This window comes from Pleurodeles waltl, chromosome 3_1 (assembly GCF_031143425.1).
Source record: "Pleurodeles waltl isolate 20211129_DDA chromosome 3_1, aPleWal1.hap1.20221129, whole genome shotgun sequence".
Lineage (NCBI taxonomy): Eukaryota > Metazoa > Chordata > Amphibia > Caudata > Salamandridae > Pleurodeles > Pleurodeles waltl.
The window spans coordinates 899,217,325-899,361,503 of NC_090440.1; positions in this window are offsets into that span (position 1 = coordinate 899,217,325).

Sequence of the window (144,179 nt, forward strand, 5' to 3'; positions counted from 1 at the left end):
ACTGCCTGTGCACGTGCTGGAAATTACCACGTTTTGCATGATGTTCGCCTAGACTTGGGCCTTCTTTTGCTGAACCATTTAAGTGGGCCATAGGACTCTGCACATTTTACTCCTGCTAACCAGTGATTAAAGTGCTTGTGCTCTCCTCTCTAAATATGTTGAAATCGCCCCCTGATTGGCATTTTTAATTTACTTGTACATCCCTAGTATTTGATACAACGTGGTCGCAAGGCCTGTAAATTAAATGGAACTAGTCGGCTGCTGCACTCGTTGTGCCACCCACTAAAATAGCCCTGTAAGATATGTTTTCAGGCCTGTCATTGCAGCCTTGGTTTGCATTTTTAAACAGCCATTTCCAACTAGCAAAACAAACCTTTTGCCAGGCCTTAACCTTAATTTTTAATATTTATAAGTCATCCCAAAGTATTCCTTATGTGCCTATGGAGCAGGGTACATGGTATTTAAAAGTAATACAAGAATGTGTAATATTTTACATGTCTTTGCAGGGAAAAAGCTGCAAAGTCGTTTTTCACTGTTTCAAGACAAGCTCTCCGAAAGGCTAACAGTGGTTTACACTATTGCATTTCATGCTAAATTCAGTTTAGGAGTAGCTAGAAAGTTGGTTCAAGGTTTCATTCTTATAGCAATTTAAAATCCAAACTAATGATGAAGTTGGGTTTTATATCACTATTTTTGAAATTACACTTTTAGAAAGTTGTCACCCCCCCCAGACCAAAAGGATTTCGAGCCAGTGTCCAGCAGTCACCTGACCCCTTATGACTCCCCTGTGGTAAGATGTCTAATACTCCCCGACAGTGGACAAAGGGCCCTGGATGTGAGGAGTGGGGACTTCTTCCTTGGCAGGGAGGCTTAGGGCTGTGCCCAGTCTCTTAATGACCTTCAAAGGATACCTCCATTGCCAATGGTAGTTGAAGCTCAAACCTAGGCTGGCTTCCCCTTTGTCTCTCTAATCAGGCTGGCACCAAACCCAGAGGAGGGGATGACTAGAACTGGTTTAGGGGTTGGACAAATGTTTGCACTCCACCACAGGCTGGCACTTGGTATAAAAGTGGCAACCCAAGAACCTCTCCTCAGAATACTCCTGGACCTCTGAAGAATCAGAAGAAGGACTGCTCTACTGTCTGAAGAACCCAAAGGAAGACTGGACCTGCTTGCATTTACCCCAAGACCCCAGAAGGATCAGTTGGCTGACCTCCTGTTTAAGCAGTGGGGACACAACAAGATTCCAGAGGAGGCCCTTTCTCTCTAACTGCACAGCTGACCATTACCATTTGGACCCTGTTGGTGGTCTCTGTAAGTGTGAGTGCTAACCCCACAAGTGGTTCCCCTGAGTCCTGTGTCCTTGGCTAGCATTAGAGTGTACTCCTTCTGTCCACAAACTGTAAGATTCTGGACTTAGAAACAGTCTTGGCTCGCAGGGCAGGAAAGGGGTGGGGCAACGCGCGGGGGGAATAAACATCAAATTATTTGAAAAAGTAATTCAAACCACTTACCTGAATGCTGTGCGCCACTCCACTCCTCCGTCTCCTCTGCTTCATCGCTGGAGAGCTCCCAGGCAGAATGGAAGCCTGTGCATGCTCTCTCCAGCCCGGCAACTGTGAGAACCTACTGCACATTTGTGTTTGGCTGGTACAAGATGGCCGGCCAAATATACATGCGTAGTGAGGGGGAGTGCTGAGCAGATGCCCCTTTACCACAAAATGATAATAAACTCAGTTTATTGTCATTTTCTTTTAAAGGTTTTGCAGCTGCCGCTGCTGGCGGGGCGTGACGCTCCTCCGCCCTAATGGAGGAGCCGCCCCTGCTTAGAAATATTTGCCAACTTTTTGCCTTGAGACATGACGAAGACTGGGATTACTGTTGAAGCTGCAGCCATCAGATTGCCAGTCGGCCTCACCTTGTTGATTCGTTCTGCTGAAGGAGATATGACTTCCAGACAGGTTTCCATGTAACGAAGAAGGCTTCAGCAGGACCAATATTGGATGGCATCTGATCAACGTTGAGGCTTTCCTGGGTGCAAACTTAGCTCTCTTGGAGCTTTTTTGTGTTTGTTGATGAACACATCCAGGCCCCGCTCTTCAGCAACCTGCCATTCCGGAGCCCTGATTTGGATTCAGCTTGCCCCATTGACGACTCGTCAACAGCCACTTTCCTCCATGAAAGTTTCTAAGTCAGAAGGTAGGGTTTCCAATGGGACAAACCTGGTCCCTGTATCCTACCCATATTCCATCTCAGTTAGCCTTACCTTTTGACTGTGCATATTTCCATTCAGAGCTCCTTGCTTTTTGGTGCTATTTTTCAACCAAATTAAAAAAAATCATATCTCATCTACTTCTTATTGGATGTTGTGTCTTGCTGCTACTTTGTTTATTAAAATTGTGTCTATTTTTCTAAATACGTTAGAGACTTTTCCTTCCTGTGTTGTTTTCACTTTATTACTGTTTGAGTGCTGCATAAATAACTTACATATTGTTTCTAAGAAAAATAAGCCTTATTGCTTTATGCCAAGCTACCAGAGAGTTGAGCATAGCTCACTTTGAGATGGACTGTGATTATTATTTGAAGTGGGTTCTCACTCCTGTTAACCAATACTCCAGTTTCTTGAAACACCCATACCAAACTGTTGGTCAAGAAGAGCAGGTGAAGGGAGTCTTATGCTTAAACTTAAAATGTGAAAGTCACTTTCACAGAGTAGATTTGTGACTACATTGTTTAAATTGCCCTGAATTTGTCAGCAAAGAAAACAAACAAAAAATGAAAATGTAGCTGCTATCTAATAGTCCAATCGCTATACAGCACCTGATAACTCCTGATGAAGTGCTGAAGCACTTTTGGTAGGCGTGCAACACTTTACTTTGTACGTATTGGACCATAAGTGAGCTCTCACTGGGATTAATATGGACTTCAGTTTCTAAGATGAGCAGTGGCACAACTGTGATACATTTTATTTGGTCTTCAGATTCTTGTGTGGTTTAACGAGCAAGTTCATATTTCAGTTCAGTTTGGTGAATGTGTCTATGAACTGACAGGCCAGATATTTTACAAACTCGCTACATTTGCAATGGGCACACAGCTGAAGCTGTTGATAAATTCACTTTTTTCCAGTTGAGGATAGATTGTAGCAGGTTCAGGGAATATGGACCCACTTAAAAAAATAAGAACTTGTTAGTGAGGGAGAAAGTTAACATGCAAAATGTAAACTGAGATTAAAAAAAAGAAAACCAAATGTAAAACTAAATTTATGGCAAATGTTTCAATTGGAGAGACATTTTTTACTTTTTTTACTGCATGGTACCACTGACAGAGGAACTGTTTACTCAGTAATTGTAACATTCCTGGATGACGATTTATCACAAGTGCCTTTTCACCAAAATCGTAGGTGTATGAAAAGTAAATGCAAATGCTAACATATGTGAGATCACATGATTTTAACTCTTTGTATGGCCTTTTGCGGCACTGAATTAAATCGCATGATCTTTGACTTCATTGACCTTACAAGAGAGATCCCGTGAAATGGGTGGAATATATGTTATAATAACAATAAAAGTAACGCATAACTTCGAAATCTCATACAGACACGGGAATCCCAAATGGTAATGGAGAGGCAATATCGACTCCCCCTCAATCGGTTATAATACCATAGACTGGCCATTAAGTCCTTGCTTGATCCTGTGGCAGTGGAGTGATGGATGCACTCAATGTCTACTCTCTTAAATATTGAGATTCCTGAGACAGTCGTTTTGAAAGCTGTTTGTTGCACAAAACGTGCCTGGGGAATGGCACGGTATGGAAATAGAAAGAACCCTTGTACTGTTGCACCACCCTCAAAATGACAGCCATGCTTTTTATTCAGACCCCAGAAATGTCGCGGGACATTAACAATGCAACATTGGCGGGTAATATGTGTGTTATTCGCTTCATTACTATTGAAGGCTGGTAGAGATGGCTACAGAATTTAGCATTATGTCTTCAGAAATGTGCACTAAAGTAAGATCAACAAGAAATGGTTAGATTCAGCGCCAGAGCCGTAATAGGATTATGGGATTGAAGCTGCTGAACAGACATGCAATTACGATGTACTCGTTAGTTTTCCATTTTTCATGATTCTTTTGCCATGCTATTTTATTAGCTTCTTTAACATCAACCAGCTGTTTTACTGGGAACATCTAATTGTCCTTTTAGAAGTGTGTTTGAAGACGAATTATTTTCAAGCTAAAACGACCGTGCATTATATGAGCAAAAATGATTTACCAATGAGATCAACAGAATGTAGTAAGACGAACAGCAACTTGACCCAAAATGCAGTGCCCTCACCGCTTGAGGTAGATCAGCAGAGGCAAACTTTACAATTGCTAGAAGGGAGAATGGAAGATATATATATATATATATATATATATATATATATATATATATATATATATATATATATATATATATATATATATATACATATATATATATATATATATATATATATATAAACATATTCACTGAAAAACACAAACGTTACAGGGATGTTATAGTTAGGAAAAATATATATTTTTTTTAAATAGAAATTCAATAAAAATAGAAAGGTTACAGTTAGGTTCACATTTTACACACACCCAAAGAAATTCAGCACTTATAGTTTTCATTATCTCAAGGAACTATAACTTGTGCACTATGGTAACTGTAACACGCGCCCCCAATTATGCCCATTTTTCTCATCAAAATTTTTAAAGCAAATGCTGCAGTGATCAGTGGCAGCTGTTAATTTTACGAGGGATGGGAGCAGTGGAGGGGGCACACACCCACACATACACCTAACTCACAGCCATTCATTCACATGCACACACAGTCACAAAACTCACTAACAAACACATATACGTTTATATATGTACTCATGCAAAGGTAAGCCAATGAGAGAAGGCAGCAGTCCTAATCTCATCACCGAGTGGGGTGGGGTCAGTGAGACTGCTGACCTCACCTCACCCCACTGCACCCCACTCTGTGATGAGGTGTCACTGATTGACACATGGCCCTGGGCACTTCAGGTCTTCAAACAGAAGCCCCCAAGTCTAAGGCAATCGGTGATAACCCACTCCCCCCCCCCATCACAAGAAACCTTTGCCAGGCTGAAGAGGTCAGGCCCACAGAAGCTATGACTTCTTCAGCTCAGCCATGTTCAGATCAGGCAGATAGGAGCCTGCACATTTAGCTCATGTTTAGCTCTTGGCTGCCTGACCTGAACCAGAAGAGTGTCTGTCAGGCTTACCTTTGTTCAGCCTGACAGATACTCCTCTTGCCTGGAAAAAAGTGGAGGGCAAGGACCTTCATCCCGTATTGACCACCCGTTTCTGGCAGTGATATTATCAATGATGTCATAGAAGATGCTATGAGTGATGTAATATGTGGGGAACTACCAGTGCATGGCGAGGGCAGGGATACAGCTACCTTAGGGGATGAATGAATGCTGATGAATCTTCACAAAAAAATAAAAACTAACTAGTGTGCCAGTCACTTCAGGTGCTGCCTGGAAAGCTTTGGGGTGATCCGTAACGCAGGGCAGAGAAAAAGGACATGTCCCAAAACACATTTTTCCCATACCATTTCCATCCTACAGGGATTTTTGACATGACTATAGCCCGATCGCTGAACAGAATAATATCAAAGTTGGCACAAAGCTATATCTTGGTCCAGAAAGATCGCTTTTTGGAAATCAGTTCAATAGTTTTAGAGTAATTAAAGCAAAAAGATGTATATATATCTAAAGATGCAGACAAACCAACAGCTATTTGGCTGCCATTTTGTGATTCTGGACATGGGGCCAGATGTAGGAAACTCCGGCATTGTGACTCGCAAATTGCGAGTCTGAGAGACTCGCAATGCCGGATGCAGAATGGTGCCCCTGACACCATCTGCGAGTTGTGGGGGGGTCGCAAAGGCCCATCTCATTAATATTAATGAGGTGGGTCGCAATTTGCGACCCCCTTGCGAGTCTCAGCACTCACAGGGATGGTGGCCTGCTGGAGACAGCAGACCACCATGTCTGTGACTGCTTTTAAATAAAGCAGTTTTTTATTGTAATGCAGCCCGTTTTCCTCAAAGGAAAATTAGATGCATTACAAATGAAAAAATGAAACATGTCAGTTTAATTTTTTCAGAGCAGGCAGTGGTCCATAGGACCACTGCCTGCTCAGAATTTTTTTTTTCAAGGCCATTCACAAAGGGGAAGGGGTCCCATGGGGACTCCTTCCCTTTTGCGAATGGTTTACCACCAGTGTGACACTGGTGGTAACTGCGATTGCTTTGTGACTGCGTTCGCGGTCACAAAGCAATCTTACATCGCGCTGCAACTCGCAAATAGGGAAGGGAACACCCCTTCCTATTTGCGACTCGCAGTCCCATTTTGCGAGTCGGTAACCAGGTTACGGACTCCCAAATTGGGAATGGCCATCGCGATGTGTGTTTTGCGCCTTTGTTTGCGAGGCGTAGAAGCCTTGCTACATCTGGCCCATGGTTCCTGATTGTTGGGGAGTACAAAAATAAAATGGGATATAAGGGGTCAGGATAGAGGTGTCCTGACCCCATAGGACTGATGAAGTGGTATGTGAGGGATTCCTCATGGGCAAGAAATTGCTTAATTTTTTTTATTTTTGGCGTGTGCAAGGATCTGCAGATCCAGACCTCATAAAAAAATACACTCACAGACCCACAAAACCACTACCACATCCCCTCATAGACCCATACAGCCACTACCACACACCTATTTACACACCCATACAGTCACTAAAACATCCACTCAGAGACCCAGGGAACCACTCACACACCCACTCACTGGCACTCACACAGCCACTCGTTTAGCCATACACACACCCATACAGCTATTAACACAACCCCTTGCAGACCCATAAAATCACTACCACCCTCACTCACACATCCTCCCACACACACACTCACATGTACACAGAAACACTCACACACCCACTCACACACAAATGCAGTTACTCACACATCCATTCATAGACCTACTCATACATGCACTCATTCACACACACATTTACCCACTCACTTACAACCACTCAAACACCCACAAAGCCACTACCACACCCACCCACAGACCCACACAGCCACTCATACTCCCATTCACACACTCACACATCCACTCATGCACACATTAACACACTCACACACCCACTCAGACATCCATACAGCCACTCACAAACCCAGTCACAGACCCACACAGCCACTCAACACACCCACTCACACACCCATTCACACACTCAGGCACTCACTCACACACCCACTCACAGACCCACAAAACCATTACCACACCCAGTAATAGACCAACACAGCCACTCATACACCCACTCACACACCCATTCACACAAACACACACCCATTGACACACTCTCTCACAAACCCATTCACATTCTCACACACCTACTCCCATGCCCACCAAACCACTACTACATCCACTCACAGACCCACACAACCACTCACACAGCTACTCACATACCCATTCACATATTCACACACACTCACAAACCCACTCAAACACTTATTCACACACTAACACACCCACTTACAGACCCACATAACCACTCCAACACCCACTCGCACACCTAGTCACAGACCCACTCAGCCATTCACAAACCCACTCACACACACCCATTCCCACACTCACAGACACACTCACACTTTCATTCACATACTCACACCCACTCACAGACCCACAGAACCACTACCACGCTCACTCACAGACCCATGCGGCCACTCACACACTCATTCACACACTTGCACACCCACTCAAACACCCATTCACACACTCATACACCCATTCACACACTCAAACATCCACCCAGACACTCATTCACACATTCGCACACAGTTACACACCCACACAACCACTCACACACCTATACAGCCACACACACACACAGTCACAGACCCACACAGCCACTAACAAACCCACTCACACACCCATTCACACACTCTCACCCATTCACACACTCACAGACTCACTCATACACCCATACATCTACTCACACACCCACTCAAAGACCCACACAGCCACTCACACACCAAAATGACCATCACTCACACACCCACTCACACATACATACATCCACTCACACACCCACTCACACAGCCACTCACACACTCATCCACACATTCACACACCCACTCAAACACTCACACCCCCACTTACACACCCTTTCACACACTCACACCCCCATTCACACACACACATCCACTCACACACTTGCATACCTACTTACACACCCACAGAGCCACTAGTACACCTATACAGCCACACACTCACACCCAGTCACAGCCACTCAAAAACCCACTCACACGCCGTTTCACACGCATACCCAATCATGCATTCACAGACCCACTTATACATCCCTTCACACACTCATACACCCCCTAACAGATCCACACACCCACTCACAGACCTATACATCCACTGACACACCCTCTCACAGACCCACACAGCCACTCACTCACCCATTCACATACCTGACACACTCACACACCCACTCACAGACCAACACATCCAATCACACACCCATTCATACATTCACAAACCCATTCACACACTCACACACCCACACACCCACTTTCACAGACCCATACAGCCACTCACAGGCCCACTCACACACCCATACAGTCACTGATACCTCCACTCAGAGACACAGAGAACCACTCACATACCCACTCACAGACCCACACAGGCACTCATACACCACCCACACAGTCAGACAGGCACATACACACCCATACAGCCAGTGACACACCCACTCACAGACCCACACAGGCACTTACACACCATCTCACTCACCGATAGAGCAACATCGGATCCATTGAGGATCTTCCCACAACATAGTTGGCAGACCCCATATTTGGTTTGGGGTCCACAGCAGATCCACAGGTCCAAATAAGAATATAAGAAAGGATTTGAAAACAAAAAGCACCAGTGCTCAGGGAAAATGTTGGCTCAGAAAAAAGCCTTTTTGTTTATGACGTGTAGATGATAATTACGCGTAGAACAGGATAAAGTCTTTTAAGTTGTCGAGGAATACCCTGTTTCTGTCCATATCGAAGCATAAGTTCTTATGCTATATAGGACTCATGTTTTGGTCTCAAAGGAATGCAGAAACAGTTTTACTAACAAGTTTCCTGGATTTCTCTATCTGCAATCAAAATTTGACTGCTGCCACTTCTGTCTTTGGCAAAGGTTGGAGAACACTAACCAGTATGCAGAAAAAGTGTCATTAATTTATCAGAGGTTTCCTTCATTAGGATGCCACTCTTTCTAGCACTCTTTCTGGCCCAAAACACAAAACTATGGCCCACAATTCAGACTGTGAGCATTTTGAAGATGAGCAGGAGTAGCACACAGAAAAAAGGCTGCTGCAGAATGAGGAAGTTTTGAAGATGAAAGGCAGTTAAAATGGAGGACAGCAAGTAAAATATATACAAGCATATTTGATTGGATGGAGATGTTGAGGGGACTAAAATTAGGTAGGGACTTTATGGAAAAAGTAACTAACTCTGTGATGGGCTTTGGAAAAATAAAAAAAGGTATGTTGTTTGGGATATGCTTTGAATTGCAAACAGTCAACTACACCTGCTACAGTTAATGTGAAGGTAGTATGCTGTTGAAAGCCTAGTGAATATTTGACCTAATGGTAGACAGGGACTATTTAAACATGGTTAGTATGAAATGGAACTAAAATAGTGTGGGGGAAGAGAACAAAAGAGACTGCTGTGTGAAACTGAAAAGCAGACTGCTGTACAACAATTGCTCAGGACGGGGTGTATGTCTTGTAATTGACAATTGTTTACAAACTAAAATATAAACAAAAAAACATCAACAGCAGATTGTTCAATGCTTTTAAGGTTTTCTGTGTGGATCCGGGGATCCACCGTGGACCACACAAGGGGAAGGGGGGTGCGCTGAGCTCCATGGGGGATCCAGGTATCTGCCAAAAGCTATTGAATTGGACTTCTTTATAGGAAACATGGAAAGGGTTAGCAAATAGTGGCCATTTGGAAGTTGTATAACTAAAATAGAAGATTAAAGGGAGTCTGTGATTCGCTAAGTACAGCAGTATGAGTGAAAGCACAGTGGGAAGGGTAGCCATTATTGGTACCTTTCAACTGAGAGTGGAGAAGGGTTCCTCTCACATCACAATTTAACATAGTAACCAATTGAACAGGAACCTCTGTATTCTTTGGTACCAGATCTGAAATGCCAGTCCACCTATACCACTTTTCTAATATAATTTCCAAGAATCGGATGAGGTGGGCTCACTCACGTAATGTGACATGCTTCATCATCAGCCACCCCATTCCACCATGATCAGATAGTACTACCAGGGTGGACTCAACCTAATGTGGGACTTTCTTGAGGGCAGTTCTTAGAAATGATTAATCTGGATAAATATCTTTGATCCAGTTGTTCTAGTTAAAAATACCTCAGGATAAACAACAAGACTATTCTTTATTTGTTTGCATCCTCAGTATGTATAAAAAAGTACTAAAAGGCATTATTCAGAGGACATCGCTGGGTATTATGGACCTTATGTACCTCTGTAGTGCCAACATGATTCTGCTCTTTATAAGCTTAATCAGGTCTTGGACATTCTTCAGAGTTTTTTTTAGGATCCTTATTCAATCTGATTCACTTATGTCATGAAGGTAAAGGAAAGGACATACCTCTCCTTTTCTTAAACAAAGTAAATTACCTAATCCAGATCAACCCCTTGCCTCAAGGTCTGTATTGATGCAGGCCTGTCAGTGTCATGAGCGCCGATGGAGAAAGTGTTACAAGGAGCAAGAAATAACCATTTACGAACCTCATTAAATAATACGAGCTAGTCATCAGAGAAAAAAAAAATCTCTCTTCTGCACGCTCCTTTAAAGGAATTTTGAAGGTAATTTAACAGATTGCACCTCCCACGGCTTCCTCAGAGGTTAAGGAATCAACTGAGTTTTGTAATTTGCTTGCAGGATTTTTATCAGTCTAAAATTGTTAACATCCATAAATAATTCCTACCAGACAGACAAGAGGAGAATCAAGACTTCCACAGTTTTGTCTCGCAGCGAATGAGTAACTTAGCTGTTGGAGAGATGGAGGGTTTCCCCCCATTACTGTGGATCAAATGGAGACTTATCTCCTGAAATTGAAATCAGGTTTCCCTCTCAAGCCTTGCCCCCTTAATACATTTCAATTGGCTGCAAGTACAATAGTTCCACCTTTAACCGCTATTATGAAGAAAGCAATCAATTCTGGGTGTTATCCACGGCTGTGGGTGGAAAGAGGTGGCAGGTAGACAACTGCTCAAGAAACCCAATCAACATGGTACAGAAACTGCCCTGATTGCCACAAATGACAGATTTAAGCAGCTTGTGGGTGTTGGTCAGTCTACAACTTTGATCCTATTGGACCTGTCTGTGGCCTTTGATACCATCTCTTCCACCCTACTTATTGGTCGCTGTGACAGAGAGGGATGGCGGTACTATGTATGACTGTAGGTTTATTCAAAAGTAACAGGATGGAAACCATAAATGTCTTAGGTTTTGTTCTTTTCATTCAGGTGTAGATGCACAATGTTTCTGATGGATACAACTACCTCTGGATTCCTCACCTTATGAAGTCTCCCAATACACCAGCATTTTCCAGAAACTTTCTTCCCACCTCTTCACGTCGACGAGGACGTCACAGTTGCACGGCTCTGCGCGCGACTCCATCTGACGTCATTGTGGCAATAAGAAGTCCTTGCCGGTGTGCTGACATCAGTTCCCTTTTTTCCGTGCCTTCGTGGGAGGTTAGTCCTACTGTAACTCCCCAGCCTCAAAGTCCTCAGGCTTCTTCAGCGCCATCGCTCATCAAGGTGGTTGAGTCCCTGGTGAGTCCTCAGACTCACTTTTCGCCTAGGGTTTAGGAGTCGGTGGCACTGGTTTCGGATCTGACCCGAGCGCCGCATGAAGATCAAAGGTTTCCTGCCTTCCCAACTCCAGGAGCGGATCTGGCATCTTTTCTGAATGCCATGTTCAGTATCTTTAATAAGGCTATGGCCCCTGCTGGTGCACAGGCTGGTCCAACGGATCCTTTGCCATTCTCCTTGGGCTCTTCGGCTCCATACAAGTTGGCTCCATTCGTGCATTTTTATCAGGCTGAGAGTGCTGGTTCGGCACCAATGACATCGCCTTATAGGTTGACAGGTGCCGATGACAACACTCATATGCTGATGGCGCTGATGGAGTCAACTCTGGCACCGGATGGATCCTGGTCGGGGCGGAGTGCATCTCCTTTTTCTCCCTTACCGCGCCCATCTGTTTTGAAGCCGGCGTCATCGATGTCGGCTAACTCTCTGTCGACGCTGAGGTTGGGGGCCAGGTTGAGGAGGAGAGCACTGAGGCACTTGGAAGAGCAAGAGTACCAGAGATAGCTATTGGAGGAAGGAGAGACAACTGAGCCTTGGGAGAATTTCAGGGCCTGGACTCAGCTAGTGGGCTGGACACTTCCCCTGAGTGGGATCTTTCAACCCCTGGGGAATTTACGGAAGAGGCGGCTTCCTTCCATTCTGTTATTAAGAAGGCTGCAGATTTTTTGGAGCTTCCATTGCCAAATGCTGAAGTTAAAACAAACCTTTTGACTGAAGTTTTACATCCTTCCTCTACTTCAGCGGAGCCCTTGCTCCCTTTCAGTGATGCTCTTACAGAGCCTATTTTAGAGGTCTGGAGAAAGCCTGTTACATAGCCAGCAGTGTCCAAGGCTGGAGCAAGGAGGTACAGGGTTGCTTCTTGGGATCCAGGATTTTTGTCACAACATCTGACTCCTGAGAGGTTGGTGGCCCAGACTTCTTGTTCAGCTCGTTCTGCACCAGGTTCCTTTCCCGTTACTCCATTGGACAGGGGGTCCAAGAGGATGGAGCAAGCTAAAAAGACTTTCTCATCTTGCAGTATGGCCCTAAAATCAGTCAGTGCTACCTGTGTGTTGGGTAGATATGTGCACGCCCTGGTGGACATGGCTAGAGCTGTAGTGTCTAACTTGCCACAGGATATGCAGGGGTAGTCCGACGAGCTCCTGTTGGACACTAAAGCTGCGGCCAAACAGATCATCCAGTCTGGTCTGGATACTACACACTCAGTGGCCAGGGCAATGAGTACTTCAGTCGCCATGCGTGGCTAAGGTCTTCTGGGTCTTCAACAGATGTCCAGACAACTTTATTGGACCTCCCTTTTGATGGTGAAAAGTTGTTTGGGGCCAAAGTGGACTCTGCCTTAGAGCACTTCAAAGATAGTAGGGCCACAGCGAAGTCTTTGGGAATGCAAGCTTCCACATCTACTCCCTTCAGATCCTTTCGGAGGTGCAGGGGATTTGGCCGCAGAGCCGCTTATCGTGGAAGACCTCAATCCACGACTCAACAGCCTGAAAACCTTCCATATAGGTCCTTTAGAGGGTGGGGGAGGGTTAGGACATGAGGAGCCACCCAGCAGCACCCTGCCTCTGGGGGAGCACAGCAAGGAAAGCAGCCCTAGTTTTCCATCCATTTTAAGTCATGCTTCTCCCATAGGGGGAAGGTTATTTAATTTTCTCCACGAGTGGGAATTAGTCACATCAGACCCCTGGGTACTAAATATTGTGGGGAAAGTGTATTTCCTTCCTTTTCTGGAGTTTCCCTCTCCCATCCCTCCCTGTCCTTTGTTTTGTTCAGAAGATCATCTCCTGTTGTTGCAGCAGGAGGTTCAAGTCCTTTTATCAAAAGGTGCAGAGGAGTTGGTTCCAGAGCAGGAAAAGGGTCAGGATTGCTATTCGAGATATTTCCTGATTCCCAAGAAGGATGGTCGATTGAGGCCTATCCTGGATCTGAGGATTTTGAATGTGTTCCTCAAACATGTGAAATTCAAGATGCTGACTTTAGCCCATATGCTTCTGCTGTTGAACAAAGAGAATTGGATAGTGTCTGTCGACTTGCAGGATGCTTACTTTCATATCCCCATTCTCAAGTCACCCAGGAAGTATCTCCAGTTTAGAAGTGAGGTCGCAACACTACCAAGTTGTGGTCCTTCCTTTTGGTCTTACTTCTGCACCTCGAGTCTTCACGAAGGTGATGGCTATGGTTGCAGCAAATCTCAGAAGATAGGAAATATCAGTTTTCCCTTACTTGGACGATTGGCTGATCAAAGCCAATTCTCCATAGCTTGTGCTGCATCACCTCCAAATGACCCTGCAATTGTTGTTCAGTCTGGGTTTTACGGTAAACGTGTCCAAGTCTTACGTGGAGCCCTCTCAGGCCCTCCTGTTCATAGGGGCAGTACTGGATACAACACTGAATCTGGCCTATCCTCCACCTCAGCGGATTCAGGACATTCAGACGTTGATTCCAATGTTTCAAAATGGATCGGTTGTTCCAGTCCTCAAGGTCCTACGTCTGCTCGGTCTGTTCACTTCTTGCATTCTGTTGGCCACTCATGCACGCTGGCACATGAGGGCTCTTCCGTGGTGCCTCCGCAAGCAGTAGTTTCAACGCAAAGGGGATTTCGAGGAGTCAATAACGATCTCCAAGACACTGCAACAGGTCTACAATGGTGGACTGTGGATGGCAACCTTTCTCAAGGAAGGCTGTTTTCTCTACCACCACCGGTGGCCACGGTCATTATGGATGCTTCCACTCTAGGGTGGGGTGCTCATTTGGGGAACCTGGAGATCAAAGGTATTTGGTCTCCAGTGGAACAGATGTTTCATATCAATCTGTTAGAATTGCGGGCGATACGTCTGGCTGTAAAGGCCTTCCTCCCATCCCTTTGCGGTTAGTCAGTTCAAGTCTTGACGAACAACACTACTGCAATGTGATACGTCAACAGGCAGGGAGGTGTAGGGTCGTACCTTCTCTGCAGAGAGGCTCTGCAGCTCTGTTCCTGGGAGCAGGACCATTGGATTTGCATAGTAGCAAACCATCTGGCCGGAATTCTCAACGCACGTGCGGACAGCCTCAGTCAGCATTTCTCAGCCGATCACGAGTGGCGTCTCCATCCAGACCTGGCCCTTCACATCTTCCGGATGTGGGGTTTTCCACAGATAGACCTGTTTGCCACTAGGGAGAACACTGCCCATCATTCTGCAGCCTCCAGTATCCGGTGCAAGGAGCTTTGGGGGAAGCGTTTCAGATGTCTTGGTGCGACCTGTTACTTTACCTTTTTCCCCCCATACCCTTGATTCCTCGGGTTCTGAAGAAGATTCGCCAAGATCGGGCTCAAGTAATTTTAATAGCTCCAGATTGGCCGAGAAGGGGGTGGTACACAGACCTTCTCCAACTCTCACTGTGCCCTCCGCTCCGTCTTCCTCACAGGGCAGACCTCCTCTCGCAGTCGCAGGGACAGGTTCTACACCACACCTCCAGAGCCTGCACCTACATGCCTGGAGATTGAACAGGGCAATCTGAGTTCCTTTTCTCTCCCCCCAGAAGTGGTGGATGTTATCCTTTTGGCCAGGTGACACTCCACCAAGACTTTTTATGCTGGCAGATGGGCGATGCTTGATGTGGAGAGAGACAAATGGATCCCTTGAAAGCCCATTTGTCTGATGTTCTGATGTTTACTTTAGCACAGAAGGGTTGTGCAGTTGCGACTGTCAAGGGCTATTTATTGGTGCTGTCAGCCTTTCTGTGCCTTCCTGATCAAAGTTCCTTGTTCAAATCGCCTATAGGTGTTAGGTTCTTGAAAGGCCTAACTAATAAGTTTCCTCCCACTCCGTTTCTCATGCCTCAGTGGGATTTAAATTTAGTTTTAACTTATTTAATGGGTTCACCGTTTGAACCAATGCATTCTTGTTGATTAAGGTTGTTGGTCCTAAAGACAGTTTTCCTTGTTGCTATCACGTCTGCTAGGTGTGTGAGTGAGCTTCAGGTCCTTAGTGTCTAACCTCCCTTTACGTCATTCTATGCTGACAACGTAGTGCTGAGAACCAGGGCGGCTTTCCTTCCTACGGTGGTCACTCCCTTCCATATGGGGCAGTCTATTACTCTTTCATCCTTCTATCCTCCTCCTCACCCTTCAAAAGAGGAAGAAAGACTCCATCGCTTAGACCTGAGAAGAGCTCTCAGTTTCTATGTTGAAAGAAGAAAAGACTTTCGTTTGAATGTCTAACTCTTCATTGAATATGTGGGCAGAGCTGTCCATAAAAGAACCATATCCAGGTGGTTCTTTCTTTGCATAACGATCTGTTATTCATTGGCAAAGAAGATTCCTCCTGAGGGTATTAGAGCTCATTCCACCAGGGCTAATGTTCCACTTCTGCATTGGCTAGAGGTGTTCCAGAAGAGAATTTTTGCAAGGCAGCAACTTGGACTTCCCTCCACACTTTTGCGAAGCAATATTGCTTGGATTTGGAAGCTAGGAGGAACGGCCATTTTGCACGTTCTGTGCTGCAGGATTTCTTGGTGTGGCCGGTCAGGCACCCACCTCCGAGTGCAGTACTTCTTTGGGACTCTATTCATAAGGCGAGGAATCCACAGGTAGTTGTATCCATCAGAAGAATAAGTTATTTACCTTCGGTAATTTTTTTTCAGGTGGATACAGTAGCTACCTGTGGATTCCTCACAGTACCACCCGCCTCCCCGTTGCCTGTCTGGTCAAAACAAGACTTCTTTATTATAAATGTATAAACGTTTTTGATTATTTTTTATATGAATAAATGCTGTATTTATATTATATTTGGATTGCAATATGTATATATATATATATATATATATATATATATATATATATATATATGCTTTCATGAAGTCAGTTTTCACCTGTTCGCCTCAAAGGCACCTAAAAAAAGGGTGAAACTGATGTCAGCATGCTGGTGAGGACTTCTTATTGCCACAATGATGTCAGATGGAGTGGCGTGCGGAGCTGTGCAATTGTGACGTCCTCGTTGATGTGAAGAGCTGGGAAGAAAGTTTCTGTCGAATGCTGGTGCATTGGGAAAATTCATAAGATGAGGAATCCACAGGTAGCTACTGTATCCACCAGAAAAAATGTTACCGAAGGTAAGTAACTTGTTCGTTAGCAACAGTGACGTTTCTTCTCCTCAGGGAGGAACGACCACTGTGGATGCAGTGTGCCCCATGGACTGAAGAGGAAAAAGCCACAGGTAAGTGTTTTGTTGCTTAGGTTTAAGGAGAATGGGCTAGTGAGGGAGAACACCACTTCTACTCCTATCCCACTACCGTGTTTTACTTAACTCTAAGATCTTAGCTGTTTAACCTAGTTAGGTTTCTCTAGGTTCTAATAATCAAGCAACCTTAACAGAAATAACATCATAGAACAAAAACAACGACCTCGAAATACAAGAAATCTCACTGGCAGCATTCAGTTCTGATTAATGCCTTTCATAAGAAGAGCATATGTGTCATACTGGTGACCCCTCTGCAATTATATTACTCACCTCCTGGCCAAGCTTGTAATATGAAGTCAGGGGAAAGCAGTACAGGAGCAGTGGTCAGAACTGTTTTCAACTATTGAAATGCTTCAAGGACTGCCGTAGAGGGACGTTTAAAGTCAGAAGGAAATATCAGTTTCTTGAGCATATCTGTGAGTGGAGCAGACAATTCAGAGAAGTGAAGAATGAACCTTCTATAGTACCCCAAGAGGCCCAGAAATGCCTTTAGATCTCTTTTAGTTTTTGGGAAGGGAGTTTCGCTGATAGCTCTTATCCTTTCTGCTCAGGATTTAATGTTTCCCTCCCGAAGGAAATAACCCAAATACTTGACTTTTTGATGTGTAAATTTTTATTTCCTAGCATTAATATGGAGGTGGGTTTGTTGTAGCTCAAACAAGATCAAATGAAGGTGCTTCAGGTGTTTTGGACAGGTCTTTCTATACATAACAATATCATCCAGATACGCGGGGGAATATCCCTGGTGTTTTATGAGTAGTGTATTAATGAGCCTCTGGAAGGTAGTGGAGTCACAGTGTCACCTGAACGGCAAGACCAGGAATTAGTATAAGGCATTAGGTGTAATAAAGGCATTTTTTTTTTGGTTCACCTGATTTAGAGGGATCTGCCAATGGCCTTTGGTCAAATCGATGGTACTTATATAATATGCCTCACCCAGTTTCTCGATTAACTCATCTACTCTTGTGAGGGGATACCCGTCAAATTTAGAGATCCTATTTATAGCCCAGAAGTTCATATGAAAGCGTAGACTGCTGCCTGGTTTTGCAACAGATAGGATAGGGGAACACCACTCTCTCTTGGAACAGACAATGATTCCCATCTTAAGTATTTGTGTGATTTCAGCTTGCAGGGTGAGTCTACATGCCTCTGGGATAATATAGGGGAGTTGTTTAATAATAACTCCCTCTTGCGTTGGTATGGAATGCATGGCTAGATCGGTTTTCCCAGACAAATCAGAAAAGGATGTTAAAATCATGAGGAGTTATTTTCTTTCCTTGTCAGACAGTGCACTGTTTATATCGGTATGCCCTATAGTGGTCCCCGTCTTTTTTCCAGGGATCACTGTTTGGACATTCTTGGGGGGAGGTCCTAGCCATTTTTTTTAGACGTTTGATATGGTAGAGTTAGTTTTTCTTTGAGGAAGGATGTTGCTGATATGTACTTTGTTCAATTTTCTTAGTAATCTCATAAGGTCCTTGCCACTCTCTTCTCCTTATTGTAGCAGAGGTGGGCAGAAGAACTAAAGCCCAATCTCCAGCTAAAAGTTCCCTCCATTGCTTGCCTTTATCATAGAAAAACTTCTGTTTATGTTCACTTTTCTCTAAATTCTCATGTAACAACGATCTTAGTTTCCCTATCTAGGACTTAAGTTGATTAGTATAGTCTAGGAGGGACTTAGCCTCGTCTTCTGAATTCCTTTCTCAAGCTTCCTTTGTAATCTCTAAAAGGGTATGTGGTCATCGTCTAAAAAGGAGTTTGAAAGAAGAAACACCTAAGTAACTTTGAACTTGGCCCTGTAATACAAAAAGAGCCAGGGGTTACAACAGGTCTCAGGTTTTCCCATCTCCAGACAACATTTTCTTAAGAGTCAGCTTGAGACTTCTGTTTTATCTCCCAATGCGGCCATCTGTACGGGGATGGTACACAGAAGTGGTTAGGTGTTTAATGTCCAATTGCTTGCATACCTGCTTCATTATTTTTTACACAAACAGGGTACCCCATATGAGAAAATACCTCAATAAGGTGTTGAGCAATGAGTGTAGACGAGGTAGTCCTTAAGGGAATGGCTTCTGGATATCATGTAGCATAAGCAATTACAACCAACATGTACTGGAAACCCTTTGTGGAGCGGTGAAAATGCCCAGTTAGATCCATTCCTATTCTGTCAAAAGGTTTCCCTATCATCGGTAAGGGTCGTAAAGACACTTTAGGTGGTTGGTACCGGTTTTTTCTTTGACATATGGGACACTCCTGGCAGTACTGCCTGGTTTGTGCTTATAATCCTGGCCAGAAGAAGTTCTGCAGAGTGGCTTGACTAGCCTTTTCTACCCCAAATGACCAGCTAAAAGATGTGAGTGTACAAAAAACTAAATTTGTTTCTGAAATTCAAGGGAAAACAACAATTGGGGAGTGTCACCCGCTTTACCAAGGCGATAGTGAAGACCTTTTTGTATAATAAAGTAGGGTATACTGGATAAGGGAATCCTGATCATCTTTGATGCTTTGCACGTGATCTGGAGGGTACTGTCATTCACCTAAGTGACTTTAAACTGTTTACCCAACGTCCATGGTTCAGGCGTAACAAGAGTATCATGAACAGGGGGATCTTCCTTAGTTCACTGGCCCTGGGAGTGGTTCATAACTGTAAGATTTCCTAGCACTAAATCAAAGAAATAAGGGTAATCTGTGCCAAGAATCAGTTAAATAAGGGAGAACCCTAACTTCAACCATACTTTCTAGCCCTGAAGCATTAGTAAGAGTTAATTGGGCTACCAGATAGATTCTAGTGTCTCCATGTACAAATTGGAACCCCACACTTTTGTTTGGGAATCATTTGAGAGGGATGAACCAAGTTGCTTTTGAACCACCAACTATCCGCAACCTGACTCTAACAAAGTGGTTATCGGTGCTCCATTAAGCTTCAGATTCACAAAGTATATAGGTCCTGTTTCCTAGTCATGAAGGACAGATCGGGGGACGTAACTGGCATCCATTGGGTTCTTCTACCCCTTTCTCCTTTCTCTGTTTACAGAATTGGGCTATGTGTCTCCACTCCCCACATTCATAACACTAGGGACCTTGGTTCACAACAAACTCCGGTTTTCCCTTTTTAGTACTGGGAGCCTCAGGTGTGGTTTTGTTCAGTTTTTTTTTAAATGTATGGTTAATAGATTTTTACAGGTTTGACTGTCTTCTCAGCATCCCTGGGGTATCCTCTGGGTTGTACGCATGCAAATGTCATAGCCATTTCTACTGCATGTTCTAGGGTTAGCCTTGCATGCTGTCTTAATCACTTTTAAGTTTGGTAAGGCTTCCAAGTACTGCTCCCCGTAAATCTGTCCCATTAGCTCTTCTTTGGTAGACTATAGGGGTATCAGGCACCTGTCGGCAGCATCCTTTAATTTATAAAACAAAGAGGGTCATTCTGACCTCGGCGGTAAAAGGCGCTTACCGCCGGTCAGAAGACCGCCATAACGCCGCCGCGGCCACGGTCATTCTGACCCGCAACTTGAAAACCGCCAAAAACCCGACATCCACAAAAGTCCGCCACACCAAAGGTCAGCGAAAAAATGGCGATGACCAAACCTCCACCGTCACGCCAACAGAAATACGCCCATGCCATTCCGACTGACGAATCCACGCGGCGGTCTTTCAACCGCGGTATTCCATTGGCGGTACACACCGCCGCGGTCAAAATGCACACACCCTTACAAAACACAACCACATTGGACAATTTGAAATACACACACCTGATACACATACAAACAACACTCCCACACACCCAATACAATATAAAACACACACCCACATCACCCACAAACCCTTACGACCACAATTGCGAATGAAGGACAGAGAGAGACAGCACTGCTTAGAGTAGACCATCACACAGAGGCAAATCACAACATCACCCACACAATTACCACGCACAAAACACCATACACCACCACACACATCACACTCTACAACACATACAACATCCCTCACCTCATCCACACCACCCCATGGCACCCCAAAGACACCCCAGGTTCTCTGACGCAGAACTCAGGGTCATGGTGGAGGAAATAGTTCGTGTAGAGCCCCAGCTCTTCGGGGCACAGGTGCAGCACACCACAATTGCTAGGAAGATGGAGCTATGGCAAAGGATAGTGGACAGGGTCAACACGGTGGGACAGCATCCACGCAATCGGGATGACATAAGGAAGTGCTGGAACGACCTACGGGGGAAGGTGCGTTCCATGGTATCAAGGTACAACATTGCGGTGCAGAAGACTGGCGGCGGACCCCCACCTACTCCCCCAGAATTTACAACATGGGAGGAGGAAGTCTTGTACATCCTTCATCCTGAGGGCCTCGCAGGAGTAGGCGGAGGAATGGACTCTGGTAAGTCAAATCTTAACTACTTCTTCCCACCCCCACCCCACCTGCATGCCAGCACATACCCCCACCCTCACCCCCACCCCCATCACACCAACTCCTTGCAAATGGCTCACCATCACAACCCACCCATCCCAACACCGAGCCCTGCATGCGACCACAAAGCATGGACACCCATCACCAAAGCATGCCCACTGCACACACACATCACCCCCACAAGCCACCCTCACAAAAGCCCCCACAAGGGAATGCCTGCACTTGGGTACACGGCCACCCACCCATCACACGAAATGCCACACACAGAAGCAATAACCATACCCTAATACCCCTGCAGGACCCGAACGCCACCACACCGCCACGGAGGGTACAGAGATGTCCATCCCACCCCCAGAAGAGGCCCCAAGCGATGACAGCAGCTCTGTCTCCCTGGACCCAGGTGACCAGCCCGGCCCATCGGGGACCTCTGGACAGTCGGTTCCCCACAGACAGCCACAGGCTACAGCAGACCTAACCCCCTCTGGGAACACCAGCACAGCTCCCACCCAGCGGGCCCATGCCTCTGTCTCCAGGACACGTCAATCAGCCGTGTGTCCGCCACTACAGGGCACCCAGGTTGACCCACCACCCCAACAACAACAGGGACCTGGGGGCAGTGGTAGTGGGCACACCGTCCAGGGGACAGAGGCACAGGAACACAGGGGAACTGGGAGGGTTGCTGTGCGACAGGGGGGGGACAGGCCCAGGGAACCCACTCTCCAAGAGGCCCTCTCCTCCATCATGGGAACATACCACCACTCCCAGGAGACGATGGCGACGGTACTGGCCAGGTTCCAGGAGATCCAGGCACAGCAGGAGGAACGGTACATGGGGTTCAGAGAGGAACTGAGGAACATTGGTTCCGCAATGGGGACCATCGTCGTGGCCCTTAACCAGATAGTCACCACATTGCGGGACCATGTGGCACCCCAAAGGGCCCCTGTCACTAACCCAGACCAGGAACAGCCTACCACCTCCGCCGGCGCTAGTGGACAGGAGGCCCCCACAAAACAACAGGCCACCAGAACCCCACCTCCTGCAGAAGAAGAACCACCCCGCAAGCGGAACCTGAGATCTCACAAGAAGACAGAGTAGGATGCCAAGACCCCCGCCAGCATAAGATACCCCCTGATGTCATCCCACTGTCCCACATTGTCACCCTGTCCAACCTTTAACTGCCCCTGCTCCATCCTTCCACAGGCATATGGACAATGCACCTGTGAGACTGAGAACTGGACTCTGCCATGGACATTTCTCCACCCCCACCCATCACCGTTTTACAATCATGTACCTATATGTAGCACTTGAAATAAAACACTTATTGCACTTAAAAAATCAGGAGTCTGCTTGTATTCTTAACAAATGTATTACACATAACAGTGCAATAATGTTCAGTTACATTGTGATGACAACATACCAATGTCAATAAGCTTTAGTCCATGGGCAAACAAAGCAGAAGTCACGCAGTGGGTCATACAGCTCTGAAAAGGGAAGGGAAAGTAACAAATCAGTTAAAAGGAACTGGGGGGAAACACAGACAGTAGAGACGCAGGAGGCCTTAAGTAAATGTAAAATGGCGTGGGTGATTCTTACCTGTGTGCTACTGAAAATATTGTTGTATGACTGTATCCCTGTTGTCCGTGTCGTCCCCGTCGTCTTCCTCCTCTTCACTCTCCACAGGCTCCACAGCTGCTACAACACCACCATCTGGACCATCCTCCTGCAGAAAAGGCACCTGGCGTCGCAAAGCAAGATTGTGAAGCATACAGCAGGCCACGATGATATGGCACACCTTCTTTGGTGAGTACATTAGGGATCCACCTGTCATATGCAGGCACCTAAACCTTGCCTTCAGGAGCCCGAAAGTCCTTTCTATGATCCTCCTAGTTCACCCATGGGCCTCATTGTACCGTTCCTCTGCCCTGGTCCGGGGATTCCTCACTGGGGTCAGTAGCCACGACAGGTTGGGGTAACCAGAGTCACCTATTAGCCACACACGGTGTCTCTGTAGCTGTTCCATCACATAAGGGATGCTGCTATTTCGCATGATGTACGCGTCATGCACAGACCCAGGGAACTTGGCATTTACATGGGAGATGTACTGGTCAGCCAAACAGACCACCTGGACATTCATCGAATGATAACTTTTTCTGTTTCTGTACACCTGCTCACTTTCTTTGGGGGGAACCAAAGCCACATGGGTCCCATCAATGGCACCAATGATGTTGGGAATATGTCCAAGGGCATAGAAATCACCCTTCACTGTAGCCAAATCGCCCACGTCAGGGAACACAATGTAGCTCCGCATGTATTTCATCAGGGCAGACAACACTCTGGACAAAACCTTAGAAAACATAGGCTGAGACATCCCTGATGACATGGCCACTGTTGTCTGAAAAGACCCACTTGCCAAAAAATGGAGTACTGACAGAACCTGCACCAGAGGGGGAATCCCTGTGGGTTGGCGGATGGGGGACATCAGGTCTGGCTCCAGCTGGGCACACAGTTCATGTATAGTGGCTCTGTCAAGCCTGTATCTAAGTATGATATGTCGTTCTTCCATTGTTGACAGGTCCACCAGCGGTCGGTACACGGGAGGATTCATCCTTCTCCTCGCAAATCCCAGCGGACGGTGCCTAGGAAGGACAACATGGAGCACAGAGTCAAGCAACCCACAGGTACGTAACCACAGCTTGCACAGTACACGATTCGCTATGCATTGAAAGGCTTGTATGAGTGGCAATGCAAGGCCTAGGCCTGTGTGACGCAGTAGAAATTATGCCATGTGGGCCCTTGAAATGGCGGCTGCCTGACCTGTGAAGTGTGACAATGGGATGTGAGGTCAATGCGCTGGCGTGGCACACCGTGGCGGTAGGCGGTCGAAGACCGCGGTGCAAAGCCACATTGGTTAACATTGCACCCTATGGGTTTCAGGAGCCAATGACGATGTGCGCCGGCGGTCGCGGTACGCACCGCCGCGGGTGTGACCGCCATTTTCTATCTGATTAATCACTCGAGACCTGATCATCCACAGGAGAGGACCTATACTGCAAGTGCTGCTGTGACCTCGGTCTGGAAGATACAATGGCTGCTGCGACTGGGGAAAGGGCCCCTGCCTTCACTTCAGAAGAATTGGAGAAACTTGTTGATGGGGTCCTCCCCCAGTATGCGCTACTCTACGGTCCTCCAGACCAACAGGTTAGTACACAGGGTGCACGTTGTATGGGCTATGCCTGTGTTGAGTGGGGTGGATGTAAGATGGTGGGGAGGTGAGCGAATGAGGAGTGCAACGCACGACAGATGAGAGCATGTGCCACATGGCAAGGTTGGGGAGGGGGGGCCACTCACATTGACCATGCAGAAAAGTGATGATATTTCCTTTCCCACCCTGTACATGTCACATAGGTCAGCGCCCATCAGAAGATCGAAATTTGGCGTGCCATCGCCAAGGACGTCCGGGCCCTGGGCGTCCACAACAGACGGGGCACCCACTGCCGAAAGAGGTGGGAGGACATCCGCCGCGGGACCAGAAAGACCGCCGAGGATCTGCTGGGGATGGCCTCCCAACGTAGGAGGGGTGCCAGCCGCCAATTGACCCCCCTGATGTTCCGGATCCTGGTGGTGGCCTACCCCGATTTGGATGGGCGCGTGAGGACATCACAGCAGACACAAGGGGGTGAGTATCAGCACATTCTGCTATCTTTGCGCGCAGTGGAGGTGTCTGGGTGGGGGAGGAGGGCTGTGGCTATCTCTAGGCCAGGGCGCTTTCTGTAGGCTAGGCCCCTCCGTTAGGCATGGCCCTGTGCCCCCGCCCCCCACCTCTGTAGGGTGCCAAGTACAGCTATCCATGGTCCGGCCTCACCTATGTGTGCATTTGTCGTCCATAGACCTGTAGGCCTAGTCACAATAACTGAGTAGTGTACCCCGATTGCGCGGCCTAGTGCTGGGGGCTTCTGTGTCTGTCCTCTCTGACAACGGTGTTGCCAATGCATGCACTCAACCTGTCTTCATTTCTCCCCCCCCCATTTTCTTTGTCTTCCTGTTCATGTGTGCATTAGCATCATCAGGCGGAGGAGAAGTGGCATCGGCGCATGAGGGAGCTGCATCTCACATGGCCCCGGAGGGTCATGCAACCGACTCTGAGTACACCAGTGAGACGGAGGGCGAGGGGGGCTCCACAACGGGGACCCGTGGAGACGTCAGCGACACAGACACGTCCTCGGAAGGGAGCTCCCTTGCGGTGGCGGCAACATCCGTGCCCACCGCCACAACAGGTACAGCCGCCACCCAGCGCACCAGCTCCGCCCTCACAGCAGCCCCTCAGCATTCGCCCCGTGCCCGCTCGGCCAGGAAGCCGGCCATCTCCTTCGCCCCAGGCACCTCAGGCCCTGCCCCAGTTACCCCTGCTGCCCTCAGTGAGGAGGTCATTGACCTCCTCCAGACGCTCATTGTTGGGCAGTCTACCCTTTTGAATGCCATCCAGGGTGTAGAAAGGGAGGTGCATCGGAGCAATGCATACCTGGAGGGCATTCATTCGGGTCAGGCTGCCCATCAGCGATCGTTCAATGCTCTGGCCTCAGACTGCAGCCATTGTCCCTGTCTCCAGCCTCCCTCTTCAAACTCCCTCCACCCAGTCCCAGTCTCCTGTTCCTCTGCCTATCCCATCCACACCATCAGACCAGCCTGCACACACCTCAACACCCAAGGGCAGCTCATCCAGACATAAGCACCACAGATCACACAAGCATTCACCCAAGCAACATCCTGATGCAGATATGCCAACAGTCACTACCACCTCTGTGTCCCCCACCTCCTCGTCTCCCTCCTCCCTCCCTGTGACGTCTCCACTCACACCTGCATGCACACCACCATCAGCCAGTACTTCCATCACCAGCACACCCTCCAGTACAGTCCGCACACGTGCAGTCACCACCCCCACTGCCATTTACACGTCCCCTGTGTCCTCTCCCAGTGTGTCTATCACCCCCTCTTCCAAACCACACAAACGCAGGCAGCCACCCACCCAACAGCCATCCACCTCACGACAGCCTCCGTCACAAGCACCTGCACCCAAAGACAGCACACTTGACTCTCCTACAACCACATCCTCTTCCTCCACTCCCATACCCACTGCACCTACCCTTCCCATTGCTCCTAAAAAACTTTTCCTCTCCAAAATTAACCTCTTTGCATCACCTGACCCACCCCCTCCATCTGGTAAGAGTCCAAAGAGCACCTCAGCCACCACGTGCCCTGCATCTACTAGGACCATAGTTCAGGGCTATTGGAGTCCACCAGCTCCTAGGGCAGGAACATCGGCCAGCAGCAAGGGGACAGCCAGCCCACCCCCTGGGAAGAGGACCAAAAAAACAAAGGGCCGGCGCGACAAGCCTGAGACGGCTGCCACCAAGGACAGTAGCCTTGCCCCGTCACCTGCCACATCAACAAAGGGAGGCAAGGGCCACAGAGCTTCAGCGAAGGAGGGCAAGGGCAGCAGGGCGGACAAGTCAGGCAGCAGGCGAGCTGACCAGGAGGGCCCCACCAGCCCCATTCCGGGTGTGACGGACGACACCCACAGGCCCAGGACTCCATCACAGGAGGGCCCCGCAACCGAAAGGTTGGATGGCGACTGAGCGGGAAGTATTGGCCAGGTCTGGTTCCCTAGAAACACAGGGCAAGCACCGCTGAACAGGGACCGCCGTGACAAGCACCGCTGAACAGGGCCCCGCTGTGACAAGCACCGCTGAACAGGGGCCGCTGTGAGAAGCACCACTGAACAGGGCCCCGCCAAGACAAGCACCGCTGAACAGGGCCCCGCCAAGACAAGCACCGCTGAACAGGGCCCCGCCGTGACATGCATCGCTGAACAGGGGCCGCTGTGAGAAGCACCGCTGAACAGGGAACGCCGTGACAAGCACCGCTGAACAGGGCCCCGCCGTGACAAGCACCGCTGAACAGGGGCCGCTGTGAGAAGCACCGCTGAACAGGGCCCCGCCAAGACAAGCACCGCTGAACAGGGCCCCGCCAAGACAAGCACCGCTGAACAGGGCCCCGCCGTGACATGCACCGCTGAACAGGGGCCGCTGTGAGAAGCACTGCTGAACAGGGCCCGCCGTGACAAGCACCGCTGAACAGGGGCCGCTGTGAGAAGCACCGCTGAACAGGGCCCCGCCAAGACAAGCACTGCTGAACAGGGCCCCGCCAAGACAAACACCGCTGAACAGGGCCCCGCCGTGACATGCACCGCTGAACAGGGGCCGCTGTGAGAAGCACCGCTGAACAGGGACCTCCGTGACGAGCACCGCTGAACAGGGCCCCGCCAAGACAAGCACCGCTGAACAGGGACCACTGTCTCAAGCACCGCTCCGCTGGGCCCTTCATCTCAAGCACCGCTCCGCTGGGCCCTTCCTGTCAAGCACCGCTCCGCTGGGCCCTTCCTGTCGAGCACCGCTCCGCTGGGCCCTGCATCTCAAGCACTGCTCCGCTGGGCCCTTCCTGTCAAGCACCGCTCCGCTGGGCACTGCCGTCTCAAGCACCGCTCCGCTGGGCCCTTCCTGTCAAGCACCGCTCTGCTGGGCCCTTCATCTCAAGCACCGCTCTGCTGGGCCCTTCCTGCCAAGCACCGCTCCGCTGGGCACCGCCGTCTCAAGCACCGCTCCGCTGGGCCCTTCCTGTCAAGCACCGCTCCGCTGGGCCCTTCATCTCAAGCACCGCTCCGCTGGGCCCTTCCTGTCAAGAACCGCTCCGCTGGGCACCGCCATCTCAAGCACCGCTGGCACATTGGCAGTGCCGGTTCTGTGTCGAGCAGGGCTTCACGAAGCACTGTGGCCACCATGCCTCCTCCATTACCAGTGGAGTCGGTAATCCATCTGATGGACTGTGGCTTTGCACTCCCCAGAATGGAACAGTGGGCAACCCACCCACTGTAGAGACTTGAGAGACTGTGGCTTTGCACTCCCCAGGATGTAACAGTGGGCAACCCACCCACTGTAGAGACTTGAGAGACTGTGGCTTTGCACTCCCCAGGATGTAACAGTGGGCAACCCACCCACTGTAGAGACTTGAGAGACTGTGGCTTTGCACTCCCCAGGATGGAACAGTGGGCAACCCACCCACTGTAGAGACTTGAGAGACTGTGGCTTTGCACTCCCCAGAATGGAACAGTGGGCAACCCACCCACTGTAGAGACTTGAGAGACTGTGGCTTTGCACTCCCCAGGATGGTACAGTGGGCATGGAGGCCCCTCGTGGATCTGGCATCGTGGACTCATGTGGCTGAGGTGCCCCCCCTTCCCTTCCCCCTGAGGTGCCTGTAGTTTTATCATCTGATGCCCCAGCAGTGTTCTCTCCAATGGTATCTGGTCTCGTGTGAGGGCTTTGCCCATGTGTTTGTGCACATTGGCCCACGGACTATGGAACTTTGCCAAAATGTGCAGGACTTATTGACTATGTATATATTTTTCACTATGTTTATTCTTTAATATGTATATTTCATATTGCATATTTCCCATAACTTCAATTGAGCTATAATATACTTACATTTTAAAGATCATTTTAATTTTGTCTTTGCATTATTCCGTGGGGTTTGGGGGGTGTCACTCTGACTTGTTGCTCTGCATTGGTGTGTAGGTATTTGGGGTTCGGGGTGGGTGTATCGCGTATGTGTGTGCCCGTAACCTTTCCTCCTCCCCCCTCCCCTGTGTCGTAGGTGCAGTACTCACCGTTGTCGTCTGCGCCGGCGTTCGTACTCCTGGTAGATGAGCAGGTAGACAATAGCTGGTAGGATGTTTAATTCGGGTTCCATGCTGTCCTCCTTCCTCGTGGAGTGTATAGAGGTGAGCGTTTTCCCGTTCGTAGTCTGTTTCCGCCGTGTTTTTATCGGCGGGGCTCCCGCCCCGGAAACGGTGGCAGATTGGTGAGTTGCGATAGTGTGGGCGGTACATTGTCTGCCGCCTGCCTGTTGGCGGTGACCGCCGCGCTGTTTGTTTGTCCCGCCATGGCGGTCGGAGTGTTAAAGTGGCGGGCTGTGTTGGCGGTTCCCGCCAGGGTCAGAATTCCATTTTTTGGACCGCCTGCCTGTTGGCGGGTTGGCCGCCGCTTTATCACCGACCGCCAGGGTTAGAATGACCCCCAAAGTCTTTAGGATCTCTCCGGGTGCCCGGCTTTCTTTTCAGAATTTCAGTCTGTGGGTTTCCTCATCTACCCCTAAGAGATCCATGATGCATTTTTTTTACTTCTGCATAGGCTGACGTGCCATCCCTGTTGGCTATTTATTTATGCGGGGACCATGGTACACAACAAACTCCGGTTTTCCCTTTTTAGTACTGGGAGACTCAGGTGTGGTTTTGTTCTGTTTTTTAAAAAATGTATGGTTAATAGATTTTTACAGGTTTTACTGTCTTCTCAGCGTCCATGGGGTATCCTCTGGTTTGAACGCATGCAAATGTTGCAGCCATTTCTACTGCATGTTCTAGGGTTAGCCTTGCATGCTGTCGTAATCACTTTTATGTTTGGTAAGGCTTCCAAGTACTGCTCCACATAAATCTGTTCCATTATCTCTTCTTTGGTAGACTATGAGGGTATCAGCCACCTGTCGGCAGCATCCTTTAATTTATAAAACAAAGTCTTTGGGATATCTCAGGGTGCCCGTCTTTCGTTTCAGAATTTCAGTCTGTGGGTTTCCTCATCTACCCCTAAGAGATCCATGATGCAATTTTTTACTTCTGCATAGGCTGACGTGCCATCCCTGTTGGCTATTTTTTTATGCAGCCTGTTGTTCTCCAGTTAATAATGGGGTCAGATAAAAGGGCAACTGTGACCAAATACTGACTTGAGTGGCCTATTCGAAATTAAGAAAGAAGACCACTGGGTCTTCCCCCGAAATGTATTTCTGAAGGGGAACCATAGCCCGTGGTACAGGAGTCCTTCACCAATGCCCCATGCCAGCGACCATCTGGGTTTGTCCTTCTGCCATTTTAGTCAGGTTCTCTTCCTGAAAACGGATGGCATTGGTAAATACGGTTCGGTCTGTTTCAGCCTGCTCAATGTGTTTCTCGAGGACCCATTCCAGCTGACCCTCCCGTAATTGGTGCACAATATTTTCCATCTTCCATCAGACGGTCTTATGCCTGCATTCTCCAGGGCTAGCCATGCTCCTCCAGGAACATGGTGGGGTGGGGGGGCTCGTGAAAGTGGTGGCCTCCTGGCATTCTCCCATCTTCTTCGCTCAATCCTCTGACCTCCTTCATGGCAGAGATTCGCTGTGGTAGAGTGTCTTGCGTCCCTCTATATGCTTCCCCTCTTGTCTCCATTGCAAGGGCCATTTCCTTCAAGGGTGTGGCTGTTCTGAGATCAGGGTGTGCTTCCTCTTCTGGAATGGTTGCTCTCCTAATGCTTGGCAGCCCGGAAGAAAAAGGCTCTGTTCTCCGAGGGCCGAGGTCATGTCCCTCCCATTTCTGGAGCATCGCTTGAGTCTTAAAGGGACAGGCATCCCAGGTAGCCTGCGAAAAGGCAGAGATACCTCTTGTGATGCGTGCATGCAGGGGAAGGGCCATGGTATTGACCCACCCACGCCCTCGTCTCCGTCACGGTCGCTTACAGGCCCTGGGGGTAGGAGATGTGGCCTTAAAACCGTTGGCATCTGTTCTGGCTGATAGATCTCACCTTGTGGGATGCCTCAGGGGTCTTCCCTGAGTCCAACTCTGTTCAAATTATGCATCTCTCCACTGTCCAGAGGTATTCATTCCTTCGGACTACAAGTTCTGTCATATGCTGATGACACACAGATGATCGTATCTATCTCAAAGGATATGGATGCCACAGAAGCCAATTTTAAGAGCCAAAACATAGTCAGTCTTTAATGGATTGCATGAACTCCATTGGCTCTCAATTAAGAAATGTGTTACTTTTAGGGATATATGTATTGTGCACAAAGCACTGCATGATGTCAGCCCAGAGGGGATTAAAACCATGTTTCAGTGGTAGTCACAGTGTAAACCTTTCATATTGGCAACTCTGAACCTTGTTATTATCCCCAAAGTGTATAAGAAGAGATAGGGAGGAAGGGTGTTTTCAGTGGCAGCTGTGAAAATCTGAAACTCCCTCCTCCGTTATCTTGCCAACATTAAGTTGCATTTGCCTTTTAGGAAAGCACTAAAAACGTATTTCTTCTCTCTGTAGTAGTCCACCTTTGGTTGGGGCTCCTGTTTGGACTTAACTGTATGCTTTATAAAGCCTACTTTGCTGTCTCCTCTGTCTGTTAGGGTTTTTGGGCTATGGAACAGGTTATCTCATTGTCTACACATTACACCTTGACGCCTTCTGGCATTGTTGCGCTCTATACATTCCTATCATATCATATCATATCATGTCATATCATCATATCATATCATATCATATCATATCAGAGTCACAGCTCTCTGAACTCCTACCCTGCCCCCAGAAACAGCTGTCTGGTAGCCTATGGTAGGTCCTTGCCTTTACCTTCACGGTATAAGTGAATTAGATAGAATAGGGATCCTATCAAAAGCCTTGAAGAATCATCGAAACCTGATTAGGATTATAAAGGTCAGAACCATGTTGGCATTAAAGAGTACATAAGGGCCAAATATCCAGCTATGTCCCCTGATTAATGCTTTTTAGTACTTTTTTTTATACATAGCAAGGGTACCACCTAATAAAGAATAGTCTTTTACTTTATCCTGAGGTGTGTTTAAGAAGAACAACTGGATCTCAGATATTTATCCAGATAATTGGGATCTCAGGAGAATGCAGCAAGGGCTGCTGGGAGTGGAAGATGGGTCTAGCTGCCCACTGCAAGTAATCACACAAGTATGCAGAAATGTTTTCCTCTGCAGTGGTCTCTTCCCAGACCTGAAGCAGCATGAACAACCAATCTGTAAGCTTCAAACTACCACTGGGAAACAAAGAAAAAGTGCCTGTCAGGCTACAACTTCCTCTTACCTGTACGACGCCTGCAGGATGCAGATTCCGGGCCCAGACAGCAACACGGGTAGGAGGCCCACCCCACTGCACCACATCACTTGCGTCTGAAGGCGCTTTAAAGAGCCACAACTCCCAGTAAGCGGGACGTGCTTGGGCGAAGACCAGGCCAAGAGCAGGCCCATCTTCGCCCATCAGCTGGGCCCCACCTCTTTACACCCTTTTACATTACAGGTCCCTAAAAACAACTAGAGACTGTGCACCAGAAGTTAAAAGGAAGCAACAGATGAAGCTAACAGTGATAAATGACACCATGGGAAGTAGGGAGGAGGACCTGGGTGTAAATCAGGCTCAGGAATTGCCCTCCAGGGACTGGGACTGTATCTTGGACAAATATAAGCACACAGTTGTACAGTGTATGGCCCCCTTGACAGAAAGGCTGCACAAATTGGATTTGACTGTCCTTACCTTGAACAGATCAGCACCTGTAGTTACTGCTGCTAGGAATTCCACTCTGGGTGGTAGGATGAGTGTGGAGCCTCATTCGCTGGGGGAGCCTGTGAGTGATCCTGAGGCCATGGTAAGGGGTTTCCCAATCACTGGAGATCTGTCTAGCACCCCGTCTAATGCCCCTTTCTCCGAGTCTTGCACTCCTGGGTCATCAGCAGTTAACACCAGGTGTTCCCCATCTTGGGATGATGGGGGGAAAAGGTACGCTATAAGCAAACTGCTGATGAAGTTTTTAGGGGTAGTGGTGGGGAAGCCCCTCATTGGCCAGCTCAGAGAGTGCCCTGTCTGAATTTGCCGCCCGAATGCTGCCCATATGTGGCAGCATTAGCAGGAGTCCCCCTCTTGAGATATCCCGGGTTGAGGGAACTGAAAGTTTGCAGAATTAAGTCTGTCATTGGCTGGGTCAAAACACAAATTTGAAACTTATGGAATCAAGTGGTACATTATTTGTGAGAACAGTTGATTGAATCGGTCCAATGAATAAGTCTATTGAAGGATTGTTTGGTGATTTACTCTAGAACACCTTATTTGGCTAGGAGGCTGATCTTCACAGCCAGGCAACCACCTAACTGGGGGTTGTGCATTAGGATTTTGCCTTTGGGTTTCTTTTATAAGCATGTGTCCTTGCAAGTTCCTAGGGGCCCTAACCACCTTGAGCAGAGACTAGGGTTTTTTTTTTTTGTCCCTGCAAGGAACAGATTCTCTTTTTTGTCTGAGCTGGGTGAAAATGATTGACAATGCGACGATGACCGTCCATAAGTGGGAAACATTATGGGGGTCACTATGACCCCGGTGGTAGGTGATAATATGGCGGTAGTACCGCTAACAGGCTGGCGGTACATACCGCCATATTATGACATTGGCGGGTTGGCTGCAGCCAACCCGCCAATTTACTATTCCTACCGCCATGGCGGTAGCAGGTGCCGGGCCGGAGATAACAGTCTCCAGCCCGGCGGCCACTATTGTAGCACCGGCGGCATTTTGAGCCTGCCTACCGCCATGGTTTTTGTGGCGTTCGCAATGCCACAAAAAACATGGAGGTACGCCCTACCAGTGACAGGGAATGAATTCCCTGTCACTGGTAGGAGGCTCACTCACCCACCAAACACTCCCCAGACTCCCTCCAACCCCCTCCGCCCATGGTCCATCCCCCACCCCTCGTATACACACACACACACTCGCAGACATGCACCATACATACACCCACTCACTCACACTAGAATACACACATTCATTCACGCATGCATCCATTCATTCTCACGCACATCCGTACACACATTCACACTGACATGCAGACATGCATTCACATTTCCATTTCTACACGCATTCTCACTCATGCATACACCCACGTAAACAACACTACACACACAGTCGCATTCACGCACACACTCACACATACATACACGCACCCCCACACACGCTCACACAACACCCTCCCCCCCTCTCCTGTCGATAGCCCAACTTACCTGCATCCAGGGGGTCTTCCAGCAGAGAACGGGACGGGGTGCTACTACTGCCAGCAGAACAACGCCGGGGCTGTATCATGTGTCATGATACGGCTGGCGGTGGTCTACTGGTGTGGCGCTGCTGGTGGTAGCAGCGCCACCGTATCACCATCCGCCAGTATGGCCACAGTCAGATTTCCACCCTTCTTGTGGCAGCAATCCGGATGTGGTCATAATTTGGCATATGGATGGTAGCCGCGGTGACGGTCTTTTGGAGGTCGTCACTGCGGGGGTGGGTGGCATTTACCGCCATTGTCATAACAAGGACCTATATGCGCTGGCAGGAAACCTAGGGGGTCATTACAGCCCTGGCGGTCAAAGACAGGCTGGCGGTGCAATCCAGGGAATTATGACTGCAGCGGAAGCGCTGCGGTCGCACCGCCGGGGTTGGCGGTTTCCCGCCACATTTGCCCCGGCGGTTTCTAATCCGCCTGCCCAGGGAATTACGAGTCCCCGACCGCCAGCCTTATCCTGGCGGTTTGAACTGCCAGGAAAAGGCTGGCGGTGCGGGGAGTTGCGGGGCCCCTGGGGGCCCCTGCACTGCCCATGCCACTGACATGGGCAGTGCAGGGGCCCCCTGACAGGGCCCCATGCAGCTTTTCACTGTCTACATAGCAGACAGTGAAAAGCGCGATGGGTGCCACTGCACCCGTAGCACGGCCGCATCACCTCCGCCTCCATTTGGATCTCATAATGACCGCAGTGGGAGTGCGGCTGCATTGGCGGCCGCCTTTCAAGATCATAATGAGGGCCTTAATTTCCTTTCATGGAATTGTGCAGGTTTCGGGGACAAAATCTCAGATCCTCAATGGGTTACATTTATCTCCCAGTATGGTATTATACTGCTCCAAGAAATATGGGCCCAGGATCTGTTCTCTGTGAGGGGGGGTTTGAGGCTCATGTTGTCCCAGCAACCCATTCTCCTGGTTTGAGAGCTAGGGGAGGCCTGGACATCATGCTCAGAGTTTCTGCACAGTTATGAGTTGTATCGATCCCTCTTGAGCACTGTGGGATACAAATTCTATGGGTTTTTCTTTCTGCAGATTTCTACTTTTTTGTTGTTAATTTTTATAACTCTGTGTGCAACACAGGATTTCAGATCAAGACCCTATTCCAAGTATTATCACTTGTGGAGGAAAGGGCTGCTCCTAGGCTGGGTTGTTTTAAAGTTTTTTTAGCGGGGCTTTCAATGAAAAACTAGGTACGACTCCCACTGTTATAGATCCTTTTTCTTTGGGAGATTGGGCATTGAATGTGGTGCCTCCTGACCCTAGAGGTAGGCAGCTGATCAATGAACCAGGGCCGGCTGGCTTATATTATATGCTGGAGAGAGTGGCTAGCTCTGATCTATAGAAACCTCCATTTGTAGGGTAAAGTGAAAGAGGACTATAATCAATTATATTTTTACCTCCAGTAATTTTGGAGATTTTTTACCAAGGGACCCACAATTCACTGCAGAATGCCCATAATGCCATTGAAGCCAGAATGGTACTCCCCGTTCCAGGACCTCAGACTGTGGCATTAGGTGTGACTGGGATGATCCCAAAGGACAAGGGTAGGAGACTTAGCTGGTGAAGAATCCAGATTCCAACTTTGTTGGTAAGGGTGGTCAGGAGTTGCTGGAATGTGCTTTTTAGCTCTCTGCTATTTTATGAAGCTCCACAGGCCTCCATTTTGGCAGATTTTCAGATGCTGAATAGTAACCTTAGATCCATTATGTTTGATCTTTCTGGACCCGCAGGGGACCCCAAAGAAGAGTGGTTTGAGAAGAATTGCAGAGATGCAAGCAAGCATTTGCATGAATCCCTTAAGGTTCAACCTAGAGATCAGCAGTCTATCAGTTTAGCTAGGGTAGCCTATAAAGAGGCAATTGGAAATAGAAAGCAATGCCTCAAGGAAGAGAAGTGGGAGCAGCTCGTGGGCGCTTGCAAGCTGAGGGATGTGAGGAGCTTCTGGAAGATAGTGAATGGTAAGCCTGCATATTTAATTTCCTCTGAGAGTCTAGGGCCTAATATACCCGCCAAAAAATGGGTTGCCCATTTTGAGAAGGTCTCGTCCTTGGATAGTGTGGAACAACTGGCTGAGGAGGAAGACGTAGGCCCTCATTCTGACCCTGGCGGTTCCCTACCGCCAGGGCCAACGGAGGCGGGAGCACCGCCGACAGGCCGGCGGTGCTCCCTTGGTCATTCTGACCGCAGCGCTTTGGCCGCGGTCAGAACGGGAAAACCGACGGTCTCCCGCCGGTTTTCCACTGACCCTTAGAATCCTCCAAGGCGGCGCAGCTCGCTGCGCCGCCGAGGGGATTCTGACCCCCCCTACCGCCATCCTGTTCATGGCGGGAAAGCCGCCATGAACAGAATGGCGGTAGGGGGGGTCGCGGGGCCCCTGGGGGCCCCTGCTGTGCCCATGCCCATGGCATGGGCATGGCAGGGGCCCCCTAACAGGGCCCAACTAGGCTTTTCAGTGTCTGCGATGCAGACACTGAAAAGCGCGACGGGTGCTGCTGCACCCGTCGCACGCCTTCCACTCCGCCGGCTCGATTCCGAGCCGGCTTCCTTGTGGAAGGCGCTTTCCCGCTGGGCCGGCGGGCGATCTGAATCAGATCGCCCGCCGGCCCAGCGGGAAAGTCAGAATACCCCTCGCGGTCAATTGACCGCGGGGCGGTATTCAGGCGGATTCCGACGGGCGGGCGGCAACCGCCGCCCGCCTAGGTCGGAATGACCACCGTAGTGTCTTTCCCCTTGGGTCAAAATTGTAATTTGGGGGAGGTACAACAGGCTATCATGGGTAATCCCTCTAACAAAGTTAAGGCCCAGATGGCATTCCTATGGATTTATACAAGGACAATGTTAGCCTGTGGGCTCCGCTGCTGATCAATGTACTTAATTCTGCCGCACAAATTGGTATCCCTAAGTCTTGGAAGTCGGTGGTCATAGTCACATTATTCAAAAGGGAATATCGCCTTATTTCTTTATTTGACTCCACGGTTAAGACTGTGAGGCTCATTGTTTTTCTTCTCATTGGAGAGTGGATTCAAGCGCATAAAGTTCTCTGTCTGGGGACAATGGAACAGTGCCTGAACCTCAATTTCCTGGTGGGAAAATATGTGGTGGGCCAAGAAGGGAGCTGTGTATCTGGCCTTCATGGACTTAAGCTGTGCATTTGATAGAGGTAATCGTTCAAAGCTGTTGTCAATCCTGGAGAGTCTTGGGTTACCCTATCCCTTTGTAAACTTTTTTCGGGCTCTACATCTAGGTGTAAATGCTTCAGTATGATTTGGTATTGCTGGGGAGTGTTCTGATGCCTTTAAATTATCAAGGGGCATTAGGCAGGGGTGTGTCCTGATGCCAATTTTATTGTATATTAATGACCTCAATTCACACCTGACTGCCCATAGTAATGTTTTTTTTATAGTTAAGAACACCTCAGTGTCTTTCTTAGTCTACGCAGAGGATGCTGTTATACTTTCCTGTACAATGAATGGCCTTAAAGGTTTGGTGGATCTGTTTGTTGATTTTATGGGTGATTTAGAACTTGATGCAAATACCTCAAAATCACACTTTGTGGTTAATAGGAAGCGAAATCCAAAACTTTGATCCATTACAATCAAGGGGCAGTTAGTGTCAACGGTGACCTTTTTTTCTTACATAGGGGTTATGTTTGATCAGCATTGCAGTTAGAACCCATGTCTTGCAAATCGCTGTTTGCATTTTGATTAATCTTGTGTTGCTCTTTTTAGATTTGCCCTTATGGTTGGGAGTAAACCTGTCTTACTATTGCTGCAGATATATAAACTGAAGTGTTTACCTGTTCTACTGCATAGTGCAGAAATGTAGGGTTATTCTAACTACAAGGCTATTCAACAAGAAGAGAGTTGCTTCTGCAGGCAATTATTGGGTGTGGGCCCTGTTAGTCCGAGTTTGTTTATGCATGAGGAGCTGGGCTTGGATTTTGCAGAAGATTATGCTACAATTGTTCCTATGATGTGTGGATTGCAGTATGGAGTGGGGAGTGCACTGCATTTAATAGGGAGGTCATTGAGGACTGCCTTGGTTGCAAGCCAGGCTATAAAATTCTGTGGCCTAATTACATCAGATCTATAGCCTTGTCGCGGGGGCGTCCTGAATTATTTTATAAATTGGAACTGCTAAAACGAGGAGACAGAAAGCTTGTGAAGAAGTTATTTCTTCAGCAAACTAGAGAGAGCAGAGAGAACCTTGTTTTGGGTGGTCACTTAGACAGGGCTTTGATGCTCCTAAATACTAGTCCTGGCCTGAACCTGATCTTTCTTTCGTTAGAAACCCATGGGAGAGACTCCTCCTTACCAGGTTTAGATTAGGCTCTCTCTGGTATAGCCTATGTTCCCCCCCGGGGCAATATGAGACATCTTCGTTAAAGGTCTGTACTTGTGACAATGTTTCACTCCAGACCCTAGAACATCTCGTTTTGTTCTGTAGTCACTACGATCCACCTAGAAGAAGGTTTCTGCTGCCTTTTCTTAAAGCCAAATGTTTTTATCAATATTGGGCCACTTTTATATACTTACAAATGATGAATGAACCTATTGTTACCATGGCAGTTTGTGGGTTTCAGAAGAATGTACTCCACTGGAATAAGATCATGAATTTTGGACTTTTATTGTAATTTTTTTAACATTTTGTGCCTATGTGCCTTTTGTACTGATGAAATTTGTGGATCTTAAGCTCGTGGTTTTTAATTTTTTATATGAATAGTAAATGTCTGTTATGATTTTGTGACAATGTTTCACTCCAGACCCTAGAACATCTCATATTGTTCAGTAGTCACTACGATCCACATGGAAGGTTTCTGCTGCCTGTTCTTAAAGCCAAAGGTTTTTATCAATATTGGGCCACTTTTATATACTTACAAATGATGAATGAACCTATTGTTGCCATGGCAGTTTGTGGATTTCAGAAGAATGCACTCCATTGGAATAAGATCATGAATTTTGGACTTTTATTGTAATTTTTTTTAATTTTGTGCCTATGTGCCTTTTGTACTAATGAAATTTGTGGATCTTAAGCTTGTGGTTTTAAATTTTTTATATGAATTGTAAATGTCTGTTATGATTTTGTGCTTTAATGATTATTGTTTATAATCAAAATAAAGGTTTTCATTCATTCATCCAGATAAATAATTTCTAAGAACTCCCTCAAAAAAGTCCCACTTAAGGTTGGATCCACCATAGTAGAATTGTCTTACAAGGGTGCGATCAGGTGGCAGATGATGAAGCATGTCACATTACATAAATAGGCCCACCTCATCTAATTCTTGGAATTGCCTGGAATTGTATTAGAAGAGTATTATAGGCAGACTGGCATTTCAGATCTGGTACCAAAGAATACAGAGGCACTTGTTCAATTGGTTACCACATTAAACTGTGATGTGAAAGGTTACTTGAGGCAGGCGCGGTGTCCGCAACAGCCTAACTCTTTCTCTTTTAGTGGTTCTATTGGAGCAGGATTTCCATATTTCTGAGTAGAGATTTGCAGTAGAAAGCACATATTAACATAAAACTGCACAACAGCAAAGAGATTTTACAGGTATGTGAATTAGATTGTACTATAAAAAGAAGTATATTAAAAAACTTTGAGTGCATATAAGCTGAAAGAAAATGTGTAGCTGCTAGACACTACAATAAAAGGCAAAATAGAAGGGAGGTTGGATGAGAAAATTAGGTGAAAATGACAAAGGAGTAAGAGGAATTGCTATATACTGAAAAATAGTTGTTTTATTAGGCCAGTATGAATAAATGTGTTTGAAGTTCGATGTGGGCGCTTACTCATAGTACGTAATTTAATTTACACCCACTCACACATTCAGGCAGGCACTTACACACCCAGTTACACTCCTACAAAAGCACTTCTGTACCCACTAGTCATATAAACAGTCACTGACATACTCAGTCACATACCCATAAACCATTTACATACCCATTTACTCACTTATACATCCACTTATATATGCATTCACTTACCCACTCAGTCCCTGTCACACTCACTGACACACTAATGCAGTTATTCATGTACCCAGCACTCAGTCAGTTACACATGCGCTTACACACCCACACACCCAGTTATGCACCCAGTCACCCATCCACAGATCTACTTACATACCTATTTAAAAAAGCAGAGAGCCACTGACACACCCAGTCTGATAGCGACAAAGGCACTTACACATCTCCTCACAGACCCACACAGCACTTATGTATCCACCGCTAACAGAGCCACTTTCACACTCAGTTACACATCCAAACACCCACTGACACAGCCAGTTACCAATTTATACAGCCACTTACAAAATCATTTAGACATGCATACAGTCACTAACACACCCAGTCACACACTCACACAGCTAGTTACACATCCAGTGATACCAACAGAGGAACTGATATACTCACTCACATAGCCACACAACCACTGACACTCCCAGTCACCCACCCGTACAACCACTCATATACCCATTTATATACCCATACTCAGACACTTACACAGCATGTTACACACTGACATAACCACTTATGTAGCTACTCACTTGCTTATAGTATGTAATGTAATACTATGTAATGTAGAGGTAAATGTATTCTATATTTGATTTTCTGATATCTACTTGTGTTTAAGGAGGAATGGAAGATGGAACAGAGAGGTGCAAAAAATATTAAGAATTATTCTTGTTGACAGCCTCCATAGACTGACCAACAGATTACACTTTTAGTGCAACTGGCATATGGCATTTGCTAAAATGAGTGCCCTTGTCTTCCAGTTTTGGTGAAACAACGGGGATGGTAACCATCTGGTCAAAAGGTAAGGGTCCCACAGATGGTCCAACTGCTGATAATGATGCATGACCTTCAGTCTTTCTTTTATGTTGTCGTATGTCTTTCAATGTATGGTTTTCAGGTGATTCCACACAGAGGTTGTACCATGTGAATACATCTTCACCATACCTCTTGACAGTTTTTTGATGCATATATTGAGTTGGACAAACTTTAGGACTAACTTTCTTTTCTCTTGAAGGGATGGATAAGTATTTTCTTTTTTACTGTCAAATAGAACATTCTATTTCATGTTGTTTTCAGTTCTTTGTTTGTGTATCAATTATTGTATTGGCATAAATTAAGTACCAAAAAAGAAACATCAGCGCATTAAAGACTGCCGGGGGCCGCAGGAGGAGCTAGCACCAGAGTCCAGGGCAGGAGCCCTTTAAATTTACTGATTGCGCTCCCGTTTGCGGGACGTGCGCGGGCGGCGCCCGGGCGAAGCCCAGGCCAAGGGCGGGCCCGTCCTGTGCCCGTCGGAGACCTGAGGAGGCTGGGCTGGGCCCCCCCTCTTTCATCTGCGGTAAAGAGTCAAGTTGTTAATTAAAGGATATTGCTCAGCTTAATCTGAGCGGCTCTGTTTTTCAGAAAACGGTCCACCCCTGCCCGTCATTGCCTGATCGAGACTGGGACAGGACTGACTTCTCAACGGGAGCACTCAAGTAAGACTATTATTTTCCCTTTTTGGCTTTTCGGTAGTTTAAACTGTGGGGAAAAGGAAAGCTGTTGACCCGCCAGCACTACTGGATGATATAAAAAAACAGAAAAAGCATCCCAGGAAACTAACTAACAAGTCTGTATATGGTGGCCCGAAATCACTGGATGAGATTGACCTATTATTTGAGGAGGTGGAGGCTATACTTAATAGTGAATTAGGTACCTGGGCAACTTAGCCTCAGAGGAAGCCATCACTCCATCCCAAAAAGATCCAGGAGTTCTTTAAAAAGAAGAAGAAGAGTCAAATAGTTATCTCTGGGGAAACAACCGATGGCGCAGGGGAAATGCCCATTATTAATACCACTATACCCTCTATGCAGCAGGGTTTGGTGGCCTATAGTAGTATCCCCAATCCTACACACATCCAGGGGGCATCTCAAGTAGAGGAAATTGAACATATTCCCCTACCCTTGAGTCCCGAGATAAGGATTGTCCCTAACATACCATGCAGAAATCGCTTTGAGTTCTTGACCGAGGAGGGCGATTTGACTGAGATCCATGACCTCCCCTCCGTCAAGACAGATATCGAGGCTGCCATCTCCTCCCCTATTACTGTTTTGTGCTCTGAACCATCTCCTAGTAAAGTTAACCTGCCTCTAATTCTACATAGAGTGGAAGAGGTCAGGAATCTAGTACTACAGTTAACTAAACTCCAACAGGGGAAAATGGTCCAGCAACCGAGATGTAAGTGCCAAAAGCTAGAGATAGTTGAGGAAGATGGAATTGTGGCACCCAAATTAGTTTAATCCAATATTAATTTGAGCAAGGGCCCTGCCGACTATTCTCAAAGCTCTGGGTTCTTTCTGGGTGCCACAGAGGCTAATTTAAATCCCTATATAGTCAATCACAATAGCAAATATACAGGGTGCAAGGGTTCCATTTCTGGTGGTACTATGGCGGTGAGCGATGTTGACACTGTCGGCAGCTCCCTTGCTCCACTGAATCATCATCTTACCACGAGGCATTATGCCACCACCAGTATTTTAGAGACTATGGACTGCCCTCTTCCTAATATTGATAGACATCCTACCAACTCTCTGACTAAGGGCTCAACCTGTATCACTCCCTCCCAAAGAGCTCATAGTGCCTTAGACATTCCTTTAGCAAGCATAGGCTCTAGGTATGGAGGCAATACACTTTTTTTAACTAATGTTCCAAAGCTGTCATACAGGTTTGCTGAGGACCAAGAGTCTAGGCTTAATAAGGTGATCCACTGGTTGCGACATCAACAGGAATGCCTTTCAGTTATACGCTCGGACATCCTAAAAACTGAAAGATGGAGTCCCTCTGGGTCAAGCTTCGATGTAATTGCAATTGTGTTCTTGGACAAAATCATGGCAGACCAACTTATTGATTTTGTTGCACGTATGCGTCAGTTCAAGGGGCCAAAAGTAGAAGGCATTATGGGGGTGATTCTGACCGCGGCGGACGGCGGTCGCCGCCCGCCAAGCGGTTCCCGCCGAAAGACCGCTCTGCGGTCAAAAGACCGCGGCGGTCATTCTGGCTTTCCCACTGGGCTGGCGGGCGACCGTCGAAAGTCCGCCCGCCAGCCCAGTGGGAAACACCCTTCCCACGAGGAAGCCGGCTCAGAATGGAGCCGGCGGAGTGGGAAGGTGCGACGGGTGCAGTTGCACCCGTTGCGAATTTCAGTGTCTGCAGACACTGAAATTCTTTGTGGGGCCCTCTTACGGGGGCCCCTGCAGTGCCCATGCCATTGGCATGGGCACTGCAGGGGTCCCCAGGGGCCCCACGACACCCCATACCACCATCCTGTTCCTGGCAGGTGAACCGCCAGGAACAGGATGGCGGTATGGGCTGTCAGAATCCCCATGGCGGCGCAGCAAGCTGCGCCGCCATGGCGGATTCCCATGGGCAGCGGAAAGTCGGTGGTACACCGCCGGCTTTCCGCTTCTGGCCGCGGCTGTACCGCCGCGGTCAGAATGCCCGGCGGAGCACCGCCAGCCTGTTGGCGGTGCTACCGCCAACCTCCACCATGGCGGTAATTACCGCCAGGGTCAGAATGACCCCCTATGTTAGTTCCCAAATTGGTGGATTTAAAAGAGGCTCATGTGACTGGTCACAACACCCATACTAATAGGAGAGACCCCCGGGAGGAAAGCGATCTTATGCTTCATGGTTCTGTATGACTGTCATCCGCCCAGGAAGCCCCTAATAGGGACACTTTAGAGGAAGCTCAAATAATCAGATTGGATAAGACCATTGTTGAGCTGAGCTACGAGGATGTTTTTCCTTCAATCGTTGACACTAAAACAGACACTACTGGTTTATCCATAATGACTTGGAATCTTGCTGGCCTTCCCAGGAAACTGGACGATATTGATTGGGTTACTTACATAAAGTCCCAAGATGTGTGTCTTTTTCAAGAAACATGGGTTGAGGGTCGAACTAGTATAGATGGGTTCCTTTCTTTTAATGTCCCTGCTCAACCATCTGAGAAAGCAACAGGTCAAGCAAAAGGGGGACTTTTAATTCTTCTAAATTCAAAACTGCAATGTGATTACAAGGTTTTAAAATTCGATTGTCCTGACTTGATGGGCTTACAAATTTCCTTTCAGCAGGATTTTACCATAGTTTTTATTAATGTATACGCACAATCAGTCTCACGTGGATCAGAATCACATATTTTAACTTTACTTACAGATTTTTTAGATACTACACAAACTATCTCCTATTTAATTATTGCTGGGGATGTAAATTGTACGTTTGAACCCTCTGAGTTTTTTAGTGATTTAACCATGGAGGAGGATGAATTATGTGGGATTGAACAACTGAATGGTGATAGTCCCTGTCCACGTTCTCGTGTTGCAACTCAGCTAGCCTCTCTATGTTTAAAATTTGGCCGTAGGGCTTGTAATGGGCGAACTCCTTCTGATTTAAACTTTGCCCCTACATTCCAACGAGGTTCTCTGACTAGTGTTATCGATTATTTTCTAGTGGATGTGCGACTTTGGCCGCTATTGCAGGATATGAGGGTGGATTCCAGGTGTGAGAGTGATCACAATCCCCTGATACTCACCCTCACTGGGAATATCTTTGGTAGAACCTCGAACATGCAATTTACAAAGGTCCCTCCCCCTATTTTTAACAATGCTTATTCAAAGGTAGGGTGGCCAAAAGTGATGTCTAACCCTTACTTGTTCCGCGAGATCTACCTAATGTTTTCTGACAACTTGTCAGCTTATGAAGATTCTGACCCTGAGGCTATCCCACTCCTTGGCATTCATGCAGACATGACGGTTAAACTTCAAAGTATTTTTTACAAAAAGGTTAAGGCAAGCTCGAGAGGCAGGGCTCTGAACAAAAGTAGATGGTTTAACGACACATGTATGAGGGCTAAGTCTAGTTTAAAAAAGGACATTAGGGTTAAGACTCCGGGGGTGATTAAACAAGCAAGATGTATGTACAAAAAGACAATTTTACATTCAAAGAAATCTTGGGAAGACTCAATTTGGAAGGAGTTGTTGGTTGCTTCAAAAACAAATAACAACAAACTTTTTTGGGAACTGTTAACCAAACATGAGAGAGGGGGTAGATCTAATGTAAGGAATCATATTCAACCTGAATGTTGGGTGGAACATTTCTCTCTTCTCTATGAAGAAACTACCTCCTCTGTGGCCTCTGATTGTGACAACGTGGGCTTAGACTCCCACATTTCTCCAAATGACCCTGAGAGTTATATTTGTTTTTCTTTGGAGGAAACTGCTGATGCTATTAATTCCTTGAAATCTGGTAAAGCCCCAGGACCAGATAAAATCCCAGGCGATCTATATAAATCTGAGCCACTTATATGGACCTGGTACATCAACTTATTGTCAAGTAAAATTATAAAAGGGGGGCAGATTCCCGAGACATGGAAGGGTGCCGAAATCATCCCCATTTACAAAAAGGGTAACCCAAATCTTCCATCCAACTATAGACCGGTTAGTTTAATTGACAATCTGCAAAACATTTTTGCCAAACAGCTCCTAGGTAGACTATTGAGCTGGGTTACGGAGCAACAGATTCTTTCTCCACTACAGACGGGGTTCCGGCCTAAAGTGAGTACGATAGATCAGGCCTTTAGGCTGGCTGTGTTACATTCGAAATATGTAGCCCTGGCAAAACAACCCTTATATGTTGCCTTCGTTGACTTGCGTTCCGCCTTTGATTTGGTCCCAAGGGAAAAGCTTTGGGAAGTGTTATATAAAATAGGGATACCAGTTCAGATAATTTTCCTATTGAAACGCATGCATGAAGACACATATGCTCAAGTGAGGTGGGGCAAACAAGGGGAGTTGACTAATAAATTCCCTATTAATAGAGGTGTCCGACAGGGATGTGTGTTGGCACCACTCTTGTTCTCCCTATTTATTAATGAGGTAGTGCAAGAACTAAGGGCATGTCAGAATGATGCTCCCACTTTAGTTAATCAGAAAATTCCTATTCTTCTTTTTGCGGATGATTCTTTACTTATTTCAAAAACTCCCATGGGTTTACAAACTCTTGTGAACAAATTTAATTCATTTTGCTGGAATTCTGGCCTCGAGCTGAACTTGAAGAAGACCAAATTGATGGTGCTCCGTTCCGGACCTCAGAAGAAATGCACCATAAGGCTAGATGGTGTTATTTTGGACCAGGTTAGCTCCATTGATTACCTGGGTGTGAGGCTCACAGATTTACTTCATTGGGAGGAACAGGTTAGCAAGAGTGCCGGGCTTTTACAACATCGGGCAGCATCCATATTGCGCCTCTATAGGAGCACGATTGCCAAAGCTGTATCCCCAGCATTAAAGATTTATGTGGCTAAGGCGCAGGGTGCTGCTATCTATGGTGCAGAGATTTGGGGCATGTCAGATAGCAGTAGATTGACTAAAATTGAGAATAGCTTTGCTCGGGCTCTATGTGCATGCCCCATTAGCACTCCATTAATCCCTTTATTTTTAGACCTAGGGTTAAAACGAATGGCTGATCTAATTATTTTACGACCCTTGTTGTATTGGGTGAGGCTTTGGATAGTCCCTGAATTGATTGTATATAAGTCCTCACTTTTAGAATTGCTAAAATGTACTAATTCTACCTCCATCCCATGGATCAAACATGTATCCGGTTGGCTCTGTACATTTGGACTGAGAGATTTATGGGAGAACCCTTATCAACTTGAGAAACCCCATGTTAAAGTATTGAAGGGAGCCTACTGGTCCTATGCACGGAACAATTATATTGCCCGCAAATCTAGTGGTCGTCTAACTAACCTTTTTATTGATTTTAAATGGTATCCGGAATTTGAATTATATCTAGATATAATACCCAACCTATTAGGTAAAGGACTGTATGCCAGATTCCTTTTCGGAACATTACCATTAATGGTCCTGATGAGTAGATGGGGATCCGATTTAATGTCTGATATATGTCCTGTGTGTGGTAACTGTAGAGCATTGTATGTTTTTCTGTCCCGCCTATTCTACTCCAAGGTCTAAATGGATCCGTGACATCTGTCGGGAAATGAAGTTAAGAAAATGTGCTTTAGCTTTTAGGATTCTAAAAAGTCATAATTCAAGTGAGTTAATTTATGCTGTAAACACATTTTTAGTAGAGGCATGGCGTATACGTAAACTTTATCTATAATGATTTTAACTGGTTTTAGCTCGGACAGAATGGACTTTTCTGGTTTCGTAAATTTGGTTTATGGTTGATTTTTATTGTTCTATTTATGATGATTTTCTACTTTGTATTTTATTGCTTTGATGGTCTGTTGGCCGAATAAAGCTTGTGTGTACAACCAAGAAACATCAGCAAATTCAATGACTTGCAAGTCCAACATCAATCCATAGTAAGATACAGATACTCTTTGCAATACATACACCAATACCAAAACTTACTAAAATGTAAGAAAGGAAGAAAAAAAGATGGATGAGAAATGAAGCTATAGATGGAGAGAAGAAACAAAAAGAAAAAGGACAGGACGAAAAAGAAGAGAGGGAAGACGAAACTACAAAGCAGGGGAGAGAGGGCAGGAAGATGGATCACTCAGATGAAGCCAAAGTATAGTAATGTTGGGGGGAGTGCGTTGACAATAATGAGATAGAATCAAGAGTCATGGTGAATTGGAGTGGGGGCATTGTGCAAAATGGGAGACGTGTGAGAAGAAAAATATCTGCTTTGTTCATTAAACTGTAAGTCACCTTCTCATAGTACTGGGTCTTGCATATTTCTACAACCTATTTCTCATGCAAGGGCAATAGTGGAGAGTGCCAATGTTGTAGAATGCAGACCTTGGTAGCTGTAAGGGCATTGACGAGCAGATGATAGGCATGGCGGGTCAAGTCAGAAAGGTCCAATAAATTATGGAGGAGAATTAGGGGGTCCGGAAATGGCGAGGGCAAAATCCGTAGATTCCTGGAGCATAGACCCCACTGCTGCCCACAGGGGATGCATGGCAGGAGAATCCAGTAATATTTAAACTATATCACAGGGTGCATGATCGCATCTCCAGCAAGTAGAATGAATGATCAGCCCTGCAACCTGAAGCCATGCTAGGGTCCAGTGCCAGCCCTGAAGAATCTGAATTAGGCTGACCTTCATCCGTGCTTCCCAGACTCCCTGTTCCAGGGCTTCCAAGAGTTCTACCCAGACCTCCACATCATATTCCACCTGTGGGTGAGCCTGCCAAGTCATCTAGAGGCTAGCCAGTTTTGTATGGAATTAGTGATAGCAAATCAGAAAAGTGTAGAACTGGGATATCACACTGTTAAGCTGACCCCAAGTGTTAAAGTAAGAGAGCACCGAGGAACAGAGGATGGTCATGGGTTGAGGATGTTTGCTCAGCAGACAATGATGTAATTGTGTATAGCGCCATTATGGAGTATGCAACAGGCCACATTTGTCCTGTAGCATCTCAAAGGACTTCAGTTCTCTGCAGGAAATCAGGTGTGTTAGAGTTAAAATCCCAGTTCTGCACCAAGAGGCCCCAGTCAAACATGGTGCCCTCCAATGTGAATAGCAGTATTGTTCCACAGGGGAGTCCTGTCATGTAGATGAGCATTAACCGAAAAGAGCTTGTGAGACCATATCCAGGTGGCATACATGACTTTCAGCATAGGGTTGGGGGATCTGGCGGCCGCTGGATCAGGCAATTAAAGGGCCTGTAGTCCCAAAAAGGCCTCTTGGAGTCTGTGTTCCAGTCCAACTCATAAAGGACGGTATTGGACCAGAGGGTGCATGTATGGCATTTGTGCAAGGTGTCAGGCTAGACAATAATGCTCCACAGAGAGCAGACCCAGTCCTCCTCCTGACCTATGGGTGATAAGTTTCCGGATTGCCTGACGAGGTTTCGCTGAACCCCAGATGAAGGCCTTAATGGTCTTGTCTGTCTGACAGAGGGTTTCAGAGGGGTAATAGTTGGAAAAGCATGCCCAAAACATAGTTGAATCAGGGGAGGGTAACCATTTTTACTGCTTGAATCCATCCCCAGAGAGAGAGAGATTCAGGTGGGACCACTTTGCGAAGTCCATCTGCTTTCACTCCCGTAAGTGTGTCCAGGTAATCTGCCACTATGTGCCCCAGGCCTGTGTTAACTAGGATGCCCATGTATCAAAGGTTGGAGTTCTTCCACTGGAATGGATAACTAGCAATGCCGGCACATGTAGTGATAAGCAACAGTGGCAAGGCCTCGCTCTCTTCCCAGTTCACCATATAGCCAGATATTGCTTCAAAAGCATCAATTATCTCTAGCACTGCGGGAATGGAGGAATGTAAGGCTGATAGGGTGAGTAAAATGTCATCTGTATATAAATACAGTGCTGAGCGGCCTCTGGGAATGGGGATACCTAGATCTTTTCTGATTGGCCTAGAGATGTGGCTAAAGGCTCCTTCATAAGGAGAAATAGCAGGGGAGAGAGAGTTGGCAACCCTGACAGGTACTCTGCAGACTGAAAAGAGATCAGAAAGAAAGCCCCCAAAATTGACCTGTGTCGAGGGAGAATCGCACAGCCATCTCACTCTGGAGATAAAGTTGTCACCAAGGCCAAATTGTCAGAGTGGATCAAACAGGCAGTCCCATTCTATCCTGTCAAAGGCCTCCTCTGGAAGATACACTGCTAACCAGACTGCATGAACTAACATGTGAAGATGGTTATGAGATGAATGGCCTGGGACAACCCCTTCTTGCAAATGGTGAATAAGAGAGAGGAGGACCTGTCTGAGGCGGGCAGCTAGAACACTGACCAGTATCTTCACATCTCATTTGAGCAGGGATATGGGCGATAACCGCTGTGAAGAAAATGGTCTTTTCTTGGTTTGGGAAGGACCAAAATCAGCACCCTGTTAGACATTAAACACTAGGAGCCAATGAGATCAGTCTCAGCAAAGGCCTCATAGAGAAGATCCACCACCACTGATTTGGTCCATTTGTAGAACTCTGCTGGGAAGTTGTCTTACCTCAGGCTTTCTAATAGAGTAGATCCCAGATGGCCTGCTGAATCTCCTTTTTAGTGATTGCATCTTGAAGCAGTTGCCGACCTTCCTCTGAGAGGCATGGTAGGTGACTACCATCTAAGAAGGCGTTTATCTGTGCTGATCCCTGGACAATTTCCAGGCAGTAGAGTGACCTATAGTAAGCAGCTGCAATTTCCTGTGACTTGGTGACCAGCACACCTGAGTCAGTGATGATAGCTACCAGTGGCAGCCATCCCGCCTTCTCTCCCTGTTTGTAGTGCTGGTATTTCAACCTCTGTAGCGCATACTCGGCTTTTGAGGTAAAAAGAGTAAGGAGGCCTATATACGCCTTTTTAAGATTGCACCTGGTAATAGCGGAAGGGTGGGCCACATCAAAGTGCGTTGGGTGGACTATATCCTCATCCACTGCCTTCTGACACTCCTCCCTCTGCCTGTTTGACAGGGCACATCCCGCATCAGTTGCCGCCCATGTCAAAGCAGAGCCAACTGAACCCTCATTGTTCACCGGTAAGTATGCGTGTGTTTTAAGTTGGTTCTTGCCCACCCGGTGGTTGCAGCCGGACAAATTGAGACACCAGGGCTTACGAACTGGCTGTGACAGACCCATACCTACCTGCAGGGCTATAGGGAAGCGGTCCAAGAGTGCTCTCTTTAGTATTGAAGTCTTGCAAAGAAAGGGAAGCAAGGGATGTGCAATAAAAAAAAAAATCCAATCATGATTGTGTTCCATAAACCGGAGTGCCAATACATGTATTCCCAGTCTGTTGGATGTAATAGAAGCCATATGTTGTGAAGGCCATGATCAGCCCGAAGATCTCTGAAGAGTGGTTTGCCCTTATAATTGGATACATCAATCAGACTACTGCAGCCTAAGATTATATCACGGGTCAAATTCCAATCCCCATCTATCAGGGTGCTGGCAGTATCGATCTCCGTCAATACTCAAGTGAGTTGAAGAAGAAAGGCACACTTTGAACCTGTGGGGGCTTACACTGAACTTCTGCATACCATCTTTCCATTAATCCTTAATTTGACAAACACATAACTATTCTCCTGATAGACCCAGGTCTTAAGCAATACATGGGGCAATGTTCTCTGAATTACGATGGATACACCAAGTTTCTGCTTGGCTAGTAAGTCTTCTGCCACTTGCAAAGGGCAGCAACTGCGAACCTCTCTTCCCACCCAATCCCACTGAAGCTTCTTCACTTCTGTCTCACTGAGGTGCATCTCCTGGAGAAGAGCTATGTTGGCACGGTTGTAATTGACATAGAAGAGCAATATTTTACACTTGATGTAGTGCATAAGGCCATTGATGTTCCAGGAAAGAATTTGTAAAGACGTGTGCACTGACATGGGGATCACGAGAACCAAAAGAAATGCCCAAGGGTCATAAGTCAGCAGTGATGTTAGTCAGGTTCCTCTGGCAGTCTACAAATTATTAAAACTGTTAGAACAAAACCCACAGGAGAAAGGGAAGAGGGGGAATAGACAATAGAAAATGTGCAAAAGAAAATAAGACTAGGTTTACCGAAAACAGAAAAGATGAATGGAAAGAGGGAAAAGAAGAACAACAATTAGGGCAATGAAAAAAAACCAATGCACAAATAAACACAATAAGTTGTTAAATCAAAAACCAAATATATAATCAGTAGAATTGTGTATCCTATTAACTGTGGTCAGCGGGTCTACACCTGAAGGGCCATTGTATCCAGAAGACCCCAGGGTCAAGTGATCTAGAGGAAAATAGGATGATGAGAAAGTAGGACCCACAAATTATTCAGGACATAGACAATGGCAAAGAACAGGAGAAGGGCAAGCAATGACATAGAAGAGAAAGAATGTAAGACCTGCTCCTATGTCTAAGAGCTGAGTGGAAAGGCAATTAATGAGAGGACAGGACATACTGTGTCCCAGCATTGGGTGTATATTTGAGAGGTAAAGGAGGCAAAGAATGAGAGGTACATGCATGCAGTTTAAAAAAAATATTATAATCTATAAGGAGTGCAAACAAGTGGTGCTTGAAATTTCCTGTTAAGCTGTGGAAGGGAATGTGAGAGGGAAGGGAACTATAATGAAAAGGATGAGACCATCAGTGACAAATACATAGGCCCTCTTTACGACATTGGCCGTAAAACCCACTTACTGCCATGCTGACTGCTGCCAACATACCGCGGCGGATATCCGTTCACCCTATTATGATACACACACACCAATCCATCACTATTCAGCCACAGACACAAATCTGCCACATTGAAGGTCAGTGATAAACTGGAGGTATCCAAACCCACACTGTTACACCAACAGAACAACGCCCACCACCTTATGACCCATGAATCACCACGACAGACATTCAATGGCGGTAAACCATTGGCGGTACATACTGCAAAACTCAAACTAGACACACACAAAGAAAACAACATTAAATTGGACAAATCAATCATCTATACACACCTGACACCCATACACAAACCACACCCACACCACTATAAAACACACACCCACATTACCAACAACCCTTTACCATTACAAACCATTGGCACGAGACAGACACCACGACTACAGCCAAAACCAGAGCCACACACAACCTACACCTATACACCAACCAAGCACACCACATCACACACCCCAACACATCACCCTACACACCCACACCTACACAACTCACACCACACCCATGGCACCACAAAGTCATCCCAGATTCTCAGAAGAGGAGCTAAGGGTCATGGTGGAGGAAATTATCTGGGTAGAACCACAGCTATTTGGAACACAGGTGCAGCAGATATCCATTGCTAGGAAGATAGAGCTATGGCAGAAAATTGTGGACAGGGTCAATGCCGTGGGACAGCACCCCAGAACAAGGGACGACATCAGGAAGAGGTGGAACAACCTACAGGGGAAGGTAAGTTCCATTGCAGCAATACACCAACTCGCTGTACAGAGGACTGGTTGTAGACCCCCAACTCCTCCCCCACAACTAACAACATGGGAGGAGCAAGTCTTGGCAATCATGCATCCTGAAGGCCTGGACAGAGTAGCAGGAGGATTGGACTCTGGTAAGTCAACTCTCTACTACTATCACCTCCTACCTGCATGCCATCACATACCCCCACCCTCACCCTCACTCCCATCACTCCACCACCTCCCACACCCCCCACCATTACATCTCATTCATCCCAACGCCAAGTCCTGCATGCCATACCAATGCATGGACACCACTCAAAGACCTGCATGGACACCTATCACTAAAGCATGCACACTAGAGAGAACTAATCATCCCACCATACACCAACGAGCGCAAGTGAAAGATGCCAGGGCAAATACAAACGAAGAGGGCAACACACTGATGCACAATATGTCACACACAGAAAAAATAACACTGAATTTACATCCCACAGGTACCCCAGCCAATGTCAGTGGAGAAGAGGTGCCAGCACTATCCAGTCCCCCCACAGAAGACGTCCACAGTGATGACCACAACTCTGGACATCTTGATCTGGATTACCAACCTGGCCCATCAGGGACCTCTGGATAGCCGGTTCCCCAGGCCCAGTCACACACCACCACAGAGTCTCCCCCATCTGGAAGCACCACCACAGCATCCACCCAGCATACCCATACCTCTGTCCCCAGGACACGTCAATCAGCAGTGTGTACACCACTACAGGGACCCGAGGGAACACTTATACCTAAGACAATCAGGGACCTGGGTCAGTGGCAGTGGGCACACGGTTCAGGGGACAGAGGCACAAGGCAACAGGGAAACTGGGAGGTGTGCTGTGCACCAGGAGGAGGACAGGCCCAGGGAACCGACTCTCCAGGAGGCACTCTCTGAGATCCTGGGAGACTTACCAACATTCCCAGGCTACGCTGGGCCAGATCCTGGACAACGTGCAAGAGAACAGGCGGCTGCAGGTGGGACAGTACCAGGGGATCAGGGAGGACTTGCAGGCTATCAACACCACCCTGGTCTCCATAGCAAGGGTGCTGGCAGACATGGCCAACATTATGAGGGAGGCAGTCTCACACCAGCGGGACACTGCCACTAGTCAGACATCTGAACTGCCTTCCACCTCCGCTACCGCTAGTGGACAGGAGGCCCTGCCACACAAACAACAGGCCACCAGTACCCCGCCCCCTGCAGAAGGAGAACCACCCGCAAACGTTCCCTGTGATCCAGGCAGAAGCCAGAGACTATTGCCAAGACCCCTGCCAGGAAATGAGACTCTCCTGATTGTCACCCTTGCATCCCACTCTGTCACCCTGTCCACCTTCAACTGCCATTGCTTCCCTTCCTATGACCCCTTGGACAATGCACCTGTGCTACAAATAGACTGCAACAATACCCTGGACTTTCCTCCATCATCACCCCATCCCATTGCACTATAGTATGGAGTATATCAAATGCTTTACGTATGTATTCGTTTTACGAGGTTCAAACATTGCAATTCAACTGTACAGTAATGTTGACATAGACCTGTAGTTGGCTGCAGTGATCACACCAGGAGTGATAGTGGGACACCAACATCTGCAAAATGATTTGCCAAAGGGTACAGTAAGTGGGCATAGAAGTGGGAATTACCAGCATGCCAGTGCCATAGATAATTAAAATAATGCCAATGAAATGTGAAGTACCACTGTCTTACCTGTGTGTCATTGGAAATATTGGCGAATCACTGCAGTTCTGTTGTCCTCATCCTCATCCTCTGCCTCCTCATCCTCACTGTCCATCGGGTCCACAGATGCAACATGGCCATCTCCAGCCTTCTCCTCCTGCAGAAAAGGCACATGGCATTGTGCAACATGCAGCATGCCCTGATTATCTGGCAGACCTTCTTCGGTGAGTAGCACAGGGAGAGTGTAGACTGTTAGATGGAGGCACCGGAACCTGGCCTTCAGGAGGCCAAAGGTGCATTCTATAATCCTTCTTGTTCACCCATGTGCCTCATTGTAACGTTCTTCTGCCTTTGCCCTGGCATTCCTCACAGGGGTCAGTATCCATGATATGTTGGGGTAACCTTAGTCACCTGCAAATATTGAGGGACAACATTTAGCCACACACTATCCTATATGGCCCACACCATAGCCATATACCAACATCTACTAGGTGGGAACCGGGGCTCACCTATAAGCCACACCTGGTGCCTCTGTAGTTGGGCCATCACATTTGGGATGCTGCTATTTCTCAGGATAAAGGCATCATGCACAGACCCTGAATACTTAGCATTGACATGGGAGATGTACTGGTCCGCCAAGCACACCATCTGCACATTCATGAAGTAAAATCTCTTTCGATTTCTGAACACCTGTTCCTTTTGCCGGGGGCAGGGGATGAGGGGGGGAGGACGATACAATATGTGGGGATATGCCGCATTGCATAGAAGTCACCCTTCACTGTGGCCAAATCTTCAACCTGGAGGAAACCAAGTAGCTGCACATGTGTTTAATCAGGACAGACAACACTCTTGTCAGCACTATTGAGAACATTGGCTGTGACATTCCTGCTGCCAAGCCCACTGTCACTTGTAAAGAACCAGTTGCTAAGAAATGGAGCACAGATCGGACTTGCACAAGAGGGGGGATCCTAGTGTGGTGACGGATAGCAGATATCAGGTCAGGCTCCAGTTGGGCACAGAGCTCCGTGATTGTGGCCCTGTCAATTCTATAGGTGAGGATAATGTTGCCAAGTCCACCAGGTGTCTGTGCATGGGGGTATGTCTCCATGTCTCCGGTATGGGGCAAAAGATTGAGGAGCCGGTCACAAACTGAACATTGTAGCCACAACAGTGCAATGAATGATGTTAATTTGTAATGGGTAAGTTGTATTTGTCTTGTATGTCCTATTTTGAACTGTGACCCAGTTATTATCCAGAGCGTTCCCCCCCTTGAAATGGCATTCGCCTGTCCTATGTGGAGGGACAGGTGGATGTGAGGTAATTCCGCTGACGTTCTGCTACGTTGTGGGAGACAGTCAGGAACCGCCGTGCAACTCCTCATTGGATAACACTGGTGCCTAAGGGATACAGTGGCCAATGGTGACGGTATGCACCGCCATGGATGTGACCGCCAATTTCTATCTGATCACTCACTTGCTACCTGACCTTCAACAGGAGAGGACCTACACTGCATGTGCTGCTGTAACCTGTGCCTGGAACCTAACATGGCTTGTGTGACTGGGGAAAGAGCTCCTGCCTTCACCTCAGTGGATTTGGAGCGACTGCTGTATGGGCCTCCAGACCAACAGGTGAGTACACTGTTAGCACGCTGCACGTGGCATGAATGCATGGAATGGTGTGTGTAAAGGGCTCGTGTAGGAAGGTGGGTGGGTGTCCCCTGGGCGGCATGCAGCTTGTGTACTGGGCCCTGAGTGTGCAAATGGCAATGTGAAGAGGTATGGTGGGCCATAAGTGTAACAGGCAGGACGGTCTGGCTGATACCATTTCCTGTGGGTATTTCTCTGCAGGTCAGCACCCATCAAAAGAAGGGTATATGGCGTGCCATCGCCAAGGACATGCGCACCCTCAGGGTCTAGGGCAGGCAGAGCACCCACTGTCACAAACGGTGGGAGGACCTGAGATGCTGGGCACAGAAGACGGTGGAGGCCCAGCTGGGGATGGCCTCCCAATGAGGAAGGGGTGCCCATCGAACCCTGATCCCCCGATGGCCTGCATACTGGTGGTGGCCTATCCGGAGCTGGATGGGCGCTTGAGGGCATCACAGCAGCCACAAGGGGGTGAGAACAGTGCCCATCATCACTAATTACTCTTGGTAGGGGAGGTACCCGGGTGGGGGATGTGTGTCAGTGGGTGCCCCTAGGCCAGGCCTGACATTGCAGAGTAGGTCCCATGGTGGCCAATGTTCTGAAGTGATAATCCTGCTACCCAGCTTGTAGGCATCCACAACTGTCATGGCTGTGTGGGTGCAAGATGTACTGCATTTGGAGGTATGTGCCCCTCCCCAAGCCTTGGTGGCTAGCATTCTCATTGCATTGCATTGCATAGTGCGTAGGGCTATTCCCAGTGTGTGACGGTGGTGTGTACGCCAACGGTGGTGTTGGTGTAGCCATTGAGCAAGTGTATCCTTTGTCTCTTCCCCCCCTTTTTGTTTTGTCATCCTGTCCTTATGTGCATTAGCATCATCTAGCGGAGGAGCAGAGGCACTGGCAACAGAGGGAGCTGCATCCCACAGGACCCAGGAGGCAGAGTCCACCGACGCTGAGGGCACCAGTGGGACGGAGGGCAAGGGGAGCACCACAGCGGAGACTGGAGGGGACAGTTCAGACACAGATACCTCCTCTGAAGGAAGCTCCCTGGTGGTGGCAGACACTTCTGTGACCACCCCAGCTACAGATACATCCGCCACCCCCGTACCAGCACCGCCCTCCCAGCAGCCCCTCATTGAGTTGCCCGTGCCCGCTCACTCAGGAGGGTGGGCATCTCCTTTGCCCCAGGCACCTCAGGCCCTGCCCCAGTTAGCCCTGCTGCCCGGAGTGAGGAGGCTATTGACCTCCTGAGATCCATCTCTGTTGGGCAGTCGACCATTGTGAATGGCATCCAGGGGCAGGCAGCCCAAATGCAACAGACAAATGCATTTCTGGAGGGCATTCACACTGGCTTGGCGGCCCAGCAGAGATCAATCCAGGCTCTGGCCTCCTCTCTGATGGCAGCCATTGTCCCTGTCAACCCCAACCTATCCCAAGTACACAGACAGACGAGCATGCACACAGGACAACACACGAGTGGCACAGGCAAACACAAGCACCACACATCATCCCACAGGCACTCACACAAACACCATCCAGATGCAGACATACCAACATCCACTGCCTCCACTGTGTCCCCCTCCTCCTCCACCAGCTCCCTCCCAGTTGCATCTTCACTCACTGCTGCATGCACTACATCCGCAGCCACTAACAGCATCGCCACCACACCTAGCAGAACACACACCTCACTTGCAGACACTTCTACAACAGCCATGCACACATCCCCTGTGTCCTCTCCCACTGTGTCTGTCACCTCCCCCCAAGGTACAGAAACGCAGGCACTCAGACACCCAACAGCCATCCACCTCACAACAGCATCCAGCCCATGCACCTGCACTCAAACACAGCAGACAGACACGTCCTACAACCACTCCCTCTTCCTCCCCTCCCAAACCTTCTCCCTCTTTCCACCCCAATGTCTCTAAGAAGCTTTTCCTCTCCACCATTGCCCTCTTCCCTCCCCCGCCCCCTGTCCTTCACGTCTGGTCAGGGTGGCAAAAACCCAGGCAAGCACCTCAGCCACCCAGTCCACGGGCCCAGTAGTCTCCACACCCACTCGTGGTGGGAAAGGATCCTGGGCACCAGCCAGCCTCAAAGAAAGTGTGCCTGCCCAAGCTGCAGCCCAGAAGAGCAAGGAGCCTGCCCCAGCTACTGCCCAGAAGGGCAAGGAGCCTGTCCCTGCTGCTGCCCGGGAGGGCAAGGAGCCTGCCCCAAGTGCTGCCAGGAAGGGCAAGGGGCCTGGTGGAGGGACTCAGACAGAGCCCCCACCACCAACCATGGTTGTGTAGCTATCCGAGGCTGCAGGGGAAGGGCTGGAGCCTCCCCCACCACCACTGGCAGCAGCAGCAGCACCACCACCAGCAGTGGGCAGCTGTCCGAGGCTGCAGGAGATGAGCTGGAGCCTCCCCCCACCACCACCAGCAGCAGCACTACCACCAGCAGTGGGCAGCTGTCCGAGGCTGCAGGGGATGGGCTGGAGCCTCCCCCCACCACCACCAGCAGCAGCACCACCACTGAGCAGCCGTCACCGCCAGCGGACAGTATGTAGTCCTGCCTCCAGGGGCTGCTGTGCGGCCTGCCCCCTGCAAATCATGTGGGTATGACACCCAGCTGAGAGACTGTGACCTTGCACTCCCCAGGATCCAGAGCACAGGGCACAATGCCCCCTCCAGAACCAGTGGGTAAGACACCCACCAACCCCAGCCTTCCCAGGATAGAGAGCACAGGGCACGATGCCCCCTCCAGAACCAGTGGGTAAGATACTTACCAACCCCAGCCTCCCTAGGATCAAGAGCACAGGGCACAATGCCCCCTCCAGAACCAGTAGGTAAGACACCCACCTGAGAGACTGTGGCTTTGCACGCCCCAGGACTAAGCACAGGGCAAGTTGCCCCCTCCAGAGCATGTGGGCAAGTCACCCACCTGAGAGATTGTGGCTTTGCACTCCCTACAACCAAGCACAGGGCATGTTGCCCCCTCCAGAACCAGTAGTTTTGTTCCATCTCCCGGCTGAGGTGCTCCCTCGTTCCCCTTCCCCCTCAGGTGCCTGCCTATTTTCCAACTGATGCACCTGCAGTGTTCTCTTTGTGTTGGTGCAGGTGACAACTGGGGCCTTGGACTTTGGCCTGTGGCCCTGTGGCCACGCACAATGAGGACTGGCCAGTGCCCCTTGAACTGTACATATGTGTATACCATGAGATTGACTTTTCATATTTCTACTGTGGCACGGGGTAAATATGTTTTATCACTGCAGCTGATTGTGTGTATGGTGTGTGTTGCGTGTTGTGTCACTCTCGTTTTCCTCCCCCCTCCCTTGTGTGCTATGCGGCTGTACTCACCGTGGTCATCTTCGCCGGCGCTGGTGTTCGTGGTGGAGCAGGACATAGAATATCATAGGGAATATTTGAAGTTCAGGCTCAATGGTGGCGTGGTTCTTCTCTTTGTCTTCAAAGGTGAGTCCTTTCCCTTCTGTGCAGTGTTTCCACCAGGCTTTTGATGTCATTGGCACCACCCCGGAAAAGGTGGCGGGTTGATGTGTCTTAATATGGTGGGTGGAATATTGACTTCCGCCTGGCTGTAGGTTGTATCTGCCTTGGCGGTTGGTGTGGTAAAGTGTCTGTCTATCTGAGTTCTCACTGCCATGGTCATAATTTGGCAGCAGTTACCGCCATCCTGTTGGCGGTATTACCACCACTTTATCACCGACCGCCAGCGTTGTAATGAGGGCCATAGTCAATTGGGGACTGGGAAAATTCTGAGCAATCACTTTTTGCTTCCACTACATCAGCCATTAGACTTCATGGCAAATTTGGCTTAAATGGTGATTGAGACTTCTCATGCCCCCTATTCTGTGTGCTTTCCACCACCACTTTTAATACTTCTCCTTATCATGCTACATTCAATGGCTTTTGTCTTTTTGTCGGGCCTCTTTTCATGTATTTCAAACTTCCTCTTGACTGGGGCGTCCCCCTCCACAGCAGGAAGATCAGGAGGCCATTGGTAAGTGTCCATCACCCCTTTGTGTAGTCCAAAATAGCCCGCAATTCCCCAGCATCAGAAAAGTTATTTGACTTTCCATCCATGGTGATCCACATGTGTGCTGGTTTGAAGTGGCCAAATTTGATGTTCCATTTGCAGAGAGGGGTTTTGAGAAGAGAAAAGCTTTTCTTCGGTCACTTCTTTCCTTTGAAAAGTCTACTGCAACCTGTATCTTGTGACCATCAAACTCATGGGACCCAAGAGCTCTTGCTGCTGCCAGAATCTGATGAACCTGCTCATGCCAGAGGAAACGGGCAACAATAAGGCCCTCATTACAACCTCAGCGGATTTGCCGAAGCAGCGGACGCCAGAATACCCCAGCGGTATTTCTGGCTCCCTATTTTTACTTCTCCGCTGGCCCAGCAGAAAAGTCACATCAACATTGATGCTGTCTCGTAATAGAGCCGGCGGCTATGTTGATGTGCAGCGGGTGCAGTAGCACCAGTTGCGCATTTCGGGCAGTGAAATGCACGATGGGGCTATGTCTGGGGGCCCCTGCACTTCCCATGCCAAGTGCATGGGCAGTGCAAGGGCCCCCAGGGGCATCCCAAGTCCCCCTCACCGCCAGCCTTTCCATGGCGGTTTTTACCGCCGTGGCCAGGCTGGCGGTCGGGGACTCATAATCCCCAGGGTATTGCACCGCTGCCCTGTGGATTATGACGTATAGTAGAGGGGCCGGCCGTATGGCCATTGCTATTACGCCACGGTCATAATAGCTGGCGGAACACCGCCAGCCTGTTGGCGGTGTTACCGCCAGCTTACCGCCGGCTGCCAGGGTTGTAATGAGGCCCTAAGTCTTAGTCCAGATGAGGCCACAGCTTGCCATGATCTTATTTTCTGCACTCTTTATATCTCAAGCAGGAGTGAGGTCAGTCTCTTCGAGGGTTGGCAAAAAGTCGAGAAGAAGCCTCTGACATTTGCACCTTCTGCTTTATCAGAGATCCAGAAGAAGTGTACATTATCCCCACAGCTTCATCTTCAATGTCCACATCTTTGTTGTGCAAAGCGTGGATTTTCATGTCCCTGTTTGGCTGGAGCTCAACCCTGGATTGAGGAGAAGACAATCGGTCATCCTGCTTCTCCACTTTGTCATGGAAGCCAGATAACTAAGCACAAATCAACTTTGTCTCAATGAGGAGATCATTTATTTTCATGTCCATTGTCTCCATCCGTTGGTCTACTGAAGTTACCTCTTTGAGGATCAGGTCCTTGTGAAGAGGGCGAAGGATTAGCTTGTTCATTTTGGGACACCATCTCTGTGAAAAGCAGCTGCCTCATTGATTTTCTGGATGCCATAGAGCATGTGGATCCTTTGCTGCAAACAATATCCCAATACAGCCAGTCCATTTCTCCTCCTCTTCGTCAATTGGTGTCAATTTATTGCAGGTTTCCTTGGTAACGTCCACTCATCCCTGGGAGTGAGGATGTATTTAATAAGATGAACTAGAAGCAGATTGAATCCGGTTACAAACGTCCACAGCGCTCTTTCAGGTATCAATTTCTGTTGGCTGTTCCTGTTAGCTTCCTGGTGCAGATTTGAACTAGTTATGGGCACTGGTGATCAAAAAGCCAAATTTTGAAAGAATAGGTTGTAATTAAGTTGTGGATTCTCAATGTCGGAGTATCAGCTATTCTCCTTGAGGAAATGTCTGGTAGAAGTGATTAGTTCCATGTTGCTACCGCTTGCTCAACAGTTGACTTCTAAGAACAGCCGGATGTAAAATAATACTGTATTTCCAATTATAATTACACAGATGGGAGGCACACAACTTGTATTTGTATCAATCTTATAGTCTCTTCTGCTACCCTGTGTTCACATGAGGGTACTTGGTGTTACAACAATTTATTTTCAAAGCCAATTGATTCACAGCTTCAATGGAGTAGCGAAGATTGTGGCCGAATGGTTGGCATCACCTTAGATGGAGGCCTGGCCTCCCGTGATGCACTCTGAAGTCTCTGTGTAGTCAGAGCTCAAAGCTCAGTGCATGATGTCTCCCAGAATGTTCAGTACATTCCCCACACAGGTGGGCGTTTTTTTCCCAACTATTGCGTTGCATAAAAACTGAACATTTTCTGCTCTCTTCTCCCCAGGGCCTCCCGGCGCAACAGAATTGCAGCTTCAGGCAGCCATCTTTATCAGTGACCAGCGTGCACCCACAGAAATATTTTCAAATGTTGAAGGAATTCTTTGGAGGTGGTAAGTCTTCTTCTTTGTCTTGCTGTTCCTCTTCTCTTCCATCTTTGGCAGAAGACATTTTATCTTCAAAACTCTTCTTTTAAAGGAAAGCCATAAAAACGATGCATCTGTGGTTTTGAGTCTATCTCCAGAGAAATGTGAAGCCCAACTAACTGATTTATGGTATGGTTTGCAATGCGAATGGGTGGAGAATTAGGGCCTCATTTACAACGGTTTTGCACCTCCGTAGTGTAATTTTGTTTTACGCTACACAGGTGCAAAATCAACACTAAGTTTACAAAATGGTGCCAGAGGCCTCTAACATCACTTTTCCTGGGTTAGTGTCATTTTTCATTAGCAGTGGATCTGGCTACATCAGATACCGACAATGATATGGAAGACAGATGTTACCTCTTAAAAAATTACACTATCCTGCTTCCGCTGTACTTACAGGCATGGCGAACATCCCTGATTGCTCTCAGGGAGGAGGTCATCATTTTCTACCAGCTGCGCAGGGAGTCCATCATCAAAGTGCCCTGCCTTGTTGTGCCACATCTGCAGCCACTGGTTGAGCGGTCCACCAACATCTCACCACTGACCAAGCTCCTGGCTGTGCTTCACCTCTTTGCATCTGGATCCTTCCAGACCACAGCAGCATGAGTAGGTGGAGTATTGCAGCCCTCTCTGTCTCAGTTCCTGCCCTCTGTTCTGGATGCAATCATCCACATCACACACCAACACATCATCTCCCCCAACACCCAGCAATTGCAGCAGGAAATTAAACAGGGCTTCTACGCAATTGCTGGGTCCTCAGAGCTATGGACTGCATACATGTTCATCTTGTACCATCTGCTGCAACAGAACATGTGTGCCGCAACCGGAAGCTCACACACACTCAATGAATATTCAGGTCATTGTGGATCATCGCAGCATAATCATCAATGTACTTGCCAAATACCCAGGCAGCGTCCATGGCTCGTTCATCTTCAGAAACTCAATCAGCAACTAGAGCTTTCAGTATGGGCAATACGGGAACGGCCTGCTTGTGGGTAAGCAAACAGAAAGTACCTAACAGACACAATAACAAAGATATATGGGACACAATACACAGATAACTCTGCCTACACAGTTAGGAACTGCATGATGAGGCCTGTCACACATGAATGTACTGTGCCCCTGTATACAGATCTAATGCAAATCACCCTGACATACAGGTGAAGACATCTCAAGCCACTTTTGCATAGGTTGCATGATGAAAAGGCACACAGCCATGCATGGCAAACAGGAAATCTGCTCTACAGCTCTGTGTGCAAGGGAGGTGTATTATCTACCCTGGGGGGAGGTTACATGCAACACACATGGGACATCAGCCATGTAATCCCCCAAAATCAGGGATTGGGGAGATCGGTTACCCCATGCTTGTGTCATTCTGTGCCAACAGAGCAACATTTGTTGGATGCTCCGCTGGCACAGTGTGCCAGGCCATACTTACAAGGCCATGCAAAGCCACCTTGCTTGGCTTATCATGGCCTTATACATATGAGCCCCTTACCTGCATAACACTGTGTGAAAGGGCCATTCCATGGGTGTTGCTAGGGGTATACCCATGCAACACCCTTGGACAAAAAAGGTACCTGTCATATACACAGATTTACAAGGTAGGGAATGTATCACAATTGTATGCCATCTCAGGGGTGGCATACGAATGGCGCAATGGGGAGCAATATCTCTGTAACTCCCTGAATCTTCCTCTTCCTGCAGCACACAAAGAAAAAGGTAAACACCTATCATGATTTTCTTGTGCAGGAAGGTGTTCCCTCCTGCATAAAAACTATCATCCCCACAATGTATGCACCCTTGCACCATGCTGCAAGGCTACCTGCCTTGACGCTAGGCAGCAAGGTGTACATCACTGCAGGAAGAGAGGACAGAAATGTGCCATATCTTGTTGATAAGGTGCTTTCCGGGCACTCCACAGTGGTGCATGGTAGCACAGAAAGGCATGTGCGGTGTTGCCCTGTGCCATGGGCCACGTCAATGAGGCCTTGGATGCCAGATGACTAACCATTGGCCATGGCCAGGTCACATGCAACTGTATAAATGTCCAATGCTATGTGAAACATCTCACATCTCATATGTGTGAAGTCTAATGCTACACACAGCCATCACTCACCATGCTACTGAGGTAGCAGCCTCAGATGGAAGTTGATCATGCATACATAACATATATCTTGAAAGCTAAGAGGTACACCTACAACCCATGATGCAAGTCTGAATGTTTACTCCTTAGGCATTTTTGTGTGATTCCACTTGTATGGACCACAAATTGGCATGATTGCACAAGTAATGTGTACCAGTTTCCCTTCTTAGAGACGTAGTACAGTGTAGGAAGTCGTGCAGCTGGACTGCAGATTAACACCCACAAATCTCCAGGATATATGTGTTGTGGGCAAAACTTGGCACAATATCCTCACACATGTACACAATGTCAACACACAGTTTGACATGCAAGCATGGGTTGAGAAATACCAGTTGACACATCAGGTCACTCATTTGGGATGTGTGAGGGGTTACTGTGTGGATGGCATCATGTCTACTGCCATGGACAATGAGGGCCAAACAAAGGCCTGAGCAAATGTAATGTAGGGCAATTCCAACATCTGAGGAGGAGCAGGGACTTTGTCTGTGTCAGCCATGTCTGGCATGTCACCAACAACCTAGGTTGGACTGACAGAAATGATTCCTAGGCCTAGTCTGTGAATGGACTAAAGAAATCCAATACCGTCCAACCCTGCTGCACAAATATGATACTAAGTTTATTGTTATGATCTAACCTGCCCATTTACTGCATTGGACCCCACATACAGTGAGTGAACTGGCCCCCTGGAAACTGCACCACACTGGCATGACTAACATATGATGTGGTCATAGTTGGCTGAAGTGCATGACAATACCAATACACATGACACACATGGGTAGGATGTTTGCAAATGCAGTAAACCAAAGCAATTACATTTTTTTTTCATTCAACATTTCAGTTGATGAAGGTTAAGGCATTCAGCCATGGGTGATGACCCCTATTGCTCATCCACAAACAGATGTGAAGAGGGCCTATAACCAGGCACATGTCAAGACCTGGACCATTGTTGAAAAGACACTTGGCTTGTTAAAATCCCACTTCCGTTGTCTGGATGTATCAGGTGGGTGACTGCTTTATTCACCATCATTAGTGTGTAAGATGATCCTGGCATGTGCCATACTGCACAACATCTGTGTGAAAACAAATGTCCCCATGGAAGAGGAGAAGGAGGCTTCCTGTGAAGAGGAGGAAAATGACCATGCAAATCATCCAGACATACACAGAACTTTTGCCAGGCCACAGCAACGTGCTCACATTGTCTAGCATTTGTTTACATAAATAAATGTGGAGCAGCGCATGACTTCCAAATATGTAAGTATATCATCCCTTGTAATGTAAGTCTTGGAGTGTATGTCACAGTCCTATTTCACACATAAATATATCAAGGAAACCATGAATAGGCCACAAGAGATATTAATCTAGTGTGAACACTGTTGTCATCCACTAAGTACCAGACCCAATGCATGGAGCTTAGAAAAGTTTAGTGTGTAATTATCGAATTGTCTCTCAAACAAACATGCTTGACTGAAAACACACTTATCTGCCATTGAACTGTTGTACGGAAAGGAAAACAGATAGATAGGATTTACTACATGAAGCATCAGGGCAACGCTTTATGCCAAGGTCTGTAAATTTCAGTCAGGAACTGCAACAGTTGATCACTGCGAGACAAGTGTCAAATCGATGGGTGAAAGATTCATAACACTGCTGCCAACTCACAACATCCACAACTTTTGCACTTATATGTATGACAACTAGCAGGTGTATCGCAGAGCACAGCACATCTGTATGTGTAGCACAGTGTCCAACAAATCAGTGGTCATCTTGCTTGTATGCAAATCAGTGTCAATGCATGGCTCATGCCGTTGGCTATGGGTCTGAGTACATCATGACACAGCATGACCCAAACCACCTCTAATCACTGTGCAGATGCCCAAAAATATTGTATGTAGCTGTGATTACTCCTCACAAACACACCAACAGGAAAACCAAACAGAGACCAGATCATGGCTGTAACAGAGTCTGCTACATTGTGGAGGGGACTACCAGAGTACACCAGTATTACTCCTGGAGTCATGATAGGTTGTGGGACCATTTCCCCTACTCCCCACCAATAGCAATTGAAATATTACCACTTTGCTGCATATTGCCAGACACGTGCAGGACATAATCTCCCATGGGCCAATAACAAGGAGGAGCAGGAAGAGCTGTACGATGAGTATGTTGAAGATGGGAGCAAGCCCAAAATGTAACATGAATAGCAGCAACATTGCCGAGTCCACAATTTCCAGTCCAATGTGTGGTAGATGCGTGCGTGAATCACACAATGCCAGAAGAGCGTGATGACAAGAAAGACTGTACCCATGTGAGAATATATAGCATCACAAATAGTGTGTAGCCAAATTACCTGCCCAGTCACAGTGTGAGAAAGTCATCCTGTTTGCATATACTACTAAATATTAGTTACTGAAAATGGTGTGGACTGACCCTGGCTGTACCCTGGGTCTCCTACCGAGGTCTAGGGCCACTACTTTGAATAAAAGGTGCATGCTACAATGGAACAAGCATGATGCCAACCAACCGACTCATAAGTCCCAAGTAGATAACAGGGCAAGATTGACTTCAACTACCTATAAGTCCCTAGTAGATAATAGGTCGAGGTTGAATCCAACTACCTATAAGTCACTAGTAGATAAATAGGACAGGGACGTTTTGACTGTCTGCTCCATGTCAAATGTGGTGCCAGAGGCAGATACAATATCTGGTAGCAAACTGGCAGTGTGTCCCCTAATGGAGCAACATTCACATATCCATACACATCTGTGTTCTAAGGTCCTAATGTATTAGGGAATTGTGCAGCACAGTGCCACAATTAATTTTGCAATGCTAAGCTGTGTAATTTCCAGGATGCAGGGACACGCTGTACTTACAAGAATATAGTGCATCCCTGTGCCCTCCCCTGCACTGATGCTCAATCAGCTGACTAGCGACAATGCAAGGGTACCTGTGGTGTAGGGGTGATTGTATTTTTGTGCAAGAAGGGACACCGTCTTGCACAAAAACATTAATTAATGGTAATTCGTTCCTTCCATGTGGGCTGCAGAATGCAGCACACATAGAAAGAGCAATAAACAAGGAGAAACAAAAGTATTTCTCATTGTTGCCCCACTCTAATACCAACCCTGGGGTGGCGTTAGTTATTGGCGCTGCCTCAGGTTTACGAATTCTCCTAATTCTGATGGATACACCTACCTGTGGATTCCTCACCTAAAGAATTCTCCCCTCGCACCAGCTTCGACGGAAATTTCTTCTAGCTCTGCACGTCGACGATGACATCACAATCGCCCGACTACGCGCGACGCCGTATGACGTCATCTAGGCAATAAGAAGCCCTCGTCGATGTGCAGACGTCAGTTCCCTTTTTTCCGTGCCTTCGAATAACGTTTTTTCTTCGAGGCTAACAAGGACCTACAGTTGCGCATCTGTAGTTACAATGTCGCAGCCAAGAAAATCGGGTTATAAGTCTTGTAACCAGTGCGGGGGTCGAATGTCAGTCACTGACCCCCATGAAAATTGTATCTGGTGCCTTAGTTCCGACCATGAGGTCGAGTCATGCGGTGTCAAAGCCCAGCTCACCTGAGTTCTTGTTCAGTTCTGATGGAGGTTGAAGACAATCCGACCCCACCCAGAAACTGCTTGTTCCAGCACACTGGTTTTTAAAACAGTGCACTAAGAACAGAAGCTCAAGGGAAGGGGGGAAGTGGATAAAATAAAAAAGAGAGACAACACCGTTTTTGCGTTTCCACTGTTGAAGTGCTGCACAAATCTGCGGCCCTTTCTGACTTCTGTAGAAACTGGTGCCTAATGAAACATAAACAAAGAACAGATAAGTGCAACCTATTCCTAAATGGGTTCCTGACTATCCCTTTATTTATTAGAAATTCTCTTCTAAAAGTACCTCTTGGATCCTGGTCTCTAGTTTCCAGGTTTGGAATGTGTTATTGCTCTGGGATGTGTTTTCTATTACTGTAAAGCTTCTAAAACATTAAACAAATACCGTTATCAGAATTACCAATATCAAACATTCATCATAATATAACTAAAGCCTAAATTCCCAATAACAGACTCACTTTTCCCATATTTCCAGAATCTTTTATAAAACAAATACTGTACTTTTACATCAAAATACAGCATGTAATTTGTGCAAGTCCTTGATTTACTGTTTGCCTTGCTGTTAATGGTTTCCACTGTTCGATTCTTAAAAGTTCCATGAGAAAAAACAATGTTTGCTTCACAAAGTTCTGCAAAATATTCTTGTAACAAAGAGTTTGAATCACAATGTTCGTGGAAGGTATTTCGTTTCAAATTGTTTATACACGAATCCAGAAATTGTTGTCAAAGTTCTTCCAGGTAATAAAGGTTTTGCACTTACTTGTTGCTGGCAAGAGATACTGATCAGTCTAACCTTGTCTTCTTTCTCTTTTGCAGGTTACTCATAGGAGAGAGGCTGAAGCAAGGAGGAACCGGAAACCGGAAGAAGGAAGAGCCAGAAGCTGCGCCCATTGAAGTCAATGAAAGTCTGTAAAGAGCAGGAGTGCCAGCGCCGAGGGATCTGTTCTCAGGTAAGCGGGAGGTAGACGAGCACAAGCACTGGGTGAGGCTCGGGGATGCCTTTTATAGACAGGGTTGGGTGTGGTTTGAAGGGCTGGGTGTGGTCCTCACATGCTGCACATGTTCTTGGAAGGTGTGCAGAGCTGGGTGTGGTTTGAAGAGCTGGGTGTGGTCCTCACATGCTGCACATGTTCTTGAAAGGTGTGCAGAGTTTCAGTTATTATGCAAATGAGTTGGATTAACACATGGCCTAGGGAGGAGTGTTTTAAAGAAGCCTTGGTAAAAGCAAGGCCCAATGTGTAAACAAAACAGCACATTAAACAACATACACAAAAGCCTAGGGGGGGGGGTGAGATAACAAGAAAGGCTTTCAATAGTAAGTTTAAAAGGGAGCTATTACAGAACCCACTAGTGCAGTGAGAGGGGACATGCTCTTTGCTGTGTACAAACCCTAACAGTTGCCCCCCTCAAAGGCCCTCCTACAGGACGGGGTTTTCCTGGATTTTTTAAATAAAACTGTCTAATCAGCTGTGGGGCATGTACATATGATGCTGGTTCCCATGAATTCTCAGATTCCTCATATCCTTTCCATTCTACTAAATAAAACAGACGTCCACTAATTCTTTTTGAGTCTTTTATGCTTTTCACTTCATATTCCAGATATCCCTTAATTGGTATGGGTGGAGGTGGTGGTTCAGGTCGGGTTTTTGAGTTGTACGGCTTAAGCAAGGACACATGGAATGTAGTATGTACTGGATATTCTTTTGGTAAATCTAATTTTACTGTTACCGGGTTTACTATGGCAGTTATACTAAAGGGTCCAATGAAACGTGGTTGCAGCTTTCGGGATCCCTCTATGTTTAGGTTCTTTGTGGAGAGCCATACCTTGTCACCAATTTTATACATTGGGGCCTCAGACCTGTGTTTATCTGCTTGTCTTTTCATGCTTTCCTTGTACTTTAATAAATGTTTCCTGGCTTTGTCTTGTATGTCACCTAAACTCGTTAGTCTATCCGTTACTGTAGGCAACAGGGAATCTTCTAACAAAATGGGTATAGCTCTTGGATGATACCCCTGCAAGAAATAGAATGGTGAGCAAAGTAGAGCTGAATGCTCAGTATTATTATAAACAAACTCTGCTACAGGGAGAGCTTCCAACCATTCACTAGAATAATCAGCCAATAAACAACGTAGCGTTTGAATTAAGGTTTGGTTCAGTCGTTCAGTCTGTCCATCTGTTTCTGGGTGGAAAGCAGTGGATAAGGCCACATCTATTTTCAGTTTTTCACATAATTTTTTCCAAAATCTGGAGTTGAACTGGCTCCCTCGGTCTGACACCACTTTGCTTGGCAAACCATGTAAACGCACAATTTCCCTTATAAAAATATCGGCAAATTCTGCCGCCGTGGGTAATTTCTGTAATGGTACAAAATGTGCCATTTTAGATAAAAAATCCACTATAACCAACACTGTTGTGAAGGATTTTACAGGTGGTAAACCTACAATAAAGTCTACGCTCACAGTGTGCCAAGGTTGTTTGGGTGTTGGCATTGGTATTAACAAGCCGTCAGGAGCCTTATGAGAAGATTTATGTCTTGCACAAATTGGACAGGTAGTGACAAATTGCTTAATGTCCTTTCTTATAGTGTCCCACCAAAAGTGTTTTTGCACATTTTCCAGGGTTTTTACCCAACCAGGATGACCTGCCAACGGTGAGGCGTGATGCCAAATTATCACCTGTGTTTGTAATTCAGAGGTGGGCACTAACAGCATGTTGTCGTGATACAATAAACCTCGCTGTATTGTGTTATGGGAATCCTTTAACCAATCCTGAGGTGCTATTTGCATGTGTGCATTATATAGATCTGTGATGAAATCCTTCTGTTGTACTGGTGCCAACAACTTTTGGGGAGGAATAATGGGTTCTCCTATTTTATCTTGTTTCATGTCTGAGGTATGTCCGTATCTAGATAACACATCAGATTGAATTTGTTGTGCACCTGGTCTATAGGTTATAACAAAGTCAAATGTGCTAAAAAAATTTAACCAGCGCATCTGACGTGGTGTTAGTGCTTTAAGTGATCCAAAAAACTGTAGGTTCTTATGGTCAGAAAAGATTGTAACTGGGTACTTGGCTCCCATTAAATGGTGCCTCCATTCTGAAAAGGCTACTTTGATAGCTAGTAGTTCCCTTTCAGCCACAGTGTAATTTTGTTCAGCTGGCAATAACTTTTTGGAATAGAAGGCTATAGGATGTAACTGGCCATCTACTGCATCTCGTTGAGAGAGAACTCCTCCTAAAGCTACTTGTGAAGCATCCGCTTCAACAAAAAAGGGCAAGTCAGGATCAGGATGTTTCAGAATTGGGGCTGAAGTGAACTTTTGTTTTAGGAGTTGAAAGGCGTGTGCCGCCTCATCAGTCCAAAGAAATCGTTGCTCTTTCCGCAACAAGGTAGTTATTGGGGCCGCAATGTCTGCAAAATGTGCAATAAACCTCCTATAAAAATTGGCGAAACCCAGAAATTTCTGAATATATTTTACAGAGGATGGTTCTGGCCAATCAGCAATAGCACTGATTTTCTTTACATCCATAGTTATTCCTTGAGGTGACAGGCAGTATCCTGAAAAGTCCACCTTGTTGACATTAAAAGTACACTTTTCTAACTTAGCAAAAAGATGATTTTCTTTTAACTTTGATAATACTGCACGAACATGTTGGGTATGTTCTTCTGAGTTCTTAGAGTAAATGAGGATGTCGTCTATGTATACTATGACACAAACGTCCAGGAATTCGTGTAGGACCTCATTTATAAAGAACTGAAAGGCCGCAGGGGCATTACATAACCCAAAGGGCATTACTGTGTACTCAAATAAACCAAACTTTGTCTTGAAAGCTGTCTTCCACTCATCCCCCTCTTTTACTCGGACCAGGTGGTAAGCTCCCCGCAGATCTAGTTTAGTGTATACAGTAGAATGTCTTAATTGATCCAACAACACAGGTATTAGAGGAAGAGGATATTTATTCTTTATTGTAGCCTTATTTAGTCCTCTATAATCGATACACGCGCGCAGGGATTTATCTGGCTTCGGGATAAAAAAGAGTGGAGATGACACCGGAGATGTGGAATGACGGATGAACCCAGACTGTAGTAGGTCATCTAGGTAGGTTCTTAAGTATTTGGTTTCTTCGTCAGTCAAAGCATATACTCTGTTATTAGGTAAAGGGGCCCCTGGGATAAGATCTATACGGCATAAGACCGATGTGGGGGCAGCACACTAGCCTTTACTGGATCAAAGACGTCTTTAAAGTCAGAATATTCAGGAGGGAGACTTGGTTCATCTTGTGTAACACTAGCACAGTGTAATACTGTGCTCTGTTCTGTACCTGCTTCTTGATAGCAATTGGTTCTACAGAAAGAGGAATCCAAAGTAACAGTTCTATTCACCCAATCAATTTTTGGGTTATGAGTTGTTAACCAGGGTACCCCGAGAATCAAACCAAAATTAGGAGTATCTATCAGATCAAAGCTAATCACCTCTGTGTGCCCGTTCTGACAGACCATAACAAGTGGACTTGTTTGTTTTGTGATTAATCCAGAGGTCAATTCTGACCCATCCACTGCACATACTGCTTCTGGACAAGGCTTTAGGCACATAGGAAGTCCTAAGATTTCAGCTAACTTATTATCCACAAAATTTCCTGTCGCGCCTGAGTCCAGTAGGACAGGGAGAGAATGCCTCACTTGGGTAGTAACAATTAAAACGACCTGAATTATGAAATGTCTAGGTATGTGCGGTACCCTGAAGGCTGCAGCATTAGAGGTTTGATTAAGATATTTTCTCGAACAAGTAACCTCTCCCCTTGTCGAGCTTAATCGTTTCCCGATTCAGTTGAGGAGGTGGAGGAAACAGCACCCTTTCGTGGAGTTTTAGGCTTTACTGGACATTCTCTTGCAAAGTGACCTGCCCTGCCACAATATAAACATAATTGAAATTTTCTCCTTCTTTCTTTTTCCTCTGATGTGAGTGGACCTCTGAGTGTCCCTATTTGCATAGGCTCTGGTTCAGGGAGTTTATTATCTGTGTCTTTCTTCTCGTGTCTAATAAAAGTTAACCGTGATTCCAGTTTGTATTTATCTCCCTTTCTTTCTCCTAGTCTATGTTCTAATTTCACAACTAAATCTACAAAGTCCGAATAGTCTTTTGGCAAATCAACGATATGAGCCACCGCGTCTTTTAACTCGTCTCTCAAACCTTTATAAAAAAAGGGAGACACGCTTTTCTTCTGGCCACTGTGTCTCGGTGAGTAAACGATTAAAACTAGTGAGATAGGTCAATAAATCGTTGTTACCTTGTTTAAGATTTAAAAGCTCATTATCACTTGCCTGCATGAAAGTGTGTTTTGCAAAAAGGCTGGTCATGGTACGTTTAAATTGATTCCAATTATGGAGGATGGGATCCTCTCTATCCACGAAAGGAATTGACCAATTGGCTGCTGTGCCACCCAAATAAGACAAGACGAATGCCACTTTCGTATCATCAGTAGGGAACTGTTGTGGCTTACAAATGAAGTGTAATTGACATTGATTGATAAAAACATGGAATTTGTTACTATCTCCATGAAAACGTTCAGGTGCTGCTAAGGGCACAACATTAGGAACATTAACAGTAACCTCAACTGGGGAAGGCAAAGTTGTATGTTTTGATGGCGCCCCTGTCTCTGAGGAGGTTTTAAACAAAGGCGTAGAAGCTGTGTTCCACTGAGATCCCCTAAATTTATACCTGCTTAAATCCTGTTTTAAAGAGGTATTCTCCATCTTTAATCTCTCTATTTCCTCTTGCATATGTTGCAAGATGCCAGACACTGATTCATTATGAGCCAAGTCCTCATTTAGGGCCTGCGCCATATCCGTGACGTCAATGCCCTCTATTTCTTCCCCGGTATTCATCGTCCACCAGAACTGAAATTTTTTAAGGCTTGTGCTTCTGTCAATGCCCAGCTCACCTGAGTTCTTGTTCACTTCTGATGGAGGTTGAAGACAATCCGACCCCACCCTGAAACTGCTTGTTCCAGCACACTGGTTTTTAAAACAGTGCACTAAGAATAGAAGCTCAAGGGAAGGGGGGAAGTGGATAAAATAAAAAAGAGAGACAACACCGTTCTTGCGTTTCCACTGTTGAAGTGCTGCACAAATCTGCGGCCCTTTCTGACTTCTGTAGAAACTGGTGCCTAATGAAACATAAACAAAGAACAGATAAGTGCAACCTATTCCTAAATGGGTTCCTGACTATCCCTTTATTTATTAGAAATTCTCTTCTAAAAGTACCTCTTGGATCCTGGTCTCCAGTTTCCAGGTTTGGAATGTGTTATTGCTCTGGGATGTGTTTTCTATTACTGTAAAGCTTCTAAAACATTAAACAAATACCGTTATCAGAATTACCAATATCAAACATTCATCATAATATAACTAAAGCCTAAATTCCCAATAGCAGACTCACTTTTCCCATATTTCCAGAATCTTTTATAAAACAAATACTGTACTTTTACATCAAAATACAGCATGTAATTTGTGCAAGTCCTTGATTTACTGTTTGCCTTGCTGTTAATGGTTTCCACTGTTCGATTCTTAAAAGTTCCATGAGAAAAAACAATGTTTGCTTCACAAAGTTCTGCAAAATATTCTTGTAACAAAGAGTTTAAATCACAATGTTCGTGGAAGGTATTTTGTTTCAAATGGTCTATACACGAATCCAGAAATTGTTGTCAAAGTTCTTCCAGGTAATAAAGGTTTTGCACTTACTTGTTGCTGGCAAGAGATACTGATCAGTCTAACCTTGTCTTCTTTCTCTTTTGCAGGTTACTCATAGGAGAGAGGCTGAAGCAAGGAGGAACCGGAAACCGGAAGAAGGAAGAGCCAGAAGCTGCGCCCATTGAAGTCAATGAAAGTCTGTAAAGAGCAGGAGTGCCAGCGCCGAGGGATCTGTTCTCAGGTAAGCGGGAGGTAGACGAGCACAAGTACTGGGTGAGGCTCGGGGGATGCCTTTTATAGACAGGGCTGGGTGTGGTTTGAAGGGCTGGGTGTGGTCCTCACATGCTGCACATGTTCTTGGAAGGTGTGCAGAGCTGCGTGTGGTTTGAAGAGCTGGGTGTGGTCCTCACATGCTGCACATGTTCTTGAAAGGTGTGCAGAGTTTCAGTTATTATGCAAATGAGTTGGATTAACACATGGCCTAGGGAGGAGTGTTTTAAAGAAGCCTTGGTAAAAGCAAGGCCCAATGTGTAAACAAAACAGCACATTAAACAACATACACAAAAGCCTAGGGGGGGGGGGAAGGTGAGATAACAAGAAAGGCTTTCAATAGTAAGTTTAAAAGGGAGCTATTACAGAACCCACTAGTGCAGTGAGAGGGGACATGCTCTTTGCTGTGTACAAACCCTAACATGCGGTTCCTGCCAGCGCATGAACCCTAAAGCACTTAAGGAAAGGGAGGCTAAATTGTTCCTGGCCCGTTCCAAGAAGAGAAAGGAAAGGCGACATCGGAGAGAGTCCTCTTCGAAATCTTCGAGGACTCATCGTCGTCATGTAGACTCTCGGCGCTGTCCGACATGGGAGATTAGCCCGACCGTCACTCCTCCGCCTCCTACGACTCCGACTTCACCTTTGTCGGTGTTTGAAGTCGAGCCTCTTCAGGAGCCGGCGGCTTCTCCGGAGCAGGAGTTGCCTGGCCCTTCATCGGCTTCTATGCCGGCGCTGACACCGCAAGCATACCCAGCTTTCACGGCACCGGGTACGGATCCTGCGGCATTTTTAAATGCCACGTTCAATATCTTTTCCACCATGGCGCCTGGTGGAGGGCATGTGGGTCCGTCGGGCCCTTTGGCTTTTAATTTGGGTGCTCCGGCTTCTTACAAGCCGACACCCTTCATGCCTTTTTTGCCAGCTGGAGCCGCTGCGGCGCCGATGCCCTTGGCGTCACCAAGGAGACCAGCGATGCCTACAACGTCTGCAACTCCGGCGCCAGTGGATTCTCCACGGATCCAGTCTACTGTCAAGGTGCCTGTGGAGCCGGAGGGTCCGGCGTCAGATGGATCCGAGGAACGGAGCCGGCAAAGATCTTCGGCGTCGGCCGACACCGGGTCTCGAGTCCAGACTCCGGTCCAGACGTCTAGCTTTGCGCCTTCTGGGGGAAGAGGAGTATAGCAGGCAACATCTGGAAGAAGGCGAAATCTTGGAGCCTTCGGGTGATTTTCAAGGGCTGGACACTGCGAGCGGCATTGATACTTCCCCTGAATGGGATTTGGCTTCCCCTGGGGAGTATACTGAAGAGGCTGCATCTTTTCATGCAGTGATAAGGAAGGCTGCAGACTTTTTAGATCTTCCTCTTCTGGCTGCTGAGGTGAAAAGGAACCTTTTGACGGAAGTACTGCATCCAGCCTCGGTGGTGGCAGAGCCTCTCTTGCCCTTCAATGAGGCTCTCCTGGACCCTATCAAGGACATTTGGAAGAAACCCGTGACTTCTACAGCTGTCAACAGGGCGGTAGCAAGGCGCTATCGTACGGCTCCAGGTGACCTGGACTTCCTCTCCAAACATCCAACTCCTGAGAGTTTGGTTGTTCAGGCTTCCTGTTCTTCCTGGTCCTCTCCTGGTTCGTTCCCCGGGACCCCTGCGGACAGGGAGTCAAAGAAAATGGACCACGCTGCAAAGAAGGCCTTTTCGTCATGCAGTATGGCCTTGAAGTCGACCAATGCAACCTGCATTTTGGGATGCTATATTCATGCCCTTATGGAGGAAGCAAAAGGTCATCCAAACTTGCCGCAAGAGGTGTTGCATTTGCTAGCGGACGCTCAGGCGGCGGAAACCCAGGTGATCCAGTCTGGGTTGGACACCTCTGACTCTGTGGCAAGGGCTATGGGCACATCCATAGTATTGAGACGTCAGGCTTGGCTGCGCTCATCAGGCTTTTCTACGGATGTGCAGGCGACTCTCCTGGATCTGCCTTTTGATGGAGAGAAACTCTTTGGGACAAAGGCAGATTCTGCTCTTGAACGGTTCAAAGAGAGCAGGGCCACAGCGAGGTCGTTAGGACTTCAGGCAGCTACTTCCCCTTCCTTTAGATCGTATAGGAAGTTTAGGGGTTTTGGACGTGGCTCCTCCTTTCTTGGCAGATTCCAGGCGCCACAACAACAATCTTCAAGCTCCCTGCCTTATAGATCCTTTAGAGGCAGGGGCAGAGTACGTACAAGAGGAGCAACCCAGCAGCACTCTGCCTCTTCCTCGGGAGGGGTGCAGCAGGGAAAGCAGCCTTAGTCCTCCTCCACTCCCTGTTCACTTGTCTCCGGTAGGGGGGAGACTTGCCCAATTTCTTCCAATGTGGGAGTTTATAACATCAGACTCTGGGGTCATCGACATTGTGAAGAGAGGGTATGCTCTTCCCTTTGGGGAGTTCCCTCCTCCCTTCCCTCCCCGCTCATCCTTCTGTTCGGAAGACCATCTTCTGTTACTGCAACAGGAGGTGTCATCCCTATTGGCAAAAGGCGCAGTAGAGTTGGTTCCCGAGCAGGAGAGGGGTCAGGGCTGTTATTCAACATACTTCCTGATCTCCAAAAAGGATGGTCGGTTGAGACCAATTCTGGACTTGAGGATTTTGAATTGGTTCCTCAGGCAGGAAAAGTTCAAAATACTGACCCTTTCACAGGTTCTTTTGGCGTTGAACGAAGGAGATTGGATGGTGTCTGTCGATTTGCAGGATGCGTACTTCCATATTCCGATCCTCAAATCGCACAGGAAGTATCTCTGGTTTGTGGTTGGATCGCAGCATTATCAGTTTGCGGTCCTCCCATTTGGTCTTACTTCAGCACCTCGAGTCTTCATAAAGGTGATGGCGGTGGTAGTGGCAGAGCTCAGAAGAAGAGGGATAGAGGTGTTTCCCTATCTGGATGATTGGTTGATCCAAGCCAAGACTCCGGAGCTTGTGCGGCGTCACCTGCAGTCGACAACTCAGTTGTTGTACGACCTGGGTTTTTCAATCAATGTGCCCAAACCTCACCTGGAGCCCTCTCAACGCATCCTGTTCATAGGGGCAGTACTGGACACGACATTGAATCGGGCCTTTCCTCCGCCCCAGCGGGTTCAGGACAGTCAGGCGTTGATTCCGATGTTTCGAAATGGAGCGGTAGTTCCAGTCATCAAGGTACTTCGGGGGTCATTCTAACCCTGGCGGTAAAAACCGCCAGGGCGAACGACCGCGGTAGCACCGCCAACAGGCTGGCGGTGCACCGCTGGGCATTCTGACCGCGGCGGTTCAGCCGCGGCCAGAAACGGAAAGTCGGCGGTGTACCGCCGACTTTCCGCTGCCCTTGAGAATCCTCCATGGCGGCGGAGCGCGCTCCGCCGCCATGGGGATTCTAACACCCCCTACCGCCATCCTGTTCCTGGCGGTTCTCCCGCCGGGAACAGGATGGCGGTAGGGGGTGCCGTGGGGCCCCTGGGGGCGCCTGCAGTGCCCATGCCAATGGCATGGGCACTGCAGGGGCCCCCGTAAGAGGGCCCCTAAAAGAATTTCAGTGTCTGCCTAGCAGACACTGAAATTCGCGACGGGTGCAACTGCACCCGTCGCACCTTCCCACTCCGCCGGCTCAATTCTGAGCCGGCGTCCTCGTGGGAAGGGTGTTTCCCGCTGGGCTGGCGGGCGGACTTTTGGCGGTCGCCCGCCAGCCCAGTGGGAAACCCAGAATGACTGCCGCGGTCTTTTGACCGCGGTACGGTCTTCTGGCGGTTCCCGCTTGGCGGGCGGCTGCCGCCGCCCACCAAGCTCAGAATCACCCCCTTCGTCTGCTTGGTCTGTTTGCTTCTTGCATACTGCTGCTCACTCATGCCATGCACGCTGGCACATGAGGGCTCTTCAGTGGTGCGTCCGCAGGCAGTGGTTTCAGCACAAAGGGGATCTCGAAGATTCGATTCCGATCACCAGAGACACTGCGGTGGATCTTCAGTGGTGGGCAGCGATCGTCAACCTGTAGCAAGGAAGGCAGTTCTCGCTGCCTCCGCCGGTGGCCAATGTTGTAACGAATGCTTCCACTCTAGGGTGGGGAGCTCATCTGGGGGACCTGGAGGTCAAAGGCCTTTGGTCTCCAGTGGAAGAGAGATTTCACATCATTCTGTTGGAGTTGCGGGCTCTCAAGGCCTTCCTCCCTTCCATTCGCGGTCAGTCAGTCCAGATTCTGACGGACAACACTACCGCAATGTGGTATATAAACAAGCAGGGAGGAGTGGGGTCGCACCTTCTTTGCAGAGAAGCTCTTCGACTCTGGTCCTGGCTTCAGGACCACAAGATTTGCTTGGTAGCAAATCATTTGGCCGGGGTTCTGAATGTACGTGCAGATGTTCTCAGTCGATGCAGCTCCGTCGACCACAAGTGGCTTCTTCATCCAGATCTAGTTCTTTACATCTTCCAGATGTGGGGTTGTCCGCAGACAGATCTGTTTGCTACTCAGGAGAACGCGCAGTGCCCGTTATTTTGCAGCCTCCAGTATCCGGTGCAAGGAGCTTTGGGGGATGCGTTTCAGATGTCCTGGAAGGGTCAGTTGCTTTACGCGTTTCCTCCCACACCCCTGATTCCTCGAGTTCTGAGGAAGATCCGCCAAGACCGAGCCCAGGTCATCTTGATAGCTCCAGATTGGCCAAGAAGGGTGTGGTACACAGACCTTCTCCAACTCTCTCTGTGCCCTCCGCTCCGTCTCCCTTACAGGGTGGACCTCCTCTCGCAGTCGCAGGGGCAGATTCTACACCCCCACCTCCAGAGTCTGCACCTTCATGCCTGGAGATTGAACGGGGCAATCTGAGTGCTTTTTCTCTCCCACCGGAAGTGGTGGATGTTATTTTATCGGCCAGGCGACACTCCACCAAATCGATCTATGCAAGTCGATGGGCTAAATTTGTACGTTGGTGTGGAGAGAACCAAATCGATCCCTTAAAGGCTCACTTGTCTGATATATTATCATTTGCTCTTTCCTTGGCGCAGAAGGGTTGTGCAGTTGCCACAGTTAAGGGCTATTTATCTGCACTTTCGGCTTTTCTGTGCCTCCCTGAACAACCTTCCTTGTTTAAGTCTCCAATTGTTTTGAGGTTTCTTAAGGGGCTCACTAATAAGTTTCCGCCCTCACCATTTGTTATGCCTCAGTGGGACCTTAATTTAGTATTAGCATTTCTAATGGGAACGCCATTTGAACCAATGCATTCTTGTGCTTTGCGTTTTCTGGTTCTTAAGACTGTATTCCTGGTAGCCATAACATCGGCCAGAAGAGTCAGTGAGCTTCAGGCTCTTAGTGTAGAGTCTCCATACCTTTCCTACTTTAGAGACAAAGTGGTGTTAAGGACCAAGGCGGCTTTCCTCCCGAAGGTTGTTACACCCTTTCACTTGGGGCAGTCTATTACTCTCTCTTCCTTTTACCCTCTGCCTCATCCATCCAAGGAGGAAGAGAGGCTCCACCGACTGGATCCACAAAGAGCATTGAGCTTCTTTGTGACAGGACGAGGGAGTTCAGTCAAGATGATCAGCTCTTCGTTGGATACGTGGGGAAGAGGAAAGACAGAGCGGTCCACAAGAGAACGCTATCCAGGTGGGTCATTCTCTGTATTAAGCTTTGTTATTCCTTAGCTAAGAAAGAACCACCTGTGGGACTTCGTGCTCATTCCACCAGAGCTAAGGCTGCCTCTTCGGCTTAAGCTAGGGGTGTTCCTGTGGTTGACATCTGCAGGGCAGCAACTTGGGCATCCCTCCATACTTTTGTCAAACATTATTGTTTGGATTCTGAGGTTAGGAGGGATGGCCATTTTGCTCGCTCGGTGCTGCAGGATTTCTTGCTTTGACCACTCGGGCACCCACCTCCGGAGGTAGTACTGCTTTGGGACTCTATTCTTTAGGTGAGGAATCCACAGGTAGGTGTATCCATCAGAAGAATAAGTTACTTACCTTCGGTAACGCTTTTTCTGGTGGATACATTAACTACCTGTGGATTCCTCACGGTCCCACCCGCCTCCCCGTTGCCTGAATGGTTGTTCCATGAAATCCTTGGGTGAGCGCCAATTGTCTTGTATATATGTATATATATATATATATATATATATATATATATATATATATATACCTACTTTATGTATATAGTTACAGCATGTATATATGTATTTCTTTATCTGGTCTTGATAATTCAAGTACTCATGATTGATTTTGGCTGGCATATTTAATTTCTTGTTATTTTTAGTGTAATAAATATTGCGTTTTCACTTCTTTAGATGTGATTATGTTCTCTTCAAGGTAAAATTTTCACCTGTTCGCCTCTATGGCACGTAAAAAATGGTGATAACTGACGTCTGCACGTCGACGAGGGCTTCTTATTGTCTAGATGACGTCATACGGCGTCGCGTGGAGTCGTCATCGTCGACGTGCAGAGCTAGAAGAAATTTCCGCCGAAGCTGGCGCGAGGGGAGAATTCTTTAGGTGAGGAATCCACAGGTAGTTAATGTATCCACCAGAAAAAGCGTTACCGAAGGTAAGTAACTTATTAATCTGGGACAGTGTCAAAAAGCAATGGCTGTTGCGTGGGTACACCCACAGCAACACCCGTTGCATGGCCCCTTGCAGCAGGAAACTGCTTCTGGGTAGCCTATATTACCAAAGCCGGGTGAAGCCATGCTGGCTTGTAAATATGGTCAGGGCACAGTGCCACCACAGCATTGCCAAAAGTGACACTCTTGTGGAATAAGGGCCTTGTAAATGAGGCCCTAATCATCACCACACTTGCCTGCACCAGACACAATAAACCACTCCCCCTTGCTTGACTGCCTGCTGTCTGCGCTTTGGGACATAGCACATATCGTCTAATGTCTGCGCTGTCCTAAATGTGGGTGTGTGGCCCACATTCCAGGGCTAGTCCATGCCATCCCTGGTACAAACTAAGCAATGGACTCAGGTGCAAACACATAGGCCCTCATCATGACATTGGCGGTAAGTGATAAAGTGGTGGAAATACTGCCAACAGGCCTGCGGTAATTACCACCAAATTATGACCATGGTGGTGAGAACTCCAATAGACAGCCAATGTACCACACCATCCACCAGGGCGTTAACACCACTCACACCAGCGGTCGCCATCAACAGCCAGGCGTAAGACAAAGTACTGCCCACCATATCACAACACAGTACACCGCCATGATTTCTGGGGCAGAACCAACCCCATCAAAAGCCTGGTGGAAACAGAATACAGAAGATGAAAGACTCAACTACAGAGACACAGAGAAGACCAACACCTCCATGGAACCTGAACTGCAAGATTTCCCGATGCTCTTCTACACTATGCTCCACCTGGATACCCAATATTGACGAAGACGACGACGCTGAGTACAGCCACCTAGCACACTTAAATGAGAGTGACACACACCCAAAACACACACCAGACACACACACACCATACACACAACCAGCTGCAGACGAAAAACAATGGCACACGACACACAGCAGAATAATGCAAGGACAGCAAGAAAGCAGTAATGAGAATGAATTTAATGTGAAGAGTCACCAAATAAACCAATTGGATAAAAAAGAAACATGTACAAATGTCCACAAAGGGCCAATGCCCAGTCCAAAGTACAAAGGGCCCACATGGCCACAGGCCACAGTCCAAGGCCCAACTTGTCTCCTGACATCATCTGCACAGAACTCTGCAGGGGCATCATTTTGTAAGTGAGCAGGTACCTCAGGGGATTGGGGGGCACCTTAGCCAAAGTCGAGAACTTGCCCGCTGTTCTGGAGGGGGCTCCATGCCCATTTCTCTGTGCTGGGGAGTGCAAGGTCACAGTCTCTCATGTAGGTGACTTTCCCACTGCTTCTGGAGGGGGCTCCATGCCCATTTCTCTGTGCTGGGGTGTGCAAAGTCACAGTCTCTCAGGTGGGTGACTTGCCCACTGGTTCTGGAGGGGGCTCCTTGTACAGCAGGAGGGTGGCCTACATGCCATCTGCTGGAGGTGAGGGCTGCACTGTGTCAGCAGGTGAAGGTGCTTCCTGGGCAGCCTCTGCTGGAGGTGAGGGCTGCACTGTCTCAGCAGGTCAAGGAGCAGCCTCTGCAGGACGAGTGTGCTGCACTGCCTCAGCTGGAGGTGAGGGCTCATGACCACTGGTGGTGGTGTCATCCTGCCAGCCTTTGCTGGAGGTGAGGGCTGCACTGTGTCCACATGTGAACGTGCCTCCTGTGCAGCCTAGGGCTTCTACCCCTTCATGGCAGAAGTCGAGGGCTTCTTCCCCTTCATGGCAGGATGTGCGGCCTCCTTCCCCTTCATGGCAAGAGTCGAGGGCTTCTTCCCCTTCATGGCAGGATTCGAGGGCTTCTTCCCCTTCATGGCAGGAGTCGAGGGCTTATTCCACTTCATGGCAGGAGCCGAGGGCTTCTTCCCCTTCATGGCAGTGGGTGTGGGATCCTTACCCTTCCTGGCTGGTGGATTGGGATCCATCACTGTCTTGCCTCAATGACTAGGAGGTACCTCCACTGTCGTCGTGGACTGTTTGGCTGAGGTGCTGGGCTGGGTCATTGGGACCCTGCTCTTACGGGCAGGATGGGGGGGAGGGGGAGGGAAGAGGTCAAGTTAGGCAAGGAAAAGCTTTTTAGAGACAGTGGGGTGGGAAGAGGGAGGAGGGATGGAAGTGGAGGTTGAGGGAGTGGTCTGCTGGACTTGGGTGCAGGTGCATGGGGAGGGTGCTGATGTGAAGTGGATGGCTGTTGGGTGACTTTTAGGAGGGGGGACAGACAGGGTTGGAGAGGACACAGGGAACGTTTGCATGGATGTTGTGGAGGTGTCTGCTAGTGAGGTGTGTGTGCTGCTTGGTGTGGTGATGCTGGTGGAGGATGTTGAAACAGTGCATGCAGGTGTGAGTGTGGACGTAACTGTGAGGGAGGTGGAGGAGGAAGAGGAGGGGGAGACAGTGGAGGCAGTAGATGTGGTTGTGTCAGCAACTGTCTGGTGTTTGCGTGAGTGCTTATGGGCTGAAGTGTGGTGCCTGCGTTTGACCGTGCCACTCTTGTGTGTTGTCTTGTGTGCATGCTGTTCTGTATGTGTACATGGGATGGGTTGGAGTTGAGGAGACTGGGACTGGGAAGTGGTAGTTTGGAGGGGGGACAGGAAAGACAGGGACAATTGCTGCCATCAGAGAGGAGGCCTGAATCGATCTCTGTTGGGCCCCCAGTCTAACGTGGATGCCCTCCAAGAATGCATTGTATTGCTGCATCTGGGATGCCAGCCCCTGGATGGCATTGACAATGGTTGACTGCGCTACAGAGATGGGTCTCAGGAGGTCAATAGCCTCCTCACTCAGGGCAGCAGGGCTGACTGGGGCAGGGCCTGAGGTGCCTGTGGCGAAGAAGATGCCCACCCTCCTGGGTGAGCAGGCACGGGCAACTCGCTGAGGGGCTACTGGGAAGGTGTTGCTGGTACGGGGGACTGGAGGCTGTACCTGCAGCTGGGGTGGTAAAAGAGGTGTCCGCCACCAACAGGGAGTTTCCATCGTAGGAGGCATCTGAGTCAGTGTTGTCACCTCCTGTCTCCACTGTGGTGCTCCCCTCACTCTCCGTCCCACTGGTTCCCTCGGCATCGGTTGATTCTGCCTCCTGGGTCAAGTGGGATGCAGCTCCCTCTGTCGTCAGTGCCCCTGCTCCTCATCCAGATGATGCTAATGCACACATGGACAGGATGGCAGAAGAAACAAGCATTTGCAATGCAATGGGTCTCGTGTTTGCTTGAGTTAGAGCTATTAGTGTTGTAAATTCCTAACTGGATTTTTCTTGCCACTTAAATTTAAAATTAAAATTAAAACAATTGACATAAGCAAGTCAATTCAAAGTGCCATGCCCACCATGAGTGTGAAGAAGAGAGACAAAAAAAGAAAAAGAAGTTCACTCGCAGTTAAACGTATCAGCAATCATGCAAATATCAATGTAACAGTGGCAGTCTGCAAGGCAGTAACAAAGCCTCCCGAAGGAGGAACAAACGGAATGCATTTACCAATGATAACAAAAGATTTTTGAAAGGGAAGCCCAGGAACGAGTGATAGTGATGGGCGTGTGGTGGGCATGGTTAAAAGCCCACAATACTTGCGTGCTCGACCTAAACATTAGGCATATCTGGCCGCAAAAACAAAAGAAAACATGCATGCAAACAGAGAAGACAACTTGGCAAAATAAAACAGTTGGCTTTAAAAAAATAAGACTTTGTAATTTTGTTTGTCCTGCTGGGCACAGTTTTTGCCAGTCACAAGCCTTCTTTTTGCGAGGCACTAGAAGTTCATAAAAAGGATAAATAGAATCTCGGTCACGTCAGGAGGAGCGGACGGGCATTAAGTTTAATCAATTAGTGTTGGATCCCTGCTCCACACAAAGAAACAGAAATGATGCCAGGCGCGCCTTGACACATTTCGAGGCTGTATAGAACAGTGCCACACTAACCAACAAATGGTGAGTGACAGGCGGGCTCCAAGCCCTTTACTGAACACGGTAGAGTCTTGCGAACGAGACACATGCACTAGTGCATGCACTCGCAGGTTCAACCCTAAAAAAGCCTTTTACTGACCTTACTTATACTGGCAATAGGCACATCTGCATGGGCGCAGTAGCTTTAGATAAATGCTGCAGTGCTCTGGTATCAGTTTCTCTTCTCACCAGTATTGAGGAGACATACTGAACTAATGAAAGTTGATACTGTGCAGAGACGCCTGCCTGAGACTACCATCTCAACAGAAGGTTAACAAAAGAAAAAGTAACCAACCAAGACCATAAATTATGGAAACATAAAATAGCTCAAGTCGAGATCTTAACAACCAACTTAGACAATCAACATACAAGCAGTTCAGTACCTTTGAAGACATCACTGTGTGTGCTCAAAGAGAAAACTGCTGTGGATAAAGTGTTCTAATGTCGCAGCAATGCAGCAGCCCTAAGCTCTCTATGGACTTTACCGACTGCTGACCTACAAGCGTAGCTTGGTATAAACTTTTTAGAACCTGGGAAGACAGGCAACTATCGCTTGAAACGGACAGCGACACAGAACTGCTGATGCTTGATGACCCGCACAGAACCGACAGCACTTGGTGACCCGCACAGAACCGACAGCACTTGGTGACCCGCACAGAACCAACAGCGCTTGGTGACCCGCACAGAACTGACAGCGCCTGGAGATCTACACAGAACCAAGAGTGCTTGATGGCATACACACAACCAACTGATGGCATACACAGAACCAACAGTGCTTGATGGCATACACAGACTCGACAGTCCCTGAAGACCTGCACAGAACCAACATTGATTGATGAACCGCACAGGAGCAGTTACCAAATTACTATATATCACCAAGGGTGCAGCGCTCCTGTCTTGTGTTCTCATTTAACAACCTAATGCACAATGGGAACCGTAGTACTGTTCACCAGTTGAGCCATTTTAACTAACACAACTGAAAACTATTTTTCAAACAACAGCCAGGGCTAGAGCACTGCGTCCTTGGTGACAGTCATTTAGCAATCCTGCCTAAGAAAGATAGACGCACACCTTAAATCTGAAGCGATGGAATGCGAAAATGTCTCAGTCTCTTGACCTCACCCAGGTTGCTCAGGAGACTTTGCTATAGACAGACACTAATAGTTAACGGCCTTCAACATCGAACAGGATTTTTTTTTTTTTAAGTAAGCTTCTTTCTGGTTCGTAGTTACCAGATTTGTTGAAACCGCCTCACCGTTAGTCGCCTCATTAAGAAAACAACATTTAGGAGCCAAATCCAAGCTTTCTGTCACCTACGCACTGTAATTCGGGGTTTGCAGCATTTCACAGTTTAATAACGGGTGCGTCCCGACCACCACTGGCAACCGCCTTCTGTTGCCTGGTGTTCTCGTCGGTGAAAGGCTGTCCTCTGGGTGTGTTCGTTTTCATTCACCAGCCCTTCCTGTTTTTGTGTAAGTACATTTTGCACAGTTGCCTGGTCTGTGAAATGCAAGAAAAAGAAACACAAGCATTTACAATGCAACGGGTCTCGCGTTTGCTCATGTTAGAGCTGATCGCGCTGTAAACTCCTAACCCGACTTTTCACCTGTCGCGCAAAAGTGCATTTATGCACGTAACCCTAAAAAGTGAAATTAACTATGTAAAGCGCTCAACTTCTGCCAAGCGAGATCGCGCTCGTAAATTAGAGAAAAAGAAGTCCACGAGCATGATGGAAAACAGCGAGCCTCACATGTTTTCTGTACTTGGTCGCTGCGCTCGAGGAGGGCTAGCTGCCGGAAAAGGCATGACGTATGCGTGCCTTCGACTAATGAAAGCAAGCAGATTTTATTAGGCAAGCCCACGAACCAATAAAAAACACTGACGTGAAGTTGACAGGGCTCCGAGCCCTTTTCTAAATACTAAAGTGTCTCGCTGCGATACGCATGCGCGAGCGCATGCAACGCAGGCTCGACCCTAAAAAGGGGGAGAGAGAGAAAGGGAGCACTAGGTCAATTACTGCACCAACACCACAGAAGGCATACACAGTATCGTCACACACATGGATCATGATTTAGCACTATGCATTGCACTGCAAAACAATTGTCTATAGGCCATAGCAAGATGAGAACCAACCGCTGCCAACTGCACCCCTCCTGAGACCCACTAAGCCCTGCCTGACATGGAATGCAACCCAGCTAGGTTACCTTTTTTCCCTTTCAACCCTTACCCTGGAGCTGGATCATGCTGTCATGTCTGGCCTGGCATTAAGGGGCACCCACTAACTGACACCCACCACCCGGAGCCCATGCCATCTAAAAATTATTGTTGTAACGGCCACTGTACTCACCCACTTGTGGCTGCTGTAATGCCCTCAAGCGCCCATCCAGCTCTGGGTAGGCCACCACCAGTATGCGGGCCATCAGGGGGCTCAGGTTCCGACGGGCACCCCTTCCTCATTGGGAGGCCATCCCCAGCTGGGCCTCCACGGTCTTCCGTGCCCAGCATCTCAGGTCCTCCCACCGTTTCAGAGTTTCAGACAGTGGGTGCTCTGCCTGCCATAGACCCTCTGGGTCCACACGTCCTTGGCGATGGCATGCCATAGTCCTGCAGAGGTAATACAGATGGGAGGACACCATTACACATAAACTCCAGCCTGTCACACACATGGCCCACCAATCATGTTTCCTTTGCCATTGGCTCACAAATCATGTGGTGCACACCATGTACACCACTACATCACATCCCCCCAATGACACAATGCTTGCACGCACATCTCCATGCACCCTTCCCAGGTGTACTCATCTTTTGGTCTAGAAGCCCATCAAGCAGTCCGTACTGGGGTAGGACCCCATCCACCAATCGCTCCAACTCCTCCAAAGTGAAGGCAGGGGCCCTTTCCCCATCACACGGACCATGGTAGGTTCCAGACATAGGTCACAGCAGCACACGCAGTGTAGGTGTTCTCCTTGTGAAGGTCAGGAAACAAGTGAGAATCAGATTGAAAATGTCTGTTACGTCTGCCATGTTGTACACCGCCAGCACAGATCCCCACTAGCCACTGTACTCCATAGAGCCCATATTATCCAATGAGGAATTGCACCGCAGTGCAAGACCACCTTCTGCCACGACTCCCAATGTCAGCAGAGTTACCTCGCTTACACCTGTTCCCACATCCAGGACAGGCAGTCTCATGGTCATGGTGATGGACAACGATCAGATTAACCTTTACTGTGTCACTGCCTATATATTCACATACCTCGCCATTCCCACTGTCTCATCACATAAATGCAACATGTACACTGAGGTTGTGATTCCATTGATCAAATTGTGACAGCCTACTCACTCTTGTGTCCCTTAGATACCTACTGCTGCAGGTGAATGGGAGGAGAAGACGAACCCCCGTGTACAGACCCCTGGTGGACTTGGCTACACTGGAGGACAGGCACATTATACTGACTTATAGACTGGACAGGGCCACAATCACAGAGCTGTGTGCCCAATTGGAGCCTGACCTGATATCAGCTATACATCATCCCACTGGGATCCCCCCTCTTGCGAAAGTGCTCTCAGTGCTCCATTTCTTGGCAACTGGTTCTTTCCAAGTGGCAGTGGGCTTGGCAGCTGGAATGTCACAGCCAATGTTTTCTATTGTGCTGGCAAGGGTCTTGTCTGCCCTGGTGAAACACATGTGCAGCTACATTGCTTTTCCCCAAGTGGAAGATTTGGCCATTGTGAAGGCAGGATTCTATGCAATGGGCCATATCCCCAATATTATTGGTGCAATTGATGGTACACATACTGCGCTATCCCTCTCGCCAAAATGTAGAGGTGTACAGGAATTGTAAGAGTTTCCACTCACTGAATGTGCAAATGGTGTGCCTGGCGGACCAGTACATCTCCCACGTCACTGCCAAGTATCCTGGGTTGGTGCATGACGCCTTCGTCCTGAGTAATAGCAGCATCCCAAATGTGATGGCCCAAATACAGAGGCACAGGGTGTGGCTAATAGATGAGCCAGAGTCCCCACCCACTGTAGGTCAGTGTATGCCTTCAGGTGTTCTCCCCATAGGATTGTGTAAGGCTAAATGTTGTCCCTCAGAACTTGCAGTTGACTCTGGCTACCCGAACCTATCGTGGCTGCTGACCCCTGTGAGGAATGCCAGGACAGGGCCTGAGAACCGTTATAATGAGGCACATGGGCGAACCAGAAGAATAACTGGGCAGCCCTTCGGCCTCCTGAAGGCCATGTTCACGTGCCTCCATTTGACAGGTGGATTCCTGTTCTACTCACCCGGAAAGGTCTGCCAGATAGTAGTGGCATGCTGCATGTTGCACAACCTGGCCCTCAGACGACATGTGCTTTTTCTGCAGGATGAGGGGACTGGAGATGACCCTATGGCAGCAGTGGACCCTGAGGACAGTGAGGTTGAGGAGGCAGAGGATGATGACAACAGAATGTCAGTTCTATGACAATACTTCCAATGACTCACAGGTGAGACAGTGTAACTGACCATTACTCTGACTATTAATTTATCTGTGTGGCTGTAGCATGATGGCATCCACTTCCTTTGCATCTCAACTTACTTTCACCTATGGCTTCTCAGATGTTGGTGATATGACAACAATGTCCTGATGTGATCACTACAGACAGTTACAGGTCATTATTTGTATGCTATCACAGTTTTCAGATTATTTGCACTTGATGCGACTGTTCCCACAAGTGCACATTTAAAAAACATAAAACAGTGTTTTTCAAATTGTGTTCAAGGGTGTTTATTGTAGTGCTATAAAATTAAGGATGAAGTGCAATGGAATGGGGTGATGGTGGAGGAAAGTCCAGGGTATTTTTCCAATCTGTTTGTGGCACAGGTCCAGTGTCCAAGGGGCGATAGGAAGGGGAGCAAAGGCAGTTCAAAGTGGATAAGGTGACAGGGTGGGACACAAGGGGGACAATAGGGATAGTCTAATTTCCTGGCGGTGGTCTTGGTCTTGGCAAGTGTCTCTGGCAGCCGCTTGTTCTCCTGTATGTTGTTCAGGATCTGGCCCATCGTGTCCTGGGATTGTTGGTAGGCACCCAGGACATTAGTGAGTGCCTCCTGGAAAGTTGGTTCCTTGGGCCTGTCCTCCCCCTGGCGCACGGCGGTCTTCCCCGTGTCAATACTGCCATGGGCCCCTGAATGGTGTGCCCACTGCCACTGATCCCAGGTCCCTGATTGTCGTGGGTATGAGATGTGGACAGGGGTCCCTGTAGAGGTGGACACACTGCTGATTGAGGTGTCCTGGGGACAGAGGTGTGGGGATGCTGGGTGGGTGCTGTGGTGTTGGTGACTGATGGGGGAGGCTCTGTGGTGGACTGTATGTGGGCTGGGGTGACCGACTGACCAGTGGTCCCTGATGGGCCAGGTTGTCGATCCAGATCCTGAAGTCCAGAATTACTATCATAACTGGGTATCTTCTGTTGCGGGACTGGATAGTCATGGTACCTCCTCTCCACTGAGATTGGCTGGGACACTGATGGGGATGTAAGTGATGTATTATGCTTCATGCCTGTGGCACATTGTTCATCCCTATCTTCCCCTCTATCGTTGCTGTTGCACTACCACCTTTGTTTGTGTATGGTGGTGTATTGTGTGCTTGTTAGTTTTCCATGCTGCGCATGCTTTGGTGATGGGTGTCCATGCAGGGCTGCGAGGGCTGTCCATTCATTGGTATGGCATGCAGGGCTTGACATTGGGATTAGTCATATATGTAGGTGCAGTGTGTGGGATGGAGTGGAGTGATGGGAGTGAGAGCGAGGGTGTAAGATGGCATGCAGGTATGGGGGGTGATAAGTGGTAAATGTTAACTAACCAGTGTCCAGTCCTCCAGCTACTCCAGTGAGTCCCTCAGGATGCAGTAATGCCAAGACTTGCTCCTCCCATGCTGTGAGCTATGGGGAAGGAAATGGGGGTCCACCGGCAGTCCTCTGTATGGCAAGCTGGTGCCTTGCTGCCACACAACGTACCTTGTCCCGTAGGTCGTTCCACATCTTCCTGATGTCGTCCCTTGTTCTTGGATGCTATCCAACGGCGTTCACCCTGTCCACGATTCTCCGCCGTAGCTCCATCTTCCTGGCAATGGATTTTTGCTTGACCTGAGGAACCAGGAAAGATAGAATCCCCACCCGGGGTCTCCTTCCCAGCGGTGGAGGGACACCCTAGTCCTCAGGGTCCGTTTAGCAGAGAGTACACAAATCAAGCGGAGTCACCAACTGGAGGAATAAAGAGAAGTTTATTACATGGATTATAGCTCGAGCTAATACAGAGTCCCAGGACAGTCAAGTGACTATCCTACGGAGGCTGCTCCTTCACTCTGGGGCACCCAACCTTATATACACACAAAACTGCTTAGTCAGAGGACAACTCCACCCCTAGCGTATTCAAGGTCCTCTGCGGCCTTCAGAATATTTCAGGGATACACGTGTGGTGGGAGAAAGTACAGATGCAGCTGGCAGGAGGTGGCAACGACCTGTACGAACCTGTTCTGGCAGTTACTGATTAAGCACAAAAATTCTCGGAACTACGGTTAGAACAAGTAAATTACAGTGATAAGGAGATTGCAGCCCAAGGCTGTGAGCACAAGGTCAATCATCAAAGTTCACGAAGTTTGTCGACCACATGGCAACATAATAAAGATAAACAGATGCCTAGCAGCTATAGTGTATGATTAAGTTTATGTATATTTTCTCAGACCTGTGCTCTAAACAGCTGTGGCTCTACCCTGTCTATTTCCTCCACCATGACCTGCAACTCCTCATCAGTGAAACGGGGGTGCCTTTGTGGGGACATGGGTGTTGTGTGGTGTGTGTAAGTGTGTGGCTGTTGGGTACTGTGGTTGGGTGTGCATAGCGGGGTGCGTGAGGGATGTATGGGTGTGTGTAGTTGTCACAGTGGTCTTGATGTCTGTCTGGTGGCAATGATTTGTATTCATAAAGGGTTGTGGGTAATGTGGGTGTGTGTTTTATGGTGGTGTGAGTGGGCGGGTGTGGTGTGTGTATGGGTGTCAGGTGCGTGTTTTTTTAATTGGCCAATGTTGTGTAGTTTAGTATTTGGGTATCCATTCTGAGCCTGGTGGTGTGTACCGCCAATGGTTTACCGCCATTGAATTTCCGCCATGTTGATTTGTGGGTCATGATGTGGTGGGTAGTGTTCTGTTGGCATAATGGTATGGGTGTTGGTACCAACAGTTTACTACTGACTTTTGGGCTGGCGGATTTGTTCATTTGGCTGTATTCTGCCAGTTTGGTGTGTGTGTGTCATAATATGACGAACGGATAGTCGACACTTCAGCAGGATGTTGCCGGCCGTCAGCGTGGCGGTAAGCGTTTTTTACTGCCAATATCGAAATGACTACCATAAGGACTAATTTAAGCCCGTTGCTCTGCCGTAGCGTCATTTTTTATGAGGCTTTGGTGGTGCGGAACTGTCCCCAACTCCATGCTGGATTTACAAACTGACACAATGGTACCATTGCACCAGTTTGTTAACCCTAGCGCCACAGCATACCTGCGCCAGATACAATGTATGCAAGTAAGATGGTCATCCGCAAGGAGGTCCTCTGAAATGGTGCAGTGAAATCTAAGTGATTTCACTACATCATGCTAGTGTCATTTTTTAACACCTACTCAAGGGCTTTGACACAAGTCCATCCAAAAATCTACAACTGCGTCACAAATTCAGACGCAGCTGGGCTAATGAGCGCCACAGTGCGTTGTATTGTAATTACAGTGCTACCATGGTGTTGTTAGGGGGGCGCGGGCGGTGCAAGAAAACTGGCACATGGATCATGATGTACCATGTCCTTGTAAATGAGGCCCAATGTTGGCACAAGGGGCAACTCTCTGAAGGTGTGGTGTCCACGAAGCATGTACTTACACCCATGCACACTTACAAAACATACATTGGACCCATGGAAAGAGAAGAGTGTGTGGAACACAACCATTCACAGGCAACACAGAAACCCACATACACATTTCTTGTTAGCCGTGCATCGGAAAAAACAACACTGCATGTATTTTCCAACAATCGTGTATGTCACAAATTGATGCATTCCATACGTGTGTCAGAAATTCCTCTTTCTTGTTTGTCATGTATCCTCAAAAATCCATGCAATCGCGTGGAGTGTCAGAAAACATGATGCATTGCTCAAGAAACCTGCCTCAGCAGCCCAGGAAGTGATGCAGTGGCACAGACATGTGGCAAACCAGGAACATCAAAGTTACTTTCACTTTCTCTTTCAGTCATAGTCTCTTTGTCTCTGTTGGTGAGAGGTTCTGTGTTGTTGGAGGAGTATTGAGAAGTGCCGGTAAAGGTGTCTTTTGTGCTGTCTTCAGTCCCTGGCCTCTGTTTTGTCCTGTCTTTTTGTGTATTGTATCTTTTTGATATCGTATTGTTTGGTGTTTGTCTTGGGGTAGTTTACCCCGTTTGGGTAATTGGGGTTATTTTTTGGTTGTTAAGGGTACTGTGGGTTGAGATTGGAACAGGTTGGGGAAGGGAAAGGACCATCACCTCAGTGCCAATGAGCTGGGAAGATTCATCTGACTGATAACACACAACTTCCCAAATATAGTTGTCATGGGGGAAAGAGTCATATAAGGATACAGGACAAGGTCATGCAAGCTGGGAAGGTCCTGTTCCACATGACCTGTGTATTTGAGGTGAACTGCACAGCCCACCAATTGAAAAATCACTGGGTAGACATCATTGCCAGAGAACAGGACCTTCTGGAACCACCTTGAAATCGAAGTTGGTTAAACTGTGGGTGAGTACACATTCTATGTAGCTGATTCTTTTTTGCAATTGCAAGTACATGTCTCTTGGCCATAGGGCCTCCTTTACCAAGTTATGATAAAGGGGAGGGCTGTAAGTAGTGTGTCTGTGCCAAACAGCATCCATGACAAGCACAGCAATGCACCATTAAGGTGCCAAATGGCATATTTCTGTCCTTGTCCTCTGTGTTGAGCCACCAAATTCTGATGTGCACCAATGCCAACAAACTTGTGTCATTGTGCAAGGGTACATTATTACCAGGGACAAGTATCCATGCCCACTAAGGGCCTGACTACTGTTGTATGTTGCATGATCATGTACCTCTGATGAGAAAACTGATGCAGGAGGAAAGGGAGTGATGGCTGAGTGTGTCCTGTCAGTCATTTATGTGCAGAATGCCATTACAATTCATAATTATCTATGCTTGGAAATTGTGCAGTAGGACTCATTTACAAAATGTGTCAACCTGGCCTACCAATGTATGTCACTGAGACATGCATAATGGCATATTTGTGTATTCACTAACCTAAGTCTTCTATGTCCATTAGCAAATCAGATGTAATGTGCAATAGTTGTCCATGGTGTTCATTGTTCAACGTTCACAGTGCTATGTCTCATGTTATTTCTTGCAGGTTACCGCAGCCGTATACCATTGGAGAGGTAGCAAACTTTGCAGACCACAATGAGACCAGTGAGTGTCAATCTGTATGTGTAATGTGTTGTGCAAGTATTATGGGTGATGTTGTATGTTGTGTGCGATGCTGTGTACCAAATGCATGTCTGCTACTACAGACAGCGTATGCTATACATGGGTATGGACTGTATGGTTGATACTGTGTGTAGGATCTGCCTCCCAAGAAAACAATGCACTGGCACCATGTGCTGCAAGGGCCTTGTAAATGTTGGACATGGTGCAAGAGTACAAACACAGTGATGACAGAAAGGACAGATGTCAGATGTATAGGGCTCTATACATGTACGCAGGGTGGTAAAATGTTGTTCTTTAAAAATGTTACTCCTCTGTGTCACACATGTAGCACACAGTAACTCAGGTCATGGTGGGATTAGTGATCATGTGAATAGGTCTCAATGATTAACAGGACAGTGGTCAACATACCACATTCGAAAATGCCGTGGATTTGCCCTCCAATGTGGTGTAATGCCCCATACTCTGCATTGTATGTTGCAACACTGTGAACCCATGTCACCCTCACAGATCTTGACATATGTGTTTGGTCTGAGGGATTTCCTTACAATATTGTCATACAACATGCCAACACTCAAAGCATCATCAGATAGTGGTGGTCCGGATTGTGTCCATGATGTGATGCAAACAGCTTCACACAATGTACAGCACTAGCCAGTGCTTTTCCAAGATTCCTGTGCAGATGAGGCATAGGGCATGCACGCACACATAAGATGGTGGTGCTGAGTGCTGTTGTACAACACACTAACTAGATATTTGAACACATATACATGCAATGGCCAGTATAGTGGGACAAAACAAGTTACTCTGGGACAATGCATGAGGTTATGGCACAGCTCCCCAGGTAGTGACCTGAGTGGAAATGGGTGTAGGCTCATGCTCCCTTGTGTGATATGGGTGAGTGCTCTACCCTCCATTTCCACATGTGATACCTGTCACATCCGTTTTCCATGTAGCACTGTGTTCAGACATCTGTCCTAGTCATATCAGGCAAAAACTGTTTAGAGACTACATTTAACTGGCAGTCCTTGCTCAGATAAGTTTGGTACATGCCAATGGATCTAAGGGCAATGGCACATGCAGGAGGGACATTGATGAACAATCCAACAAGATGAGTGTGACCTACCATGGTCACATAATGGATGTGTGTGATGAGCATAGTCAAAGGTGACATGGTCCTGTGAAGATGTTCCAAGATGGTTCAATGGTATTGTTCAACATTAGCCTTGATACCTTGGACATGAGCAATATGAAGATGATGGTTGCTGTGCAGATATGTAAGAACCTTGCCCTTCAAGATTGTATTGTGATTTGTGCTGGCCAACGTGTGATGACTGCAGATGGTGTTTTTATTGCATACCTGTTGCTTATTTGCATAAAATACATTTGGCTGACATGCCTCTTTTCTGTTTCAGCTGCCAACATGACCCCATCCCAGAAGCATGAATTTAACAAGCAGGTGGAATGCTACTGCCACATCTGTCTGGTGCAGAAGGGCTTCCAGAGGTTGAGGCATTTGTACGAGCGTGAGTGATCATCGGGATCCTGGAAGGCCTTTCCTCAAGGGGGACCACCCAAGAAGAGACCATCCACCTCTCTCAGTCACACACCAGGCAGGTGCAAGGCCACAGACAGGACAGGGTCTACAGGAGCTGGACCATCACTGTCAACTGGACGTACGAGTGCCCATACTACTCCAACATCTGTTTCTCCCTTTGTTGAGCACCCATATGTGCCTCTACCTTATGACACCAGTAATTTCAGCCAAGGACAGCTTAAACCCATGAAGCGGAGAGTGGGTGCTTCGTATGAATGCCAAGTTATGCTTATTCGAACTGAGGCACTACTGGACTGCCTCTTGGGTACCCACCACAGTCTCCATCCCCACCTGCACCGTATTTGCCAACTCCTGCAAGACCCCGACCTCAGTTTTTTGGAATGTGACTGTTGGCCTGGGAGTCAAGAGCTAGGGTTGAGCTGGCAGGTGGTGTTTGTTGGCTGTTGGGTGGATCGTCGGGAAACCCTTTAATGCTGCTTGACCTCCCTGCGACTGGAGATGGTGTCTCTATGGCACCCATGATTTCCTGGAAGGTCTTGTCATTGATGGTTTGCAGCTGGTCCTCCACATCATTGGAGAAGTCGAGGAAAGGCAGTTGGCCAGGAGTTATGTTGCTGTCCTCTGCAATGAAATGAAGGAAAATCAATGTTGAGCTCTGCTAGACATTGACATGAGTGATCATCTTTACAGTCAAGGTGTCCAAGTGAGCATTGTAGGTGCCTCATTTCCAAATTCCTGGCACCACACTGCACAAGTGGAGTCTCAGTGACTTTGATGCTCCAGTGGCACAGTGCAGAAGCCACTACTTTACCAGCCTGCACCATGCCAACTTTTGTTATTTGTGATGGCCCTGTAAATGTGTAACCCTTTCAAACCTTACACTACATAACAGTTGAGTCCTAGGGTTGTTGGTGTGGGTGTTCCTCTACAACATTCATGGATACCCTAAGGGATGTTACAGATTCACAGATTTAGTTATCTGGATAGGCATCAGATTCATAAACCACATGAGGTGTGGCTTTGAAGTGGTGCAACAGTGAGATCTGACATTGTAGTCCCCATTTTTCCTGTTTCAATGTGTGCTGCTTTCTGCAACACACATGAGAACTGGAAGAGGATAAACATGGTTGTTCAAGTTCAGGAAAGTGTCCCTTTTAGCACATAGGAAATCATCCTGCAGCACAGGCACCCCTATACCATGGTGCAAATGTGCCTGTGTTGGCACTAGGAAGCAGTGAGTACACCATCACAGAGGAAAGTACAGGTATGTGTTGCATTTTGGTACGTGCAACACATGCCTGCACTTTCTGCATGACACAACACAGCAAGCTGGTGGGCTGCACTGTATAATTTCCTCACACATGAAGTGCTAAGAATCTCATTTCCATGGCCAGTGGTGTAGGGCAGAGCAGAGCAGAGATGTACCATATGTGCAATATAGGGTGAATTTCTGTCCTTTCCGCCTGCAGTGGTACACAAAATGCTGGCTAGTGTCAATGCAAACACCTTTGGACCATTGTACGAAGATGCCTACACTGTGGGGATGATATTTTAGGTGCAAGAAGGGAGACCTTCCTGCACAGTAACTACCCCACCGGGTATTATCGTCTTTCGGTGCTGCATTCTCCCCATAGTGTCATTCTTATGCCACCCCTGGGGTGGCATAGGATTGTGACACATTCCCTGCCTTGCAAATCTGTGTATGTGTCAGGTTTCATTGGGTTCCATGGGTGTTGCATGGGTGCACCCCAAGCAACACCCATGGAATGCCCCTTTCACACAGTGTTCTGCATGAAAGATCTCCGCATTTCCAAGGCCATGATGAGCCATTCAAGGTGGCTTTATTTGACCCTGTAAGTATAGATTGTCTCTCTGCATGACCAAAGTGTCAATGTAAAGTTTGCTCCAGAGGCACAGAATGCCTGTTGTGCCCTGCACATGAGGCCTACAGTGGGGTATACCTGCAATGATGCTGCACTTCACACAATGTGGTAAGTGGGGTGCTGATTCTATCCTGGGATGTGCTACTTTTGGTAGGTGATTACACATTACAGGGCTACTTCCGAGCCTCTTGCTTCGCCAGTGCCTCCCTTTTTAAATAAAAGAAAGTGAGGTATGAGCAGCGGTAGGGACTTGTTGGTGAGCCCCTAAATCTCTTTGCTGTTCAACCATAAGCATGTCAGCATCCTAGACTGTAGCCTGCAGACAGTACAAAGTGGCGCAAGGACATGGCTGCCTTCCCCCATTGACATCACAGGGCTTTTTTCTAAGCCCCTTGCGTCGCCAGTGCCTCCCTTATTAGATGTGAAGAAGGAATGCATAAGCAGCGCAAGGGACTTGTAGGTGAGCCCCTAAATTTGTTTGCTGTTTAACCATAAGCATGCCAAAATTCTAGACCGTAGCCTGCAGACAGTACATTTTAGCGCAAGGACATGGCTGCCTCCCCCTTTTGACATAACATATTTCCCACATTGTGCCCCAGTGCACCTTGCCCTGTGGTTGCTGTGCTTCTTCACATGCTGCACTGTCATGTCCTTGGACTCCTGTGAACGACTCCTCAGGGATGACAGCTGCCACTATCTCCTCCAGGTCATCAAGCTCCTCCTGGGGTGCCAGAATTCCACCTCCAGTTTGCAGTTCTGCCTTGCAATTGTGGGACAATTTCTCCTTTGTCCTGCACTTGCAATCTTGCTAGCTCTTCTTACAGTCAATGACAGTCCTTTTGACCTCTGTCACAACGCTGAATTTTTCAGCTATTGGACTGCCATATTGCCTCCTTCTTCCCTAGTGACATTTTGGAGGTGACAAATATCTGTTGTTGATGGTGCATCACCTCCCTAATCAAAATGCTGTTCTCCTTCTCCCTAAACCTTCACTTCCGCTTCCACTTCCTCTTCTCCTGGGTCTCTGCCTGGACATCCTGGCTAGCACCTGGTTTGTTGGGGTTGTCCTGGGGGCTATTTGGTCCTGGGTTCTCCATTTCTGGGCCTTCTGTGGTGTTTTCCGTGTTTCCTGTGTTCTTTTGTTTTTTTGGAACGGCGTCTTGCAGCAGTTTTTTTGAATCTAGGCTGCTTAGTGTCAAAATGCTTGCAGCTAATTAGAATAATGTCACTATTGCAGCACTAGTGTCATTTTCCTTTACAACGTGGTGCAAAAGATAGCACAGTGTGGAAGCCACTACTTTACCAGCCCACACCATGCTATCTTGTGTTATTAGTGATGGCCCTGTAAATGTGTAACTCTTTCAAACCTTACACTACATAACAGTTAAGTCCTGGGGTTGTTGGTGTGGGTGTTCCTCTATAACATCCATGGATACCCTAAGGGTTGTTTGCAGATTCACAGATTTAGTTATCTGGATAGGCATCAGATTCATAAACCACATGCGGTGTGGCTTTGAAGTGGTGCAACAGTGAGATCTGACATTTTAGTCCCCATTTTTCCTGTTGGCGCAGTTGAACATCATTTCTTGTAAATGAGTCTCTTAGTGTAGCCAATGAAAAGATGATTTTCGGGTGTGTTTATGCAATTGCAGCAGACTTATAGTGGCATCACAGCAGATATGATTTAAGTTGATAAGTAAAATATTTCTGAGTAAAGATTTTTTCTATGTTTACTAGCAGACATGATATAAGGTCACTGGGTGGTATAGCTCGTTTTTTTAAATTGAATTAAGGTGGGCTATGAAGAAGACCGGTATAGTTGAGATGCGTTGCCCTAAGCCTTAGGAATCATCAGCTTGTACAGTCAGTGTGTTAAATGAAGCGATGGTTTCGGAGTAAAGACTGGAGTGCCGGCGTCTCCTTCACGAATGGTGTGGAAAGAGATTTTGAAACAACAGATTCTTTCACCGCTACAGGCGGGGTTCCGGCCTAAAATAAGTACGGTAGACCAGGCCTTTAGGTTGGCTGTGTTACATTGGAAATATGTAGTTCTGGCGAAGCAATCCTTATATGTTGCCTTTGTTGATTTGCGTTTGGCCTTTGATTTGGTCCCAAGAGGAAAACTTTGGGAAGTGTTATACAAAATAGGGATACCAGCTAATATAATCCACTTATTGAAACGCATGCATGAAGACACATATGCGCAAGTGAGGTGGGGCAATCAAGGTGAACTGACTAACAAATTCCCTATTAAAAGAGGCGTTCGACAGGGGTGTGTACTAGCACCACTCCTGTTTTCTCTATTTATCAACGAGGTGGTGCAAGAATTAAGGGCATGCCAGAATGATGCTCCCACTTTAGTCAATCAGAAAATTCCTATTCTCCTTTTTGCGGATGACTCCTTACTCATTTCAAAAACCCCTATGGGTTTACAAATTCTCGTGGACAAATTTAATTCATTTTGTTGGAATTGTGGTCTAGAGCTGAACCTGAAGAAAACTAAATTGGTGGTGCTTCGCTCCGGCCCTTGGAAGAAATGCACTATAAGGTTAGATGGTGTCATTTTGGACCAGGTTAGCTCCATCGATTACTTGGGTGTGAGGCTCACAGATTTACTTAATTGGGAGGAAAAGGTTAGCAAGAGTGCTGGGCTTCTGCAACATCGGGCAGCATCCATATTGCGCCTTTACAGGAGCACGATTGCCAAAGCTGTATCTCCAGCAATAAAGATTAATGTGGCCAAGGCGCAGGGTGCTGCTGCCTATGGAGCAGAGATTTGGGGCATGTCAGACAGTAGTAGAATAACTAAAATTGAGAATAGCTTTGCACGGGCTTTATGTGCATGCCCCGTTAGCACCCCATTAATCCCTTTATTTCTAGACTTAGGGTTAAAACGAATGGCTGATCTAATCATCTTACGTCCTTTGTTGTATTGGCTGAGGTTATGGATAGTCCCCGAATTGGTCGTATATAAGTCCTCATTTCGAGAATTGCTAAAACGTCCTAATTCCACCTCTATTCCGGCTGGTTTTGTACATTGGGACTGAGAGATTTATGGGAGAACCCTCACCAACTGGAGAAATCCCATGTAAAAGTACTGAAGGGAGCCTACTGGTCTTATATACAGAATAACTATATTTCCCATAAATCTAGTGGTCGTTTAACCAATCTTTTTATTGATTTTAAATGGTACCCGGAATTTGAATTATACTTAGATATAATACCTGACCAACTAGGCAAAGGACTGTATGCCAGATTCCGCTTTGGAACATTACCATTGATGGCCTTGACGAGTAGATGGGGATCCAATTTAACGTCTGATATTTGTCCTGTGTGTGGCAATTTCTCTGAAACAGTAGAGCATTTTATGTTTTTTTGCCCTGCTTATTTTACTCCAAGGACTAAATGGATCTGCAAAATTTGTCGGGAAATGAAGTTAAGAAAATGTGCTTTGGCTCTGAGGATTTTAAAAAGTCACAATTCAAGTGTGTTAATTTATGCTGTAAGCAAGTTTTTAGTAGCGGCATGGCGTATACGTAACTTTTATCTATAATGTTCTCAACTGTTCTTAAGTTGGGCAAGAATGGATTTTATTCTCTTTTCTTAAACTTGGTTTATGGTAGATTTGTTTTATTCATGATGATTATTTATTCGTATTGTATTGCTTTGATGGCCTGCTGGCCGAATAAAGCTTGTGTGAAAGTGGAGATTTTGAGTGTTTACGGAGCCTGCATCTGGAGCCGAGCACCAACCGCGTAGGCGGTAGTTGTCAGCTGTTGCAGGACGTTTTCAGGAATATATATGTATGTTCACTTAAAAAATCAAGGGTTACAGGGACGTTATAGTTAGGCTCACATTTTAAACGTACCAAACTATAGAAATTCATCAGTTATAGTTAGAGTTCTCTCAAGTAACCATAACTTGTGCCCTAAGGTGACTATAACTCTCACCCCTACTATGCACAGTTTTTTGCTAAATAATTTTACTGCAAATAATACACTGATATTATCAATGATGTTATCAAAGATGACTTGAGTAATGTAGCAGGGCATGGTGAGGGCTTGAGTTAAAGTTGTCTTAGGGCACGAGTTATAGATAACTCTTAATATAACTGATCAACTTTTATGGTTTGGTGCATTTAAAATGTAAACCTAACTATAATGTCCCTGTAAGCTTTGTTTTTTTCAGTGAATTTCTATGTTTTTTTTCTAACGTTAAGTAATTTTCATTACTATACGTTAATCCAAACACCACTGTGCACTGCCTTTGGCCTTGCGTGGCAGGGGTTTGCCGCAGAGCTTGGCCTTCGCCCAAGCCCTGCAGCCAACCCCTCTAACAACCCAACCCCATGTTGTGCATGGCGTATGGCTGTGCGCAGCAGGCTCTGGCTGTAGGGCCTGGCCTGCCCCTGCTCTGCGGTCAACCTCTATAACTAGCTAACCCTGCACTGATCTCAGACCCTGAGACACCATCCCTCAGGGCCGGCCATGTCACCTGGGTGCCCCCCCTAGGGCACCCATTGACAATGTTAGGGACTACAGGGGAGCTTTAAGGCCCCACGGTCCCAGCCAGCTCCCCACCTCCTTTGGGAGCCAGCACTGCGGTCACAGAGAGGGAGCTGTGTGAGAGCAATGTTTCCTGTTTCCCTGCCTGCATCTCGGCAGGTAGGGAAACAGAGGAAACCTTTGCTAGCCTGAAGTGAGAGTTTTTTTACAGCTCTTACTTCATCTTAGTGGAGTATTTGCCATGACTTGGTTGGAGCTGTCAGCTTCCACCAAGTCACAGCAAACAGCTGTTTCCCAGGGATGAGCACTCCGAGACATAGCAGGAGCCAGCCCTGGGGGTGGCGGTCTTCAGGACCTTTATTGGCTCCTCAAGGGGTACCGTGCAGCCTCGCTCAAACTAAAATAGGCCCGGGAGGCGGTGGTCACCAGAGTCTGGAAGGTCCGACATGGATCCCCTATCTCTTTCTAAATTACCCCTAGGAGAGGTGGTTGCTGGGGCCCCTGCATTAGTTTTCATTAGTTCCCCTGGGAGGTGGAGGTCCCCGGGCTGCTTGGGCGGGGGGGGGGCTGGGAGGCTTCCTGCACTACTTTTGATTTGGGCCCTAGGAGGTGGCTGTCCCCAGGCCTGCTGGGGGCTGGGTAGCCCCTGGCATTAAAATGGCAATGCCCCCAGGACATGGCCCACCCAGGGGCCTCAGCATTATTAAACCACAACTTCACTATCTCCTGCAACTTCTTCTAAAATAGTGAAAAAAATGCTCTTTTGTCCTGATGAGGGATCCTTCTGAGACCCCAGGACCCAAGCTAAAGGGTCAATGTGTTCCGTTTCCTGGCCCCTTTTCTTTTCTTTTTAATTTTTTCTGGAACTTGGATGAAGCCAAGTCCCAACATGGCTCCCAACACTTCCTTGTTGAAGTATTGGCAGCCAATCAGATCTCAGCAATAAATCAGCAGGGTTTGCAACGCCTTCCCATCCTTCTATATACCAAAATGTGGGTTTTCTTTATTATCTCAAAAAACACTAATTGGATTTACACCAAATAACAACAAGACCTCTTTCTGGACCAAGAGCTACCTTTCTGCTAAATTTGGTGTAATTCCGTCCAATGGTTTGGGTGCTATTGCTGTTCTAAATCCGTAAAAAAAATGAATAGGAGGAATACCATCTTGGGACCCCCTTTTTCTTGGTCCCGCTTGATGGATCACCCTGAAACGTTCTATATAGATGCTGAAGGGAGCATTGTATTCTCTTGGAAAATGTCATGAAGATTTATCAAACTGTGCCAAAGTTATTAGCAAAACAAAAAACACTTTTTCTATAGAAACTAGGTCTTAACTACAACTACCTAGCGGTGACCACCACTGGGTAATATATATATATATATATATATATATATATATATATATATATATATATATATATATATATATATCAGTGACATCACTGATGACATCATCCTGTCTGTGTTAGTATGTAACAAATGTTTATGAGACTCAAAGATATTTACTAAGCTATTGCATAAGTTAAATTGCTATTTTTGCAGAGACATTCATTAGTGACACTATTTGTAATTTTTCTGATGTGAATGGATATGTGAGAGTTTGCATTTGTATGTGAGTGGTTGATTGAGTGGTTGTTGAGTTGAATAACTGGCTCGGTCATTACCTATTTTACTGAATGAGTTGGTTTTTGTATGGGTGTATGGGTGAACAATTGGATGTTTAAGTGGTTCTATGTGTGAGTGCATGGTTCTGTGTTTAGCTGTAGTGGTAGGTGATTGATTGTTTGAGTCTTGTGTGGTGTGAGTGTCTGTTTGAGTGAGTTTGAGAGCTGTTTAAGTGAGCTAGATGCTGTGTGAGCCACACTATGGACGAGTTAGTGGTTATGTCAGTTACTGTATGAGTGAGTGACTGAGCGTGTCACTGAATGTCTGCATGATGCTGTAGTTCTATCAGCAAGTGTATAGGTAACTGATTCGATATGTTATATACATCAATAAATGACTGGATATGTGAATATATCTGTGAGTGAGTGAGTGAGTAGTTCTGTATGTTCTACAGGTGAGAGAGTGGTCATAGAAGTAGTTTTATAGGTAAGTGATTCCGTATCTCAGTGGCTGTATTCCTGGGTGTATTGCTGACTAAGTGGGTGTATGAGTGGGTACATGGCTGCATGTTTGAATAAGTTGCTGTGTGAGTAAGTGTATGGGTAAATAAGTGGTTGAATGACTGGGTATATGAGTAAGTGAATGGGTGTGGAAGTGCATATTACAATGAGTGAGGGGTTTTGAGTGTACATGTAGAGGTGTGTAAATGGGTATGTGAGAAGTTGTGTGAGTGAGTGTATCAGAGGTTTGCACGGGGGTGTGAGTTGTTTGGTAGATAAGGTCAATATTGATGTCATCAGTGATATAATTTGAGATGCCATCAGTGAAGTCATCAGTAATGTCATTGACCATGTCATGAGTTATGGAATATGTGGAGTCATAAGCAGTGCATTGGGGCGTGTAAGTTGTAGTTAGGTCTTCTGACTAACTCCAATGGTTTTGTGCTAGTAAATTCAAAACCTAACTATAAAGTCCCTGTAACCTTTGTTTTTTTAAGTGAATTTATTGTTTTTTTAAAATTCAATTTCCTAGCTATAACGCCCCTGTAACCTTTGTTTTTTTAAGTGAATTTCAGTTTTTTTTTAAATTCGCTTTCCTAACTATAACGTCCCTGTTTCCTTTGTTTTTTTCAGTGAATTCCTATGGTTTTTAAATGCAACGGAGGATTGCGTGCAGGGCCTGGCCCTGCACTGCTGCAACCCCACACTACAAGGGAAAAATAATAAGTTGGTATTTATAAAACATGACAAAAAGCAAGAAGAAACTAGTAAAAACTAGGGCAAAGCCATAAGGAAATGGCAAAAAGCAAAGCAGGGAGAAAGCTGTGAAAACACGGGAACAGTAAGAAGATAATGCACTAAATGGAGGAGAAAAACCAGGGAGAAAGCAGTCAGAATGAAGCAAAAGTAATGTTAAGGCACTCACAAAATCGGTGCAAAAGTAAGGAGAAAGCAGTGGAAATGAGGGAACAATATGAAGAAGGAGAAGAAAATAAATTGAATGAAACAATAAGAAAGTATTGATAATTTAAACCTAAGTATATCTGCTCTATTATTTAAAAAAAAAATGTTTTAAGGATCCGCTGATCCTCCGCAGTTCTGCAGAAAGTCAATGGGATGTGCTCTATCCAGATCCGCAGATCCACAAATAAAAATAAAAAAATCTATATTTTAAGTATATCAGGCTCTCTCCATTCAGTTATGGCATGAGGGTAAACATATATGAAATCCTATAATTGATTCTCTTTACTTTTTTCTACAGAAATCTTTTTTTGTAATGATTTTGGTGAATCTGCAGATCCCCTGGATATCAAAAATAAAAGCTGCCTTTCTATTGGTTGATGTTTAACCACCGCTAACTCTTTGATAATACCACTCCCAAAGCAATTATTTCTGTACTATTTCTTTTTGGAGAAAGGCTGAAAATCTTTTGCTCCAGAGGAAAGATGGCAGAAGGCAATCCTCTACCTGCTTCTGTGTGTACCAGAGGAAGATCCTCAAGTTCAGGAACAGCGTGTACATTGAGGAAGGCGAGTGATGTACGTCAATGGTTTCTTAAGGATGACCAAGGAGAAAGCAACATCAGGAAGTGGCGCTGTTCCTTCAACATCTGGACAACCTCAAGCTCCAGACAAAACAACCATGGAAGCTAGCTGTGTAGGGTTAGGAGGCATGGTAACTCACTGTGCGAAGTGTCATTAACTTATCTCCCTTCAAACTACAGATGCTGTCATGTTTTTTGACAAAGTGAAAAAGCATTGTCTAGTTTTGTTTCTTGTTAGTGTTGCAACACACTGTTATTTTTCACAATGCAACAGTTTTGCATAGAGTTTGTTTGTTTGCAAGTTTTACATTCATAGTAGTTTGTTAAAAAATACCAAAAAAAGTGGCTCACAAAAATTAAGAAAAAAACGGTTCTTGTTAAAACCACCATTTGATCAATCAAAGAGCTGAGTCTGTCTCCTTATTGGTGTGTCAGTGTATGCATTAGTGTGTGCATTGGTGTCTCAGTTTATGTATCATTGTATTCTTTGGTGTATCAGTGTATGCATCAGTATGCCTGGGTGTGTCAGCGTATGTATAAATGTGTGCCTGAGTGTGTTAGCGTATGCATCAGTGTGTGTCTGGGTGTGTCAGTGCATGTATTAGTGTGTGCTTGGGCGTGTGAGTGTATGTGTCAGTGTATGGCTGAGTTTGTTAGTGTTTGTATGAATGTGTGTCTGGGTATAAAAGGGGATGTATCCATGTGTTGCTGTGTTTGTTAGTACATGCATTACTGTGTGCCTGGGTGTGTGAATGTATGTATAAAGTGAGCTGGAAACAAAACGAGCAGACCCCGGTGAGTACCAAACTCCAATGTTTATTTGAGTAAAATAAACATTAAACAAAGAACATCACCCCAGCGCGCAACAGTGGGCCCCCTGATGTTGCAGCATCAAAAAATGTGTCCGACCGTTGCCTCAGAATCCCCGGTGTTCCTCGTTGCGTTGTTAGCACGAGGAACACCAAAAAGCGAGACACGGCCGCATGTCAGCATCTCCGCTGCGCGTTCGGCACCACAAACAGCTGATCACAGCTGACCGGCACGCGCAGCGAGAATGCTGCAAATCCAAGCCACTACAATTAGTTTTCCCTTTTAACAACAAAAAAAACAAAACAACAAAAACAGAAAAAAAACTTAGAAATATACCCCTAAAAAAAGCAAACAAACCTTTAATAGCAATACATGCCATGTACTGAACATTTACCTAAAATCCAACATAAACAAATCCCCTTCAACGATACCTTATAGGTAACCTGTGCACTCTATCACTTTTCCTGATAGGCACAAGATCTATGCACTAACCTCCCTTCTTTGAACAGGAGGTCTTTACCCCTCCAGATTTTTGTACATTTCAGCATTCCTTCGCTTTCGAAGAGTGATCACCTTTGTCTAGAGGAGGCAACAAAACCCCCTTTGATTCCACCTTTACAACTTTTACCATGTACCACTAGTTACGTCCGTCAACACAAACAGCATAACCACAAACTTTGTGAACCTTCAGTGGTTAAGAAAACTTAGAGTCACCTTTCTTGACAAATACCGGCAACTTAACCCGCTTCCAATCACCAACGGTGAACTGGACATCCTTCACACACTTTTTCTTATCATAATACATTTTTTGTCTTTGTTGAGCTTTTTCCACATTTGAACGAACCTTTGAGTGTATGTGTTCCTTACATGTAGCATGCTTGAAAAATTTGGACAACCAAGCTGGCCTAAATCGAGTGGCCGGCTTTCTCCGTCTAAGTGCCTCAAACGGAGATACCCCTGTGTTAGTGTAAGGGGTTGTTCGGTAAAACCAGAGCATACTCTTTACAGCGGCATCAACCACACACCGATTAGCTAACGCCCACTGATTACATTCACCAATCACTCTATTAAGTCGTTCAATCAAACCATTTGTTTGGGGTTGATAGAGAGAACTTCTCAAATGTTTGATGGCACATTCATTCAGAAAACTCTCGACTTCACTGGATACAAACTGAACCCCGTTGTCCGACACAAGTTCCTTGGGAAACCCTTCCTCCAAAAATACATCTTTTAAAAACAGTACAACTGACCTGGAATCTGCATGACTCACAAACTTCACATGAGGCCACTTGGAAAAGTAATCAATTACAACATAAGCCTACCGTAATTTAGGAGAAAGAGAATTGAACGGTCCCAGCAAATCGATACCTAACTTTTCCCAGGGACCTGCCGGACATTCTATTGGCCTTAGCGGAGGAGTTGACGTTTTGAGAGTCTTATCACTAGATGCACAAATATGACATGATTTGACTAATGTTTCAATGTCTCTGTCCATTTGCGGCCACCAATAGTATTCTCTCACCCTTTTTTTTAGTAAAAGTAGCACCCAAATGACCTTAATGTGCTTTTTGCAGAATCTTGGACCTTATAACATCAGGAGGCACAATTTTATAATTTCTGATGGATACAACTACCTGTGGATTCCTCACCTAATGAATACTCCCATGGCGCCAGCATTCGACGGAAATCTTCTTCCTAGTCTCTGCACGTCGACGAGGACGTCACTCTAGCCCACGCGACGCCGTCTGACGTCATACAGGCAATAAGAGGTCCTCGACGACGTGCCGACGTCAGTTCCCTTTTTTCCGTGCATTCGAAGCGGTTATCTTCGAGGGAGCAACTGTTACTTTCGTGGTTACAGTGTATTTTTTGCTGCGTAGTCCTTCGCTGCAGTAATAATGTCGCAGAGAAAGTCGGGTTTTAAGCCTTGTCGTGAGTGTGGGGGCAAGATGTCAGTTACGGATCCTCACTCCGACTGTCTTTGGTGTTTAAGCTCCGACCACGACGTCTCGACTTGCGATTCATGTCAGCACATGAATCCAAAGGCCCTCAAGGAACGTGAGGCGAAGTTGTTTATGGCGAAGTCGAAGAAAGAAAAACATCATAAGAAGTCTTCTTCGCCAAGGCATCGGCGTCATCGAGACTCCCGGCGCCGTAGAGAATCACGGCGCCATTCGAGCAAGGAGACTCGTTCCAGGTCTTCGGATCGGCGCCGGACGACTTGGGAGGTCAGTCCCACGGTCACGCCGCATCCATCGACGCCGTTGCCCTCTCCGGCGTCACCGACTTCACCTGGACAGGCGTCGGTGATTGAAGTGGTGCAGCCTCTGGTGTTGTCCCCGGCGTTGCAGACGTCGAGGCCGGCGTCGGGGTCGCCTTCGATACAGGCACCCCAGTATCCGGCTTTTCCCACCCCTGGAACCGATAGTACCGCATTCCTAAATGCGATGTATACCATCTTCCAACAGATGGCTCCAGGGGGTGCTCCGGCTGGCCCTTTGGCCTTTTCATTGGGTGATCCTGCGCCTCTACGGCCGGCACCCTTTATGCCCTTTCTCCCTTTTGGGAACGTGGGCTCGGCGCCGGTGACGGCGCCGGTGGCCGCTCCGGTGGCTTCAGAGGGATTGGCCCCGGAGATTTCCATCCCGTCGACGTCGGGATTTCGTCCTGTGACTCCGGTGGGTCCATCCGCTCCGAGTGCTCTTTCATCGGCGCCGAAGTTACCTGTGGCGCCGGACGCGGCGTCGGTGGCTTCTGAAGATCGGCGCCGATCTTCGGCTTCGGCGGAGGCATTGTCGACTCCGCGTATCGAGCAGAGGCTTCATTCGAGGAGACGTGCTCTCCGTTTATTAGAGGAGCAGGAGTACCAAGGAGTCCTGGAAGAAGGAGAACTAGAGGACTCAGTTGATGGACTGCATGGTCTAGATACAGCCAGTGGGCTGGACACTTCCCCTGAGTGGGATCTTTCGTCTCCAGGGGAATACACAGAGGAGGCTGCTTCCTTTCACGCAGTGGTACGGAAGGCAGCTAGTTTTCTGGACCTGCCTTTGCCGGTGGCAGAGACAAAACAGAACCTTCTGACAGAGGTGCTTCATCCGGCCTCAGCTGCGGCAGAGCCTCTATTGCCCTTTAATGACGCTTTGCTGGATCCGGTGCTAGAGGTGTGGAAGAGACCAGTATCTTCCCCAGCGGTTCATAGAGCCGTAGCCAGGAGGTATCGAGCTGCACCAACTGACCCTGGCTTTCTTTCTAGGCACCCTACACCGGAGAGCTTGGTGGTGCAGGCCTCCTGTTCATCCAAATCAGCGCCTGGTTCTTTCCCGACGGTGCCTGGGGACAGAGACTCGAAGAAACTGGATGCGCAGTCCAAGAAAATCTTTTCGTCCTGCAGTCTGGCGTTGAAGGCCACCAACGCAACTTGTATCCTGGGGAGATATGTTCATGCTCTTATGGAGGACATTTCCTCATCATTTACGGAGCTTCCCCAGGGTCTTTTGGATGTTGTTTCAGATGCCCAGGCTGCTGCGACCCAGATTATTCAGGCTGGGCTGGATACGACCGACTCGGTGGCCAGAGCAATGGGCACGACTGTGGTGGCAAGGAGACAGGCCTGGCTCCGTAATTCGGGGTTTTCTGCAGATGTGCAGTCAACCCTATTAGATCTCCCTTTTGATGGGGACAAGCTGTTTGGCGCCAAGGCAGATTTGGCCTTGGAACGTTTTAAGGAGAGCAGGGCCACAGCCAAATCGCTAGGACTCCAAGCTCCTTCTTCCTCTGCCTCTTCCAGGATTTTCAGGAGGTTTCGGGGATTTGGGCGTGGCTCTTCCTCCTCTTCCTTTCGGGGGAGATTCCAGCAACCTGCCTCTTCCCATCCCTATAGATCTTTTAGAGGGAGAGGGAGGGCCCGCACCAGAGGAGCCTCTCAGCAGCACTCTGCCTCTTCCTCGTCCTCTGGAGGGGTGCAGCAGGGAAAGCAGCCTTAGGCTTCCACCATTTCCCACTCACTCCTCTCCTGTAGGGGAAAGATTACAGCATTTTCTCCGCAAGTGGAAGACTATTACAACGGACACTTGGGTTCTCAGTATTGTGGGAAAAGGCTACACCCTTCCCTTTCGGGAGTTCCCGCCCCTCATCCCGCCCCGCCCATCTTATTGTTCAGAAGAACACCTCCTGTTGCTAGAACAGGAGGTACAAGTCCTCCTTTCAAAGGGCGCGGTAGAGTTGGTCCCAGAGCAGGAAAGGGGTCGAGGTTGTTCCTCAAGGTATTTCCTGATTCCCAAGAAGGATGGTCGGTTGAGACCAATCCTGGACCTGAGGATCTTGAATTGGTTCCTCAAACAGGAAAAGTTCAAGATGCTGACCCTAGCTCAGGTGCTTTGGGCGTTGAACAAGGAAGATTGGATGGTGTCGCTCAACTTGCAGGATGCTTACTTTCATATCCCGATACTCAAGTCACACAGGAAGTATCTCTGGTTTATGGTGGGATCGCAGCACTATCAGTTTGCGGTCCTTCCGTTTGGTCTTACTTCAGCACCTCGAGTCTTCACGAAGGTGATGTCGGTGGTTGCGGCAGAGCTCAGAAGGAAGGGGATAGCAGTATTCCCTTACTTGGACGACTGGTTGATCAAAGCCAAGTCGCCGGAGCTTGTGTCGCATCATCTGCAGTCAATGACTCAGTTGTTGTTCGACCTGGGTTTTTCGGTGAACGAGCCCAAATCTCACCTGGAGCCCTCTCAGCGCCTCCTGTTCATAGGGGCAGTACTGGATACAACATTGAGTCGAGCCTTTCCTCCGCCTCAGCGGATTCAAGATATTCAGGAATTGGTTCCAATGTTTCGAAATGGAGCGGTAGTTCCAGTCCTCAAGGTCCTTCGTCTGCTCGGTCTGTTTGCCTCCTGCATTCTGTTGGTCACGCATGCTCGCTGGCACATGAGGGCTCTTCAGTGGTGCCTCCGAAGGCAGTGGTCTCAACACAAAGGAGATCTAGAAGGTGCTGTCAAGATCTCCAGAGATGCTGCTGTGGACTTGAAGTGGTGGATTGCGAGCAACAATCTTTCACAAGGAAAGCCGTTCGCGCAGTCGCCACCAGTGGCCACGGTCATAACGGATGCTTCCACTCTAGGGTGGGGAGCTCATCTGGGGGATCTGGAGATCAAGGCCTTTGGTCTCCAGAGGAGCAGATGTTTCATATAAATCTGTTAGAGTTACGGGCTGTACGTCTGGCTCTCAAGGCCTTCCTCCCTTCCCTTCGTGGTCAGTCGGTACAGGTCCTGACGGACAATACTACCACGATGTGGTACATAAACAAACAGGGAGGAGTAGGGTCGTACCTTCTCTGCAGAGAAGCTCTTCGACTATGGTCTTGGGCAAAGGACCATCAGATTTGCTTGGTAGCAAATCATCTGGCTGGGGTCTTGAATGTACGTGCGGACAGTCTCAGTCGCCAATTCTCGGCCGACCACCAGTGGCGTCTCCATCCAGATCAAGTCCGTTTAATCTTCCAGATGTGGGGGTTTCCTCGGATAGATCTGTTTGCCACTCGGGAGAACGCGCATTGTCCGTTATTCTGCAGCCTCCAGTATCCGATGCAGGGAGCGTTAGGGGACGCGTTTCAAATAACCTGGTGCGGCCAGTTGCTTTACGCGTTTCCTCCCATACCCTTGATTCCTCGAGTATTGAGGAAGATTCGCCAAGACCGGGCGCTAGTCATCTTAATAGCTCCGGATTGGCCAAGGAGGGTGTGGTACTCCGTCCTTCTCCAACTCTCAATGTGCCCTCCGCTCCGTCTCCCTTTCAGGGCAGACCTCCTCTCGCAGTCGCAGGGGCAGGTTTTACACCCCAACCTCCAGAGTCTGCACCTACATGCCTGGAGATTGAACGGGGCACCCTGAGTTCCTTCTCTCTCTCCCGCCTGATGTAGTGGATGTTATATTAGCGGCCAGGCGACACTCCACTAAATCTATCTACGCTAATAGGTGGTCTAAATTTGTTGCGTGGTGTGGAGAGAGGCAGATTGATCCCTTACATGCTCATCTATCGGACATTTTGTCTTTTGCTCTCTCTCTAGCGCAGAAAGGTTGTGCAGTGGCTACCATTAAGGGTTATTTGTCGGCCTTGTCAGCCTTCATTTGTCTTCCAGACCAACCATCGTTATTTAAATCCCCTATTGTTATCAGATTCTTGAAAGGTCTTCTAAATAAATATCCTCCAAAACCATTCGTTATGCCGCAATGGGATTTGTCCTTGGTCCTGACTTTCCTTATGGGGTCCCCTTTTGAGCCTATGCATTCTTGCCCCTTAAGGTATTTGGTTATAAAAACAGTTTTCCTGGTAGCGATAACATCTGCAAGGAGAGTGAGTGAGTTGCAGGCCTTATCGGTAAAGCCCCCTTATACAACTTTTTATGGGGATAAGGTGGTGTTGAGGACCAAGGCTGCTTTCCTCCCGAAGGTTGTTTCACCCTTCCATTTGGCTCAGACAATTACTTTGTCCACGTTCTATCCTCCGCCTCATCCTTCTAAAGAGGAAGAAAGACTGCACCGTCTGGACCCAAAGAGGGCGTTGAGCTTCTTTATTGATAGAACAAAGGATTTCAGGCTGGAGGATCAGCTGTTCATCGGGTACGTGGGCAAGAGGAGAGGAAAGGCAGTCCACAAGAGAACACTCTCCAGGTGGGTGGTTCTTTGCATTAAAATCTGTTACTCTTTGGCAAAGAAGGACCCTCCTGAGGGCATTAGAGCTCATTCCACCAGAGCTAAGTCGGCCACTTCGGCCTTGGCCAGGGGTGTTCCTGTGGTTGACATCTGCAAGGCCGCAACTTGGTCGTCCCTTCACACTTTTGCGAAACATTACTGTTTGGACTCTGAGGTCAGAAGGGACGGCCATTTTGCACGGTCAGTGCTGCAGGATTTCTTGGTTTGATCATTTAGGCACCCGCCACCGGGCGTGGTACTGCTTTGGGACTCTATTCATTAGGTGAGGAATCCACAGGTAGTTGTATCCATCAGAAGAACGAGTTACTTACCTTCGGTAACGACTTTTCTGGTGGATACATTAGCTACCTGTGGATTCCTCACGGTCCCACCCGCCTCCCCGTTGCCTTTCTGGTCTTACCAAGTAATCCTTGAGTGCGCTCCTCTTGGTCTTCAAGGTTGCAATAGACGTTGTATATATGGATACGTGTGTATATTATCTGTGTATATATATATATATATATATATATATATATATATATATATGTGTATATATCTTTGTGTACATACATGATTTGCATATATTTGTTCGTTATATTAAATTTACAGCTATTCATTGCAATATTGTGTATTTTACAAGGTTATGGGATGTTGCCTTGCTCTTTCATTGCATTGGGTGGTTGTTCTCATGCACGTAAAAAATGTTGGTACTGACGTCGGCACGTTGTCGAGGACCTCTTATTGCCTGTATGACGTCAGACGGCGTCGCGTGGGCTAGAGTGACGTCCTCGTCGACGTGCAGAGACTAGGAAGAAGATTTCCGTCGAATGCTGGCGCCATGGGAGTATTCATTAGGTGAGGAATCCACAGGTAGCTAATGTATCCACCAGAAAAGTCGTTACCGAAGGTAAGTAACTCGTTCTTCTCAACAATACACCATCTTCAATAGATAGTTCGTCAGACACCTTTGAAAAGGGTTGCTCACTCTGATTTAAAAAAAATTCATGTGGCCAACCATCCTCAATGTATGTCAAAACTCTAGAGAGTACAGGATCACTTAAAGACGCTTCTTTCCACTGTGTTTCGGAGAATGACCCTGTACGTTCCAAATCGATGACAGCAATGAAACAGTTTTCATCTTGACAGTCCATTTTCTCTCCACTGTCTTCAGAAACTGGATACCTGGAGAGGTAATCAGCCCTCACGTTCTTTCCCTCAGAAATGTGCACCACCGAAAAATCAAATTGTAACAGCCTGGCTGCAAATCTTGCAATTCTTGGTGTGATACTTTTAACATTGGTACCATTTAAAATAGAAACTAAAGGCTTATGATCTGTCTGGAGAAAAAAATGTCTTCCCCATAAATATGACTTACATTTCTCTATACCCCACCAACATGCCAATAATTATTTTTCAATTACAGAATAATGTACTTCATTAAGTCTGAGTACTCTTGTCACAAACCCAATGGTATGCTCCTGTTTTTCATTCATTTGCGTCAAGACAGCACCCAGACCGAATTTACTGGCATCCACAGTCAAATAACATTTCAAGTTATGATCATAAGATTGTAAAACTTTAGCACTACACAACCGCCGCTTAATCGTGCCAAACGCTTCCATACACTCAGCATCCCACACAAACTCAGCTTTAGTTTTGAGCAGATTAGAAATGGGTCTGACTAGTGTTGCAAAATTTTCAATAAATCTAGAATAGAACTCGCAAAGTCCCTAAAACGATTTGACCCCACCTTTGTCCTGAGGAGCTGGTGCACTTACAATCGAATCCACCAGACCTGGTCTTGGATGCACACCTTCAGCTGTGATGACATGACTAAGATACTCTACAGACGTTTGTACAAACTGAAATTTTTCTCTTTTCAACACCACACCAGCACCGTCACACTTACTCAAGACCTGTTTCAAAATTGCATCATGTTCATCTCGGTCACACGCATGCATCAACACGTCATCCTGAAAAATACACACCTTGTCTATGCCTTTGAGAAGTGTAGACATTATCCTCTGAAATACTGACGCCGCTGACGCCAAACCGAACGGCATACGACAATATTGATATGTTCCCCACGGGGAAACAAAGGATGTAAAGTGCTGAGAATCATGTGTCAATTCAACTTGGTGATAAGCGGTAGCCAAATCAAGTTTAGAAAATAATTTCACTCCATTAATACTGGAGAGCATCTCACCAATCTTAGGCAATGGATGGGAGTCCACCCAGATCTCTCTGTTGAGTGCCCTCAAATCGACACATACTCTCAATTCCCCATTTTTTTTCTTTGCGACCACCAACAGAGATAACCATAAGGAAGAATCAATGGGTTCAATAAATCCCTTTCTTCGTAAACTTTCCAATTCTTTTTTCAACTCATCCCTGACACTGAATGGCACACATCTCAGCTTATGTTTAGTAGGAATGGCCTTGTCCTTGACCTTAATCTTGTGTGTAAAGCCTCTTATCTTTCCTAACTCACCCGAAAAAACCCTTGGAAACTCATTCAACAAATTCTCTATATCAGAGGAGTCTCTAATAGCTGTCACCTGTTCACATGTACCTGGGCGCAAAACCATTCGCATTTTTGGGAAGGTCTATGTGGCAGTGAAAGGACTGAACATTTTAGGATGGTTTCACCAAGGGTTGTTTGGAATGAGTGCCAAACTCCAATGTTTATTTGAGTAAAATAAACATTAAACAAAGAACATCACCCCAGCGCGCAGCAGTAGGCCCCCTGAAGTTGCAGCATCAAAAAACGCATCCGACCGTTGCCTCAGAATCCCCGGTGTTCCTCGTTGCGTTGTTAGCGCGAGGAACACCGAAAAGCGAGGCACGGCTGCGTGTCAGCATCTCCGCTGCAAATCCAAGCCACTACAATTTATCAGTGTATGGCAGGTATGATACTGCATGCATTAGTCTCTGCTTGGGTGTGTTAGTGTATGTATCAGTGTTTGCCTGGGTGTATCAGTGTATACACCAGTGTGTGCCTGGGTGTGTCAGTATATGTATTAGTGTGTGGATTGGCATGTTAGTGTATGCATGACTGTGTGCCTGTGCATGTTACTGTATGTATCATTGTGTGCCTGAGTGTGTAAGTGTATGTATTAGTGTGTGCCTGAATGCAGAATGTGTGCCTGGGTATGAAAAAGTAGTTATCCCTGTGTACCTGTGTTTGTTAATGCATGAATGAGTATGTGTTTGAGTGTGTGAGTGTATGTATCAGTGTACATCTGGGTAAGTTAGTGCATGCATTAATCTCTGCCTAGGTGTGTTAGTGTATGCATGCATGCGTGTGTGCCTGGGTGTGTTATTGTATGTATCAGAGTGTGCCTGAGTGTGCTAGTGCATACATCAGTGTGTGCCTGGGTATGTTAGTGTATGTATCAGAGTGTGTCTGGGTGTGTCCCATTGCTCTGCACAGATCTTCTAACCCATGGGTATTTGCAAAGATTTCCTCAAGGACCACAAACTATGGGCTGTGGCGTGCCAGAGGCCCATGTTAATGCAGCACGGTGGGAGAAGGGCTTTTTGGGGGTTAAGGTGGGCGTATGGGAAGTGAATCACAAACATGGTGTGATCAGTCAGTCATGGGGTTGTTTTGAGGGTCTTTTCCATACTGCCCTATAGACTGGGCCCCTAGTCTCTAGAAGAATCACAGATTTGACAATACTGTGTCATTCTGTATCTGAATTGCTATCCCTCTACCGCACCTCGGGGTAAGCCTGTCTGCTTACTATCACTACCTTGGGAGAGGTAAGTGTAGAAAGTAAGTAAATTGATTACTGAATTTCCTTGAAATGGAATAGAATTGCAAAACATGAAACCAGAAAACATAGAACGAGTCCCAGCTTACCAATTTGACCCAAGTGTTTGAATTTAGGCAATTGCTTAATTTCACTTTGTCTCCTTTTTCTTGTGTTTGATTTGATAAGCTATAATGTTGCCCATATTTAATAACAACCCTGTCCACCCAGAGGGTTCCACATGGCAACTGACTTGCCTCTTTGTTCACTATTGGCATTGTTGTCAGGGTGTGAGGCGCCATGAATATTTCTACACTTATTTTTGAAAACAAGCAGTTTTAAATAAAATACTTTTGAATTCACCTACCTATTCTGATGTACTAAGGTGTAACGCTTCGGCATGTTAATGAAATACACTTTTTCCCCTCTGAAGACCCTTTGGGCCTGATTTAGATTTTTGGGGATGGTTACTCCGTCACAACAGTGATGAATATCCTGTCTGTCTAAATATAAATCCCATAGGAAATAATTGGATTTATATCTCGGGGGAGAGGAGGGTATATCTGTCACCATTATGATAGCGTAATCTGTCTGCTGAAATCTAAATCAGGCCCTTTATCACATTTTTACATGTTTGTTGCAAGATGTATTGAATGTGTTCCTAAAGTTATTTTTTGCAGGGCAACTTATTTTCTTCTTTTCATGTTCTTCCGTAAGCCCCTAAATAATGTTTGTCTTTTTTATTTAACATATTTTGAATGTTATTGCTTTCTGAAGTCCAGCCCAGTGCATTCATTCAGCTAGGGGCCGCATGTGAAGGTCAGGAGGCCCGCATTCGCCCCTGGGTAGTACTTTGAGTACCACGGTTGTAAGCCTTGTGAACCAGGATTAAGCTGTAAATTGGTAGGTGTACCTGTTTCATCCATTCCATCCTACCACACACTTCTTCATAATGGTTCTTATTTAATAATCATAAATGAAACATGTTGTCAAGTGATCAAAGGCCAACTGTATTTGTTAACCGTATGAGAAGTCATAAAAATGCTGTGGGGTAACCTTGTATCAGAGTGTTTGAAAATGTCCTTTTGCATAGAATAGAAATGGATAATATGTTGAAGAATCTTACTATAATATTAATACACAAAGAGATCCCTTTAACTTCAGCGGCAGAAACCTTTCACTTTCAGACAGCCTGTTCTGCTTTGGAAATTCAAACACTCACAAAGCTAGTATCCTACTTATTTTGCAGATTTTTGTGCAGACCATCTTCTAACACAACTGGTATAATGCATTTCTTATAAAACATGAGATCTGGGGCCACGTGTAGAAAGCTTTTTTTTTGTTGCAAACGGCCCAATTCACAGAATCAGGGCGTTTGCAATGAGAAAAAAAGCATTTTGTGATGCACAAACCCAATTTTGCGATTCGGTAATCTCTTTACCGAATCACAAAAAGGGTTTGCGATTCACACTTAGGAAGGGGCGTTCCCTTCCTAATTGCAAGTCACAATGCAATGTTTGACTGTTTTGTGACCGTGAATGCGGTCACAAAACAATCGCAGTTAGCACTAATTTTATATTGGCGCTAACCCATTCGCAAACGGGAGGGTGTCCTCATGGGAGCCCTTTCACTTTGTGAATGCATGCGAAAATATGTTTTCCATGCCTTCTCCCTGCTCTAAGAAAATGAAAAGAAAACTTTTCATTTTTGTTTTTGAAATGCATTCCATTTTCCTTTAAAGAAAACAGGCTGCATTACAAAAAAATACTGCTTTATTTAAAAGCAGTCACAGACATTGTGGTCTATGTCCCCAGCAGGCCACCATCCCTGTGAGTGCGGCTATTCCCAATGGGGTCGCAAATTGCGACCTACCTCATGAATATTAATGCGGTGGGTCATTTGCGACCTCACTGAGAATCGTAAGCAGTGTGAGTTACACTGTTGTGCATTTGGTATTGCAACTCGCAATTTGTGAATCACAAGGATTCACAAATTGCGAGTAGCAATACCAAAGGGTCTTACATCTGGCCCTAAGTTTGTTGACTGATTTTAAGACTGTTGTTCCTTCATTTGTCATTTATTGTTCTCCTGCCTGTTTGGTGGATTTCCAGCAATTCTCATTCTCACCTTTCCTTCGGTTAAGAAATAAAACTAGTCCACCTTCCAATATGAGTTTTGAATGGGAACATACTACTGAAAAGCAATGCAGAGAAACCCTGCTGCTCTATCTTCAGTTTGTATGACTGTCTTGAGCAAGCACTGAATTCTGTCTTTGCTTAAATGAGATGGTTCACAAGTGAGACCAGTCTTTTGGTGTAGAAACTGAGTTGATGAACGTTAAACAACTGATACAATCACTAAAGATGCACCCAACATATTGCAGAGCACTGCATTTGCTGATTGTGAAATGGGTGCAGTATGATAGGTAAGATGCTCTTCTAACATTAAAGCCAGCAACAGCTTTAATACTTGAACCACTGATCCTAACAATGCAACACAAGACACGTCATCATCTCTAGATTCCCTGGATCTACACGATCTGTTCCGGTGAATAAGCCTATTATCTTCATTAGCCGTTGCCAAATCAAAGGTGATAGGTCATCATAAAAACATAACTATGCTGTTCCAAGTGACTAACCTTATATGGCAAAGACCTCTGGATATTATGGAGACTATCTGACCTTATCACCAATTGGAAAGAAATGAACCAAGCTCTAATCAATTCTCCAGTATAAAAGGGTAAAAGTCTATTATTGCTTTTCTGACCCATAAAGATGAAGAATGTGTCAAAGGATACTTTACACCCTTTTTTGTCTCCCTATTTTTATTTTATTTTATAGACAAGACGTTTTGACTGGTTTGCCTTTTGATCTATTAACACGCATATGATATTAAGTATTATGCGATATTGTATACAATAGTTTATGCAATAGTATATGCTTTACTTTATGTGCAGTTGTATGCATTTTTTACATATTAGTTCATACAAAAGTAATTTCAAATTTATTACGTTCTTCATGGTGCCATAAAAGTTTGCAAAAATGCAGTTATCTTAATGATTAATCTGGAGATGTTGTGACAACTATAACAAGGCCCATTAGGTCCTCTTCTATTTGTATTATGTGCCTGTTTGCAGATTTTTTTCATCTCTCTTAGTAGAAAGTGTGACATTTTAGACATTCGAAGAAGTGTTAGTATCATGTCTACCTCCTATCTCGGCTGACATATGTTTATTGTTTTTGTTATGGGCACTGTCATAATATATCATGGATGCTTACAGTGAAATCGGGCGTTTGATTTTGCTTTAGGTATTGGGGCATATTATCTAGATGTAAACAGAGATGACACATGTATCGCCAGATTTATTTAGTCTTGTTGATGTTTCAGTGTCTTGAAATACCATTTTATCTTATCAATTGAAGATAAAATCGATGATCGGATACTATAAAAACCCATGGTATCTGTCCATTAATTGGAGGGGCTTCATGCTAGGACAATCACATAAGAGATCACCCCGGTTTGCGGTGACAACCAGCCTCAGTCAATGGCTGCTCCAGGAACGGTGCATAAAAGTGTCCTTCAGTCTTGCACTGCTTATTATTCCCAGGCAAGAGCTGTGATAGAGAAATGCTAAACAACTATGTTTTACCAGGAGAATGTATGCTGCGTAATCCATTTTACAAAACCCGATTTACAGGTTTGCTGTTGTTTGCTTCTGCTAAAATATAGCATAGCATGTTGAAACACCAATAGAGTTCTAGGATGCTAGGAACTAAATAAGCATGTTAGGAATGTTCATATTGTTTGCACTGACCGTGTCATACACTGCTGAATTTATTTTCCCATTCTGTGTGGTTGCCATTCATACTGTATGCACTAGACTTGGATTTTAGAAATAAACATGTTAAAGTTTATCCCTTGTTTCTAAGTGCTATTTTGAGTGTGCTATTCATTTGCTAACAAGGGTTTGGGGGTTTCACTGCATCCCTTAACTAATAATTTGCAAATTATCATGGTCAGAAAAAACTTCCTACACAGTGTTGCTCCGTGGATTGTGTATAGGTCCCAGTCCAACTGGACTTCTAATTTATATTAGTTAATTGAACTGAAATCTAACCCTTTTGGCTCAGGGATTCGGAGTAGGTCATGGAAATGGGAAATGACAGTAATAGAGACCCCACTGAACTTAGAACTACACAACTGCACAGCTAAACACTTTATACAGAGTCTTGTCACAAAATCACAGAAGTGGTTGGGATAACCAACCTGAAAGCTTAAATACCAACCATAAGGGTTCACAAATATACACCAGAGAAGTAATATATACAAAGAAATAGCTATTCATTGATTAAATATAAACTATACACCCTATTTGGACATATCGAGTGAAAATAACTTTGGTCAATCAATTTAACAATATCATTTATAAAGAAGTATAATAATTAACTGTTGGACCAGCCCCTTTTTGTAGGCTCATCTCCAAACTTTTTGCCTCCTTCTGCCTATTTTTTCTGGCCAGTGTTTGTTGGCTTTAGGACTCTGGGCAGTTTACCACTGCTAACCACTGCTAAGGTGCATATGCTCTCTGTGTAAATTGCATTGGTGATTGGCTTTTCCATGATTGGCATATTTGGTTTACTAGTAATTCCCTAGTAAAGTGCACCATAGGTGCCCAGGGCCTGTAAATCAAATGCTACTAGTAGGCCTGCAGCCCTGATTGTGCCACCCACATGAGTAGTCCTGTAAACATGGCTCAGACCTGCCAATGCAGTGTCTATGTGTGCACTTTTAAACTGCCAAGTTGACCTAGCAAGTGTACCCACTTGCCAGGCCCAAACCCACACTTTTTATACATGTATGGCACGCCTAAGGAAGGCCCTAGGTAGCCCCATGGGCAGGGTGCAGTGTGCGTTAAAGGTGAGACATGTACTGGTGTGTTTTACATGTCCTAACAGTGAATGACTGCCAAATTCAGTGTTCACTGTTGCAAGGCCTATCTCTCTCATAGGTTAACATGGGGGCTCTCTTTAAATATATTTTAAGTGCAGTTTCCCTTTGGGAGTAGATAGAGATCTGGAGATGGGGTCTCTGAACTCACAATTTAAAAATACATATTTTGGTAAAGTTGGTTTTTAAACTGTCAGTTTGAAAATGCCACTTTTAGAAAGTGGGCATTTTCTTGCTTAAACCATGCTGTGACTCTGCCTGCTTGCATATTCCCTGTCTGGGTAAGACTGACAGTTGAACTGTTTGTGAATCTCCAGTAAACAGTGACACAATGGGAGCTGGGGTGTAGCCTGCATATCCTGATTGACCATCTGGGCTGGAGTGGAGGAAGGAGTGGTCAATTATACCTGAATAGGCTGTGACTGCCCCCACATAATGCATTCTACAACCCCCTGGTGTGGGACTGGAGCTAGGCCTGAGCAAGGCAGTATCTTGTGAACAACAGAGGCTTTCCTTTGAAATTTGCCTACGCCAAAGGCAGAAAGGGTTATAAGTAGTGGACCCAAAACCCCAGATTTTCAGATTACGTCTGGAACCAAGAGGAACCTCTGCCAAGGAGAAGAGCTGAAGAACTGGAGGAGGAGTACTGCACCTTTGCCTCTGACTGTGCTTTGCTGGGTTGGCCTGCAGTTGCTGCTTCTGCCTGAAAGAGGACAAAGACTGGACTTTGTGGTATATTCCTGCTTGTGAAGAATCTCCAAGGGCTTGGACTGAGCTTTCCTCCTGTTTTGGTGTCTCAGAGCCATCAAAGACTTTCTCTGCCAGCATCTGCACTCTCTGCTGAGACTCCTGCCCTGCCAAGTGGTGCCCTATCCAGCCCCCGGGCCCTTGAAAGGTAAAGCTTGTAGAACATGGACTGAAATCCGTGCACAGGGAGCCGTGCAGGGAACATTTAGATGCACCACCTGCAACGTGGCTATAAAACAGATGCCCCACCCTCTTTGTTGCTGAAATTGATGCACCACCTGCATCGCAACTGGTAAATCAACATATCACCTGCATCACGACTGGAGAAACGATGCAACACCTGCTTGCGACTGCTGAAAACAACTAAAACCCCATGCAGTGGGGTTTTCCATCACCGTGTGGCCGGATTTCTCACGCATCGTCCATGGGCGTCAAAGTCATCGTGAACCTGTGTGAATGCGAGATGCCCCATCTGGAAATCAATGCATCTCTCATCTACCCGACCGGAGAAGAAATGACGCACGGCCTCACTTGTGAGTAAGGAATCGATGCATTGTTGAAGTTTTGCGTCTTTATTTTTTACGCAAACCAGATACTTTGTGTAACAACAATATTTTCATTGTTTTCTGTGGAGTAAGACTACTATTTTGAAAATTCATAACTTTACTTGTGTAGGTTAGGTTTTTGTCAACTAGATCTTGTGTGATTTAGATAAATATTGCCTATTTTGTTAAACTGGTGTGGTGTCCATTTTGTAGTGTTTTCAATGTATTACTGTGTGTTTTGGTACAAATACCTTAAACATTGTATTTGAGATAAGCCTGATTGCTTGTGCAAAGCTACCAAGGGCGTGAGCAGGGGTTGTCTCAGGAGTGTAACTCCCCTACCCTGACTAGAGTGATGGTCTCTGCTTGGACAGAGTGCAAACTGACTGCCAACCAGAGACCACATTTCTAACATTAACATAAACACTAAGGGGCATATTTATGAGAGGCTTGCACCTGTGTTGCAACATACATTTTGCTGCAACTACGGCGCTAGCAGTACTCCAAGGCAAAGATAAGTTGTTATATTAGATACTTCTGAATCCCTGCTCTCATGTTATATCACACTGATCAAATGTTTATTATCATAGGTATTTGGCTATTCATAAATTGAGTAAAGATAAATAAATGTTAGAAAATTACACTTATTAATTAACTTCAAATATTACAAATCTTGAAAATCTGTGTTTATACAATACCACTTTTCTTCTCATATTATACCCATTATTATATTCCTTGGACATATATTCCCTTACTATGTACTTACATATCTATTTATTTATTACTGTAGTCCTACTGTACTAGAGAAAAAATGAAATACAAATAAAATAAAATCTATAAATAAAATTCTAATTATAAATAAATCTAAAAATGTATATATTATAATAATAAAGAATAAATAAATTAAATATAAATAATGATAAAAATGTGTGGGTATATATATATATATATATATATATATATATATATAAATCATAAATAAAAATATGTTATTTTTACTCTCTTGTAAGCTTTAATTTGTCTACCAATCACCATATGTCATGTCTCTATCAATCTATCCTCCATTCCCACTCTGACTCATCCCAAATCCATTCTCTACTTTCATCTCCTAAATAACCCTGCCTAAGCTCTTCCCTCCTCTTCCACATCTAACTCACCCAAACCTCAGTTTCCTACCATGATCTCCCAAACAACCCTACTAAATTCTCCCTCATTTATCTCACCTTTAACTCATCCAAAACCCCTCCTGCTACTATGATCTCCCTAACCCTTTCCACAGATTCTTCCCTCCTCCATCCCCCCTTTACTCATCCCAAGCCCAAACCCTATTACCATAAACTCCCAATTAACACTTCTGGATTCTTCCCTCCTCCACCCCTCCATTACTCCAGTCAATCCAAATAACAAACTCACACATCTGCGGCCCAAATTAACTCATAATAATACTAAAACTGTAGTCATATTTCCCTATACTAATCAACCACTAATTCCTTTTGGGTTCCGGAGTAGCGTGCTACTCGCCGAAAAGCGCTTCGACACCTAGTCAGGGGTAGTAAGCGCTATATATATACTATTACAATACAATACAATACAAATGCGTTATCTTCTTCAAAAGATGACACGTTTGCCAAAATGCATAGTTTTTGAATGCTTGTGTTGGGCAAAAGCTGCATCAGGCAGAAAGTAAAATATGCAAGGTTGGCATTTCCCCACAAAATCTAACGCAATTCTAGCACAGTGATATTTCAGGGTTTGGCAATGTGTGACGCATTGTTTGGATGCGGCATGCAAAGCTTGAAATGCGCCAAAAAATCTGCACATCGGCAACCCAGGTGTAGGAAATGGCACAGTGGCATATAAACCTGAACATCAAAAAACACTTTGGCAAGCTCAGCTACGACCTGGAGATTATGATCCTGCAGCTAGGAGTCACAAGGTGACTGCCACCTAGGCAGCAGAGGAGGGAGGGTGTGTTCCGGCAGCACATCTCCCTCATCGACCTCAGGGAGGATGAGACCATCAAATTCTATAGACTAAGGAGGGTGTACATTATTGAATTCGTCCACTATATAGGGCCGAGTCTTCAGCCACCAACTGCCAGACCCACTATCATTCCTCCACAGGTGAAACTGATGGCTGTGTACCACAATGCCTGAATACCATCATCAGGCTCATAACCCAGTACCTCCTCTTCCCCCAGACCTAACAACAGCAACTGGACACCAAGCAAGGCCTCTATGCCATTGCAGGATTTCCCCATGTGTTAGTTGCCATGGATTGCACACATGTGCAATTAGTACCCCCTGCCAAAACATCCCACCTGTACAGGAACCAGAATGAGAATGACCTACTTGCTGGTAAGGTACTCTGAAGTACCCAACATACCAACAAAAATTGAGAAATGTATGCCATAATAGCCATCTCTGTGGCATATTTGCAAACCCCTAGTGCCACCGGGGCAACACTTTTTGTAATGCTCCAGTGGTGCTGTGGCCTGCTCCATATATGTACAAGGTGGTGTTAAGACACTTTTTGTACAGTTTTCTGTGGCAAGAGGCGTGCAATGGGTGTTGCTGTGGGTGTACCAACGCAACACCCATTGTTTTTTTACACTGCCCCAGATTTAAAAGAAAATTTAAATCTGATGCAGCCCCAGAAACTAACGCCACCCCAGGGGTTGTCGTTAGCATGGCGCAACAAGGAGAAATACTTTTATTTCTCCTTGTTTTTGCTTTGTCTATTTGTGCTGCATTATGCACATGGACAATCATCCCTGCAACGCAGGCACCCTTACACTATTGTGCAACGGTAGCTGTGTTTGTGCTAGGCAGCTACATTAAGAGCCAGTGCTAGGGGAAACACAGGGGTGCACCATATTTTTGTAAATACGGCCAATTCCTGAATTTCTGTAGTGACTCAGTGTGGTGCTGCCAATTTTGGTGCAGCGTAGCACTGCACTACTTCCTTGTAAATATGCCTCTTTGTGTCTGTTGATGGAGCCAGAGGCACATGTACGAGAGATGTGCTTCATACTCGCACCCCGGATTGTGGTACATGTGTGATGCAAACACCTAAGTCAGATATTTTAGGACCTGCAAAGACACATTGCATGTCTTCAAATAGCATCAAAAATCTAGAGTAATGCAACACAGCACAAAATACTGTGTTGCATTACTGTGTGAAAAGTAGGTGTTCTGTGGTTATTGTGTGGGTGTATCCATGCAGCTCCCATGGTTTATGATGCATGCATAACAAACATTGTAAACCTGGGAATGCGCAAAATAAATATGCCTCCCCAGGTGATGCGTAACACTTCCGCTTCTTAGGTTTACTGAATTCTGTGGCACATATAGACAAAAGAATATGCCTCTAAGGATTGTTTATGTGCAGGAAGGTGACCCTTGCTGCACTAAAACAATCCTGCATGCAATGCAGACACACTTGCCATGGTGCAAGTGCACATTGCAATACCTATGTACCAATCTAAGGGCAGCATGACAACTTTTCTGACAAAAAGCTTTAGCTGAAGCCTGACAACAAATTATTTAACTATCCATGTCACATGTTGGAAATGCACTACATGTACACAGCTAATTCTCATGCTAAAGTATGTGACCAATTTAAAAACATTGTCACTGTCATTAAGGCAAGCAACAACATCAGTGGTTCCAAAAGGACTTATGTAAGTGTGAGCGTCAAACATGTTGCCGCTGTCACAAGCTACGTAGGGATGAATATCTGGAAGAAAATCAGATCACTACTTATTCAGATGTAGTGAGTGAACATAATATAGAGAGCATAACAATATTTCAAAATGCCTATTACAGTATTTTACTATTTAAACATGAAAGTCATCATGTCGAAGTGTCCAAAGTATCCATGCATCGCAACATTTACAATGACGCAGAGAAACGGAAGATATATGTGTAAACCAATAGTCAACGTTAAATATAACACACATTGTTAAATACTGTAAGAAATGTGTATGAGTTAGTCAGTACGCATAACACACATAGATAGATATGTTTCAGTAACAATGTGCATAATCATTAAAACATTTTTCTTCTTTCAGCTGACCATGGATATGGTCTGCAGCCATGGGTCATTACCTCAAACTTCATCCTCAGATGGAGCCAGAAAGACAGTACAATCAGGTACTTATCAGGACCAGGAATGTGGTAGAATGGACATGTGGTGTACTGAATTCCAGGTTTCAATGTCTGGAACTATGAGGGAAAAGTCTGTTATACTTGCCCCCCTTGGTTTGTAAAATCATACTTGTATATGTGATCCCTCACAACATATATATGAGAACCAATGTCCCGTGGGACTTGAAGCCTGAAGACACTGAGCCAGTGGAGGAGGAGGATGATGGCGGCGAGATCCACCATACAAAGGCTGGCCAGCAGAAACACAACCATATTGTTACAAATTTATTTTCGTAAATTATCAGACCTAATGGACACATTAGCTGCAAATGTCCAAAATGTTCAACATGAGAATACATGTTTGAACATATTCATTGTGTTGTGTTTTTATGTCTCAGTCATCATCATCATCATCATTTACTTTATTTCGGTAGGTAAAAACGTACCATAAAAGTACAATACACAACAGATTGTAGAAAAACACTAAAATTAGAAGCACAATAGAATAGATAAGAAAATTGGTAAAAGATTAAAATCATGGCAAAATAAACATAAAATATATTTCTCCATAATAAAAAGTTCCACTCAACAGGAGACCAATTCCCAAAATCCACTGATAATCAATAATGTGGAGAGACAGTACCTATAATGCCACAAATTGTCAACTAATACATGCGTCAAAATTCAATAAATATACATAAATAAATCTAAAAATCAGCTACCAAATCGCCAGATTGATTCAAGGAATTTTGCCACTGGATAGACTATATAAACAGATGAATCAGATTTTAAAACTCTCTCAGCATGTGAACGGGTCCTAACACCTATTCGTTTGTATAGGGGGCTGATCCAAAGGGCTCTTTGTTTATTGTATGCACGACAGTGGAAAAGAACATGTGAAACAGACTCTTCGTTTTAACAACCCATCGGGCAGAGCTGAGATCTATTAATGGAATTGGACCATTTGTAGGTTAAAAAACACAAAGGGAGGGACCCTATTCTAAATCTGATAAAAAGGGCACGTGCGAATGGAGAAAGTGCTACGTCCATGAAGGGCTCAAATTCATAGTGGCATTTGACTGACAAGTAGCAGCATTTTTGGGGATGGAGGAAGGATCCTGCCAATAGGACCCTAAGCCAAGGTGAGTTAAGGACCGTTCGACATAGGCGCACCAATTAGTTTTAGTAATGGAGTTAAGGCCCACCAGTTTAAGGAGCCCGCATCTAAATGGAATGAGGGCATTTGATGACCATAGCCGAATCCAAAACAAAAGGGGCCTCAAGGCAGCAATCTGCGTAATTGAAAAGAGATTTAAGTCCATTCAGAAGGGCAGGGATGGAGTGCTGGAAGGAACTTTTAGCAGCATCTTCAAGAACTGATTTTCCACCCTTGCCAGATTTGCCAAGTTGCAGTGGCCCCAAAGCTCTGCACCATACAGAGCCCCCCCCCTGACTTGAGATTTGTATATTTCGAGAGCAGGAGTCATTGCAAAACTGGGCGATCTAGTAGCAAATCTCACGATGCCGCCCGCCCTTTGCTTCAAACACAGTAGTGATTTCTGGCGATGGGCATGCCAGAGGTGTGAGTCTTTCAATTTTATGCCTAGGTAATCGAAAGTGCCCACTCTTTCCAGGGAAACGCCTTCTAAATATACAGGCCTCTTCATTTTCTGCCTATTGTCCCCAAAGAACATGTATTTTGTTTTTGCTGAGTTGATTTCCAAACCATGATCCTTGCAGAACTCCGTAAACTTAGAAAGCAAACTAGAAAGACCCATAGCTGTTCGAGAAAGTAGCAAGGTATCGTCTGCAAACAAAAGACATGGGAGCTTCTGCCCACCCATGCTAGGGGCATCGCCAGGACAATCTAGAAGGTATGGAATACATGCATTGATAAACAGGAGAAACAGGGTGGGCGCAAGAACGCAGCCCTGCCTCACACCACGGGCTGTTGGGAATTCTGGAGTCAGAACACCTGCAGGGCCCCAGCGAACTCTGGCACAGTTGTCAGAGTAAAGATCTTTCATAATATTGATCATGGAGCTTGGGACTCCAGTATTGCTCAAAACCTCCCACAGCTTGGTGCGAGGGACAAGGTCGAACGCAGATTTCAGATCAACAAAGGCCACAAATAAGTGGCCTTGGTCTGCGTCTACGATCTTCCACTTGATGGTAGTAAAGCGGAAGACCTGGTTGATTGTACTGACCTTGTCCCTAAATCCAGCCTGAAGATGGCTTAAAACCTGATTTTTCGCTATCCAATGTTTCAATCTGGATAGCAGCTGAAAGCAAAATATTTTTTGCAGGTTATCTAATAAACTAATGGGTCTATAATTTCCTGGAGAGCTCTTTTCTCCTTTTTTGTGAATGGGGACAATGGTTGCCACCTTCCAGGTATCCGGATAAGACCGGGTTGTCAAAGCAATATTTGATATCCTGTTGATATACCGGGTCCATGTAGACAAATCTGATTTGTACAGGTCCATGGGGATACCGTCTGGTCCAGGAGCCTTCCCTGGTCTCAGTCAATATAAACATCAAGTCACTCACATCTTCTCAACTAAAAGTAGGCCTCAACATGTATAATCATGTTGTCAGAACCGTGAGCAACTTGGGGCCATGGCTCAAAATAATTATTCCACCATTGCAGCATTGCAGTGTGGTGCAGAGAACTGCATTAAAGGGATAGGCCAGGCTTGGCACATATCTACGTCTTAATTGTCCATTCCTGTCTTCATGAGCTTGAGCAGTGCAGTGCTGCACAGCTAGCAGCTGTGCTGTGTACTGTAACAGCAAAGTGTGTTTCATATGGTACTCAGTGAGTGTTGGAACACAAGCCACCCAGTATGTCCATACCTGAGACACACTTGTTGTGTGTCTGACCAATATATTAGCATGCAGAATGGCAGCAGTAGGAACAAATGTTGTTGCAGATACCATCACAGATCATGAGTGACAGTTGTCATGAACAAAGGCCAAGTATCATGTGAACATGTAAAAATGACATTTGTAAAGACCGGCATGCATGTATTTGTGGCAATCCTCAAAACACTACACATGTGACTTTATTCCTGGGCAGATTGTCATATATACCACATCAGGCCACAGTTCATAATTTACAAATTTTCCTTGCACAGCAATGCGATGAGGTCAAACGCCCTGTACCACAATAATATGAATAGATGATCTTGCAGTGTGTGGCATTACCTAAAGAAGTAATAACATGAAGATGCTCTTGCAAACATCACATCACCTGAAGAATACAGAGATGGCAAAAGTGTTAAGTGTCCATTTAAAAAGTCACACACGAAAGTGTGTGTAAAGACACTATTTAATTGAACATGGTTTAATGGAGGGTGTTGGATAAGAATTAACCTCTGCATGATAAGAGAAGTCTACCCCTGACCTGAGTGTATAAGTGTATAAGTGCATAGTTGGGGGGATCACAAATCTTGTATTGTCCAAAAGGGTATATGGCTATTGAGTGAGCCATAACATAGGCCTGTGTCATGAATAGCAGTCTTCTTGGACCCAAAGGGCCACACAAAGACCTGCCCTCATAATAGATGTACTGCTACTGCCTTTGCCAGAAGTCAGACAAAGCTAAAGTGGGGCTAAAGTGGGGTTGCCAGTATGATGTTTAGTGCAAAGTAATACTGAACATTGCCATGTGACCCTGGTTCACTGCAGTGAGGCCTACTGGCTCACTCACCTCCTCAAATGATCTGTTGCTGTGTGTTACATTAATCCCTGCCCCAATATCTTGATTGACCAAAATATGTGTGCATGAAAAAAACATGTTAAGAATGCATGTGCCTGTGCACGATATACACAACACGTAGGTTCAAATATGGAACAGTGTGCACATGGTGAATGTGTGGTTGCTTGCACACTCTAGCACAGTTCTAAGTGACTGCAGAATCAAACAGTGTGCTGTGACTGAGTGTGTGTGCTCCTTGTCATGAAGCTGGTAGCAGCCTGACACACGTGGTTCACAGTATTGCTCCCCTAATGTCCTGTGACTGTAAACAGAGGGACATATGATGAGCATGGCCACACAGTGCAGCACAGATAGCCACCCTACTAAACAGCTATGTATGAAAGCAAAAGGGAAGCAATGTGCTGAATCTAATAGAAGACGAATCATTCCTCACTTTCACCCTGCACCAGTGCATAATTGTCTGCCTAGGGCCAATGCATAACCCATGCAACATGGAGCAAAGGCGCCTTTGTCACATACAGGAATGTATTTGTGCATGAAGGTCCTGCTAAGTAAACTATCCTTTGAGCCATATTCAACCATCTATGTGTGCTGTAAGACACAGCATGCATAGAAAGACGAAGTAACAAGGAGTACAAAAGGTCTACATCCTTGTGATGCCACTCCTGGAACAGTTGTACTTCCTGGGGCATACCCAGGTTCTGTTGTTTAGTATCGCTGCACCAGTTTTAAAAGGACTGCAGAGTTTCTTGTATTAAAATATAAACTGTTTTCAGACACAAAAAAGTGTCAAGATAACTCTGGTGATTAATATACCTGCTGGACAGAGAGTGTTTTTTTTTTTTTACAGTGGCAGTTTTGACTCCTCTAAGGTAGGGCTGAGGGTTAATATGCCTGCTGCAAAGAACACATACTATGCAGACCACAGTGCAGTATTTTATGTGCATAGCTCATTGGTATTCTGCTTTTGTCACAGAGCTTTTTTGTTACTGTGCAGTTCATAAGTTATAATCGTAATCTAGCACAGTGAGCTATGAACTGCCATCAAAGACCTGCACACAAACTGCATGATGCAGGTTGGAAAGTTATGATTTTTGCCAGTTTTTGATGATCCTAACTTTGCTAAAAACGGTTTGTTTGGGAAGAAATAGTTTTCTATCAGTGAAGTCAACCCTAACCACTGTGTTTCATTCTGAATCCTGAGTTTATACTTCCTCATACCAAGTACTCCTAAAAAATGCCTATCAGTATAGATGACAAGTAAATCCCACACCTTGTAGTCCCCTCTGTCAACATTTTCTACACACTGATTTACACACACGTGATTCATTGTCTGTGTAGGTGCTTGTGATGTAAAGTGCTCCCAACACCCTATGATGGTAAGAGAGTTGCTCTAAAACAAATGAAATACATGAGAGAGGGGCTCTAGAGAGATGAGAGTCACTGTTGGAGGGTGATGGTGAGGGAATCATTGAAGAACCCTGATAAAGATTACTGTATCCTGGTGCACTGTACACTGCAAAGTCATCATTTACTATGCTTTAAAAACTAATACAACAGAATATATAATGTAAAATGTGTTGTAGAATGCATTGTATTTACCATTTTTCCAAAATGTTTTTGGGGGCGGGTAGAACTCTCTAAACCCCATTACAGTGGTCATACTCGTTCGCTATGCACCTTATGAGGGCTGGTCTGACAAAATTTGGGTTCCCAGTTCGGCCCTGCCTCTCTCTGTGGTGCAGAGTAAGGCAATACAGTGATGTGCAATATATTTTGTCACTCAAGATGTTTTATGCCACCATATTACATGGAGGACCATGCCTAACTTTATGTGTATGACATGGCTGTCTGACAAACACGTGCAATATTGGATTTTCAACAGGTGTATTAAGAAACTCTAGTAAATCTTCATGCTGGGTGGCACATACATTCTGGTTTTGGTGAGTCAGCCTGTCTCTTTGCTTCCCTAAGTATGTGTTGCATCTGTGACACACCACATGAAAGGATTCCTGACACATTTCATGTATGAAGAGATTGGGCAGAATAGGAAATACAATAGAGTGGGCCGTAGGCTCCAGGAGCAATCTTCACATGCACATTTGACTGTGGGGTACTTCCAGATATGTATCCTGGTATTGGCTGCGAGAACTGATGTGTGATCATTCAGCTAATGAGTCCTGCCTTGCTGTGCTCACATGCAGTGTGTTGTTACCCTGCCTGGGTGATGAGGAATGCACATGCACTCCTTGAACCCAGACTGATTCTACGGGTAGTCTGCCCAACCACCTGTTATGAAGTGACAGGGACATGCAGGACTTACAACCAACCACATTCACCACCTGGACACTGCCCTCTGACATACAGACCTGCCAAGTAGTTCTATCCCAGCGTTGGACCAATGGAAGTGTGCCCAAGGTGCGTAACCCAGAATTTCCCAGTCCCCTAGAGTACATCTTACACATTGTCCCATTTGCCTGGGTCATAACCTGCACATTGGCCCTGTTGTTGGGTGCATTGCACTAGTTGCGCCCGTCATAAGCTGCTCAACTTCAATGCGTGGCAGTGACTACAGAAGTGCTAAAGCACTGTGAGTTTATCACCTAATGGCCATTTCAGTACTGCTTGTATAAAACTGGCAGGATACACCCAGGATATGACGCAGTGGATACAGCATTCTGCATACTAGGAAGTGTGAAGTTCTTTTTACTTTCTCCTACACTCTGTTAGCTTGTGCTGGGTGTTGGAGGTTTTTTCTGAGAGAGTCTGTCCCTGTAGTGAATTTTTGGTGTTTGGAATACCATTTTGTCTGTTAATTTTGTTTTATCTATACATTTCTCTCTGAATTGTTGGGCGTTTGTCTTTTTGGGTTTACAATTTTAGGGGTAGTTATAGTTATAAGGTGTGTTATTTAGGGTTTTACTGTTTCTGGTATGAATATGGACATGTCAGGCAAGGGGAAAATGTTTTAGAGGGAGAGTTGGGTGACCTACTATGGCTAATAGTCCATTACCTGCCCAGGATGCTGACCTCTGGGGGTAGGGTCAGCCGCGGCTACCCACCCAAGAACAAGAAAGATAGGTGGGAGCATGTGCGCTGCCATCACAATCAGACATTTGGCCGTGATTGGACCGTCGTACAGCTTAAACATCGTTGGGCTGACATGGTGGCACAGGTGGCTGACCTCGTCCACCACCCTGGACTGGAGATTGGAGAACCAGTAGGTATGTCTGTATGTTCCATCTGCATGTAGTAATGTAACTAAAGAAGTAATGCAAAACATAAACATGAAATGTCCATCATTTGTTTAGTAGTATATTCACATGTATATAAAACAAACATACCGTAAGGAAATTAAGATGCCTAGGAGAACTTTGTGTGCCTCAGAGTGGCTACATTAAGCAAGCATAAAGCAAGTGCGGTGGCAATAACTTCTTTGCCATATCCTGGCACAAGGGGCTGTTCAATGAGTTGTGGGTGGCAGTTTTCAATGAAAATTCATTAAATTATGAGCACACCCTTATGTAACATATTATGTAACATGCGTGAATGACCAGGGAATGCTCACAATTTTCCAGAGGACCACTGTTGATGACTACGCAGGAGATATATGTCCAAACTCAATTTATATAAAATGTTCCATGTCTGCTGCATAGTGCTACACATGTACACAGATTAATATGCCTTATGAAAATGTACATGTATAGGACTGTGGGTTTTACAGGACAGCACCAAAACATAATACATGCTGACAAGGCATGTATCCTTGCACTAAGTTGGAAAGTACAAAGATTTTCCACTCGTCAGCACTCTGTACACCAGTACCAGTAAACCCTTATGTGACTTTTATGATGTCATATACTGTGCATGCCTGTCCTTTCACATCAAAGCACTACTTAGGTCAGCTGAGGGACAGTGGTGTCACCCATGTGTCATGGTACAATGTAGTCTGACATGATGCTGGCCAGCATTACTAAATGCATCACATGCCTGAGGCATACTTCAGGCATGTGATGGTGGATACCTCTGACCTTCATTATTCATCCAGCTCAGGCATGCAAGCTGACTAGCTGCATCCATTATTAATGTAATATTTAGATATGTGTGTCTAAGCCGTTGGTTATATCCGAAATATTGAGATGACATACTTTGTAAGATACAAATTTAACCATATCTAACTGCACTATTTACAATGCAATGTCCAAATTATTTTCTTCTAGGTGGACATGTCCCATTCACCCAGAGGGAGGTGGACAGTCTACAGGATCCCATAACTACCAGTAAGTGTCATAAGTACATGTATGTAGCATTTTGGTATCTGCGTGTGATCTATATGAATGGTAACATTGTGATGTGTTCTGGGATGTAACAATCACCTACTACCATTTTGCTGTCAGTGTTGTAACACGACAGAACCTGCCCACAGATTCATTTGTAATGAGCAAGGAGGAATTTCATTGTCAAAGCAGGGTGTATGTAATCAGGCCCACAGGATGTAAGCACCTTTAAATTTGTGTTAAAGTTAACATATCTATAGTCATGCTATGTACGGCACAGCAACCATCATCTGGTGCATAATCTGCATGTGTTCAACACAAACACATTAGGTCGTACAACAAATGTCACAAACCAAATGAATCATGTTTCTACATATGTAGTAGCACCTCCAAATGTATGTTTCCAAGCTTGTGTGGGCAGGTTTCTGCTGCATATGTCCAAAATTGTGTATGACACAGGTGATGATGACGTGCAATATTTATACACAGACACTGTTACCATGTATGGACAGGTAGGCATCATGAAATCAGAGTCACACACAATGGGCCCGATTCACAAAGGTAAACGTTTGCGAGGAGTATCTTTACGTTCGTGCTCAGGATGGAGATTCTATTCCGGGTGCGGAGTGTACTCTCCTCACCTGGAGCGTATTCTCTGCCCAGAGTGCGGACATAAAGATACTACTCGTAAATGCCTTTTGTGAATACCAAAAGTTGTCATCTTAAACTTTTGGTCTCTGTTTAGACCAGAAGTCTAAGTTTACCTTTGTGAATCAGGCCAAATGTGTGTTAATATGCCATATATGTTCCATCGACATGCAGCATACTTTGCTCATACATGCTGCTTACTTCTCTCTTGCAACACCATTTCAGTGTGACTGATCAGAAGCGTGGCCAAACATACCTGCTGTGTTACACTTAATTTGTTTGTATACACATGCCTGACCCTGTAGTAGTATATCAAATCAAATGCCAAATTATAAAAACCTGTATGACAGTGTCAGCAGGGTACATCATAATCTAACCATTTTGAATAAGATAGATGCTGCACATGCTGTTGTGCGTTTACAAGGCCAAAATCTTCATAATTAATGTATTTGACCCATGACAGACAACAAAATACATGGCTACATGTGTGTCTGTACGTGTATTTGCAAATTGTAATACAGACTTCTAGATCTTCAATCTCTTAGCCTACTATGAGGTATGGTTGTGATGATCCAGCCTCAGGGGTAATTCAGCCACTCTCAGAGTTGGCTATGTCATCGCTGTGTGAAATGGTGTGACACAAAAACATTCACACTGATGCCAAGGAGGCTGTAGGGGTGTAGGCTTGCTGCTCTAGGTAACTTTGGTATTGTCTAGCTCATTGCCTGAATTACTAACTGATGCACAAGATGAATGTGTTTGTATACCGCGCAATGTTGTAGTCATATTGTTTTCCAGGTCTTAACTGGTTGCCAGCCTTCTGCTCTCTGCAGTGTGTAATTTTTTCAAGCCTCATTGTGCAATTGCTGTAAAATGTAGGGGAATATTTAAGAAAAGTGGCGCTGCACCCAGTGCAGCGTCACTTTTCCTGCGCCCCTTAGTTCCCCCCTAACGCCGTCATGTGTACACTGTATTTAAAATACGGCACACCATGGCAGTAGTTAGGGGACTAGTGTCAACATTTTTGCCACTAGTTCAGCGCTTTGCAGGATTAGCACTTTTGATGCTAATCTAGCAAAGCACCCTGAGGGCCATTGTAACCAATGGAAGCCTCCTTTTAATGCCTGCTCTGAGCAGGCATTAAAAGTGCCGAAACACATTGCACCAGGAAATCTCTTAGATTGCCTTGTGCCATTTCTTTGCCCCCCTTAAAGGGGGAATGCCCCTTTGCATACATTGTGCCTGGGGCAGTCATAATGTAGTGTAAAGGGTTACAAAGTCGGGCAATGCATGCATTGTGTCACTTTGTAAAAATAGAGTGGCATTTCTGGCCTTCTAAAGCCACATTAGCATAAAAAAATAAATGATGCTAATGTGGCACTGGAATGGGGCTAGGGGCTCTTAAATATGCCCCTTAGTGAGTGCCATTAGGTCTCATTGCATGGATTCAGTCTAATTGGTATGGTGTGGCCAGCTGGACAAACACACTTCTCTGCACATTGATTGGCTTTTAAATGCCAAACCCATGGCCGGTAAATACCTTATGTCCCATTTCTAGACTCATTTATCCACTGCAAGGTAAACGGTAATGTTGCAGCACTGTGTAAAAGTTGACATGCAGAAATGCACATGGTGGGTTCATTGAGACTGGGTAGCACCAACATTGTCAACCTGCATCATGGTGCAAGGGTCCCTCTATTATATGCCACAAAGTTTTTGCTCAGATGACTACTCCAGCTTGTGTCATGCACTCACCTGGTCCCAACTGCGGAGACGACACTGGAGCTGATGCTGGATCTCCTTTCCCTCTCGGAACTGTGCCAGATCCAGGAACGGAACTCTTAGATCCTGCACCATGCTTAACAGGATGTGTCACTGCTGAGGCCTTCTATGGGTTTGTGAAGACACATTACCCTGGGAACAAGAAGAGGCAATTACCATCAATACACTAGCAGACCTCTACATACATTAACAATGCATTAACTTCAGTGACAAACATTTACAGGCTTCTTCAAAATCACAGCATGAGAGCAGAACCACCAGGTTCCTAGATATGAGTCTCTGAGACTCAAGAAATAACTCGAAATACTTATTAGAGCTTCTGACACTCGCTGGGAAAACTTGGAATATAGATTGGAGTTACTGGCATTCAAAAGGTTACACCCAGAGCATAGGTTGGAGTTACTGGCACTCCCAAGGTTACACTTGGAACATAGGTTGGGGTTACTGGCACTCCTAAGGTTACACTTAGAACATAGACTGGAGTTAATGGCATTCCCAAGGTTACACTCAAAACATGGGTTGGAGTGACTAACACTCCCAAGGTTACACTCTGAACATAGGTTGGAGCTAGGGACATTGCCAAGGTTATTCTTGGAACAGACTTAGGGACACTCCCAGGGTTACACTCGGAACATAGGTTGGAGTCAGGGATACTCCCAAGGTTATACTCGAAACATAGGTTGGAGTTAGGGACACTCCCAAGGTATGCTAGTAACACAAATTTGCGTTTACAAGGTTCATACAAATATCAATCGCTCTAAAGAACATTCTTCTTGGCGCTACTGTTCATCCAGAAAAACACAGAATTAAGGCCCTCATTACAACCCTGGAAGATGGCGGTATTTTGGAGAAAGGTACTGCCAACAGGCTGGCGGTACCTTTTCTCAAAATATGACATAGGTGGTTTGGCTCAAGCCAAACCGCCAATGTACCACTCCGTCCTCCAGGGCGGTAACATCTGCTGGGCTGGAGACTTCAGTCTCCAGCCAGGCGGCCATCACTGTCCCACCTGCGGGATTATGACCCAGCCTACTGCCATGGTTTTTGTGGCTTTTTTACCGCCACGGAAACCATGGCGGTAGGTACCATCAGTGCCAGGGAATTCTTTCCCTGACACTGATAGGGGTCTCCCCCGCACTCTCCCCTCCCCAGAGTCCTCCCCCTCCCAAGCCCCCCACAACATACACGCACATTCACGAACACACATGCATACACACACTCATACCCACATTCACCCAGGCATGCATACATACATTCACACACACACACCGACATACATACAAGCACACACACATTCACACAACATAATATACACGCTCACTGACCCCCATTCATACACACACGCATTCCACACGCCATACACCTGCATGCACGCACACAAACATACACCCACATCCCCACACACAACACCCCCCTCCCCTGTCGGAGCACCCGACTTACCTGCTTGCATGAGGTCCTCCAGCAGGAGACAGGATGTGGCGCTGCTGCCAGCAGCAGCGTCCGCCAGCAGAACACTGCCATGCCATATCATGGATCATGATACGATCTGCGGCGGTCTACTGGCGTGGCGCTGCTGCTTACGTGGCGCAGCCACCGCCATGACCGCAGCCGATCTTAATATGGCCGACGGTAGGTAGCCGCGGCGATGGTGTTTTGGCGGCCGTCGCCGCGGTGGTAGGCGGTCATTACCACCAATGACATAATGAGGGCCTAAGTCTCTAATCCTTGTGTAATAACAGTTCAAGTGCCAAGAATGCAGGGAGGGTCCAGAACAAAAACAGGCAGGGAGGGTTGGAGGAAAATCATGGAGAAGGAACTAGAGGCAAGTCTATAGTCTTGAAGATGATGATACTCAGGCCTGCTTACTACTATAAGAGGATTAGTGTGCACTAACCTGATATCGAGTACTTCAGCAAGTTCTTAAACTTGCTTGAAGATGGAAGAAGGTCTAGAGGACCTGACTCATTAAGTCACCGGGGAAAAAGAATAGCCAAGCAGGAGGCAGAGCCGAAGGATGCGTTGAGGGAGCTGGAACCAAGGGAATCACTGGAGAAACTTGACATGTCGAAAACATGAACGCTGGAAGTTCCGGGCAATTCAGGAGGTGAATGCAGAGATTTTGTTTGCGCAGGACTGGAATGGGCCTAGCGTCAATGCAGGTCCAGAGGGGTATTTATGCTAGAAGAAAAGATTGTTCAAGAAGGCACATGCCCCACATGTCCTACATGGAATATTCTAAAGAACCTGGGGGAAAATCACATTACATACAACAAATATGAGGTCTTGCAGGTGCAAACGGTATTTGGAAACCATTAACAAGTGTAACGGAACCCCAAGTGCATAATGGTACAGGTCAATGGGTCACAGTGGATAGCTTATCTTCTTCTAAAAGACGTGATAATCTGCAAGTACAAAACTTGCTTAGCAACAGAATAGGAGGATCAATGGTTCAGGCTTACTGTGAGAGGCACCATGAAGTGCTTGAGAAAGGAAGGAATTACAAGGGAAGGATGACTTGGAGTGCTCTGTACAGGTAGGCACTGTTGTGCAGCCATTTTTACTTATAGCTCCATGCATGTTATTTTAGCAAGACCAGGTCTGCAGCTGTGCACTTTACCCTAGATATATTTTATTCAGCTTTGTTTATTATTTTAACAATAGCCACACTTGCGCTCTTGTTTTATTTCCCTCTATCTAGCTGTTCTTTGCCTAGGCACCACTGTGTTCTTAAACAAGACATTTTTGTTCACTCTGAGCATTTTTCAATGCTGCTGTAAGATAGGTTGCCGGTACATGTGGTAACGATTTGTCTCTGGTATTCATAGAAACATACACATCCTTACGTGGGGACATTTTCTCAGAACATCAGCTGTTTTATTTTAAAAACACTTCCCTGTCCCATACACATTAGAGGGAGATTCCAGCCAGATGACCACGACTGTATGCTGATTGCTGAACGCTTTGTAACAGCTGCTTATGCAGACTTCAGGCGTTTGCTCAGGTATGAGGGATGATGTCTTCCGGGGGGAACCTGAAGGGCAGAACTAGAACTTAACATGCTGTGCTCTAATATAGCCAAGGTAGGAATTAGTCTATTGACTCTAGTGACATTTTTGTAGCGTTATTTTTATGCTTTACTCTCCTTGTCACAATTTTAATCCTGTCATGCTTTATCATCCTGGTTATTGCATTACATGCTTTATTATCCAAGATGCAGTTGCTTCATTAAAACCTTATTGAAACATATACTGCCTCTGCTTGTCCTTGTATATGTGAGACTAATGTAACTGAGAGAAATGAATGAGATCTGAGTGACCACGATTTCCCTGAGGAGTCAATTGTGTCATGCGCTCAGCTGCCCAATCATCCCTGCTCTTGGGTAGAGATGAGGCACTGCTAGTTAGCTTGAACAAGAAACCTGGATTAGGCCGACAGGTGTCATCTGTACTGGGTTTGACTCAGTCCCCCACAACGCACGTGATTCTGCCTCTCAAATCCAGTAGTCTTATTTAAATAATGAGAGCCTACGCGACATGGCACCCAATGTTTGGTCAGGCTCTAATTCTCGGGACCTCCTGAGTATCTCTGTCTCACTACATACAAAGACACCTCAGTAATATATACGGAGACATCCGTGGTATTGAGGAGTTCATCCTCAGCTAAGTAGGGAGTACCTAACTAACGCCGTAGGTTGTTCAAGCTTGAACTCTAAAAGGATAATCCCCATTTGGTGTGCTTATCTGTGAACAAAACTCACCATTCATTATGGCAAATCCACAACAGGTAGCAATTGCAGTCAATATGAGACCACCCCTTACTGCACATTATTGGCAAATGGCCTAACGGCTCAGGGGGGTCCAGTTACATTTGTTGTTGAGGCTCACCCATCCTATAGTACAGAACTTTTTTATTCTTGGGTCACATTTCCAGCAGTTGATGGGAACACAAATACATTTCATCACTATACACCTGTGAACATACCTGCACAATACAGAGCATATACATATCTAGAAATACCTCTATCTTATCAAGACCATAATAATTGGCTTGATGGCACCCTACCCCACACAATTTTACATGTTAGGTTAGGTTCTCTAAGTAATGATGGTCCAACCTGGCCTTTATTGGCTACTTATACACCTCACCTTGCTGCAGCGAACTTAATGGCAGCTGAAGTCCATCGCTTATATGCCAATCTGATAGCAATATACAGACGATTAGTACAGTTTGTAATGCAAACATTAAATACAAATCCAGCACGTGCTGCTCCGGCGCAACCACATGCAATAACGCCAGGCATTAATCCTGTGACTGTACATTCGATCATGGATAAAGTACCCGCTAAACGAGAAGAAATTCAGTTTTGGTTAGCTCAAAAAATAAACGCACTGGAAGCAGTATTTCCCCATATGGGACCTCAGGATAAATATAGAATATTAACTATGTGCTTGCCACTTGGGAAGGTTCCCACTATAGATAATTGTAATACATGGGGCATGGTATTTGCCACGCTCTATACTGCCACACACGATCCACCGACACTTGCTAATTTACCTGGAGTGTTGAAACAAATTCAAGATGAATACCGGGCTGCCCCAGCCCTGGACTTGGGGATGCAACTGATGGGCAACTTTGCCACGGTATCCTCAATTATATTAAGTAACCGTAAAGGGGAAGCAGAAGCACTAGCAGTGCACA